This window comes from Mesoplodon densirostris, chromosome 3 (assembly GCF_025265405.1).
Source record: "Mesoplodon densirostris isolate mMesDen1 chromosome 3, mMesDen1 primary haplotype, whole genome shotgun sequence".
Taxonomy (NCBI): Eukaryota; Metazoa; Chordata; class Mammalia; order Artiodactyla; family Ziphiidae; genus Mesoplodon; species Mesoplodon densirostris.
In genome coordinates this window covers 51,094,217-51,238,395 of record NC_082663.1, presented here as the reverse complement: position 1 = coordinate 51,238,395, position 144,179 = coordinate 51,094,217, and the positions used below count along the sequence as shown (strand labels likewise).

Below are 144,179 nucleotides of genomic sequence, written 5' to 3'. Positions count from 1 at the left end.
GTACATAGAAGCAGTTAGCAATAGAAGCCAGGAGTAAACCAGAGGCCATGAGAGCACTTAATTAGATGATACAACTTGAAGTGCCTCTGATCATTAAAACCAGAAGCAATTTAACTAAGAGTTTATTTGATATTAGAATCATGAGCAAGGGGACCAAGTGAACACAGTTGATCAACAACCTAACCAGTATATTGAAGCACATTTCCCAACCCGAAAAGATTACAAGGAGGAATATGATGTCTGTATGATTATTTAGGGAAGAAAGAGTTAATAACGAAGGGAATACATGGTCTTCTCCCTCAGAACAAGCAAGTTTTTCTCTAGGATTGTGTGTTAACATAACAACTGCAAGAACAGTAAAGAACAACAATGAAATGGTCAACTGACCACACCAGCCACTTCCATCAGCACAGCACCAATTGATAAATAAGTTGCAAAATGTCACGGGAAGCATTTAATTAAGCCTGTGATGGCAGTTTCTGTTAGCTTTGTCTATAATTATTCTTTATTTCCTTAACATAAACAAATTAGCTTTAATAGTGTGTCAGATAGTGCTTTCAGTCCCCACAGGACTTCTAATTTGTAGGCTTTTCAGTTGCTGATTTAATAAAGCTGTCCGTAAAACATGTTCTCAACCCCATGCATCTGCCTTCTGGTGCTCTTCTGGCCCCTGAATATCTATTAATTTACTGTCTTCACACTGGGACAATTTTTTTGTTTGTTTTTAAAGGGATAATTTCACTTTCTAAGAATAGATGTAACATGGTGTCAAGCACGTGGTAGAGCTCCAGGATAATAGTATAATTTTGAAAATTCATGCATGTTTAAGGCAACAATGTTCCTCATCTGCTTAATGCAACTGAAAGACAAGACACATTTTAGAATTTGCAAATATTTTCTCTGTCAACTAGTTTAAAATAGTGAGTTGCTACTGGCATCTAAACATAAGTAATAGGGGGGTCATACCTGTCTATGAATATAAAATAGCCATTCAAGTGAGAGCCAGGAACAAGTGAATACATTCCCATCTGTGAAATAGAGGGGACTTAAAGTGTTGCTGAGTGTCATGGTGTTAGTCATCACTCAAACTACTGCCATCACTGCCTATCAAAATGGGTCATCAAACACAGGCTTCCAGGGCTGATACGTGCATGGCAAAGGGGGAGAAAGAGACATTCAACCCTCTCTCCAATCCATTCTCATTCCCACTGTATACAATGTAGTCCTAATATTTTGTTGATATTTTTATTATCACATGGACCTGAAAAGTACTGTCTGGGCAAAACAATGTTGACAGTGACCTCAACCAATTACCTCACAGTTAGCATCAGTCTCTTATTCTAGCTCAGCATAATGAGCTGTCCCCTATTTAGAAATGTATACTCTAAATTTATAATCCCAAGGTCATTTTAGAGATGGGATTTCAATGTTTCAGTATATTTCTGTACCAAGTGGCTCACCATAGCTTCTCAATCTTCTCTTACACTTCCTAAAACTTATCTTCCTTATTGTCCTATGCCCTTCCTATAAAGTATTGGCTTTAAAATTTCTTGAGTTTTCCCAAATTTTGAAAATCCACATATTTTAGAAGTCATTTGGGGACAAACAAAATGTTCTGGAGATGAAAACAATGTCTGAGAGAAACCAGTGAAAAATATAATCATAGTAAGCAATGTCTTCCTTACACAAGCATGTCAGGGGGAAACATCTTTTATGAACGCTAACCCACCCCATGGGTAGCACCACGCTCAACAAATAACTCAAATTAAGATTCCAATGTCTTTCTTTATTTCTTTCTTAGTTCATTTCTGAGGCATCAGAGGTCCCATTCTAAGTTACAAAGACCTATTGCTTTAGAGACATCTCTATTTTTCAGTAATCCTTTAGCTTATATCAGCATCACAAAGATCAGCTGGAAAGAATTCCAGAGTTTTTATAATGACTTTTAATACTCCAAGGCCTCTGAATTCTTCCAAAATGGAAAGACCTTCCACCCTCTCTCTATCCCTTAGCGGTGTTCATTGATATATGCTTCTGGCATATTTAAATATTTTAACTTGATTGAATTCTAGAATGACAAAGTAACCAGTAAACCTTCAGAATCATTAAATGTCAACAAGAAAAAAATCTTCAAAGTAGGGGGATAATATCTCATAGCTAAGATTTTCAGAATCTGGTGCTTATTGCCCGTCCCCTCTTCTCTGGGAGATTGCTTTGTGTGCCATGTGAATGGCAACTCACAAAGGAGAAACAAACACTTCCTAGTGAACATACTAGCCTTCATATCTAAGTTTTGAAATAAATGATTTTCTTTTTCTAAATGCAGCAACATTTTCCTCAGTAAATGTTCTTAATTCAATACCTAGAGAGGTTTCTTGCCTTTTCTTTCATAGATTTGTTTTATAATACTTCCTTCTAGTCCAGGGAAATAGCTCAGTGTCAGGCAATATCTAAATATAACATAAAAACTCCTTCTGTCTCCATTCCACATGAGCTAGGGAACAAAGCTAAAAGCCATCTACTTGCTGTTATCCAGTGAAGAAAGATGTTTAAATTTAAATGAAGTGTGTAACACTGGGTGTTATAGCATCAAAACTCTACAGGTTTTATAGAGATGGGGCCAAATATATCCATTATTTCAACTGTCCAATTCTCTATAGATTTCCACATGCTTTTGACTTACAACGCTGTATGACAGATAACACCAACATCCTGAATGGGCAGGTGTTTCTGTTTATTTTTTATATATAAAACTCAGAATTTTTTATTCCCTTTGCCTTTTGGAAACTTCTGCTATTGACCTAAGGACACTCCTTACATCAGTGCAAAGACCAATAAATATAGCTTAAAACAAAGACAGTATTACTCAGCTTTTGGTGGCAAATTTAATTTCCTCAGTCCATAGTTATCTCTAATAGTCTTGAAGCTAGGCCATGTTTACAGAGGAAGTCTCCCCTTTATATATCTAAACCCAAAAGTTATTTGGCTCATTGGTTTTTTTAAGGTACTACTTTTGAAAGGATAGATAATATGACAAAGGAAAAGTTCCTACTTGACAGGAAGAATAAGTAGAAATCTTGTGCATTTTGGATTGTAAAGAGATATGGAAGGATAAGAGAGATATTGTTGAGAAAAAAAAATCTGGGAAACTGTCAGATTGTCAAGCTGGTGATATACATCCTTACAATATGGCACAGGAGTAAGAGCTCCAAGGACAGAAATGCATTGAGATAGATGGTCCTGGAAGACTGAACTCAAGTTTCTCTGATCTTCTGTGTCATGTTAAAAGAATCCAGATTATCTCAAATGTCCATGAGTGGCTGTGGAAACTCTTTCATCATAACAAAGGACAAAAGTGGCATTGAAGCAGAAAGACAAAGAAACTTAAATGCTTGATCAGATGGTGCTGAAGCCAGGCTTCAGGGATTAAACCATGCTTTCAAGAGCACTGTAGAAAAAGCCATCATACCTTGCCTGTAACAAAAGAGCATGCTAGAACTTATACAAGCCCAGACTTTGCTTCAGTGACTGTAGTCAAGGTCAGCCAGAGCCCTCAGAGAAGACTAACATGCCCCCTCCCTTAACGCTATGGTGAAGCTTTCCACAAGCTTTCTCCACAAGTTGGGAGGTACAAAGCAGGGGAGAGAGAGACCTAGAGAAGAGCTTACCCAAAGGATGTTCAGTTAAACTCAAACAGACTGCTTAAGGCCAGAAGAGTTACCTCTAACTGGCAAGTTTTCCTTTCTCTTCTACTATCAGCAGAAAGGGGGGCTTAAGAATATACAAGCAGTTACATTTTTGTACATTTTACAATGTTATGCCCACTTTTCTAGAATTGTATTTTCATTCATATCAGCTTGTATTTATGAATGTTTCTATTAGATGTGACAACTATATCTCCCTCAGTGGTACCTATTATGTCAGTCTGCACAGAAACACCATCCTCATTAGTCATCAAATCCACTCATTCTACCTGATATCACTGTCTTTTAAATCTGCCCAGTTTCCTTCATCACCATGGCCATTCATATGGATAATCACAAGAGATTCCTAAGTGGTCTTGATCTCTGTGCCTCTGAATTTTTTCAATTCCATTCATAGCCAACACAACTTCAGTCCTCTGTTTCATTCTTTATATGCTGCATCTAAAATAATCTCTCAACATACAACTCTGTTCCATTATTGCCCTGCTCAAAATCCAATAGTTTTCAATTTTCATGAGAATAAATCCAAGCACACTTTAATGGTGTATCATCCAGGGTCCCAATGGGAAAGACATGACACATTCAAATTAGTATCATTTCAGGTGGATCTTATAAGTAATGACTTATTTAGGTACTATAGGGTGTAACATAAGGAAACCATAAGGAATAGTGTGGTGGGAGTGCATCGTGTCAACATGGCTAAGCTAGAACCACATTTTTCAGAATCTCTTTCACTGTATGGTTATGGATGTGAGTTGACCAGAAAAAGAGTTTATTTTGAGATCTGGAAGACAGAAGTGAGGCAGAGGCCATTACAATCTGACAGCAGGTATTTTACAGTGGTAAAGGACAGATACAGAGGTACAGATGGGTCCCAGCTGGTCCTTGTCCCAGTTCCAGCTGTCCTTCCCAACTGCAACCCCAGGATCCCTGTTTAATGCAGACTTTTCCCCCAGGGCTCCATCATCACCCCAGTCCACAAGCTGAAAGTGACTAGCATCCCAGATTGCCTGACAAGTTTTGATTTACACACCTGTACCAGTGTTTCAGAAGGGCTGATTTATGACTTCTCTCTAATCCTCTAACTCTCCCCATGGACCATTATTTCCCCAGCTTCTCCCACCATTGTGGAAGGTATTATTCCTATAATAAATCCCTTATTTCATAATATCCATAGCAGTTCTACTTACCTGACTTTGCAGAGCATTTAGGAGTCTGGGATTATTGTTATCCCTAGGCAGAAAAGAGAGAAAACAATCAGGTGGAGGAAGCCTCCTTCAGATTAGGAGGAACTTCAAGCTCTGGAACACAACTACTTCAAGGCTATTTCATAGGAAGGACAGTAGGGAAATAAATACCCTGATTTCACTCTCCTCCTGCCTTCCAGTCTACTGTCTGGGGTCCTCATTGGCAGAAACTACAGGCACAGGAACCATTCATATAATCCATACATGTTGACCTCCAGTGCAGAGAGTAAGGGACATATTGGAAGACACCCAGCACACATATATTACATGACACATCATGACCTGCCCCCTACTCCCCAGTCCTTTTAACCCCACATATCTCAGCACCCTTTTCCCCATACTCTATGCTATACCACTGTCATATTCTTTTTATGTATTTGAGTCTTCTATATTTTTGCTTTCCTGAGGGCCTTTGAAAATGATCTCTCTGTATGTGCTATTTTTTCCTTTCTTCGTCTTCACTTGGATAATTCCAAGTTGCCTTTCAGTTATCAACTTTATCACTTCAGCATAGAACCATCACTGGCCAACTTAGCTAAATTATAAATCCTTTAGGTGGGCTTCTATAACAACATGTATTCTCCTTATTATATCTTATATCTCATTAATTATAATGTCTTTCCTGATAGAACATTAACTGTAGTAGCAGAGGCCATGTATATACTGTTCACTGTCATAACTCAAAATAACAGCATTGTGTGAGGCACATAGTAGACACTCAGTATTTGTTAAATAAGGGGAATGAATACATGAATGAATGAGGACTATGGTTTTACTACTAAGGCAGCTGAATACCAACTAGAATATTTTTGTACTTGTAGAATTTGAGCCTAAATCTCAAGAGTGAACCCACTAGCATGTGGTGTCCATGTCTTCTTTGCATAGAGGGATCACCAGTGTGCGGAGAGCCTGTACTCCTGAGAATGTTGTCTCTTTCTGAGAGGGAAGTAAAAAGGGAACAAACGATGACCACTGTGTCTCTAACAGCCCAGGACCAGATTTCACTGGAAATTTCACTTTCAAGTAGGACACTAAGGCTACCAGATGGACCCCTCTGCAGAAAACAACTATAAAACTTAGACATAATACAAAAAGCAAATATCTGAAGGTACTGGAGAATGAAGATAACAGAGTCTGGTGGAAAGTGCACACTCACTTGGAATGTGGAAGATGGCATGCTCCATGAGTATGTTTCCATCTTTTGTGGCCTTAACCTAGGACTAAATACATGCACATGGAACACACAGTGGTGAGAGGGTCTCACATGGGGAAAGTCTCACTCTCTCTGGTCTGGGGAACCAGAAAAGTGAAGCTAGGCAATGTCAAACTCTAAAAGAAGTGTGGCAGTTCTGAAGTGGCAAAAACCATACAGGGGATCCCCAAACTCTTCTGTCAGTATCTCCAACTGAACCTGAACATGCTCAAAGCAGAATAGACTCAAAGCACCTGAATTAAAGACAAAAGCTCTCAACTGAGACCAGATCTGATACCCATGCAGCAGAGCTTATAGTTCAAATCCAGACAAACCAAGTACCTGCTGCAAAGGAAATGATCCTTATCACAGATAACAGAAGCTAGAATCTTTCCAACATTCATAATATCCTGAATGCAATCCAAAATTATCCAACACGAGAAAAACCAAGAAAATACAAAGGAGAAAAGGAAAAAAGTCAAGTCTGACCCAGAGGTGAACAAATGTTGGAGCTAACTATAAGAAATTTTAAATGGCTCTTATAATTATCACCAATGAAGTAAAACTTTTGGTGAATGGAAGTAAAGAAATAGAAAATTGTTCAAGGCAAAGAACACGGAGGTAAAAGATTGAGAAAAAAAATAGTCTCAAGAATTGATTAGATGGTATCAAATGATCTAATATACATGTAATTGATATACCAGGAGGAGAAAGTGAGGCAGAAAAAATATAAAACAGTTGAAAATTTCCCAATTTATTGAAATATAGTATTTTTCAGAAAGAAGATATTAAACATCAAGCAGAATAAACACAAAGAACCTGTTATGAGGCTCATCATAGTCAAAATGGTGAAAATCAAAGATAAGGAACAACTCTTGAAAGCAGTAAGAAAAAACGTTATATACAGGGGACAAATGATCCAATTAATGGCTGATTTCTTATCAGAAACCATGAAGAGTGAGAAAAATCTCTCTGTAGTGCTGAAAACTGTTTTTTTTGTTTTTTGGTCTAACAAGGATTCTATGATATCTTTATCCCAGATATACAGGATATTTTCCTTCAAGAATGAAGGCAAACTAAAGATTTCCAGGTAAAAGAAAACTAAGAAGATTTATTACCAATATAATCGCACTATGATAAATGCTAAAGGAAATTATTCAGGTTGTGGGAAAATGATATTGGTGGAAACTTGGATTCTCTGAAAATAATAAAAAGCAAGAACTGAATTCTGCCAGAAATCTGAATGAACAGGGAGATAGATTCTCTTAGCATCTCCAGAGAAGACTATAGCCCTGCCAACACCTTGCTTAGATTCTCCTAGCATCTCCAGAGAAGACTATAGCCCTGCCAACACCTTGATTTCTGACATATGAAAGAGTGAGATAGTAAATGAGTGTTGCTGCTAGTTTGTGGTAATTTGTTACAGCAGCAAGAGAAAACTAGCAGAGGGACTTTTTGATAAATGTTAACCTCACATGTTTTGAATGGAACGTGGAAAAATCCACACCATTTTTCCAAGGATCCCCAACAGAACTGAGTCCCAGTTTTCTACAGCAGTAACCAGCCAAAAGATGTTACTTGGGATATACTTTCCTTCCTTTCTTGATTTATTCTTCCCATCCCCCCCATCTCTGGGTCTTTGGAAGCACATTCTAAATTAACCTACCTGAAAGGCAGGCTTTGTCTCAGGTTCTGCTTTTGGGGGGACCCAGGCTAAGATAGCTGGTCTAGGGAGTGGCCCTAGACAGGAGATCCTTAGTTTGGGAGAGTCCTCAGGTTAGGATCCTTGGTTGTTCTCAGTGACCAACAGGTCAGCTGGCAATCAGGACCCCAGTGTTGTCGATAGGTGGAGTGGTGATCAGAACTGGCTGCAGAAGCATCATAATTATAACACTCAAATCCTCTGCAGATTAGGACAAGTTACAGGTGAAAATGAAGCACTGACTTATGAGGTAGGGATAGTACTTGAAAGGTTTGGGGTCAATGGTAATAAGGTCTATAGAATTGGCTGCCTTTGGTTAACTGTTATAGAGTTTTTTTTTTTTTTTAAAGCAAAGACAGGTTTGGGTTATTCAACTCAATTCAAGGCATACTGTGAAAATCAGAAAGCGTCAGTAACATTTAAGACCCTTTGCAGGTCCAAGTGTGGGGAAAATATCAGGTTCAGGCTTTAAAGGTACTGGTAGGACACCTACAAGATGAATGATAGCCTCAGCAGGACTTCTGCATCAAAACCAGGACCCTAATAGAGAGTGGGACCCTGATATCTGGGAAAGACTCATATGCATGAAAGAACCTGAGAAACTTGAACCCTCCCAGCCAATTATAGCAGATCCCACCTTCTTGATGGAGAGCCAGACTTCACCTGCCTGGACACCTTGCAAAGACCTCACCTGAGGCAGGTGCCTTATAAGATGAAGACTTTGCCATTTCCATCTGCAGAAAGCCTAGCTCTAGCAAGAGTTCACCTCTCTTGTAGGACTTTTTGAAAACTGCAAGAAGCAGGTAATATATGCTTGTTGCAGCACAGGGAAAGATAGCCATTGTTTTGTAATAACTGTAAATGGAGTATAATCTGTGAAAATATTGAATCACTATGTTGTATACCTGAAACTAATATAATATTGTAAATCAACTATACTTCAATAAAAAAGCAGCTAACATACTTCAACATTTTGAACTCATATGAATATACAAAACAATTAAAACTTTTTCAAAGGTGTGAAAAGTCAGAGAGAAATAGAAAAGAAATATTAAAAATGTGGGTACTAGAATAATTTAAAATCAATTATATATAACAATGTTTTAATAAACATTAGTGTTTCGTTCTTACAAGGATTTCTTTAGTCAGGAAATGCTAATTAAATTCATGAGTACTTCCAAAGATATCATTATGTGAATGCAGAACCTGAGGCAAAACAAAAAACAAAAAATAAGAAAGCACAAACACCAGGTAGTAAGTTTTGGTTTGTTTACATTGGTAAAGAAGGTTAGAAACCAATTTTAAATAAGGTATTAGTTTAACAGGTAGTATTCCAACTGTTTATGGTTGCTGTGCACTCTAGGTACTTTAAATAAAGGACATGAATTCATGCTTTTGGAGATAAATATGCTCCTCACTACCAGATGCAGTAATTTTGGTTGCCACAATGTTATTGCTCCAGACATAAATGAAGAGAATTGTCTTCCATCTGACTTGGCCCTTAAGTCAATTGAGCATATTTAGCAAGTGTAATTCTCATGTCAACAACAAGTCAATGTTATTGAATGCAGTATGACAACATATAAATAAGTGATATGTCTGCTTATGAGAAATGTGGCACAATGAAATAAAAGACTGTGGAGCTAAAAAAATAAAAGTTAAAATTATATTCTTCATTTATAAGTTATATGAACTTTGGTAAGTCAATTTCTCTGAACTTAAGCTTTCTATTTCAAAACATTGACATAAAAATGTATAGTTCAGAGGGTTATATTATATAGCACATGCAAATATAGCAAATATATTGGAGAAATATAAATCCAAGACAAAACCTTCTGCCAACCCAGAAAACTTTTCACAAAAGTAGAAATAGAGTTTATTATTGAATGAACATTAAGCCAGAATATAAGTGCATCACAGTCAGTCTGCTAAGAGATTGCGAAGACAGAAAGAAATCTTCCCCCTTTATGTAGCCAAGAAATACAGCCCATTAACCACATGTTCAAGATGAACAATAACTAGTCCTCAAGTAAGATGACTTGACAGCACCATGTGTCGTGCATAATCCATCCTAACTTCACCTGGTAATTATGGTGGCCACCTGTGTTCGCTAATTTTCTTTAGCCAAAGGAAAATAAGCTTCTCATATCTTTATGATGGGAGGTAGTTTTACATCTTGGAGCAATGGACCCACTGAAGTTAGGCTCTGACCCTCTGACAGAGATGAGGAGATAAGGATGCTATCTTTCTTGATTACATTTTAAAGGAATGGCTCCCAGGCCCTCTAGAAAGCCATTTCTGGGAGAATCTTAACTACATTACATATCAAGTAAGCATGTTTTTCATTTTTTACCAAAATTAAAACTGGTACATAAAGTCTCCAAATATTTCTTGTTCCTTCTGTCTTATTAAGTAGCGGTGGAAAAAATAAAGAACTATAAAGGCTCTCAGTATTGCAATTCAGCCCAAGAGAGGCTAAGGGAAACGGTGTGGCTGGGGAACCTCTTTGGGAGTTGTCAGGTAAAATCTGAAACTAGAGGGCAAAGAGAACAGAAAAAGAGGCAGACCACTGCAAATTGTTAGGTGGCAGTTTCACAACAATAAGCAACAGAACTTACATACAGGGCTTGTCTTAAGTGGTCATAAGATGAGCAGATCTCCACACCAGCCCACCAGAATCTTAAGAGTTTATATAGAGGTCCTAATTGGGTTCAACCCCATATTCAGTTCAGGTGGTCTCAATCACTGCTTACTCTCTCAAGGTTTTGTCCTTGAAACTGAGTCCCACTGTAGGAACAGTGGACAGAATGTATATTCCTAGAAAGGGGAGGGGGTGAAGAGCCTCCAATTGCCAGGGTCCAGCTCATAAGACCTCCTCCAACAATAGTCTACTATACTCTGATCAAGATGCTGACCAAAGTTAAATGGATAAATTACTCAAAAATTTAAAAAAGCCAACACTGTTGCAACAGAAATAGAAAACTTAAGTTTTAAAGATATTGAAATAATTCAAACAATTTCTTGCAAAAAAAAAAAAGTTTGCAGATAACTACTCTCAAGTATTCAATATTAATGTCAGGTTTTCTAATTTAAGCCAAACACATATTGCCGTTTCCCTTAGCCTCTGTTGGGCTACTCCCCACAGACCTGCAGGCTTTATAGTTGCCCAGCCTCAAGACCTAAGAAAGAACCCGGAGACAGCTACAGGCACAGCAACAGTATATTGTACAGAGGATCTTACACATCTGAAACAAAGGGTCCTGGAGTGACACCCCACTGTGTACGGCAGACGGCAGGCAGGACATGGCAGCACTCTTCACTACTTGGGAGAGAAAGAGGCTACCATTTATAGAGGGAATTGACGTCATGTTGACTCATCTGTTACCAGGGAAACGAGTGACTGGGGGGGCAGGAATGTAGGCTGTTACTGATTACTCCCTATAATTAGGAGGACTGAATAGTCATGGGAGTGAGGCAGAGACTGGTAGAGCAGGGGATATAGAGGCAGCAAGAGAACAGCCATCTTGAATGGCCTCAGAAGAAAAGTAGAGTCAGTGGCAGGGAGCATACAAACATATTTTGTTACAAACATATTTCAAAGGTAATTGCTTCTAACTTAAAACATTAATGACAACTTTCCACTTGGAGTTGAGTTTATCTATGACCAGAAATATTTCCATAACAAGCTATGGACAGAATGGGAAAAATCTCTTTGTGTTCAGAGTTAAATCTCCAACAATCTATATAAAAATTAAAATTTACACTGCAAAGGTGAAGAAGCAAAGGAAATAAAACTCAGTTACAATTAATTGATACATATAATTTGAAAACCAGCACACCAGTTGATTAGGCTGTATGGATTGACTAAGCATCCCAGCACCCACTCAAGGCACTGCTCCTTTGGGAATTAAAACACATTTCACTCTGAACAGCTGACTTACAAATGGACTTTGGAAAAGATGCACTGTCCCCTTCTGATCATTGAAGCCTCCTAGGTCCACAGCCCTCAGTTCCCTATGTCTATATATCTATGCCATTTTAATAACCCATAACTGTTAAGAATAAAATAATTATTTTATTAAGAGATGGATCTGACTGAACCAAGAGACAATCAACTATGATTGAAAGGTACACCTCTCCTAAGGTATTCTTTAAAGCAAGCATAGTTCCCAGACCAGTAACATCAGCATCAGAATCACCTGGGAAATTGTGAGAAATGGAAATTCCAGGGATCTACTGTAGATTTACTAAATCAGAAATGCTGGGGGTGGAGCCAAGCAGTTTGGGTTTTAACAAGCCATCCAGGTGATTCTGATGTACACTCAAGTTTGAGAACCACTGGCCTAAAGGTTGACTCCAAGAAGCAGTTACTAAAGGTGTCTGTAAAGTACAGATTATCAAACAATGTTGTTTTCTACAATGTGCCTGAATTTACCTGTCATTTCAAGGAATTTGAAGTCTGCAACCTCATTTAAGTTATATTTTTCATGCCTCCAGAAAACTGTAAGACTGAGCGCAGGCAGGTTGTTGAGGTTCTTATCATGCTCAGCAATTCCTCCAAATGCTAAGTCCCTGCTCTCCATCTCCAGACTTTAAAACACAACTGCCCAGGCCCCAATGCCAGCAATTCTTATATAATAGATCTCGAACAAGGCCTTGGTATCAGTATTTTTCAGCCCTGCACAACACACACATGCATGCAGCCCACCACCACACCACAACCGCTCCCCCCACCTCCTCCTCCTAACATATAGGCAGGGTTGAAAACCATTGGCCATTGGCCTTTGAAACCATTGCTACATAGAGGTTAAAGAATCCAAATAAACTTTCAACAAGAGACAAGGAAGGACACTAGATAATAATTAAGGGATCAATCCAAGAAGGAGATATAACAATTATAAATATTTATGCACCCAACATAGGAGCACCTCAATACATAAGGCAACTGCTAACAGCTCTAAAAGAGGAAATCAACAGTAACACAATAATAGTGGTCCTCTTTAACACCCCACTTACACCAAGGGACAGATCATCCAAACAAAATTAACAAGGAAACACAAGCTTTAAATGACACAATAGACCAGATAGATTTAATTGATATTTATAGGACATTCCATCCAAAAACAGCAGATTACACTTTCTTCTCAAGTGCGCATGGAACATTCTCCAGGATAGATCACATCTTGCTTCACAAATCAAGCCTAAGTAAATTTTAAAAAATTTAAATTATACCAAGCACCTTTTCTGACCACAACGCTATGAGATGATAAATCAATTACAGGGGAAAACATGTAAAAAACACAAACACATGGAGGCTAAACAATACGTTACTAAATAACCAAGAGAACACTGAAGAACTCAAAGAGGAAATCAGAAAATACCTAGAGACAAATTACAATGAAAACATGATGATGCAAAACCTATGGGATGCAGCAAAAGCAGTTCTAAGGAAGAAGTTTATAGCTATACAAGCCTACCTCAAGAAACAAGAAAAATCTCAAATAAACAATCTAATCTTACACCTAAAGGAACTAGATAAAGAAGAACAAACAAAACCCAAAGTTAGCAGAAGGAAAGAAATCATAAAGATCAGAGCAGAAATAAATGAAATAGAAACAAAGAAAACAATAGCAAAGATCAATAAAACTAAAAGCTGATTCTTTGAGAAGATAAACAAAATTGATAAACCATTAGCCAGACTCATCAAGAAAAAGACAGAGAGGGCTCAAATCAATAAAATTAGAAATGAAAAAGGAGAAGTTACAACAGACACCACAGAAATACAAAGCATCCTAAGAGACTACTATAAGCAACTCTATGCCAATAAAATGGACAACCTGGAAGAAATGGACAAATCCTTAGAAAGGTATAACCTCCCAAGACTGAACCAGGAAGAAATAGATAAGATGAACAGACCAATCACAAGTAATGAAATTGAAACTGTGATTAAAAATCTTCCAACAAACAAAGTCCAGGACCAGATGGCTTCACAGGTGAATTCTATCAACATATAGAGAAGAGATAACACCCATCCTTCTCAAACGCTTCCAAAAAACTGCAAAGGAACAATCCCAAACTCATTCTATGAGGCCACCATCACCCTGATACCAAACCAGACAAAGATACTACAAAAAAAACAAAATTACAGACCAATATCACTGATGAATATAGATGCAAAAGTCCTCAACAAAATACTAGCAAACAGAATCCAACAACACATTAAAAGGATCATACACCATGATCAAGTGGGATTTATCCCAGAGATGCAAGGATTCTTCAATATACAAAAATCAATCAATGTGATACACCATATTAAAAAATTGAAGAATAAAAACTATATGGTCATCTCAATAGATGCAGAAAAAGCTTTTGACAAAATTCAACTCTGATTTATGATAAACACTCTCCAGAAAGTGGGCATAGAGGGAAACTACTTCAACATAATAAAGGCCATATATGACAAACCCACAGCAAATATCATTCTCAATGGTGAAAACCTGAAAGCATTTCCTCTAAGATCAGGAACAAGACAAGGATGTCCACTCTCACCACTGTTATTCAACATAGATTTGGAAGTCCTAGCCACGGCAGTCAGAGAAGAAAAAGAAATGAAAGGAATACAAATTGGAAAAGAAGAAGTAAAACTGTCATTGTTTGCAGATGACATGACACTATACATAGAGACTCCTAAATATGCCATCAGAAAACTACTAGAGCTAATCAATGAATTTAGTAGAGTTGCAGGATACAAAATTAATGCACAGAAGTCTCTTGCATTCCTATACACTAATGATGAAAAATCTGAAAGAGAAATTAAAGAAACACTCCCATTTACCACTGCAACAAAAAGAATAAAATACCTAGGAATAAACCTACCTAGGGAGACAAAAGACCTGTATGCAGAAAACTATAAGACACTGATGAAAGAAATTAAAGATGATACCAACAGATGGAGAGATATACCATGTTCTTGGATTGGAAGGATCAATGTTGTAAAAATTATTATACTACCCAAAGCAATCTACATAGTCAGTGCAATCCCTATCAAACTACCAATGGCATTTTTCACAGAGCTAGAACAAAATTTTCACAATTTGTATGGAAACACAAAAGACCTCAAATAGCCAAATAGCCACAAAAGACCTCAAATAGCCAAATAGCCACAAAAGACCTCAAATAGCAAAAGCAATCTTGAGAAAGGAAAACAGAGCTGGAGGAATCAGGCTCCCAGACTTCAAACTATACTACAAAGCTACAGTAATCAAGGCAATATGGTACTGGCACATTGGGTCATTTGTTGATACATGGATGTATCTAGAGACTGTCATATAGAGTGAAGTAAGTCAGAAAGAGAAAAACAAATATCATATATTAATGCATATATGTGGAACCTAGAAAATGGTACAGATGAACCAGTTTTCAGAGCAGAAATTGAGACACAGAAGTAGAGAATAAACATATGGACACCAAGGGAGGAAAGTGGTGGGGGGGTGGGGGGGGTGCTGTGATGAATTGAGCGATTGGGATTGACATGTATACACTGATGTGTATAAAATGAATGACTAATAAGAAAAGAAAGAAAGAAAGAAAGAAAGAAAGAAAGAAAGAAAGAAAGAAAGAAAGAAAGAAAGAAAGAAAAATATATTTCAACTGGGGATCTGTGTGAGGAAGATTTAAACATTTCTGATGTTAAGTGCCCATGCTGTTCTTCTGCACACTGCCTTATCTCCTCTTCACTTTCCAAGGCAAATTATGATGGATAGGGGCAAAAATGGAAGAATAGAAATAATTAGGAGCATGAAGCTCTATACCACCATGTCCCACTTTGTAACTTTTGCATCAAACACGAGCCATTCATGGAAAGTAAAAAACATTTTTTTCAAAACCAAGAAGTTCCCTATTATACAGATTAGCACACTTACAGGACATTACTAGCAGTATTATTGTAATAGTCAGACCTTGATCTTATAAGAACATATCTCCACAGGAGTGACTTTTAGCCATTCAGACTCAATCTCTTCCTGAGTATTCCATATTTAAGGAGAATTGCATGTCACTGTTCTTATCCCCAGGTTTGACAGAAAAAAAAAAAAAACTTGATAAGTTACAATGAAGATAAGCAAGTTTTTTTCTCTCCTTTTTCTGAATTTATTTTTCCAATTATATCTGTTGTCTATTATTCATCAGAAATTGACTTCAGATCTTTCTGTAATATGTTTCAAAGACTCTTACTCAAATGGTTTAGCTGGAACACTAGCCTGACACCAATCCTTGGCCTCTCTCTCCTTTAATTAGATAAATCAGATGAAAATGTTGCCCAGGGGTCTTGGGTGACTCATGTCACTAGACAGGATAATAGGCATAGGAAAAGATATCAGATCAATACCACCATGGATACAGGGAAGCCTGCATTTCACTCAGTAGAAGTATAAAATCTCACAGAAAGCTTAACACTATTGTGACTTTTCTTTCATGATTTTCAAGAGATAGATGGACAGGACTAAGCAGCATATTGCAACTTGAGTTTGCCATGGATCTGGAAGGAAAATTAAAATGTGTGCTGAACCACTAGTATTTAAGAGATGTCAACAGAGTAAAATATTTCCCCTGGCCAGAGGCCTCCTCACACTGTATAAATCTTAGGTAGTATCAACGCAAGCCAAGTTTTATAGTTATCAATATAAACATCTAAAACCTCAGTTTTTAGACTAATTTTAGCTAATCATCTGAGGTTGAGAAGCCAACTTATGCAACTATTCAAGCAGAACAGACTGTCAGCACTAAAGAAGAAAGCTAATCATAGAAGATAATACCTATGTAAGACTCAGTGAGGTCTTCAATCTGATCAGCTGATTCTCATAGGTGAGGTAACTTGTGATTCCTCCCTGGAAAACTGCCTAGAGGCAAAAAGTTTCTGAGTACTTGAAGCTGGGAAGACAAGGCAGCCTAAGAAAGAATATCAGAAAGATGGGGAGCAATGGAGTCACATGTTACATATATTTAAATTGAGTAAATATTGTCCATTTATGTCTGTTTTTCTATGAAGGGACATGAACCATCAAAAACTGTACTCAGCTATTAAAAAAATGGTCAAACCTGGAAACCAGCATTACACTAATTCTCTGAAAATCAATCAAATAATGAAATAATAACATTATATTTTATTTATGAGCAATTATCTTTTCCTTACTAATAAATATAACAATTTTCCCAATAGCCCTATGTGATGGACAAAGAAAGAGAAAACTATCCCCCATTTTATAGATGGGAAAATCAAGATCCAAAGTTATTGATTTGCTTAAATTAGCAGTAAAATTGAGGACTCAGGACAACAGATTTCTTATTTCACAAGAGACACTAGAAGAGTTAATATGATTCACACAAAAGGAATTTGGTTACAGTCACAAGGCAGAGAAATAGGATTTCCTTGACAGATTTGGAAACAAATCACATTCTCTGAAGCAGTGATGTTCATTTGTCTATTTTTCAGTCTGAATCTACCCTTCTGTGTGCTTTTATCTGTGGAAAATAAGAAAATTAATAAAAATGGACAACTATATCTAAACTACTATAATTAACAAACTTATTTAGGAAGTTTAGAATTTAAAAGTCATAGTGCATCCAGGGGAATACAATGAAATACTGACATACTAAATTTTAAACGATGGGATACATAATGTGCCAAATAAAATACAATCAAGAATAGAAGGAAGTATTTTAACATCATAAAGGAAATCTACTAGAACCTACAGTAAGCATCATACTTAGTGATAGAAAATGTAAAGAATTCGCATTCTTTACAGGAAAAAAAATGCCTGCTACTACTTTTACTTTCCAACATTGTGCTCAATGTCTTAATAATTCAGTAAGAAAAGAGAAAGAGATTAAGAGAGGAAAAGCTTAAAACTGTCATTATTTTGAGGTAATGAGTTATAACTTACAAAAAAGACAACAGAAAAGGCAATTAGCTCGTTAGAATTTATTAAGGAGACTTGATATAGATGTTAACACTAAAATCAATAGTTTTCCTACTCCTTATCAATATCCAATTACAAAATGTAATGTTTTAAGTTTCCATTTTTTAACTTTTTATTTGAACTAATTATAGATTCACAAAAGTTATAAAAATACTACTGACAGGTCCCACATACTCTTCACTTGGTTTGTCCCAATGGTTACCTTCTAGAATGAGAATATTATACCAAAGCAAGAAATTGATATTGGTATACAGTGTGTATGTACTCCTATGTCATGTTATCATGTGTGTAGATTCATGCAACCACCCTACAATCAAGAAACAGAATTAAAAGATGTACTTCATGCTACCTTGAGAAGGTGTATAGATTTTACCTATCTCCTTCCTCCTCACCATGCCTAATGCTTGACAATAATTAATTTGTTCTCATCTCTGTAATTTCTTCACATCAATAATGTTAAATAAATGGAATCATACAGCTACAGCATGTGACTTAAGTATTTTTTTTCCTGTTCAGCATAATGTGCTGGATGAAAACTGGACATTTTGAATATTATAATGTAATAGCCCTGAAAATCAGACTCCTTCCCCCACTTTGGAGTCTGTTTATGTAGCTTGATGTAGACACTAGCTCTTTCTTTATTTAGTGACTTTGTTTTGTGACTTTTCTAAACGATTTTTGTTAAACTGTACTTTTTTGTTATATGTGGTCTCTGAAAGGAATTGTTCACTTAGGGTAGGTTCAGTTAGTATTTTGAAAGGTTTCCTTAAATGCCAGGAACCAGCTGAGATAGGGGAGAGAGAGAGAGTTGAAAAACAAGTAGAACAAGAAGGAGAAGGAGGAGAGGAAGACAAAGGAGAAGTAGAATAGGAGTAAGAAATAAAAAGAAAAGAAACCCTTTCCCAGTTTTTGAAGACTGGCACTCCTTCAATGCTTCACCAAGCTATTTACAACCCTGCCTTAGCTTTCACTTCTGCTTGCATTGTGCCTAGAGATAAGTCAGAGGTAAAAGCTTAATGTCTTCTGAGGTCTGTTCTAAGCATGCATTCTGCCCTGGTCATGTCTGTGACTTTCTAAAGTCCCCACTATACACAGACACTTTTGTATGCTCAAATTCCCAAAAGAACCTCTCTCCCCAGCTTTACCTCCCTGGCTCTCAGTGTCTATAGTTGGTCTCAATTTAATCTTTTGCCTCACGTGGCTGCTGATTGTTCATTTACCTCATAATATTTTTGAACAGTGACAAGCACTTTTCTGCCCTCAGTGAGTTCCAAGGTAGGTGAAACACACCTTGCCCTCAGGTAACCCCCAGATAGGTTAGAATAATAGTTTACAAATAAAGTCAGCTCTGTTCCCTCCAAAACCAGAGACTAAGGTCCCACACTGGAAATGGAGGCTGCCATCTTTAAGACCATCATCAAGCCTGGGAGAGGTATGGAACAAGGGTAAATAAAAGGCTGCAAAGCTTTCTTACCATTTTTAAGTTGCCTTTTTCCTGATTCAACACTTGTTTGGTTGCTATAAACCTTTGCCTATTTTCCAGAATGCTGACGAAGTTGATTCTAATAGCATTTGCTTTATTGTTCAATGTTTCCATGGAGGCATGAGCCCTTGGAGCTACCTACTCCACCATTTTTGCTAATGTCACTCAGTTTAATTCCTTTGAGATGCACCTAAGTTCTTGTGTATATCAATAGCTTATTCCTTTTTATTGCCGAGTAGTATTTCAGGATATGGATCTACCATGGTTTTTTTACCCACTCACCTATTATAGGACATTTGGGTTGCTTCCATTTTGGGCTATAATAAATGAAGCTGCTATGAACTATCATATACAGGTTTGTGTGGACATAAGTTTTCATTTAGATGGGATGAATGCCCAGGATTATGTTTGCTGAGTGACATAGTAAGTGTATGCTTAATTTTTTAAGAAACTGCCTATTTTCCAGAGTGACTATACCATTTCATATTCCTATCAGTAATGTCTGAGAAGTACACTTTTTCCACATCCTCACCAGTATTTGGTATTGTTACTATTTTTCATTTTAGCTATTCTAATAAGTGTGTACCAGTATCTCATTGTGGTCTTAATTTGCATTTCCCTAATAGTTAATGATGTTAAACACACACACACACGCACACACACAAACTGGAATATTATTCAGCCATGAGAAAAAAGGAAATCTTGCCATTTGTGACAGTATGGGTGAAACTTGAAGGCATTGTGCTAAGTAAAATAAGTCAGACGGAAAAAGACAAACCCTTATGGCTCTTACATGTGGAAACTAAGAAAACCAAACTCACAGAAATAGACAGTTGTATGGTGGTTGCCAGAGGCCAAGGGTGGGAAAAATGAGGAGATGTTGATCAAAGGGTATAAATCACCAGTTATAAGATGAATAGTTCTGGAGATTCCAAGGTACCACATGGTGACAATAGTTAACAGTATTGTATTATATAATTGCAGATGGCTAAGAAAGAAGGTCTTAAATGTTCTTACCATAAATAAGAAATGGTAATTATGTGAGGTAATGGAGATAATAACGAACCTTACTGTGGTAATTACTTCGAATATATGTGTATCAAATTATCATGATGTACATCTTAAACTTATACATGTCAATTATATCTCAATAAAGCTGGAATGAATGAATAAATACATAAAATAAAACAGGTCTCTGAGCCTCAAAAAAAATTGTAATGGGATAAGCAAATATATTTAATTAAAAAGACAAGTTGAATTGGAAAGCATATCTCCAAATATATTATATAATTATATGTTATTATAGAGACATCTAAAGTAGGGTGACTCTGAAAGCTTTGAAAGTAAAAGAATTAGAAGTTTGGTCATTTTGATTATAATTAACCAAAATCACAGCATTATCTGTATACAGACAGAACCTGTTTAGAAAGATTACTAAAAGGATGAAAGATCTAAGTTAAAACTTATGCTTAGGAAAATATACAAGGAAAATGAATCAAAAGGCCAGTTGAAAACTGGGAAAAGTTATTTCCACCACATATGATAGATGAAGGGTAAGATGTCCTTAACATTCTTAAAAGAAAACTAAAACCCAATAGAAAAAAATGTTTTCAAGCCGATCATAGAAAGGGAAATATAAATGGATCTGAATACTTGAGAAGATGCTCAATCTCATTCATTATTTAGCAAGTATAAATTAGCTTTGCAATGAAATGCTGTCTTTCACCCATCAAAGTGACAAAGATAAAAAAGATTGGTAACAGAATTATTGAGAAATGCAAAATTTTTGCTTTTAGTTCACAAGTATAAAACATAAAGTTAAATTTTATTTTTTATAGAAATCCCATTAAGTTATTTATACTATTTAGGTTTCTAAAAGTTTTTCAGCTACTATAACATCTGTAGAGGTGCAGGTCATCTTGATTAAAACCTATTTTCCTGTCAGTTGCATATTAATTATTTTTTGCTTTAGTTCAAATGCTTGATTATCACCATCATATATCCCAAATTTTCAAACCTGGGTCAAGGTCTCAAAAAGGGTTCATTGAAATAATAGCATTATTACCATAGTTCAAGGGAGAAAAAATGTGAAATGTTACTGAAGTTAGTAAAACTGTGATTATGGCAATGCCCCACAGGTAGCCACAATTGTATGAAAGGAAAGTACAAATAAAAAGTGAAATGATGACAATCAGAAAGTCTAATTTTACTTGGATGAGCAATCCATTTTACCCTTTTTCAATGTGGCATTGTCTGTATGAAACATTATCAAGGAGCATTCTGAAGCCACTGAAATTCACATATCATTCTAAGACAAAACACAATGCCCTTGCTAGCAAGCAAATTGATCTTTTCTCAGAATGAGTGCAAAATAGTGTTTTCTAGTATCAAATTCATTCATTTCATGACAAAGAAGACTAAAAATATAGAAGCATCATTCAAAGTTGCACTCTTTTTAGAAAATACAAATTTTAAGGGCTGTATTGTCAAAAAGATAGCCAAACTGAGCACAAAATTAATGATAACTACTGTGTGCAAAAAAAAAAAAAAAAGTAGAAAGAGCTATAGGCTTGTTTTTCAAAGGATACTGCCATATATAACACAATGTCAATGGTATTCAATATAGGTGAGTAGTGACTACCACTCTGTTCATGGTGATAGACACAATTTTACAATTGTAAATGACTACTGACAAAGTGTATGAATTTATTCCTGGTATATGTGCAGTACATATACAAGAAACTTTTCCTGTTATTCTCTTAAAACATTTAGTATATAAAAGACTTGATTCTAAGGAGGTATTTTCTGAGCTGTGACAGAGGCTGGAAAAGCATCAGCAGTGAGCAATGGAGCTGTATTCACAGCCTAGAGAGAAATCACAGTAATGGAAAGTTGCCCTTGAACCCAATTCACATCGTGCTTCATGCACAGAGAATGGTTAGGGGGTCAACCACATGTCTCCTGACCTTGATTCTTGGTTGAAGAACACAGTGAAAATTATGAATATATTTAAGTGAAGGTAATGTATCATTTTTTAAATTTTTATTTTATATTGGAGTAGAGTTGATTAACATTGTTGTGTTAGTTTCAGGTGCACAGCAAAGTGATTCAGTTATACATATACATGTATCTACTCTTTTTCAAATTCTTTTCCCATTTAGGTTATTACAGAATATTGAGCAGAGTTCCCTGTGCTATACAGCAGGTCCTTGTTGGTTATCTATTTTAAATATAGCAGTGTGTACATGTCAATCCCAAACTCCCAGTCTATCCCTCCCCTCCACCTTCCCCCCTGGTAACCATAAGTTCATTCTCTAAGTCTGTGAGTCTCTTTCTGTTTTGTAAATAAGTTCATTTGTAACTTTTTTTTTCAGATTCTGCATATAAGCAATATCATACCATATTTGTCTTTCTCTGTCTTACTTACTTTACTTAGTATGATAATCTCCAGGTCCATTCATGTTGCTGCAAATGGCATTATTTCATTCATTTTTTCAATCTGATATCTGAAGAAATATCCAGTAATTGTAAGACTTATTTTCACAGTGAAATACACTTTCTGTTGAGGTCAAGGACATAATTTACTGAGCACTTTCTAGGTAACAGACATTCTACTTTTCTCATTTAATTCTCATTGTCTCATTTAATTCTCACCACAAACCCTACACAGAATGTATTACTCCTATTTTTAATAAGGCAATGAAGACTTAGAAAAGTTAAGTAACTGACACTTTGCTTTTTAAAATCTAACTTAAGACTTAAAAGATCTTGTTTTTAATTATATTAGTAAGTTAAATTTAGTATGTACTTTATTTTGTAATGAATAGATCACAAGGCTCTTTCATAGTCATTACAGTCTTGTACAATACCTGAGAGGGTGAGACAGACAACTTCTCTTCATAGATAATAATTGGATTACAAAGACAGAATGAGAGAGAGAGAGAGAGAGAGGGAGAGATTCTACTCCCTATAACAAAGGAAAATATGTATAATTCTGACCATACATTGAAAGTTTTAAAATTCACAATGTAAATCCTGACAAAAGCAACTATCAAGAAAATTTCAGATAGTCAGTGTCATATGTACAATCCCCACTACATCACAATTAATTTAGAAAGAAATAAAAATGCATAACAAATACTCCACATATCTGGAAAATTTTAAAGGTATTTCAAATAACTACTGAGTCAAATAAGAAATTATAAGATATTTAGATCTAAATGATAACAAAACCATAAAAAACACAACTTTTATGATGCAGCAAAAGGGGTACTTAGCTTTGATTCTTATACTAGGGGAAAAAAGGCTGAAAATAAATAACAAGCATCCAGATTAAGGAGTTATAAAAAGAACAATATAATAATCTACATGTAGTAGACTGAAGATAGCCACAAATTCTTTTACATTCCTCCCACAGGGTGAGTGGTTGTGTTCCAGTCCTTTCAACCTACACTGGTTCTTATAACTTCTTTGATCATTAGAATAATGAAATGTGTGCCAGTTTCAAATCTTGGAGGCATAAGATGTCATGTAAGAAGTTCAACTACCCTGCTGGAGACACCACACAGAGAGGCCCTTAGGTTATGTGGAAAGGAAGAGAAGCTCAGCTGAACCCAGTCTTCCAGTTGTCATTTTGAATTTCTAGAAAATACCAGCCACCAACTGAACAGCAAGTGATGCCAGACAACACCATACGGAAAAGAAGAATAATCCAGCCAAGACTTTCCCAAATTCCTGACCCACATATTCAAGCACAAATTAAATGATTGTTGAATCTTAAGCCACTCAGACTTGGGGTGATTTGTTATAAAGAAATAAGTAAACAGAAATTGGTCCCCAGAAGTGCTACTATAATAAAAAACTAAAACATGTGGCAATGACTTTAGGAACCAGCAGCTGGAAGCTGGAAGAGCTTTGAGAACACTAGTTGATGGAAGGAGAAGGGCACTGAGGCAGTGTCAGTGAAGACTGGAAGGAAGGGGAAAGCGATACTAAATTCTAGAGTATCTACCTCCCCAACTTTTCAGTCTGATCTATCTTTTTCCCAGTTACAGTTTCCTGAGTAACTGGAAACTGTGTCTCGTCCACCATTCTCTTGACCCCGCCTGAGAAACCTACAACCTAGCTTGTTTTGTGTGCGGATGGGATAGCCTATGCTTCAGAGAGGTTTGGCTTCTTTGCCTTTTGTTGGCTACTATTGGTTTGATCAAAAACAGCCACATAACCTGTCAGTGTTAATCCTTAATCCTCATTCCTCATGTTTCCATAGACAGAAATGATTTGTACACTACTGACCAGGAGGAGACAGGCTGACTCTTCTCTGTCCCTCTTCATCCCTTCCCATGGAGGAGGAGGTACTTGATGGATGCTAAGTTCAAGAAAAGAATTCAACTTAGTTGCTCCAGATTCTCTCCTCCATGTCTTTCTGCCTGGAAAGACTGCTGTGTGATAAGCTTAGCTGGGAAGGCTATGCTGTGAGAGGGGAGACCTGCTGCTGTATCTCTCATCTCTCATTTGGTTCTAAACTATGGTGGAGACAAGGAGGATATTTACACCCCATTCCCCCAAAGTTCAAAACTTCTAAGGCGTTTACCTGTACCTTAGTTACAGGAACCTACTCACTTGATTGAATCTATATCCACTCAATTGCATTCTAGAGCAGAGGTTTTTAATCATATAAGATTAGGGGATCTTTGAGCACCATGAAAATATATGCACAATCTTGTCTTCATTGGTATTTTTTCTAGGAGAGTGTCAGTAGACTGCTCTCATCAGATTTTCCAAGAGGTCCATAACCTAACTCTGGTTAAGAACTAATGCTCTTGAAATATCCTGCTGAGCTCCTGTTTCCTATTCCCACACCCTCACCCCACCCCATGCACCTAGTTCTTAATTGCAGAAGTAAAGGATCCTTTCCTCTTTCAGAGTATTCTCTGACTGGTGTTTGCTTTCAAGGATCTTAATTTTGCAATATCAGTGTATCCCAAATTTAGGAAAATAGGAAGGCAAAATAGGAAGATCATCTTCACCAAAGCTAAATATGGAAATGAAATTTGACAGTCTACAAGCCCCGGGAACAAATGTGTTTCAAAATTCACACTTCTTCAAACTTTAGAAAAGATGGTGCATATATTCTATGTTACCCAATGCCACCAACAAGGCCTGAAACAGTATTCCATGACCAAACACGTAAGTATTTCTGCAACAAAACATGAATATTCACACCAGTTGGGATAGAGACTGTAAATAGTGTCACCTCTATTCAGTCAGGTTTTTGCTATAACATGAGTTATGAAATACTTCTTTTCAGTGACTTGGGGGGAGCATGTGGTTAAAGAATTGTGAACCTATAACTAAAGACCATCACTGCCTTCCTTTAATCTCCCCTTGTCCAAGACTAAATAATTCTAGTTTCTTAAATATTTCTTTGAAAGTCTGTTTGTCATCATCTTAATTATCCCCATAGCTGTCCTGTTTCAGCATAATCTGGCAAACAATAGAACTGAGAACACTGTACATTATTATGCAATAGGGTTTAAAGGGAAGATTACTTTTGGCTTCCTAGGACTGTGATGATACCTGAACATAGTCAACTTCATATAGTCTCAGAGATAACACAATTTGCTCTGCATCACTCTTCCTAAACTTTATTATTAATCCCTGATCTAAACTTCAGTCTCCAAACATCTGCAAAAGTAATCTTGTTCTTACAGCCCTTGGAAATAGGCCCAGTGATCCTTTTATCCTACAACAAAATGAGCTGTCCAAAAACGGAACAGGCTGTCTTAGAGTATAATGAGTTCCCTTTTATTAGAGGTTTTTAGGTGGAAGCTAGACAATGTAGTGAATGTGCTCATAATACTGAACAAATAAACAATGAAAGAAGTTCATTTAATCCCTATGTGATTGCACATTTCATCTTGTAAACCCACTGATACAGAGTTCATAACTAAGCCTTATTCCACATGCTCAAAATTATTAACTCACACTTGGTCAATTAAAGCTATGATCTCAATTGTTTTCTTGCCCACTGGGAGAATGAGTATTCTATTTGGACTCATAGGGTTCTCATGTCACAGGACTGCTCTTCCCTAGAAGAGGCAGACAACTAGAATCCGTTTCAATTCAAATCAGTTAATGAATATTTATTGCTAACTTGCTTTATCTCTAATAAACTGCATAGAGTCTGTTGAGAAGAAATTTATGTGTATATATAATACCTGGAGAACCACACTAAGGACAACATAAGCATCTGTGAAATAATATGGTGAATTCCTTAGGCAAGAATACAGAGAAAATTTAAATTAAGAGGTAAGGCACTCAGATTGAGGAGTCTGAGTCTTGCTATGGACTGGGCCATCTCAGGGCAAAAGAGAAAACTAGATGGCATTTGTAATCAGGGGACCAACCTATTTTTCAACCTTTCCTCCACTGAGTATTCTTGGGTCTTTAGTCCAAAATTCTCACTGGATCTTGTTTTCTTCAAAACTTGATATCAGGAAAAATTCTGATCTGATTTTTTTTTATTTGTATCAGATTCTATTGAGGGTTCAATAGCATTTTGCACAGTGCTAGACCCCTTAATAAACCCTAAATAAATTGTAGCAATTATTATAAATAAAGCATTGTATTTCTAAGGGTATTATCAATAGATAAAAAGTTGTAATACAATAGAAAAGAGCTTAAATGATGTATTATTTTATGATTATAAAAAAGTTGAAAAAGACATATATAATATATTAACTTTGAAACACACAGAAAATTGCTATATGCTCAGATATATGTGGTGAAAAATATATAATTGTATATGGGAACTCTACTCTCCCACATAACAATAGTGATTTTTCTCTGGGAAAGAAGGAAGTGGAACTGTGCCTATAATATTATCTTTAAAAAAACAACCAAGGTATATACATTCTCTTCATAAACATTTGGCAGCATATTGTGTGGGTTGGGGATGACAAGAGAAAATGGCCAAAGATAACAAAGTCCTTTGACTAGATTCCATTAGACAATCAATAATTCTAAAACATCATCTATATTCAAGTCCATAGTGGTGCTATGGTTGCTCCAACATGAACATGACAGAATCCTTGCCCCTGAGATGTTTGTGTTCTTACTCAGACACAGAAAACAACCAGGAATGATGTATAATCCTTTGGAAATTGATGACCCCTCAATATGAACAACATCTAGCATGTTGTAGTAACCAGAAATGCTTGTTTTATCAAAATTGGGCACTGTTTCAGGCCACATTTCCAACTATACTTCTGCCTACGTGCAGTCCAGTACAGTGAAATAAAATCAGGGTTTTCAGGTGAGTATCCTGGGTTTAAGTCTTGGCCCTCATGCTAGACAGGCCATAGAAAAGTCTTTTTACTTCTTTAAGGCCTCAGTCTGTTCATCTGTAAGTTAGGGATCAGTAGTAATAACTATATTAAAGTTATTGTGGTTATTAAATATAGTATTTTTTTCTAAAAGAAGTTCTTGATTGTATATAAATTGCTATACAAAAAAATTTTAGCACCAAGTAAGTACCCAGCACCATACTAAGTACTAATAATTCAGAGATAAATAAAATATGGACTTTGTCCTCAAGAAACTTATAGGCTGTTTTGAGAAATACTGATAATTAACTGTAAAACAAGGTATGATAAATGGTAACGACTTGTTATGAAGATCCAAAAGAGGGAGAGATTAATTAAGAAAGTAGGCAGATGAATGAGTCAGAAAGATAACAAATAAGATGTTCCATATGAACTGTAAAGAATGACTAGACATGTGTTGAATCAGCTGAAATTAAGGCAAGCTCATCATGAACTAAAGTTAGGAGATGGGCCAAAGCACTTGGAGAATAGTGAGATGGTCTTGTGTCTAGAGTAGGGGATACATGGTAACAAAAAGTGGGAGACAAGTTCTCAGAATGAGGTTGTGCCTGATTTTAAAAGATATTGATGTGAAAAGAGTCAGGACCGTGTTTTTTGGCCATGTGGGGCCATCAGAGCTTTTTGAGCAAGAGTGAAAATAATACCATTCTGGTTTTAGGAAAATTAATTTTTTGAAGACAGTATAAATGACAAATTGAAAAAACCAAATTGGGTATATTAGTAAGGATTATTTTTTGGCTTTAATCTGGATGGGGGATGATGTGACAGTGGACAGAGCAAGAGATTGGGGCAGGGTTGTTTGAAGAGAATGGACCAATTGGAGAGCTATCTCAGAGGAAAATGAGATATACTTCATAATTGATTGTATGTAGAAAGTGAAAGAAGTCAAAGATGACTCGAGGCTTCCACCAGGGGAACTGTGTGGATAGTAGTGTCATTAACCAAGACAATGCCCAAACAGAGAGATGTGTTTTGGAAAACGGAAGAGAATGAGTTCAATTTGGGGTAAGTTGAGTTTGACAAGCCAGCAGGGTATCCAGATGGAAATGCCCAGAAGGCTGGGCACAGATGCAAAGTGAACAATTTACTTTGCCATTCTTTCCTCCACTGCAAAATGGATGGGATATTGCTTGTCACTTCTCTCCAAGGACCGTGGAGAGGATTAATGAGGCAGTGTTCACATTTATTCCACACCGAGGATCAGTGAGAACTTGGCAAAGTATAATGGTTGAGTCCCATTATGTTAACTTGGAAACAAAGCAGCTTTGATATGAAAGCCATTGAAGGAGGAGAATGCAAACCTACACGGCCACTTTGTAGAATATAATTGTATTTCAGGCAGCCAGTCCAAGTACTGCCTTGGTGTGGGTGAGCACTAACCTGTTTCCAGCTGAAGGCAAAGAAAGTGAAGTAGTCTTCTTATTGTCTGCATTTTATTTTTGAATTCCTTCCCAAAGTCACCAGGACTCAGCCCAAATGTGAGCTCAGGAATTAGTTAAATAGAACCCTTACAACACTTTCTAGTGAAACTCATTCCACAATTTCTCCCATCATCAATAACACTGATTTCTGAAGCAAGCTACAGTTAGCTGCCTCTGTCCTATATAAAAGTAACTTTGTTTTATAAATAAGTTCCACAAATAAGTGATATCATATGGTGTTTGTCTTTCTCTGTCTGATTTACTTCACTTAGTATGATAATCTCTAGGTCCATCAATGTTGTTGTGAATGGCATTATTTCATTCTCTTTTATGGCTGAGTAATGTTAGAAAAAAAATTTTATGGTTACCAAGGGGGCAAAAGGGGTTTTGGATTAAGAGATACACACTACTATACATAAAATAGATAAAAAAACAAGGACTTACTGTATAGCACAGGGAACTATATTCAATATCTTGCAATAACCTAAATTTAATGGAAAAGAATCTGAAAAAGAATATATATTCTGTACACCTGAAACTAACACAACATTGTAAATCAACTATACTTCAATAAAAAAATTGAAAAAGAAAAAGTAACTTTGTGTTGTCTTATATGCCAGTGATTAACTGGCAACACTGAGGTCACCAGGTAACATATGCTTGAGACCACTGCCAAGCCAGCAACTCATATCTGACATGTTCCTTCTAAAATGTGGACTCAGGCAGAGAATTATGCCTATTCATAAAATGGAACCTTCCAGAATATTTCAAAACCTTTTAATTTACAAATTTTATTTCCTCTTCCTACACTTTAGAGAGGGCAGAGAAACAAAACACAGAATGAAAGATATATGATACAATAGAAAGAACATACAGTTATTTCTAAATAAATGGCAGTTGTTATACTGGTGGCAGTGGTACTTCTGCTGCTGATGTGATAATATGAAGCAGATGGCTCATTAAAGGTCCTCAATAAGTATAAATTTAACTATGGAGTGTGAGTAGGGATATCACTATAAGTAGCTCCCATGTGATTCAGGTTACAATATACATTAGTGGTCATTTTATTTAATTTAATCTTTTTTTTTTGAGGAACATGAGCCCAGTGTTTTTATTTGATCATTTCTTGCATTTGATGTACTCCTCGATGACATCCTTGGCCTGAGCCTCTTTGCCACAGCCCTTAACCACCACACAGCTGCAACCAACCACTTTATGGGTTTTCCCTCTCTGTCAATTTTACAGAGGCCTACCCATTCCCCTAGTTTCTCATTGTCATCAACCTTAATCAGGTTGATTTGGTGCTCAGCACAAAGGGCCTCCACCAACTTGACATACATAGGCTCATCACAGTTGGATGCAAGCACACAGAGATGGGCTTGACGCTTGTCTAAGCCTTTGGCAGCTTCGCATATTCCACGTGCTAGGCCATCGTGGATGAGGTTGGTCTTCAGCACCTCTTGCAGAGCAGGATTAACATCCATTACACCTCCAGCAGCAGTGCCTTCCTCGGTCCTGGAGGTGGGTTATGGGTGGAGCCGAATCTTAAGTGCACCCGAGCCTCAGTCTCCGCGTGACTCCGCAGCGTTAGTGGTCATTTTAAATAGGAATAGAAATCACCAAAGGACAGCCTTGTGTGGATAAAAGCATATTACCTGCTTTGCCTTGGCTTTGAATGAGGAAACCTAATAAGTTGGATATTTTTTTTAAATACTAAAATAAAATAAAATAAAATAAAACTTTGGAATTAAAAAGTAGTTATGGTAGAGCCAATTTCTTCATCTTCAGTGGTGGTTTCCCAGCTGCTTATAGTGAGGGTCTTCAAAGCAGGTCCAAGGAGCCTCTCTTGGCCTCATCCTAAGACAACCTCTGTATATGAGACGTAAATGATGTTGGGGATATCCTGAGTAGCTGAGAAAATCAGCAGAGATGACAAGACAAAAACAGATGCCTCCCAACTTTGATTCCAGTGGTTTCAGGAACAGGTGGAGACATCTATGAAAGTCAGAAACACTTTCTTTTGCAATAATTTTCCTCTCTTTACTAGAAAAATAGGTGGTTTCTTGTCTAGTATTTTATTTGTTGCCATGTTGGCACTTTAGAATAGCTAAACCTTATATTCCTTAAAAACAAGGTCATTTGAGAAAGATTTAGGAAGTAGGCAAAGATTGCCTCTTTCCTTCCTTTCCTGAAGTTCAGGTTGTTGGAACTAGAACTAACCCTCCCTTTTCATACAAACCTAAGTCTACTACTAATCAGGAGGAGATTTACTACCTGTTTCTTCTAAAGACTGCTGTTTCTGCATGTGCCTAATTTTAGAGGATTCTCAAACATCCCCTGCCATTGCCTTCCCCACCCTATCATCCTGTGCCTTAGAGAAGATCCAGTAATCTATATGTCCTCAGGAAATAGGAATTTATTGTGTTTCATCCCCCAGAAGTACCTACTATATTTCCTGGAAAAAAAAGAATAATTGGTCTTAATGATGTCAATTCTGCTTAATCTTTTATTACATTTCATTAGAATTTGGAAGAGATAGTTCACATCTCTCTTCCACTGCACCCCTCCCTACAACCCTTCTAAAGACAGAATTTTAAGCAGGATGGCATCTAGGGAAGAAGGGAAGAAATATACAGTAGAATAAGCCTTTCTCACCACCTCTTTAAGCCCTACCATGGGCACCATGATTTATTCCATCTCTTTATAGGACCTGTGTTGGTTATATGAAAACAAAAACTAGGGACTTCCCTGGTGGTCCAGTGGTTAAGAATCCGCCTTCCAATGCAGGGGACATGGGTTCGAACTCTGGTCAGGGACCTAAGATCCCACATGCTGCAGGGCAACTAAGCCTGTGTGCCTCAACTACTGAGCCCACACACTCTAGAGCCCACGTGCCACAACTAGAAAGAAGCCCACTCTCCACAATGAAAGATCCCATAGGCCTCAACTAAGACCTGATGCAGCCAGATAGATAGATAGATAGATAGAATTGATTTTTTTAGTACTTTTTAAAAATAAATTTATTTATTTATTTATTTATTTTTGGCTGTGTTGGGTCTTCGTTGTTGTGTGCAGGCTTTCTCTAGTTGCGGTGAGCGAGGGCTACTCTTCATTGTGGTGTGCAGGCTTCTCATTGTGGTGGCTTCTCTTGTTGTGGAGCATGGGGTCTAGGCACGCGGGCTTCAGTAGTTGTGGCTCACGGGCTCTAGAGCATAGGCTCAGTAGTTGTGATGCATGGGCTTAGTTGCTCTGTGGCACATGGGATCTTCCAGACCCAGGACTTGAACCCGTGTCCCCTGCATTGGCAGGAGGATTCTTCACCACTGCGCCACCAGGAAAACCCCAGAATTGATCTTTTTTAAAAAGAAAACAAAAACTATACATAATAACAGGAATCACTATAATTCCAGCCAAACAAATTAGTTTCAAGCACCCTAATGCGAGTTGTTGGATTTATGAATGGTAAGGAACCTGCAATGGAAACAGGAAAATTTATATCAGACTCAAAATCAGTCTCATAGGGCTTCCCTGGTGGCACAGTGGTTGAGAGTCCACCTGCCGATGCAGGGAACACAGGTTCGTGCCCTGGTCCAGGAAGATCCCACATGCCGCGGAGCGGCTGGGCCCATGAGCCATGGCCGCTGAGCCTGTGAGTCCGGAGCCTGTGTTCTGCAATGGGAGAGTCCATGACAGTGAGATGTCCATGAACCACAAAAAAAAAACAAATGAGTCTCATATTTAGGATGTGCTTTTTGTTATATATGTCCTGAAAGCTATTCTTCCACGCAGGATGTCAATTTCTTCCATTAACTAACCTGTTGCCTTGTTGAATAGAGGAGTGAAATAAACATTTAGAAGTGTTTACTTTGATTTCCATTGTTAGCACCAAAGTTTCAAGGTTAAGATGCTGCCTTTTATTTTTGTACAATGTTGCTATTAAAGTTGTTGCACTTTCAAAGGTGATTCTGCGGTTGGCCAACTAACTGCTGTGGAGGTATAACTTTTACCAGTTACACTGAGAATTAATATTTTCACACAGAATTTTGTTCTAAAGAATATAAATGTTAGAAATGATTTGTAAAACTAGAAATTCAGTTGACTGACTTCATTAAAATATTGCTGCCAAATTCTAGATATCATAGAAACAAAATAAAGAAAGATTATTATCAAAGGTGAAAGTGCCTTGAAAGAACAAGAAGTATGCAAATACTAGTGTATTATCATAATGTTCCTCAAAAAGAAATGTATTATAAAATTTTTTCTGGGGCCTTCCCTGGTGGCACAGTGGTTGAGAGTCCGCCTGCCAATGCAGGGGACGTGGGTCTGTGCCCCGGTCTGGGAGGATCCCACATGCCGTGGAGCAGCTGGGCCCGTGAGCCATGGCTGCTGGGCCTGCACGTCTGGAGCCTGTGCTCCGCAATGGGAGAGGCCACAAGAGTGAGAGGCCCACATACCGCAAAAAAAAAAAAAAAAAATTTCCATACCTGGTCCCAAACATGAATTTTTAATGTAGGTTAAACAAAAGTCATATGCAATAAAACCATTATGATAAGGATTATAACAATCAAAAACATGAAAATAAATGAAAGTCATGTATCATTTATGGTTAAGAATATAATCTTAAAGTGAGAAATTAAGTCTTATAACTGATTAGAAAGTGTAGTGTCGAGATTCATGGCAGCCAAAGAAAAGAGGAAATCATTTGCGCAGGAGACACAATTTTACCTAACATTAAACTCTAAGAGGAACTTAAAATTTTTTCTTTATAAAAAGAACATTTAACTAGTTATTGAGCAATGAATTAAGTAGCTGTTTTCCAAAAGATATGGAAACTATATTCATGTAACTGAGTTTTATACAAATTTGCAACAAAAAAAAATTGCCAAGAAAATAGTAAAATCATATTTCCATTAAGAGTTTCCACCTGGCTCTAAAACAGTGCAATCCACAGGTTCTGTTTTAGGTAGCTTAATTGATAACAGGGAAAAAAAGCTCTCAACAAAAGAGGTCACCACTTTATGTTTGAAACAAAAAGTTTAATGGATTATTTGGTAAGCAAGAGAGATCTGTATGAACAGAGCTCAGTATTAATGATAAAAGCAAGTTGCTGATCTTATACAGGGTTTGGGGAAGCAGAGATTTTGGGGACTGTTGGACTTTCAGAACTGGGAATGACTCAGAATTAGTTGATCTTTAGTAGTTATGGAAGTGGCTCTAAAAGTGGAAGCGATTCAATTGGTAGAAGTGTCTCTAAAAGTCAGTCATAGTGAGGCTATTGCTGATTGCCTGGCCTTCAGCCAAGTGAGGATGTTCCCAGTGGGTAGCTTTCAGAAGTGTAGTTAAAGAAGCAAATTTACAGGGATTGATTGAGATGGATTATGACCAACTTTTTTGAGTTTGAAGTACAAGAAGTTTTTCTTCTCAGAGCAGAGAATCTAGAAATGGATCATTATTTCTCCCCAACTTAACTTGGATAGGATTTTTAAGAAGTTCATTAGTAGTCAATTTGGATTTTAGTTCTTACTTTGTCCCTGAATATAACAGTTGTTATATGTTTGAGAGGAAATCAGCATAACTTTGGAAACTAGATGTGTAGGTAATAAAGTTAACATATTGTTATAAAAAGTGATGAATCTACATTGTTACTTTTCTATATGCCAGCAGTGAACAATAGGAATTTGAAATTAAAGATACAGGCATTTGCCTTAGTGCCAAAAAATAATAATACTTGGGCATAAGGGTAAAAAAAGAAGTACAAGGAGGTCTATATCAGGAAACAAAAAAACTGATGAAAGAAATTAAACAAAAAAATCTACACAAGTGGAGAGATATTCCATGTTCATGGATAGAAAAAGTCAATATTTTTAGAATTTCAGATCTTCCCAACTTGATTTATAGAGTCAACAAAATCTCAATCAAAATCAACCCCTTATACAGCTACTAGGAAAATTAAAAGACAAAAGTAGTAAAATCATCTATATCCACAATAAGTAGTTAAAGGAAACCAAAAAATGTAAAATATGATGTCAGAACATTAAATATACAGGAAGGGGAGTAAAAATGCAGGATTGTTAAAATACCTTCAAACTAAAGAAATCAGCAACTTTAATCATGTATATAATGGTAACACAAACCAAAAATCTGTAATAGATACACATGCAAAAAGAGAAAGGAATCCAAACATAACACTAAAAATAGTCAGCAAATCATAAGGGGGTAGAGGGTAAAAGAAGAGGAAAAGAACAACTTCAAAAACAACCAAAAAAATGGAAATAAGTACATACTTATCAATAATTAATTTAAATGTAAATGAACAAATTTTCCAATCAAAAGACACAGAGTGGCTGTATGAATACAAAAACAAGATCCACATGTATGCCACCTACAGGGGATTCACTTTAGATCTAAAGACACACACACACTGAAAGTGAGGGGATGGAAAAAGTATAAATGGGAAATAGAAAGAAAACCATGATAGCAATTTAATATCAGATGAAATAGACTTTAAAATGAAGACTGTAACAAGAGACAAAGAAAGGGAGCAAATGATCAGGGGAGCAATCCAAGAAGATATATCAATTGTAAATATATATGCACCCAACAAAGGAGCACCTAAACACATAAAACAAATATTAACAGATATAAAGGCAGAAAGTGACAGTAAAACAATAATGGTAGAGGACATTAACACCCCACTTACATCAATGGACAGATGACCCAGTAAGAAAATGCTGGCCTTAAATGACATTAGACCAGCTATACTTAATAGATATATAGAGAGAACATTCCATGCAAAGCAGCAAAACACATATTCATTTCAAGTGCACATGGAACATTCTCCAGCATAGATCACATGCCAGACCACAAAACAGGTATCAATAAATTTAAGAGGATTGAAATCATATCAAGAATCTTTTCTGACCACAGCACTATGAGAATAGATATCAACTACAAGAAAAAAAATCTCAAAAAACACAAACACGTTGAGGCTAAACTATATGTTACTAAACAGGCAATGGGTTACTGAAGAAATCAAAAAATATGTGGAGACAAAAGAAAAGGAAAACACAACGATCCAAAGTCTATGGGACAGGAGGAGACCTTCAAGATGACGGAGGAGTAAGACATGGAGGTCACCTTCCTCCCAACAAATACATCACAAATACATGTACATGTGGAACAACTTCTACAGAACACGTACTGAATGCTGGCAGAAGACCTCAGACTTCCCAAAAGGCAAGCAACTCCCCCACGTACTTGGGTAGGGCAAAAGAAAAAAGAAAAAACAAAGACAAAAGAATAGGGATGGGACCTGTACCTCTGGGAGGGAGCTGCGAAGGAGGAAAAGCTTCCACACATTATGAAGCCCCTTCACTGGTGGAGACGGGGGGTGGGTGGGGGCGGGGGGAAGCTTCGGAGTCACAGAGGAGAGCACAGCAACAGGGGTGTAGAAGCCAAAATGGAGAGATTCCCGCACAGAGGATCAGTGCTGACCAGGACTCACCAGCCTGAGAGGCTTGTCTGCTCATCTGCCAGGGCAGGTGGGGACTGGGAGCTGAGGCTTCAGCTTCGGAGGTCAGATCCCAGGGAGAAGACTGGGGTTGGCTGTATGAACACAGCCTGAAGGGGGCTAGTGCACCACAGCTAGCCAAGAGGGAGTCCAGGAAAAAGTGTGGAACTGCTTAAGAGGCAAGAGACCATTGTTTTAGGGTATGCTAGGAGAGGGGATTCAGAGCACTGCCTAAACGGGCTCCAGAGACCAGAGATGGGGATGAAACACTAAGGCTGCCACTGTAGCCACCAAGAAGCCTGTGTGCAAGCACACAGGTCACTACCCACACCTCCCCTCCTAGCAGCGTGTGCAGCCCATCACTGCCAAGGTCCCGTGAAACAGGGACAAACTCCCCGGGAGAACACACGACATGCCTCATGCTGTTACAACGTCACATGAGCCTCTGCCACCAGAGGCTTACCCCACATTCCGTACTCCTCCCTCCCACCCACCAGCCTGAGTAAGCCAGAGCCCCCTAATCAGCTGCTCCTTTAACCCTGTCCTGTCTGAGTGAAGAACAGATGCCCTCAGGCAATCTACATGCAGAGGCAGGGCCAAATCCAAAGCTGAACCCCAGGAGCTGTGTGAACAAAGAAGAGAAAGGGAAATCTCTCCCAGCAGCCTAAGGAGCAGTGGATTAAATCTTCACAATCAACTTAATGTACCCTGCATCTCTGGAATACCTGAATAGAGAATGAATCATCCCAAAATTGAGGTGGTTTACTTTGGGAGCAACTGTAGACTTGGGGTTTGCTTTCTGAATCTAATTTGTTTCTGGTTTTATGCTTATCTCAGTTTAGTATTTAGACTTTATTATCATTAGTAGATTTGTTTATTGATTTGGTTGCTCTCTTCCCTTTTATTTTTTAATATATATATATATTTTTTTTTTTTCCTTTTTCTCTTTTTGTGACTATGTATGTGTATGCTTCTTTGTGTGATTTTGTCTGTATAGCTTTGCTTTTACCATTTGTCCTAACGTTCTGTCTATACTGTTTTTTTGGGGGGTGCATAGTTTTTAGCACTTGTTATGATTGGTGGATTTCTTTTTTGGTTTGGTTGCTCTCTTCTTTCTTTCTTTTATTTTTTAAAATTACTTTTTAATATTTTTTAATTTTTAATAACTTTTTATTTTTTATTTTAATAAATTGTATTTTATTTTTTCTTTCTTTCTTTCCTTCTCCCATTTCTTTTAAGTGGTGTGGCTAACAGGGTCTTGGTGCTCCGGCCGGTTGTCAGTCCTGTGCCTCTGAGATGGGAGAGCCGAGTTCAGGACATTGGTCCACCAGAGGCCTCCTGGCTCCATGTAATATCAAACGGTGAAAGCTCTCCCAGAGATCTCCATCTCAACACTAAGACACAACTCCATTCAACGATGAGCAAGCTACAGTGCTGTGCAACCTACGACAAACAACTAGCAAAACAGGAACACAACCACACCCATTAGCAGAGAGGCCAGCTAAAATCATAATAAAGTCACAAGCACACCAAAACACACCACTGGACGTGATTCTGCCCACCAGAAAGACAAGATCCAAACTTATCCACCAGAACACAGGCACCAGTCCCCTCCACAAGGAAGCCTACACAATGCACTGAACCAACCTTAGGCATTGGGGGCAGACACCATCAACAACAGGAACTACGAGCCCACAGCCTGCAAAAAGAAGACCTCAAACACAGTAACTTAAAATGAGAAGACAAAGAAACACACAGGAGATGAAGGAGCAAGGTAAAAACCCATCAGACGAACAATTGAAGAGGAAAAGGCAGTCTATATGAAAAAGAATTCAGAGTAATGATAGTAAAGATGACCCAAAATCCTGGAAATAGAATGGAGAAAACACAAGAAACATTTAACAAGGACTTAGAAGAACTAAAGAGCAAACAAACAATGATGAACAACACAATAAAAGGAATTAAAAATAATCTAGAAGGAATCAATAGCAGAATAACTGAGGAAGAAGAACAGAGACATGACCTGGAAGATAAAATAGTGGAAATAACTACCACAGAGCAGAATAAAGAATGAAAATAATTGAGGACAGTCTCAGAGACTACTGGGACAACACTAAATGCACCAATATTCAAATTATAATGTTCCCAGAAGAAGAGAAAAAGAAAGGAACTGAGAAAATATTTGAAGAGATTATAGTTGAAAACTACCCTAATATGTGAAAGGAAATACTCAATAAAGTCCAGGAAGTGCGGAGATAAATCCAAGGACAAACACGCCAAGACACATATTAAACAAACTATCAAAAATGAAATACAAAGAAAAAATATTAAAAGCAGCAAGGGAAAAACAACAAATAACATACAAGAGAATTCCAATAAGGTTAACAGCTGATCTTTCAGCAGAAACTCTGCAAGCCAGAAGGGAATGGCAGGACATATTGAAAGTGATGAAAGGGAAGCATCTACAACCAAGATTACTCTGCACAGCAAGGATCTCATTCAGATTCGATGGAAAAATTAAAACCTTTACAGACAAGCAAAAGCTAAGAGAATTCAGCACTACCAAACCACCTTTACAACAAATGCTAAAGGAACTTCTCTAGGCAAGGAACACAAGAGAAGGAAAAGACCTACAATAACAAACCCAAAATAATTAAGTAAATGGGAATAGGAACATACATATCAATAACTACCTTAAATGTAAATGGATTAAATACTCCAACCAAAAGACATAGACTGGCTGAATGGAAACAAAACCAAGACCCATATACATGCTGTCTACAAGAGACCCACTTCAGACCTAGGGACACATACAGACTGAAAGTGAGAGGATGGAAAAAGATATTCCATGCAAATGGAAATCAAAAGAAAGCTGGAGTAGCAATTCTCATATCAGACAAAATAGACTTTAAAATAAAGACTATTACAAGAGACAAAGAAGGACACTACATAATGATCAAGGGATCGATCCAAGAAGAAGATATAACAATTGTAAATATTTATACACCCAACACAGGAACACCTCAATACATAAGGCAAATGCTAACAGCCATAAAAGGGGAAATCGACAGTAACACAATCATAGTAGGGGACTTTAACACCCCACTTTCACCAATGGACAGATCATCCAAAATGAAAATAAATACAGAAACACAAGCTTTAAATGATACATTAAACAAGATGGACTTAATTGATATTTATAGGACATTCCATCCAAAAACAACAGAATACACATTTTTCTCAAGTGTTCATGGAACATTCTCCAGGATAGATCATATCTTGGGTCACAAATCAAGCCTTGGTAAATTTAAGAAAATTGAAATTGTATCAAGTATCTTTTCTGACCACAACACTATGAGACTAGATATCAATTACAGGAAAAATCTGTAAAAACTACAAATACATGAAGGCTAAACAATACACTACTAAATAACAAAGAGATCACTGAAGAAATCAAAGAGGTAATCAGAAACTACCTAGAAACAAATGACAATGAAAACATGATGACCCAAAACCTATGGGATGCAGCAAAAGCAGTTCTAAGAAGGAAGTTTAAAGCAATACATTGTTACCTCAAGAAACAAGAAACATCTCAAATAAACAACCTAAACATACACCTAAAGCAATTAGAGAAAGAACAACAAAAAAAAAAAAAACCCAAAGTCAGCAGAAGGAAAGAAATCATAAAGATCAGATCAGAAATAAATGAAAAGAAATGAAGGAAACAATAGCAAAGATCATTAGTACTAAAAGCTGCTTCTTTGAGAAGATAAACAAAATTGATAAACCATTAGCCAGACTCATCAAGAAAAAAAGGGAGAAGACCCAAATCAATAGAATTAGAAATAAACAATAAGTAACAACTGACACTGCAGAAATACAAAGGATCATGAGAGATTACTACAAGCATTAAAATGGACAACCTGGAAGAAATGGACAAATTCTTAGAAATGCACAACCTGCCAAGACTGAACCAGGAAGAAATAGAAAATATGAACAGAACAATCACAAGTAATGAAATTGAAACTGTGATTAAAAATCTTCCAACAAACAGAAGTCCAGTAACAGATGGCTTGACAGGCAAATTCTATCAAACATTTAGAGAAGAGCTAACACCCATCCTTCTCAAACTCTACCAAAAAATTGCAGAGGAAGGAACACTCCCAAACTCATTCTATGAGGCCACCATCACTCTGATACCAAAACCAGACAAAGATACTACAAAAAAAGAAAACTACAGACCAATATCACTGATGAATATAGATGCAAAACTCCTCAACAAAATACTAGCAAACAGAATCCAACAACACATTAAAAGGATCATACACCATGATCAAGTGGAATTTACCCCAAGGATGCAAGGATTCTTCAATATACGCAAATCAATTAATGTGATACACCATATTAACAAATTGAAGAATAAAAACCATATGATCATCTCAATAGATGCAGAAAAATCTTTTGACAAAATGCAACACCCATTTAAGAAAAAACTCTCCAGAAAGTGGGCATAGAGGGAACCTACCTCAACATAATAAAGTCCATATACAACAAACCCGCAGCAAATATTATTCTCAATGGTTAAAAATTGAAAGCATTTCCTCTTAGATCAGGGAGAAGACAAGGATGTCCACTCTGGACACTATTATTCAACATAGTTTTGGAAGTCCTAGTCGTGGCAAACAGAAGAAAAAGAAATAAAAGGAATACAAAACCACCACAACAACAAAAAAACAAACAACCCAATCCAAAAATCGGCAGAAGACCTAAATAGACATTTCTCCAAAGAAGATATACTGATTGCCAACAAACACATGAAAGGATGCTCAACATCACTAATTATTAGAGAAATGCAAATCAAACTACAATGAGGTATCACGTGACACCAGTCAGAATGGCCATCATGAAAAAGTCTACAAAGAGTAAATGCTGGAGAGGGTGTGGAGAAAAGGGAACACTCTTGCACTGTTGGTGGGAATGTAAATTGGTACAGAGCCACTATGGAGAACAGTATGGAGGTTCCTTAAAAAACTATAAATAGAACTACCATATGACCCAGCAATGCCACTACTGGGCATATACCCTGAGAAAACCATAATTCAAAAAGAGTCATGTACCACAATGTCCATTGAAGCTCTATTTACAATAGCCAGGACCTGGAAGCACTGTAAGTGTCCATCAACAGATGAATGGATGAAGAAGATGTGGCGCATATATACAATGGAATATTACTCAGCCTTAAAAAAAATGAAACTGAGTGATTTGTAGTGAGGTGGATGGACCTAGAGTCCATCATACAGAGTGAAGTTAAGTCAGAAAGAGAAAAACAAATATCATATGCTAACACATATATATGGAATCTAAAAAAAAAAAAAGGCTCTGATGAACATTGGGGCAGGACAGGAATAAAGATGTAGACGTAGAGAATCGACTTGAGGACATGGGGAGGGGCAAGGGTAACCTGGGACAAAGTGAGAGAGTGGCATGGACATATATACACTATCAAATGTAAAATAGATAGCTAGTGGAAAGCAGTCACATTGCACAGGGAGATCAGCTCGGTGCTTTGTGTCCACCTAGAAGGATGGGATAGGGAGGGTGGGAGGAAAATGCAAGAGGGAGGAGATATGGGGATATATGTATATTATACCTGATTCACTTTGTTATAAAGCAGAAACTAACACACCATTGTAAAGCAATTATACTCCAATAAAGATGTTAGAAAAAAAGAACTATATCTATGGGACACAGCAAAATCAGTTTTAAGAGGGAAGTTTAAAGTGATACAAGCATACCTGAGTAAAAAAGAAAAATCTTAAATAAACAAACTAACTTTACACCTAAAAAATAGAAATGATCAATGAAACTAAATCTGGTTCTTTGAAAAGATAAAGTCAATAAACCTTTAGCCAGACTCATCAAGAGAGAGGGCTCTTATGAATAAAATCAGAAATGAAAAAGGAAAAGTAATAACCAACAGCACAGATATACAAAAGGTCAGAAAACATCACTATGAATAATTATACACTAATAAAATGAACAACCTAGAAGAAGTGGACACATTCCTAGAAATGAACAATCTCCCGACAGAATCAGGAATGAATAGAATATATGGACAGACCAATTACCAGTAATGAAATTAAATCAATAATTTAAAAACTCCCAAGAAGCGAAAGTCCAGGACCAGATAACTTCACAGGTGAATTCTACCAAACATTTAAAAAAGAGCTAAAACTTATCCTTCTCAAACTATCCCAAAAAATTGCAGAGGAAGGAATACTTCTGAACTCATTCTATGAGACCACCATCACCCTCATACCAAAACCAGACAAAGATACTACAAAAAAAAGAAAATTACAGACCAATATCACTGATCATTTGTCCTCAATGGTTTTGAAATTAAGTGGAACTGAGTCTGCAAGTAACAGACCTCTAGTATATCCTGCAGGTTGAGCAGAGGTAGTCATTTTCTGAAATACTTGATAGGAAGAGTAAGTTCTGAAGTGTTGAAGCGTTTGCTAGAGAGTACATAACTGTGCAGGACTTCTGCATGGGCAAAAGGTCAGCCCAAGAGCACTGGGAAAGATGGCTCTGCAAAGACTGGAAGGCTGAAAAAAAGGAAGTTATACACCAAGAGACTTCTCTTTAATGTCATCCCTCCCAACATACACTTTCAATTGTTTGCAGACATCCTGACTCTTTTCCTAATGGAACCTGGGATCCCAAGATGTTGGGATCCTGGGATCTCGATATCCATTGTTCTTCTGAATCTCAGTTATTCCAACCTCTCCTCTCAACTATCAAAGCCAGTTCAGAAGGGAAAGTTCAAGGTACATGCTAAACAGGGGCTAAAAGGAGTGTGTGCATGTGTGTATCTGACAAAACATGCATCTCTAACTGAGTATGATCATGTTTTTAAATCATGAATCACTAGAATAGGAAACATAAAACATAGCCATTATGTCTTGATAGGTCATTTCCAGGCCACAAGAAGTATCAAAACTAGCAGTTTCAGGTGCCAATCCAGGAGCTTCCCTCCAGAGATGACACATATCAATCAGATGGATGAGTTTACACAATCATGATATTTTACAGGACCAAAAGCTCGCTAAATTATAGATGTATTTCTTCATTCAATTCTATATAAATATTCCCCAAACCAGTGTTAGTGCCTTACCATGGAGAGCAATCAATATGTGCTTACTTGATTGAATCAAAATGAATTATTTAATTGAATTGGTTCATACAAAGTAAATGTTCAATTAATTTATTTTTTGTATTGATTTAAGGACATCTTCATCTTCAGAACTGACTGTTAGCAATTAAACCAGTCTCTGCACAGCCTTTAATGGGATTACTGCTCCACAAGTTTGACAGTTGTGCCTGTACTAATCAGGAACAAAGCCTTGATATTCGAGTGGCTGAATAAGTGATCAATTATTCAGGTAATAAGTGATAAATTAGGTCAAAAGAGAGGTGATAGAATCTTTGTATCTTTCCATTCATTTGTCAACAAATATTTTTTAGCACCTACAATGTGGCTTAAAATTTCATTTCTCCATTGTTAACACAGTTCCTATCAAATTTTTGATATTTTATAAATTGTTGCCAAATGAAGTTATACAAACATATGTAATTGACTTAGGTCAAAATCATTTTAGTGATTCCCTTATAAGGTTAGGAAAGCATTTAAACAAAGAAAGGGCACTTCAGAACATTATAGACTAATTTGTTAGCAGATTATGTTAATGCTATTGCCTACAGCTGTTCCAGTGGAGTAATTTTTGGTAATTGTGCTTGCATACAACAAAGTAAAAAATTATTGAAATGTAGAAATCCATTAAAGTTCCAGAAAAGCACTAGAAGCCTTTTATATTTTATAGACCATGTAATGCAAAATTTGATTAGTTCAGCACTAAATTATTCATGTTCTATATAACTCTTCACTGAAAAAGCAAAAAATCTCACCTTGGATAAATTTTAATGAGCATTTTCTAATTTAAAAAAATAAAAATATTATCAAAGGCACCAAGTATATGCTATGCTAATAAGATGCCGCCACATACAAGGATACCTCATTTAATGAAACTCTGGACACAAAGGTTGTTTTTAATGGTAAAGAAAATTGACTTTAAGTCAAATAAACAATAGTCCTCTTAAATCATGAAAAAGTACTTTGGCATAGTTCATGTGTCTCAGGCCCAGGGACATTCATAACATGCATCTACGTATAGTTGTACCTGACATAATTACACACACACACACCAACACACACAGTGTTACAGGTATGCCAAGCAGAGAAAAACTGGGCAGTTTCCAGGGTTCTCATCTTTTCTTTCCCAAAGGAGGTACCCCTCCCCATCACCTTGCATGAATTCTGTAGCTCCTTAAATGCCTACTAGTTAGGTATAACCATATTACTGAGTTCTAGACACTGGAATAAATACCAATGGAAATATTTGCCACTTCAAGACCTGGCCCCCTGGGCCTCCCTGGTGGCGCAAGTGGTTGAGAGTCCGCCTGCCGATGCAGGGGATACGGGTTCGTGCCCCGGTCTGGGAGGATCCCATATGCCGCGGAGCGGCTGGGCCCGTGAGCCATGGCCACTGAGCCTGCGCGTCCGGAGCCTGTGCTCCGCAGCAGGGGAGGCCACAGCAGTGAGAGGCCCGCATACCGCAAAAAAAAAAAAAAAAAAAAAAGACCTGGCCCCTAAAAACATCCACATATGTTCCTCACTGCCTTTTTCCCTTTTATGGCTAGTTGAAATAAAGATGACCCTCCCACCCCTGCAGAGACCATGGAAGCTACATATTAAAGATGGCAAAACCTCCATCAACCAGGTCCTTGGAGAGCTACCTGCAAGAAGGCCTCCATGCCAACCTAGGCAAACACCCAGTGCTCTTAGCAAGAAATAAATCTCCTTTGGTTTGACACTGTACACATTGGGATCTATCTGTTATAACAGTTAGCCTCAGCTACCAACATGTAGAGATCGAAATCTAGTCATGCCTCTAGATCTTTTCATAATGGTCATTCTGACCCATGTGAGGTGATACCTCATTGTAGTTTTGATTTGCATTTCTCTAATAATTAGTGATGTTGAACGTCTTTTCATGTGCCTGTTGGCCATCTGTATGTCTTCCTTGGTGAAATGTCTATTTAGGTCTTCTGCCCATTTTTTAATTGGATTGTTTGTTTTTTTGATATTGAGCTCCAGGAGCTGTTTGTATATTTTAGAGATTAATCCTTTGTCTGTTATTTCATTTGCAAATATTTTCTCCTATTCTGAGGGTTTTCTTTTTGTCTTGTTTATGGTTTCCTTTGCTGTGCAAAAGCTTTTAAGTTAAGTAAGTCCCATCTATTTATTTTTGTTTTTATTTCCATTACTCTAGGAGGTGGGTCAAAAAAGATCTTGCTGTGGTTTATGTAAAAGAGTGTTTTTCCTTTGTTTTCCTCTAAGAGTTTTATAGTGTCTGGTCTTACATTTAGGTCTTTTAGCCATTTGGAATTTAAAGGTGTGGTGAAAAGGGAACCCTCCTGCACTGTTGGTGGGAATGCAAATTGATACAACTACTATGGACAACAGTATGGAGGTTCCTTAAAAAACTAAAAATAGAACTACCATATGACCCAGCAATCCCACTACTGGGCATATACCCTGAGAAAACCATAATTCAAAAAGAGACATGTACCATAATGTTCATTGCAGCTCTATTTACAATAGCCAGGACATGGAACCAACCTAAATGTCTGTCAACAGATGAATGGATAAAGAAGATGTGGCACATATATACAATGGAATATTACTCACCCATAAAAAGAAATGAAATTGAGGTATTTGTAGTGAGATGGATGGGCCTAGAGTCTGTCATACAGAGTGAAGTAAGTCAGAAAGAGAAAAACAAATACCATATGCTAACACATATATATGGAATCTAAATGGAGGGATGGTTCTGATGAACCTAGTGGCAGGACAGGAATAAAGATGCAGATGTAGAGAATGGACTTGAGGACACAGGGTCAGAGGGGGAAGCTGGGGCAAAGTGAGAGTAGCATCGACATATATACACTACCGAATATAAAACAGTTAGCTAGTGGGAAGCAGCAGCATAACACAGGGAGATCAGCTCGGTGCTTTGCGATGACCTAGAGGGGTGGGATAGGGAGGGTGGGATAGGGAGGGTGGGAGAGGGGCTTAAGAGGGAGGGGATATGGGGACATATGTATGCATATGGCTAATTCACTTTGGTGTACAACAGAAACTAACACAGTATTGTGAAGCAATTATATTCCAATAAAGATCTATTAAAAATAATAGCAATAAAAATCAATCAATCAATCTAGTCATGCCCACTTGTGTTTAGTGTTCTCTGGGTCTGCTTCCTTAGAGGGAATATTCAAAGAGCTAAAACAGCTCTAGCTACTTGAGATGCTTTTCCCCTGAGCTCTGCAAGTGGATGAACTTATGCCAGATTTAACCTGGATTTTCCCATTGTCAAGTCTAAATACTCCATCCAGACCTCCTCCCCTACATCTTCCCCATTTTCCCTGTCTAACTACAGACCAATCCTCTTTACTCACATTTCCAATTTAAGCCCATCTTTTTTACTGCCCTAGGACTTATAGGTACACTTTATATTTCTGACACTTTGGCCATAATTTTCATTATTACCAGCAATGTTTTATTTGCCTCATACAACCTGAACAACTGGTAATGTTATATAAAATACTTTTCACCACTTCTGACCTTGTCTGAAGGAAAATAATATACACTCCTTCTACCTCAGAGTGTGTCCCTGAGTTACACAGTAAGGTAAGTAAAGAAATAAAGTGCAGTGTACAGCTCTACTGAGAGGAGGGAGTAAGGAGTGGTAGGGGTTATACAGGGAATCCAGTTGGTTCACTAGCATGACCACTTATCAGCATTCCCTGGTTAGTGATACTTTCATGGTTCTTCTGCTCCCGTACATTCTTAAAGATGATAAGCTAACTCAACTAAGCTTTATCAAATAAAAATGTATAGAATATATATTATATGCTGAAAATTATACTAAGGGTCAAAGAGAATACCAAGAAGTAGAGGCAGAGTCCTTTCCCACTGAAAGCATATGGCCTAATTAGAGACACAAGATATACACATTTATGTTACAAGACAGTAAGTGTATGATTAAGTGCCAAAATATATCACACAGATAATACAGGCCTGAGGCGGGTCAAAGATGGAGGAGATTGGTGTGAAGTGCATCTGTCAAGAGACATTTCAGGAAGTTATAGGAAAGAGACAAAACTTGAACCAGATCTGATTTCTCTTTTCCTGTACCCTAAGTGGTTTATTTTTGCCTCTACTCTATTCAACAGCATGCATAATTTGATCAGGTTCCAGGAACTAGAAAGCCTCCCCTCTGTTGACAGATATAGTTTACCTAAAAATGAGAATGTCACAGATTCAGAGGGTATGAGCTCTAGCTGGCTCTTGTCTTTATTGAGTTCTCCTCTGGGCAAAAGCTATAAAAGAGCACAGCACTTACATATCTGAAACATAATGAAATGACATGTTTTTAAAAGGTCAGTTTGCCAGAATGCAACATGACTATTGTGTTAAACTCATATTTTAAAAAATCAGCAACCTTAAAGTCTTTGCAGAAAATTACAATTAAATATTAGATAGAATGACATTCAAAACCCTTGAAAAACATTATGAAAAATGGCATTCTAACAGAATCCAACCCCACCAGAGGTCTAAGGTAAAATTTCTTCCTCTAGGGTCTTCCATTCTCAAAGAATTCCCTTTTGGGCTATAAAGTCTGACTTAGCACAATATTTTAGATCAATAACAGCCCAAAGAGTCAAATATAAGGAACCAGGTGGAACTGTAGGTATTACAATCTTTAGCTTACAACTACCCATCTATTTGGACTCTACCAAAGTACTTGACTTTGAAAGTATTTCATTTGGCTGGCTGCTTTTAACTCTGAAGTCTTTCTAGTGGAGCCTGACTCCCCTGTAGGACTTTTTGAGAGGCAAAAAGTGACATTTAGAATGCCGTCAACACACTCAGTTTGTGACATATTAGTTGTCAAACCCAAACCTTGGAGGTTGACCTCTTCAATGGTTTACCAAAAAATAGATTATCAAAAAACAATCAAGGACAATGTATATTTTTTTAAGTTTCAGATTTTAAGTCAAACATTCATCATATTTTAGTTATTATTATTGGCGTTATGTTGTTAATATACTGAGGATTATTTAGTTCTTCATTTAAAATTAAATTACACAAAACTGTGCCCCATCTCTACTAATATCCTGAAATATCTCACCCCTTTGCTCCTTCTTGCTGGCACACACATCCCGATAAACTCCTACTTCTAATTCAAGAGTCGAGTCAGCTAAAATCATCACCTCCTTTGAGGAGCCCTTCCTAGTCCCTCAGTCAAAATGAGACAGTCTAATATTTGTAGTCACCTGATATTTTGCATATTCCTTCATTTTAAAAATCATAATATTTCATTATATTTGTGCATTTTTCCACTAGGATTCCTTGAAGGGAAGGATCATTTTTTATTCATCTTTGCTTTCTGGTATCTGGTAAATGGTTAGCACTGAGCAGGAATTTAATAAACATTTTGAAAGAAATATATAAATGAAGGCAACTAAATTCTTAAGTAAGGAGATCTGTTTTTTAAAGCATGCACTACATTATACAAAAGGACAAGAAGGTAGTAAACCACTACAAAGTGCAGAATTTATGCAAGTTGTTATAATAAAAATTAGTATTAAGTACATTATTTATAACAGAATCTACAATATAAACCCACAACCAACTTGGTTAATTTAAATCATACAATTAAATGAAAGGATAAATGAGTATTTAATAAACAAATAAGAAAAGCGGTTGGTGAGTGATGTGAGCAGAAGGCTGTACACTGCTACTATAAAAAGGAATATGTATTTACATTATCAAATAATTTTCTGGAAAAATGTAATGAAAATGTTTCCCCTATGAATCTGAGTAACTGATCATTAAACTATAACACTCTGAGCTCTGATACATGTTCCTTTTTAACACTGATCTAAATCTATGCCTGATTTGATTCATGACAACTATGCAGCTAAGGTAAAGACCAAGACCTGAAAGTGTAAAAGTGCTTATCGAATTCTCATTCCTGAGAATGATGAAAGTGACAAAAGCACACTGCATTGCAGAATGTAGTTCCCAGCATTTTCTAAATCTTAAAATCTTATTTCTAAATTAGATAGGTAGGTGCATGAGTTGTGTAGCCTTGTCACTAGTTTGTCACCTAGAAGCAATAAAATGCTGCTACTGTCACTATTTCTTCCTGGTGCTCTCTTGTTCTGTTCTCATAATACATTTTCTCAGGGGCAATGCATTCTTTCACAATAGACCATGGGCTAGAAGTATCAAAGTGTCTGAGAAATTATTGTTCCCATTACTCAGTAATACCATATACTGCATCTGAATTCAAATAATCCCAACATAGATCAAAATATTCATTTCTAATCCCACATTTTTCCTTAATAAAAATACATCAAAGATTGGAAAAGACATAAAACACTACCACAAGTTTATGGCAATTTGGCTATAAAGAGCTTCACAGAACTTCTTGTTCTGCCAACTTGTGATAGCTCCATCCCACATACTTTTATCCTCTTACAAGGAAAAAACCATGGACCCTGCCTAGTCCTACTGACTTACAAAGAAAACACCATGGACATAACACAACAAACAAGAAGAGGAAGATGCTGAAAGCCAGAAAGAAGGCAGAAGATTCTAGGGACCTTAGGACCTAAGCAACAACATGGCAGTGAGTCCCCTGGGTTTCCTTAGTGCCTCTTCATATATCCCAGATAGAACACTGAGCCCCCAACTCAGAACTACTAACAGACACAGATTTTTTAAAAAGCTCCAAGAAAAACCTGTTTATACTACACTGTTTTCTACATCCAGTTGCTTATCCTAGAAAAGACATATGTATAGTCATGTTTGAAGAACAGCTGACACTCAGAAAACATCACCAAGAACACAGAAGTCAGATCTTTACCTCCTACAGGAGAAACAATTATAAAGTATGTCTCTGTGTAGATCAGTGGTTCCCAAACTCTGGCTTTAATCACAATCTCCTAGAGGACTGGTTGAAATAAATTGCTGGAATTCAGCCCCAAAGTTTCTAACTCAGTAGATCTGGAGTGGGGTCCAAGAATTTACACTTCTGAAAAGTTAATACCAGCATAACACCAAAGGCAATACCAGTGATACCAATCTGAACCGTGCAATGCCCAACTTAACTGTAATGTTAATACTCTCGCATTTAAGCCAAAATCCCAGCTACAAATGTACTGCTAATGGAGAATTATATTCTGTGTGTATCATGCACTGAAGACATAATCTTCCAAGTGGATAATACTGTTTGCCTGGAAGGTAGAGAATATTTCCACTGTCTATCATTTTGAGAAGAGTTAGGTTTGGGATGAGGAAATGGGCATATAGAAGGCAAGCTTTAGAATATAAAATACAGTGAGGCAGCGGGATATTTCCCTGATTGGGTACCATGGCTGTTGGAGTCTGAATACAAGAAGTATAGAGATGAAGCCCTAAAGTCATGGAAATTAGTCTTCTTTGGAAAGCTGAGGGAGTAGTACCACAATCTGGGGAAAAGAAACAACAGCAGATGTTATGCAGTTAGATAGTTGATTCCTATGTAGAAAAAGAGGACAGTGGTTTTGGATCTGTGGAGTAACAGTAATACATAGCTGATCCTGTCTCACCACTTCTGGGATGATGAGGAAACATGGAAGTAACTTATAAGAGAGCTGAAATATGTGGACACTAAAGATCCCATAATGTGGGGAGTTTGGGGGCACTCTTAGCCAAGCTTAGCACCAAGGGATTATCTATCCTCAAAGAACCACTGTAGTCTCCGCAGGAATCTGGATCATCTAGGCTTCATAACATCAGTGATTCCATACTAATCGCATGACAGAGCAAGACTAAATGCAAAAGTCACACCACGTGGTAATAGATTTGATGGCAGTAGACTGGAAAACCCCAGGGCTCTTTCTTGTTGGTGTAAAAATGTGAACTGCTTTGGGGTTGTGTGAGATTCTGAAGTTCTTGGGCAAATTAAGGGTAAGGGGAAACCCCAAGAGGGAGATTCTAGTTTTCCTGATAAAGAAGGAAGTTGGGTACTGAAGTGAATAATTGAAAAAATTAAGGAGATGTGACCAAATTGGTCTTCTGAATCAGTGGAGCATTTCATACCAATTACATGGTTGTTGTTCAGTTCCCTATAGCTGGTTGGATCATTGGTTAAGTCATGATGCTAGGAAAGAGTGGACAGGAGATTTAATTTTACACCTGAATAGGCCTGTTTTGCTCATGACCACAGGCTCTGGATTCCTCCCTAACACTGGACAGGCATTTTACAAAAGGATGGTGATAATCCAGATTAGGAACTTGAAGAGATCATTGCTGATAAGTACAAATTCATTACCATGGCTGGAATAAACACCTCAAAAATGCACCTGATGTTAGTGGGCAGTTGTATTAGCTTGGTATTCCAAAAAATACAGCACTATTCTGAAAAAGCAGAATTCCAAATTGACTGAGAAATGCCAATTTGGCTCTCACAGAGATCCTGGAAACTCGTTCAACAAATTTATGTATCAGATACCACTATGCTAAGTGCTTTACTGTATTCTCCATTTATTCCTTATAACAACCATATGAGATGGGTTTCATCCACCAAGAACATCTGTAATTTGATTACAATTGGAAACTTTTCTAAAAGAAGGTTCTGAGTTATTAGGATGGTGCTATCTAATAAGTTTTATCTTTTTAATATGGATCCCATTGAGTCCAATCAGTACAAAAGGCATGAAATAACCAGGGTCAGAATTTGGTAGAACTGACTTGTACCCATGTAATTATAAATTAACATTATGCCTGATGAATCCCTCTGGGAGTATTTTGAGTAGTTTAACCTTAGGTCCCAAACCTGTCTGTGGATAAAATTTACCTGGAAGAGTGTAAATCTATACTTTATTAAAACTTTCCAAGTTTTTTTTCTGATATACAGCCAAGTTTAGAAACCACTAGTTCATTCTGTTTTTTGTCCCAAAGAGGTGGAATAAGCAAACATAGAGAGATGGGCCCAAGGGGTGCTACAGCTTTTGGTAATACAGCAGAAGTAGTAGGTTGAAAAGCCCCCCTGCTTCAAATCATATAGATTTTGGGTAGATTACCACGAACAGTTTTGGTTTGGGTTTTGGTTTTTGAAGTTTTTATGGAAGAATAATAAATACAGTAAAGTATACAAATCATGAGCATAAACTCAGTGAATTTTTACAAACTAAACAAAGTCATGTAAACAACAAATGGATCAAGAAACAATACTACACACATCCCAGAAGCCACCCATATACTCCCTTCCTATCACTGACCTAACCCACTTCATCTGAGGATAACCACTACCCGATTTAAAATAGCACAGATTAGTTTTGTATCTATATAAATAAACCATATAGTACAACTTTGCTATCTAGCTCCTTTTCATTGTTGTAGATGGTTCAGTCTCATTGCTGTATAGAATTCTACAATTTACCCATTCCTTACAACAATTTAGTTATCCATTCTATGGTTGAAGGATATTTGGGTGGTTCCTATATTTTGGCTATTACAAAAAGTGCTGCTAAGAAAATTCATGTATGTGAGTAAGTACATGAAATAAGTACACTAAAACATATATTTTTTTTTCTGTTGGGTATAAACCTAGGAGTGTAATTTCAGCATCATAGGAATGAGTATATCAGTTATAGTAAACACTGTCAGTCTTACGAAGTGACTGTACTGATTTATGCTCCCATCAGCAGTATAGGAGAATTCCAGTTGCCCTATATAAAAATCAACACTTAGTGTTTTCCATCTGTTTAACTGAAGCAAATTCAGTTGTATAGTGATATCTCACTCTGGTTTTCATTTTTATTTCCCTAATGGCTGATGAAGTTGATGATATTTTCATATGTTTTTCACATCTTCTCCCACTGCATAGGTTGACTTTTCACTCTTCTAATGGTTTCATTTTATGTACAAAATTTTTAATTTCAATATCATCAAATATATGAATTTTTTCTTTTTTGTTTCATGTGTCTTGTTAAATATTTGTCTATCCCAAGGTGAATAATATTTTCTTATATATTTTATTCTGAAAATTTCATAGCTTTACCAGTCACAGTTGGATCTTTGAGCTATTGTCATTTTGAATAAAATTTTGTGTGTGGCATGATATAAGAGTCAAGATTCATTTTTTTCCATATATATATATATATATATATATATATATATATATATATTCAGTACAGTTTATTGAAAATACCTTCATATCCCCCATTGAATTGCAGTAATTCCTTCACTGTAAATCAGTAAAGTATTTAGGTGTGACTACTTCTAGACTACTTTTTCCATTTGTATATTTGTCTACCTTTGCACCAATATCACACTGCCAAATAGTATGACTTTATATTATCTGCAGTCTCATAGACTATTCAGCAAATATTCACTTTCCAAAAGAGGAGGTCTCTGTGACAAAACTTGTATGAGAACAGCTGAGAGGTGACAGAACTCTAACTTTTCAATAAGTGGAGAAAGAAGTGGCAGAAATTGCCCAGGGGAGCCACAATGAGTGGCTTTCAGAAAATACTTCTTTAAAAGTGAGTCATCAGGGCTTCCCTGGTGGCGCAGTAGTTGGGAGTCCGCCTGCCGATGCAGGGGATGTGGGTTCGTGCCCCGGTCCGGGAGGATCCCACATGCCGTGGAGCGGCTGGGCCCGTGAGCCATGGCCGCTGAGCCTGCCCGTCCGGAGCCTGTGCTCCACAACGGGAGAGGCCACAACAGTGAGAGGCCCGCGTGCCGCAGGGAAAAAAAAAAAAAAGTGAGTCATCACTCGGGCAGGCAACAGTCCCTTGATGACGGCTGCCTCTGTGCCAGCCTGTGAGACTTGTCAGCCCCAGAAGTCACACTAGAAGTTGTTCTGAGGCAGATTATATTCTGAGATTCAGAGGCAGCCTCTCTATACAGAAGCACCAAACTCTAAGGAAATAGGCTATAGCTATAGCAATAAAAGAGCCTCTGAGCTGAGAGGCTTGGAAAACTACCCAGGCCTCTCCTCCCACCACCTCCCACAAAAACTTCCTGCTAGTACTTTAAGAAAATTCAACGCCATCACCTTGGAATAGCAACAGAAATCTATGTTTAATAAGATATTATCAGAAAAAGGGGGAAATGAACAGCCTAACCATTTTACAGATGATGAAAATTCACCAAGAAAATGTACCTGCAAAGCAGATAAAAAAGGATTCTGGTTTCAGCTCTGACACGTAAAGGGTTTGGAAACACTACTTCTATCCCTGAAAGAAAAACTTTAACAAACTGAAAATCAAGTACTTTTCCTTTAAACTATCAGAGAACTGAGGTTGCAGGGCATATCACCAGGCTGAAATCTGGACAGCGAGGTTGCATCCAGAGAGATATAGCTCCTGAGATATGCTTACCTGGGGCAGGAGCTGCTGGACGTCATAAGCTGGTATAAATATTAAATAAAAAGAATTCCGTCAAATTGCTAGAGCCTAGGTGTGGAGAGTTTGAGAGTGAGAAATGTCGGGGGCCCACAGTCATTGGGGAACCCCCTCACACTAATAAATTAACTATTATTTACTATATAAATATCATTAAAATAAAAAATCTTAGAGTACAAAGTTCATTTGAGGTCTAAAGATTACTTTTAGAACTTTTAGCCTAACAACATTTGGTAACAAATAGTTTTTTACTATAAAATAGTCCATATGAAGTTGAAAATTAATTTTAAACTGTTTTTATCTTACCTAAACAGAGTTATAAAAAGCAAAGCTTATTATAACCATTAATCCTGAAAAGAGCTAATTTTAGTAAGACTAAGGAAACTTAACACTATTATAGCAATACTACCATCAACCTAATAAAGAAGAGAGACATTAAAAAGACCTGAAAATAGGGGCTTCCCTGGTGGTGCAGTGGTTGAGAGTCCGCCTGCCGATGCACAAGACACGGGTTTGTGCCCCGGTCTGGGAGGATCCCACATGCCACGGAGTGGCTGGGCCCATGTGCCATGGATGCTGAGCCTGTGCATTGGGAGCCTATGCTAGGCAATGGAAGAGGCCACAACAGTGAGAGGCCCCCGTACCACACACACACACAAAAAAAGACCTGAAAATAAAGGCTTTATTTATATCTGATTGGTTTATATGACTAGTTTTTAAATAAGTATAATTTTTAAAACAAACATTACTAAAAACTGTTAAAAAGTTGAATGACTTTTTGTTATTAAATGTATTAAATCAAGACAGTATGGAACTGGCACAAAAACGGAAATATAGATCAATGGAACAGGACAGAAAGCCCAGAGATAAACCCACACACATATGGTCACCTTATCTTTGATAAAGGAGGCAGGAATGAACAGTGGAGAAAGGACAGCCTCTTCAATAAGTGGTGCTGGGAAAACTGGACAGGTACATGTAAAAGTATGAGATTAGAACACTCCCTAACACCATACACAAAAATAAAATCAAAATGGATTAAAGACTTAAGTGGAAGGCCAGAAACTATCAAATTCTTAGAGGAAAACATAAGCAGAACACTCTATGACATAAATCACAACAAGATCCTTTTTGACCCACCTCCTAGAGAAATGGGAATAAAAACAAAAATAAACAAATGGGACCTAATGAAACTTAAAAGCTTTTGCACAGCAAAGGAATCCATAAAGAAGACCAAAAGACAACCCTCAGAATGAGAGAAAATATTTGCAAATGAAGCAACTGACAAAGGATTAATCTCCTAAATTTACAAGTAGCTCATGTAGCTCAATAACAAAAAAACAAACAACCCAATCCAAAAATGGGCAGAAGAACTAAATAGACATTTCTCCAAAGAAGATATACAGATTGCCAACAAACACATGAAAGGATGCTCGACATAAATAATCATTAGAGAAACGCAAATCAAAACTACAATGAGATATCATCTCACACCAGTCAGAATGGCCATCATCAAAAAATCTAGAAACAATAAATGCTGGAGAAGGTGTGGAGAAAAGGGAACACTCTTGCACTGCTGGTGGGAATGTGAATTGGTACAGCCACTATGGAGAACAGTATGGAAGTTCCTTAAAACACTAAAAATAGAACTACCATGTGACCCAGCAATCCCACTACTGGGCATATACCCTGAGAAAACCATAATTCAAAAAGAGTCATGTACCAAAATGTTCATTGCAGCTCTATTTACAATAGCTAGGATATGGAAGCAACCTAAGTGTCCATCATCGAATGAATGGATAAAGAAGATGTGGCACATATATACAATGGAATATTACTCAGCCAGAAAAAGAAACAAAATTGAGTTATTTGTAGTGAGGTGGATGGACCTAGAGTCTGTCATACACAGTGAAGTAAGTCAGAAAGAGAAAGACAAATACTGTATGCTAACACATATATATGTAATCTAAAAAAAAAAAAAAAATGTCAGGAAGAACCTAAGGGTAAGATGGGAATAAAGACAGAGACCTACTAGAGAATGGACTTGAGGATATGGGGAGGGGGAAGGGTAAGCTGTGACAAAGTGGGAGAGTGGCATGGACATATATACACTACCAAACGTAAAATAGATAGCTAGTGGGAAGCAGCCACATAGCACAGGGAGATCAGCTCGGTGCTTTGTGACCACCTAGAGGGGTGGGATAGGGAGGGAGGGAGATGCAAGAGGGAAGAGATATGGGAACATGTGTATATGTATAATTGATTCACTTTGTTATAAAGCAGAAACTAACACACCATTGTAAAGCAATTATACTCCAATAAAAATGTTTAAAAAAAAAAGACCTGAAAATAAAGGTTTTATTTTTATCTGATTGGTTTATATGACTAGTTTTTAAATAAGTTTAATTTTTAAAACAAAACATTACTGGGCTTCCCTGGTGAGCAGTGGTGGAGAGTCCACCTGCTAATGCAGGGGAGATGGGTTCGAGCCCTGGTCTGGGGAGATCCCACATGCCGCGGAGCAACTGGGCCCATGAGCCACAACTACTGAGCATGCGTGTCTGGAGCCTGTGCTCCGCAACAAGAGAGGCCACGACAGTGAGAGGCCCGCACACTGCAATGAAGAGTTGCCCCTGCCTGCCAAAACTAGAGAAAGCCCTTGCACAGAAACGAAGACCCAACACAGCCAAAAGTAAAAATAAATAAATTAAAAGAAGGCTCAACATTAAAAAAAAAATTACTAAAAACTGTTAAAAAGTTGAATGACATTTTGTTATTAAATATTATAAAAATTTTAAGAGAATTTTGTTTTTAAAAAACTGAAATACTTTGATACAAATCTAACAAAAAATGTATACAGAATCTGTACGTGAAAAACTATAAAATAACAATGAAAGAAATAAAATATCTGAGAGGGTGTGGAGAAAACGGGACCCTCTTGCACTGTTTGTCGTAATGTAAGTTGATACAGCCACTATGGAGAACAGTATGGAGGTTCTTTAAAAAACTAAAAATAGAACTACCATTATGACCCAGCAATCCCACTACTGGGCATATACCCTGAGAAAACCATAATTCAAAAAGAGTCATGTACCACAATGTTCATTGCAGCTCTATTTACAATAGCCAGGACATGGAAGCAACCTGAGTGTCCATCGACAGACGAATGGATAAAGAAGATATGGCACATGTATACAATGGAATATTACTCAGCCATAGAAAGAAACGAAACTGAGTTATTTGTAGCGAGGTGGATGGACCCAGAGTCTGTCATACAGAGTGAAGTAAGTCAGAAGGAAAAAAACAAATACCTTATGCTAACACATATATATCGAATCTTAAAAAAAAATGGTTCTGATGAACCTAGGGGCAGGATAAGAAGAAAGATGCAGATGTAGAGAATGGACTTGAGTACATGGGGAGGGGGGAAGGGTAAGATGGGATGAAGTGAGAGAATAGCATGGGCATATACACACTACCAAATGTAAAATACATAGCTAGTGGGAAGCAGCTGAAAGCCACAGGGAGATCAGCTCCATGCTTTGTGACCACCTAGAGGGGTGGGATAGGGAGCCAGGGAGGGAGATGCAAGAGGAAGGGGATATGGGGATATACGTATGTGTATAGCAGATTCACTTTGTTATATACAGTAGAAACTTATATAACATTTTAAAGCAATTATACTCAAATAAAGATGGTAAAAAAAAGAGAGAAATTAAATATCTAAATAAATGGAGACACAGTCTATTTTTCTGGATTGGAAGCCTTCACATTGTTAAAATGTCAATTATTCCCAATTTGATCTACAGATTCAATGCAAAGTCAAAATCCCAGCAAGCTCTTTTTGTAGATATTAATAAATAGATTCTAAAATCTATATGGAAAGCCAAAAGTACTAGAAGCACCAAAACTAGTACAGTTTTAAAAAGAAGAACAAAGTTGGTGGACTCATTATACCCCAATTTTAAGATTAAACATAATGTTAATTAATCAATACAGCATATATCAGTGAAAGTATAAATAAGCACATCAATGTAACAGAATAGAAGCCTATGAATAGACCCACACAAATATAGTCACTGATTTTTGACAAAGATGCAAAGGCAATTTAATTGAGAAAGGATGGCTTTTTTCAGCAAATGGTGCTTCTAACTGGATATTCACATACAAAGAAAATAAAATGAGAATCAACACAGAACTCACACCTTACACAAAAATTAACTCCAAATGGATCATAGACTTAAATGGAAAATACAAACTATAAAACATCTAGACAAAAACAGGAGAAAATATGAATAACCTTGGGTTTGTTAATGAGTTTTCAGGTACAACATACCACAGGCATGATCCATGAAAGAAAAAAATTAATCAGTTTGATTGTATTAAAATTAAAAGCTTTTGCTCTATGAAAGATGTTATTAAGAAATTAGAACATAAGTTTCAGACTGGAGAAAATACTTGAAAATCACACATATGACAAAGGATTTGTATCCAGATATGCAAAGAACTCTTAAAACTCAACAATAAGAAATGATCTCCCAAAATGGGCTAAAGATCTGAACAGATACCTCACCAAAGAATATATGCAAATTACAAATAAGCATATGAAAAGACACTCAACATCATTTGTCATTAGGGAAATGGAAATCAAAACAACAATGAGGACTTCCCTGGTAACACAGTGGTTGAGAGTCCACCTGCAGATGCAGGAGACACGGGTTCGTGTCCCAGTCCAGAAGGATCCCACATGCCATGGAGTGGCTGGGACCATGAGCCATGGCCACTGAGCCTGTGCATCCGGAGCCTGTGCTCCACAACAGGATAAGCCACAACAGTCAGAGGACGCGTACCACAAAACAACAACAACAATGACAATGAAACATCACTACACACCTATAAGAATGGCTAAAATCCAAAACACTGACAACCACAAAGGCTGGCAAGGAGATGGAGCAGTAGGAACTCTCCCTCATTGCTGGCAGGAATGCAAAATGGTACAGCCAGTTTAGAAGACAGCTTGATGGTTCTTATAAAACTTATCATAAACTTAAATATGACCCAGTATTCATGCTCTTAAATATTTACCTAATTGATTTGATAACTTATTTCTACACAAAAACCAGCAAGCAAATTTTTTATAGCAGCTTTATTAATAATCACAAAAAGCCTTCAAGAATCTAGATGTACTAAATAGGCGAATGCATAAACTTGGTACACTGATGCATAAACAAACTTTGGTACATTGATACTATGGAATACTATTTAGAAATAAAAATAAATGAGCTATTAATCCACACTCAGCATGGATGAAACTTAAATATGCATTGCTGAGTGAAAGAAGCTCATCTGAAAAGGCTACATACTGTATGATTCCAATTATATGACATTCTGAAAAAGGCAAAAGTATAGCTGTAGTAAAAAGATCAGTGTTTGCCAGAGGCTCAGGGGTAGAGGAAGGTAGCATGAGTAAAGTACAGGAGACTGATTTGTTTTTAGCATGGTCAATCTATTCTGTATGATATTATAATTGTGGATATGTAACGCTATGCCTTTGTCACAAGCCATGGATTTTAAAGCACAGAGTGAACTTTACTGTATGAAAATTTTTAATAATATTTAGAAGGTTCTGGGATCTCAGGATATAGCCAGTTATACAGGCTCCAAACAAAATGTTTTAAACCCTCAAGAAATCAGGGAATATTAGTCACATGAGTCTTTCTTGAAGAACTACTAAGAGACAAATTTAGCCTACTTCACCCAAAAAGTAAATGCAGAAAGATCAACAGAAGGACTAGTGAATAAAAACTTCAGTAAACTATAAAATAGGAGTGATCTCAGAGATAATTACCTGGTTCCTGATTTTGAAAAGAATGTTCATATTTGCCTTCATTCTGTATCCTATGGATTACTGGCAGTGCCTTTTATTAGGTGAAAAAGTTATTTTCTATACCTAATTCACTAAGTATTTTTCATCATGAATTACTATTGATTTTATGTTTTTTCTGTACCTATTATTATTTTTATATGTCCTTTCTTCTTTAATCTCTTTCTTATATTCCTGAGTTAAATCCTACTTAGTCACAGTATTTTAAGCTATTTTTACATTGCTGCTTTGAGTATGTACTCACTTTTTAAGAGTATTTATTTTAAATTCACCTATAGCATTGGAAAACTTTTCCTATATTCTATTATTAAGAATAATGTGTGCATGACAGAGATGTTGAAGCTTTCAGAAAATTGCTTGAGTATGCTAATATTTTGATATGTAAATTTTAACCATTGTTCAATTTTTAATGGTTATAAATATACACAGATCATTTTTAACTCAGGTTTGATAAATTATATTTTTAGAATATTTCCTGTTTTATTATATTCTTAATCTACTGCCATTAAGTGATTTTCATTGTTTTCTTATTATATATGAATCTGAGTCCTATCCCCTGTTTCATTCCTAACATTATTTTATACCTTTGAACTTTTTAAGTTGATAAATAGTGGTTTCTGTGTAGAAAATTATAGCATAGAAATATAATGTATAAATTGAAAACCTGTAAAGGAGAATAAATAGAATGACAAAAAAAGTCAATCCAAAAGAAAGCTAGAAAGGAGGAAAACGGGATCCAAGATAAAGTGAGACAAGTAGAAATTTAAAAAAAAATAGGATACAAAAATAAAACCAAGCATGTAATTATAAAAATAAATATGAATAGATCAAGCTCACAAAGCTAAGAACAAGAATAAATCCAAAGTGTATGGAAGGATATAAAGATAAAAACAAAATTAATATTAATAAAATATAAAATAATATTATAAAACAATATAAAACAGAGACTTTTTAAAAGTTAGATATTAATATTCTAAAATGATTGATAAAACATACAAAACTCTGGTAAGAGTTACCAAGAAAAAAAAATAGAAGGCACAAATTAACAATATTTGGAATAAGAGATTCTGGAGAAGATGGCAGAAGAGAAAGATACGGAGATCACCTTCCTCCCCACAGATACATCAGAAATACATCTACATGTGGAACTGCTCCTATAGAACATCCACTGATCTCTGGCAGAAGACCTCAGACTTCCCAAAAGGCAAGAAACTCCCCACATACCTGGGTAGGGCAAAAGAAAAAAGAAAAAACAGAGACAAAAGAATAGGGACAGGACCTGCACCAGTGGGAGAGAGCTGTGAAGGAGGAAAGGTTTTCACACACTAGAAGCCCCTTCACAGGCAGAGACTATAGGTGGTGGAGTGGGAAGCTTCAGAGCCATGGAGGAGAGCACAGCCACAGAGGTGTGGAGGGCAAAGCAGAGAAGTTCCCACATGGAGGATCAGTGCTAACCAGCACTCACCAACCCGAGAGGGTTGTCTGCTCACCTGCTGGGATGGGCGTGGGCTGGGAGCTGAGGATCGGGCTTCGGAGGTCAGATTCCAGGGAGAGGACTGGGGTTGGCAACGTGAACACAGCCTGAAGGGGGCTAGTGTGCCACAGCTAGCCAGGAGGGGGTCCAGGAAAAAGTCTGGAGCTGCCAAAGAGATAAGAGACTTTTTCTTGCCTCTTTGTTTCCTTGTGTGTGAGGAGAGGGGATTAAGAGCGCTGCTTAAAGGAGCTCCAGAGACGGGCATGAGCCGTGGCTATCAGAGTGGACCCCAGAGACGAGATTGAGATGTTAAGGCTGCTGCTGCAGTTACCAAGAAGCCTGTGTGCAATCACAGGTCACTATCCACACCACCCCTGCCGGGAGACTGTGCAGCCCACCACGGTCAGGGTCCCATGATCCAGGGACAACATCCCTGGGAGAATGCATGGTGCGCCTCAGGATGGTGCAACGTCACGCCGGCCTCTGTGGCCGCAGGCTCGCCCAGCATCCGTACCCCTCCCTCCCTCTGGCCTGAGTGAGCCGGAGCCCCTGAATCAGCTGCTCCTTTAACTGCGTCCTGTCTGAGCAAAGAACAGACGCTCTCAGGTGACCTACATGCAGAGGCAGGGCCAAATCCACAGCTGAACCCCAGGAGCTGTGCGAACAAAGAAGAGGAAGGGAAATTTCTCCCAGAAGCTTCAGGAGTAGTGGATTAAATCTCCACAATCAACATGACGTGCCCTGCATCTTTGGAATACCTGAATAGAAAACAAATCATCCCAAATTGAGGAGGTAGACTTTGGGAGCAAGATATATTATTTTTTCCCCTTTTCCTATTTTTTGTGAGTGTGTATGTGTATGCTTCTGTGTGAGATTTAGCCTGTATAGATTTGCTTTCACCACTTGTCCTATGGTTCTGACTGTCTGGGTTTCTTTCTTTTTTTCTTTTTTACTTCAAAAATTTTTTTCTTAATAATTATTTTTTATTTTAATAACTACTTTATTTTATCCTTTCTTTCTTTCCTTCCTTCTTTCTTTCTTTCTTTCTTTTCTTTCTTTCTTTCCTTTCTTCCTTTCTTCCTTTATTCCTTTCTCTCTTTCTCTCTTTCTTTTTCTTTCTTTTTTTTCTCCCTTTTATTCTGAGCCATGTGGATGAAAGGCTCTTGGTGCTCCAGGAGGCATCAAGGCTGTGCCTCTAAAGTGGGAGAGCCGAGTTCAGGACACGGGTCCACAAGACACCTCCCAGCTCCATGTAATATCAAATGGCAAAAATCTCCCAGAGATATCCACTTCAACACCAAGACCCAGCTTCACTCAATGACCAGCAAGCTACAGTGCTGGACACCCTATGCTAAACAACTAGCAAGACAGGAACACAACCCCACCCATTAGCAGAGAGGCTGCCTAAAATCATAATAAGACCACAGACACCCCAAAACACACCAGCAGACGTGGACCTGCCCACCAGAAAGACAAGATCCAGCCTCATCCACCAGAACACAGGCACTAGTCCCCACCACCAGGAAACCTACACAACCCACTGAACCAACCTTAGCCACTGGGGACAGACACCAAAAACAACGGGAAATACGAACCTGCAGCCTGCAAAAAGGAGACCCCAAACACAGTAACATAAGCAAAATGAGAAGACAGAAAAACACACAGCAGGTGAAGAAGCAAGATAAAAACCAACCAGACCAAACAAATGAAGAGGAAATAGGCAGTCTACCTGAAAAAGAATTCAGAATAATGATAGTAAAGAGGATCCAAAATCTTGGAAATAGAATAGACAAAATGCAAGAAACAGTTAACAAGGACCTAGAAGAACTAAAGATGAATGAAGCCAAGATGAGCAACACAATAAATGAAATGAAAAATACTCTAGATGGGATCAATAGCAGAATAACTGAGGCAGAAGAACGGATAAGTAACGTGTAAGATAAAATAGTGGAAATAACTGCAGCAGAGCAGAATAAAGAAAAAAGAATGAAAAGAACTGAGGACAGTCTCAGACACCTCTGGGACAACATTAAATGCACCAACATTCAAATTATAGGGGTTCCAAAAGAAGAAGAGAAAAAGAAAGGGACTGAGAAAATATTTGAAGAGATTATAGTTGAAAATTTCCCTAATATGGAAAAGGAAATAGTTAATCAAGTCCAGGAGGCACAGAGAGTCCCATACAGAATAAATCCAAGGAGAAACACGCCAAGACACATATTAATCAAACTATCAAAAATTAAATACAAAGAAAACATATTAAAAGCAGCAAGGGAAAAACAACAAATAACACACAAGGGAATCCCCATAAGGTTAACAGCTGATCTTTCAGCAGAAACTCTGCAAGCCAGAAGGGAGTGGCAGGACATATTTAAAGTGATGAAAGGGAAAAACCTACAACAAACATTACTCTACCCAGCAAGGATCTCATTCAGATTTGATGGAGAAATTAAAACATTTACAGACAAGCAAAAGCTGAGAGAGTTCAGCACCACCAAACCAGCTTTACAACACATGCTAAAGGAACTTCTCTAGGCAAGAAACACAACAGAAGGAAAAGAACTACAATAACAAACCCAAAACAATTAGGTAAATGGGAATAGGAACATACATATCGATAATTACCTTAAATGTAAATGGATTAAATGCTCCCACCAAAAGACACAGACTGGCTGAATGGATACAACAACAAGACCCATACATATGCTATCTACAAGAGACCCATTTCAGACATAGGGACACATACAGACTGAAATTGAGGGGATGGAAAAAGATATTCCATGCAAATGGAAATCAGAAGAAAGCTGGAGTAGCAATTCTCATATCAGACAAAATAGACTTTAAAATAAAGACTATTACAAGAGACAAAGAAGGACACTACATAATGATCAAGGGATTGATCCAAGAAGAAGTTATAAAAATTGTAAATATTTATGCAACCAACATAGGAGCACCTCAATACATAAGGCAAATACTAACAGCCATAAAAGGGGAAATCGACAGTAACACACTCATAATAGGGGACTTTAACACCCCATTTTCATCAATGGACAGATCATCCAAAATGAAAATAAATAAGGAAACACAAGCTTTAAATGATACATTAAACAAGATGGACTTAATTGATATTTATAAGACATTCCATCCAAAGACAACAGAATACACATTTTTCTCAAGTGCTCATGGAATATTCTCCAGGATAGATCATATCTTGGGTCACAAATCTAGCCTTGATAAATTTAAGAAAACTGAAATCATATCAAGTATCATTTCCAACCAAAACGCTATGAGACTAGATATCAACTACAGGAAAAGATCTGTAAAAAATAGAAACACATGGAGGCTAAACAATACACTACTTAATAACCAAGAGATCACTGAAGAAATCAAAGTGGAAATAAAAAAATACCTACAAACAAATGACAATGAAAACACAATGACCCAATACCTATGGGATGCAGCAAAAGCAGTTCTAAGTGGGAAGTTTATAGCAATACAATCGTACCTTAAAAAACAGGAAACATCTCAAATAAACAACCTAACCTTGCACCTAAAGCAATTAGAGAAAGAAGAACAAAAAAAAACCCCAAAGTTAGCAGAAGGAAAGAAATCATAAAGATCAGAGCAGAAATAAATGAAAAAGAAATGAAGGAAGTGATAGCAAAGATCAATAAAACTAAAAACTGGTTCTTGAGAAGATAAACAAAACTGATAAACAATTAGCCAGACTCATAAAGAAAAAAAGGGAGAAACTCAAATCACTAGAATTAGAAATGAAAAAGGAGAAGTAACAACTGACACTGCAGAAATACAAAAGATCATGAGAGATTGCTACAAGCAACTCTATGCCAATAAAATGGACAACCTGGAAGAAATTGACAAATTCTTAGAAATGCAAAACGTGCTGAGACTGAATCAGGAAGAAATAGAAAATATGAACAGATCAATCAAAAGCACTGAAATTGAAACTGTGATTAAAGATCTTCCAACAAATAAAAGCCCAGGACCAGATGGCTTCACAGGAGAATTCTATCAAACATTTAGAGAAGAGCTAACACCTATCCTTCTCAAAGTCTTCCAAAATATAGCAGAGGGAGGAACACTCCCAAACTCATTCTATGAGGCCAACATCACTCTGATACCAAAACCAGACAAAGATGTCACACAGAAAGAAAACTACAGGCCAATATCACTGATGAACATAGATGCAGAAATCCTCAACAAAATACTAGCAAACAGAATCCAACAGCACATTAAAAGGATCATACACCATGATCAAGTGGGGTTTATTCCAGGAAGGCAAGGATTTTTCAATATATGTAAATCAATCAACGTGATACACCATATTAACAAATTGAAGGAGAAAAACCATATGATCATCTCAATAGATGCAGAGAAAGCTTTTGACAAAATTCAACACCCATTTATGATAAAAACCCTGCAGAAAGTAGGTATAGAGGGAACTTTCCTCAACATAATAAAGGCCATTTATGACAAACCTACAGAAAACATCATCCTCAATGGTGAAAAACTGAAACCATTTCCACTAAGATCAGGAAAAGACAAGGTTGCCCACTCTCACCACTCTTATTCAACATAGTTTTGGAAGTTCTAGCCACAGCAATCAGAGAAGAAAAAGAAATAAAAGGAATCAAAATCAGAAAAGAAGTAAAGCTGTCACTGTTTGCAGATGACATGATACTATACATAGAGAATACTAAAGATGTTACCAGAAAACTACTAGAATTAATCAATGAATTTGGTAAAGTAGCAGGATACAAAATTAATGCACAGAAATCTCTGGCATTCTTATACACTAATGATGAAAAATCTAAAAGTGAAATTAAGAAAACACTCCTATTTACCATTGCAACAAAAAGAATAAAATATCTAGAAATAAACCTACCTAAGGAAACAAAAGACCTGTATGCAGAAAATTATAAGATACTGATGAAAGAAATTAAAGATGATACAAAGAGATATACCATGTTTTTGGATTGGAAGACTCAACATTGTGAAAATGACTCTACTACACAAAGCAATCTACAGATTCAATGCAATCCCTATCAAACTACCACTGGCATTTTTCACAGAACCAGAACAAAAAATTTCACAATGTGTATGGAAACACAAAAGACCCTGAATAACCAAGGTAATCTTGAGAACAAACAACGGAGTTGGAGGAATCAGTCTCCCTGACTTCAGACTATACTACAAAGCTACAGTAATCAAGAGAGTATGGTACTGACACAAAAACAGAAATATAGATCAATGGAACAGGATAGAAAGCCCAGAGATACACCCACATACATATGGTCCACTTATCTTTGATAAAGGAGGCAAGAATATACAATGGAGAAAAGATAGGCTCTTCAATAAGTTGTGCTGGGAAAACTGGACAGGTACATGTAAAAGTATGAAATTAGAACACTCCCTAACACCATACACACACAAAAAAACTCAAAATGGATTAAAGACCTAAATGCAAGGCCAGACACTATAAAACTCTTAGAGGAAAACATAGGCAGAACACTCTATGACATAAATCACAGCAATATCCTTTTGGACCCACCTCCTAGAGTAATGGAAATAAAAACAAAAATAAACAAATGGGACCTAATGAAACTTAAAAGCTTTTGCACAGCAAAGGAAACCATAAACAAGACCAAAAGACAACCCTCAGAATGGGAGAAAATATTTGAAAATGAAGCAACTGACAAAGGATTAATCTCCAAAATTTACAAGCAGCTCATGCAGCTCAATAACAAAAAAACAAACAACCCAATCCAAAAATGGGCAGAAGGCCTAAATAGACATTTCTCCAAAGAAGACATACAGATTGCCAACAAACACATGAAAGGATGCTCAACATCATTAATCATTAGAGAAATGTAAATCAAATCTACAATGAGATATCATCTCACACCAGTCAGAATGGCGATCATCAAAAAATCTACAAAAAATAAATGCTGGAGAGGGTGTGGAGAAAAGTGAACATCTGCAGTGTTAGTCGGAATGGAAATTGATACAGCCACTATGGAGAACAGTATGGAGCTTCCTTAAAAAACTAAAAATAGAACTACCATACGACCCAGCAATCCCACTACTGGGCATATACCCTGAAAAAACCATAATTGAAAAAGAGTCATGTACCAAAATGCTCATTGCAGTTCTATTTACAATAGCCAGAACATGGAAGCAACCCAAGTGTCCATCAACAGATGAATGGATAAAGAAGATGTGGCACATATATACAATGGAATATTACTCAGCCATAAAAAGAAACGAAATTGAGTTATTTGTAGTGAGGTGGATGGACCTAGAGTTTGTCATACAGAGTGAAGTAAGTCAGAAAGAGAAAAACAAATACCATATGCTAACACATATATATGGAATCTAAGAAAAAAAATGTCATGAAGAACCTAGAGGTAGGACGGGAAAAAGACAGAGACTTACTGGAGCATGGACTTCAGGATATGGGGAGAGGGAAGGTTAAGCTGTGACAAAGTGAGAGAGTGGCATGGACATATATGCACTATCAAATGTAAAATCGATAGCTAGTGGGAAGCAGCCTCATGGCACAGGGAGATCAGCTAGGTGGTTTGCGACCACCTAGAGGGTTGGCATAGGGAGGGAGGGAGGGAGAGAGATGCAAGAGGGAAGAGATATGGGAACATATGTATATGTATAACTGATTCACTTGGTTGTAAAGCAGAAACTAACACACCATTGTAAAGCAATTATACTTCAATAAAGATGTTAAAAAAATCAATATTTGGAATAAAAGAGGGTAGATTATAAAGCAAAAATTTTACTGTATGAATCTATTGATATTATAGACCAGCAAAGATGAAAACAGAGATGAGATGTCAAATTCCAAAAATATATATAACTTTTAAAAACTGGCTCAAGAAGACCCCTGCTATTTACATAAACATTACATAATTTGAGTAAGAAGTTAAAAACATGTCTCAACAAAGAAAACCCCATACCCAGACTGTCCAATATGTGAGTTCCATGAAACTATCAAATAACAGGTAATTCTAATTTATAAAACTTGTCCAGAGTTTTATAAAAAAAAAGAGAGCCAACTCCTGAAATTGTTTATGAAGTTAGTGTAACTAGATACCAAAACCAAGCAAGTACAATATGGGAAAAGAAAACAATAGACTAACCTCACGCAGGAACATACATTCAAAATCATAAACAAAATGTAGACAAGCCAAATCCTGAATTATGTAAAAAATATAGTAAACCATAGGCAAGTTTTTTTTTTAACACAGGAATGCAAAGTTGGTTAACTTTTTAAAAATCCAATTAATTTAATTTATTACATTAATGGATTAGAGGTGAAAACAATAGAATCTTATCAATAATGAAGGAAAATCACTTAAAATTCATTACCCCTTTCTGATAAACAATTCAGCACATCAGCCCCAAAAAGAAAAAAACCCAAACAAACAAACATAACAAGCTAGTAAAATAAGAGAACTATCTTACCTGATAAAATGATAAATGCGGTATTTATAAAATGTATAGCAAACATAGAAATATGGCTAGATTTGTGATTAGGGGCTTTATCTTACTGGTTACACCAAGAACTCTGAACTTTGGGGGGACTATTTTGGAGAATATTAAAGGATTTCAAGCAGATTCTCTGTCCATTTTGAAAAGATGTTTCTATGGAATATGTAAGAGAAAAATTAAAATATAGGTCATTGTCTACTATCTAGTGTGTAACTCAAATAGAGAGGAATTGGAAGGTTTGGAAAGGAAGGGAGTGATCTAAGAGATATTGAAGTAAAACAAAGTAAAAGATATGTTAATCCCAAACTTCTAATTTATCATATACACATTACTATATATAACATAGATAATCAACAAGGACCTGCTTTATAGCAGAGGGAACTCTACTCAATATTCCATAATAACATATATGGGAAAAAAGTTTGAAAAAGGATGGATATATGTATATGTATAAGTGAACCACTTTGTGATATGCTTGAAAGTAACACAACATTGTAAATCAACTATATCCCAATATAAAATAAAAATTACATTTAAAAAAAGTAAAAGACTTGTAAAGACTTGCCTGTGAAGGGAGGAGAAGCAGAAATAGTGAAGATGTTTAGCTTTACTGAGTAGACACTTGGGGAAACAGGTAAGTCTCACTACCTGGAGGTGGGACATAGAGCTACCATTTAGGCATCTGTGTGTACAACTGTAAAGCTCAGCAGAATTGTGGGTGGTAACAGTAAGTGTAGTGCTTGAAGCCATTCATTTAGAGGAGGTCATCCAAAGAGTAAGTACAGAGGTACGTTTAAAAGGAAAACAAAAATAAAAAGAGGAGCACAAAAAGGAATTAAGAATGAAAAGCCAAGGAAATCAGAGGAGAACTAAAAGAGACTTCTGTCATTTAAGGTTTTAAGAAGAAACTGTCCAACCATGTAAAATACTACAAAGCTGTAATTCCCTTTTGTTCCCTCATTTTTCACCAATCGTAAATCTCCAAATCACACAAGATCTTTTGCAAAGACCATTAATGTATATCTGTGAGCCAGCACTATCAGATCTGGATAAAGAAAAAAATAGATATTTATTCCCACCTCTTACTTAATAGAGTAAGCTAGTTAGCCTTAATAGAAAGCCAGTTAGCTTCATCTGCCCCAGCAGAGTAAAACAGCTGTCATTAAGGAGGCATTGGTTAGGACAAAGTCTCTACTAACTGAATTATACCTAAGACTACAACAGCACGTTGGAAAATGTTTCTCACAGAAAATGAGACAAATAATATGACTGCAATTATCAATGTACTTCCAATTACTGAGCTTGATAAAGGGAGAATAGAACCCAACCAAGGCAAAATGTTAGGATAAAGGTGCCTTAAGTGGACAATGGCAAAAGTGTCCACGGGAGATTAATGCTAATTCATTTAAATCCACTTAAGAGCTAATTTCCAAGAATTTAATCAAGTACAATGTTCTCTCTTTCTTTTTCTCAGAAAAAAAAAGAAACAGCAACATTGATAAAAGGAAAATATATTCTATGTTGCTACTCTTTCAACAGACCTCACTTAGTTCCATTCTAAACCCAATTCTACTCTCCAGAAATGACTTTTTTAACAGCTTTATTGAGGTATAATTGACATACAATAAACTGCACATATTTGAAGCGCACATTATGCTGTTTCAATATATTTATATACCCATGAAACCATCACCACAATCAAGATAATCAATATATCCATCACTCCCAAAATTTCCTCATGTCCCTTTGTAAACCTTTCCTCCTTCCTCCTGTCCCCAACATAACCCCCCATATTTCCAGCCAGCCACTGATCTAATTTCTGTCACTATAGATTAGTTTATATTTTCTAGAACTTCATATAAATAGAACCCTACCTTGTATTACTTTCTTAGGACTGCCATAACAAATTACCACAGGCCAAGTGACTTAAAACAACAGAAATGTATTCTCTAATGGTTCTAGGACTAGTCTGAAATGAATGTGTTGATAAGACCACGTTCTCTCTGAAGGCCCTAAAGAAGATGCCTTCCTTGACTCTTCTAACTTCTGATAGTTGCTGGCAATCCTTGGCATTTCCTGTCCTGTGGCAGCAAAACTCTAGTATCTGCCTCCGCCTTCACATGGCCTTCTTCCCTGTGTCTCCTCTATGTCTCTGTGTGCCCTCAAAGCTTTCTCTCCTTATAAGGAAATCAGTCATTGGATAATCCAGCAAAGAGTCTATTTTCAAATAAGGTCACATTCACAAGTACCATGCCTTAGGATATCAACATACTTTTTTGGGACCAGAATTCAACCCATAATAGTCTGCCCCTGGTCTCCCAAAATTCATATCCTTCCAAAGCACAAAATACATTCACCCTTTTCCAACCTCCTCAAAAGACTTAACCCATTCTAGCATCAAATCTAAATCCAAAAATCTCATCTAAATGTCATTAACACAAAAAGTCCCAAAACTCATCTTCTAAATTATCTAAATCAAGTATAATGAGACTTGGGTTATGCTCCATCTTGGGGTAAAATTCTTCCCCATCTGTGGGCCTGTGAAACTAACAAACTAGTTATTTGCTCCCAAAATACGATGGTGGGACAGGTATAGAATAGATATTCCCATTCCAGTTGGGAAGGAATAAAGGTGTTGCAGTTCCCAAGAACATCTCAAACCCAGCAAGGTAAATTTCATTAGGTTTCAAGGCATGAGAATATTCCTGGGGTCCTGAAAATGAGTCTATCTTTTCAGTCATCTGTGTTTTTTATATATTTAAGGTAAAAATAACTTTCTCTGAACCTGATTAATTCAGTGTTTATTGTAGTGACTCCTGGACCATCATCATAGGTAGATCAGGTAACAGAATTAAAGAGCTTCCAGGTCTTATGGTTTATACCTCTAGGGAGACACAAAGTCCTATTGGTGAGCAGGAAAGGTAGAACAACTTCATCTGTATAATTCAGGTATTAAGATTTCTACCTCTCTACTTATTTAGATATAAATTTTTAGTCATGAAGAAGTTTCCTGCTTATCCCTAGATAGAATTTTATAGTAAGGATACTATGCCCTATTACAATGGACAAATTGTATGTCTTGATTTTAACTAAAAAGAAACCGAGGTGACCTTCCAAAGGCATTCTTTAACATACTCTGCTGTATTAATCATGGAAATATAGGCTGAGGCCATGTTTACCATGACTAGTTGTTTCTCTAGATCTTTTAAAAATTTTCCTGGGCTTTCAAGCTGTTTATTCGTGTCAAACTGCATCAATGTACTTATTTGCATACCCTGTATAGGACTTTTCTTAACGTCTCCAGTTCCTACTCCTAGGGCAACATTAACTGCAGTCTCTTTTTACTCTGTACGGTCCTTGTAGGGATCAGAGAGAAGTGAAGTTAGCATTATGTAGCCCTACACTGATGCTCTAGGGTTCAAAAAATTTGAAGCTAGACTCTGGGGGTAATAGTCAATGCTTATTAGCCCCCTGTTGGTATAATGAAATATAATTACTGTACTTTAACAGTGTTTAGTAATTACAGAATCCCACTTTCATAAAAGAGAGGACACAATTAGTAAATAAGTTATATTTTTTGACCACCTTGAGGAACCAATGCAGGGCTTGGCTAGAGTTGTTAGGGTGAATGTGTTAGAGTCTTTGAATCCCCCCAATACTCACAGATGCAGATGTCACTATTTGGGGATGACATGCTGCTCCACCAAGCTGGTCTACAGGTCTAGTACTTTATCTTCAAAGCCAACATCCAAAATACATGTATCAACCTAAATGGGAAAAGAATTTGAAAAAGAATAGATACATATATATATAACTGAATCAATTTGCTATACACCTGAAACTAACACAACATTGTTAATCAAATATACTCCAATATAAAATAAAATTTGTTAAAAAAAAAAGAAAGAAAAAAGAAAAAGACAATGACAGGAAAATAATTACTGCCAAATCCAGCAATTAGGAATGGTTTTGGTAAAATGGTAGGAATTGATGCCAAGACGCAATGAGTTGAAAAATTACAAATAAATTAAACTAATTATTACAGAACACTCCTCAAATTTTTTTAGAAATAAAGACAAGAAACAAGGCAGGAGCTAAAATTAGATGCTCTGATAAAGAAGCCAAGAAAGAAAAATGAAGATACTCCAAATGGGAGGATGAGTGAGGCTGGAGATAATGGAAGACAATACAACAGATGAAGGTCACTCAACTGGGGCTCAAAGAATATCCAAATAAGTTAGCTGCTATTATCAGGGAAGTGATTTGTTTAGTTTTGTAGAGGAAGTGCTATAAGTAGTCAGTCAAGGTTCCAGATAAAATGTGAATTCCCACTTTGAGATCCTGTGTTAGGGTTATTGCTCACACTGACTTTTCTTTCAAGTCGTCACAGATGGTATATAAAGCTTTTTTAACTGATATATTCCATAACATGTTTTGTAATGAGCTATTAGCGAATGTACTATACTTGCAGCTAATAATCATTTTATAACACTGATTAAACATATTAAAAGCATATTAATTTCTATGTTATCAATAAAACCTTAACATCCTTATACATAATGAACATATCAAAAAGGCGGAATTCTAAAAACTACCAGAAAGTGTTAGAAGATGAGGTCTCATTTAAATGCTAATAAAATGTATTTTTTCACATAGCAGACATTTTCAGAGTTAAACTTATTTGGCCATAGTTTATAGCAAAATAATAAAATGGCTTTCAAAACAGTTTAACTTTTTGCATTTCTAGAAGATTATAATTATTCCTGTGTCCTCTGAGGCTTATAATTTGATAGCCTGCCACTCTTAATAAATAGACCAGTTTTGCAATTCTAATATAATCCTATCACATCTTATTATTAGATGATCATTAATACTTAAACCCAACGATCTATTCTTGCCCTCTGTTAATATATACTGTCATCCCTTATAAAAGAGATTAAAGGAAACAGAGGGTGTGTTCTCCCTGGGGAGAGGGATGCAATTTGTAATAAACTGGCAAGTAAACCTCATGCATAGCTTCTACACAGTGTCCCCATTTTGATCTAAATCTTTAACCAGTTCAAAAAATAAATAATTAAAAAATAAAATTACTGATAGGACATAATGAGCCCAAGCATGAACCATGTCGAGACAGAATCTACTGGGACAATGTCCTTGTTCAGACAACTAAAGGACCACATCTAGGTTTCTACCTCTAACTCACTTCTACTTTAGATTTGAGGAGCCTGTGGAATAGTCCAAGTGTACAAATATTGAACAGGATGCTAAATATCTCACAAGAAAGGGTAGCTGGAAACAACTTGATGATTTCTGTTTTAGCACTTTCTGTGTTAGCCTTTGATGTTCTGGTGATGAGGCTTTCATGTCTGCTTATGTTCTGGACTCTCAGACCTAGCATTCACTCCTTCATGTTACCTCAAAGCCAAGAATATTTATACAAAAAGAAATTGGGAAAACACAAAGTGGAAAACCAAGTGTATTTGCTTCAGTGGGAGTGGGTTAATAAGGGGGAAAAAGAGTCAAGCAAGAGAGCACCACTGGAGAAATCCCCTCAAACTCTTTTTCTTTTCATGAGTCTCCCTCCAAGATGTGATAACTACTTTTAAAGGTGAGGTTTCCAACAACAGAGAACAATGGTATCATAAATTACTATTTATTTATTTCAACATTTTGTTAAATAGTAATTTTCCCTAGTGGCTAAAACCAGATATAATGTTATGGTATTAATGGTTCTTGGCTGTGAGGCTTATATTTCATTTGCAATCAAATCAGCAGACTCCTCATCCTCTAAAGCAATCTGGATTAAAAAAAAAAAGATACAGCCATCAGAATACTCAAGAGGAAACAAATTCACACAAAACCGTACAATAAGGAAGAAAAACCTTTTCAAATTAATTTTTCAAAGGCTCCTAGATGTTATAGCATTAGGAAGCCTCCTCCTGGTGTAATTAATGAAGTCTCTGCACTTAAAATGGACCCAAAGCAAATTTAGAATCTTTATTTTAATTAAAAAGGGCTCCACTGTGAAGAAGTGACCATCTTGACACCAAAAGGCATAGGACAGAACAAGGCAGAATACTTACAAGAGAACTAACGTAATAAACCTGAAAATCTGAAGGAGATCAAGATGGATACAATTCTCTCAGCCAGAGCTGACCAAGGTTTTCACTATTTCCTTAGAAAGGAGAAAGTAAAATGCTAATCTCAAAACCCCAGTCAATAACATTTTAGTTGTTGCATCTTCAAAATAGCTAAATTCTATAAAGTCCTAAGTCTGTAACTCACGTTCAGTCATTTACAACATACATTTTTGTTGTTCTGATGAAGCCCCTCTGGGAGTAGGATTTATATTTATGTGGCCCGTGTGGACCCTGATGGACAAGGGCTGGTGCCCAGAATGGGCAGATCACCCAAGTAAGCCAACCTTGCAGAATAGTACCTTACATTTATTCCTGAGTAAGAGAATTGTAACAGCTGATTTTACTCCTTCTTCTACAAGCATTCATTGAGCACCTACAATGTGTACTGCCTTCTGAGAAACACAAAAATAACAATTCTTGGGTGGGTAAGAAGAGGGTTGCTAAGGCATATGAATAAATGCCAAATTAAGGACATATCAAAATCTCCTGATTCCTCCTTAAAATTACTCTTCCCCACCCCCACCCCCAGCTATTCTGCAATGGCACATGGACACACATCTCTTACAAACATTTCTACTCTATTATAGTAAGTTACTAGGGAGAAGTTACTGACATTCAAGTTTATGTGTCCAGGGTATTACAAATATAGTGGGTGGTTTGGAGTATGTCTTTGGAATGAATTAATGAATTCAAAGAACAGAGACTTTACTTTTAGTTCATGTGATCTCTGGAAAGATGTCAAGCAGAAGAAGGAAACTCAACAGACCTGAAACAAAAAAATTATGATAGAAATAGCGGTGGGACGTAATTTAGGAGAAAATGCCTGTGGTCTGGATAATGTAACTGGAAGATTTGCACCCTGTTTCCTGCTTCAGAGTTCTCCTCCCCTATGATCTACTCCTAGATCAGCCATCAAAATGTAACACCTACAAAAAATGAACAATTACTTAAGACAACTGGAGCTGATTTTTATTTTAATTCAATCTTCAAGACATATTCAGGTAATGGAGGGAAAATAAACTTTTGATTTGAATTTTCCAGACAAATTATAGCTGTAGACATAGCTCTATTTTTCAATGAAGTCCTATTCTCTTAAGAGAGTTTGTGTATTTATTGCATGTTAGGGGCTAAATTGGGTCCCATCAAAAGTTCATATGTAGGGCTTCCCTGGTGGCGCAGTGGTTGAGAGTCCGCCTGCCAATGCAAGGGACACGGGTTTGTGCCCCGGTCCGCGAAGATTCCACATGCCGCAGAGCAGCTAGGCCCGTGAGCAATGGCCACTAAGCCTATGCGTCCGGAGCCTGTGCTCCGCAACGGGAGAGGCCACAACAGTGAGAGGCCCATGTACTGAAAATATATATATATATATATTCATATGTTGCAGTCCTAATACCCCCATACCTCAGAATTTAATTGTATTTGTTTGTTTGTTTGTTTATTTATTTATTTAATTTATTTATTGGCCATAAATGCATGAGTTTATTTCTGGAAACTCAATTGCATTCCACTGATCTATATGTCTATCATTACATCAGTACCATACTGTTTTATTTTTTTAATAGATCTTTATTGGAGTATAATTGCTCCACAATACTGGTTAGTTTCTGGTGTACAACAAAGTGAATCAGCCATATACATACATATTGTCCCTATATCCCCTCCCTCTTGAGACTCCCTCCACCCTCCCTATCCCACCCCTCTAGGTCATCACAAAGTACCAAGCTGATCTCCCTGTGCTATGCAGCTGCTTCCCACTAGCTAACTATTTTACATTCGGTAGTGTATATATGTCGATGCTACTTTCACTTCGCCCCAGGTTCCCTTTCCCACCCTGTGTCCTCAAGTCCATTCTCTATGACTACATCTTTATTTCTGCTCTGCAACTAGGTTCATTAGCACCAATTTTATTTTTTTTAGGTTCCATACATATGTGTTAGCATATGGTATTTGTTTTTCTCTTTCTGACTTACTTCACTCTGTCAGACTCTAGGTCCATCCACCTCACTACAAATAACTCAATTTCATTTTTTTATGGCTGAGTAATATTCCATTGTATATATGTGACACATCTTCTTTATCCATTCCTCTGTTGATGGACATTTAGGTTGGTTCCATGCCCTGGCTATTGGAAATAGTGCTGCGATGAACATTGTGATACATGTCTCTTTTTGAATTATGGTTTTCTCAGGGTATATGCCCAGTAGTGGGATTGCTGGGTGATATGGCAGTTCTATTTTTAGTTTTCAAAGGAAGCTCCATTCTGTTTTCCATGGTGATTATATCAATTTACATTCCCACCAACAGTGCAGGAGGGTTCCCTTTTTAACCACACCCTTTCCAGCATTTAATTTTTCTAGATTTTTTGATGATGGCCATTCTGACTGGTGTGAGGTGAAACCTCATTGTAGTTTTGATTTGCATTTCTCTAATAATTAGTGATGTTGAACATTTTTTCATGTGCCTCCTGGCCATCTGTACATCTTCTTGGGTGAAATGTCTATTTAGGTCTTCCACCCATTTTTAACTGTATTGTTTGTTTTTTTGATATTGAGCTCCATGAACTGTTTGTATATTTTGGATATTAATCCTTTGTCTGTTGTTTCATTTGCAAATATTTTCTCCCATTCTGAGGGTTGTCTTTTTGTTGTTTATGGTTTCCTTTGCTGTGCAAAAGCTCTGAAGTTTCATTAGGTCCCATTTGTTTATTTTTGTTTTTATTTCCATTACTCTAGGAGGTGGATCAAAAAAGATCTTTCAAAAAAAAAAAAAAGATCTTGCTGTGATTTATGTCAAAGAGTGTTCTTCCTATGTTTTCTTCTAAGAGTTTTATAGTGTCTGGTCTTACATTTAGGCCTTCAATCCATTTGGAGTCTATTTTTGTGTATGGTGTTAGGGAGTGTTCTAATTTCATTCTTTTCTATGTAGCTGTCCAGTTTTCCCAGCTCTACTTATTGAAGAGGCTGTCTTTTCTTCTTTGTATGTTCTTGCCTCCTTTGTCATAAATTAGGTGCCCATATGTGTGTGGGTTTATCTCTGGGCATTATATCCTGTACTACTGATCTATATTTCTGTTTTCATGCTGGTACCATACTGTCTTGATTACTGTAGTTCTGTGGTATAATTTGAAGTCAGGGAGCCTGATTCCTCCAACTCCATTTTTCGTTCTCAAGATTGCTTTGGTTATTCAGGGTCTTTTGTGTTCCCATACACATTGTGAAATTTTTGTTCTAGTTCTGTGAAAAATGCCAGTGGTAGTTTGAAAGGGATTGCATTGAATCTGTAGATTGCTTTGTGTAGTAGAGTCATTTTCACAATGTTGAGTCTTCCAATCCAAGAACATGGTATATCTCTCCATCTATTTGTATCATCTTTAATTTCTTTCCTCAGTGTCTTATAATTTTCTGCATACAGGTCTTTTGTCTCCTTAGGTAGGTTTATTCCTAGATATTTTATTCTTTTTGTTGCACTGGTAAATGGGAGTGTTTTCTTGATTTCTCTCTCTGATTTTTCATTGTTGATGTATAGGAATGCCAGAGATTTCTCTGCATTAATTTTGTATCCTGCAACCTTACCAAATTCACTGATTAGTTCTAGTAGTTTTCTGGGGGCATCTTTAGGATTTCTATGTATAGTATCATGTCATCTGCAAAGAGTGACAGTTTTACTTCTTCTTTTCCAATTTGTATTACTTTTATTTCTTTTTCTTCTCTGATTGCCATGGATAGGACTTCCAAAACTATGTTAAATAACAAGTTTTTAAACAAGTTTTTAACAAGACATCCTTGTCTTGTTCCTGATCTTATTGGAAATGCTTTCAGTTTTTCATCATTGAGTATAATGCTTCCTGTCATATATGGCCTTTATTATGTTGAGGTATGTTCCCTCTATGCCCATTTTCTGGAGAGTTTTTATCATAAATGGATGTTGAATTTTGTTAAAGCTTTTTCTGCATCTATTGAGATGATCATGTGGTTTTTATTCCTTAATTTATTAATGTGGTGTATCACATTGATTGATTTGCGTATACTGAAGAATCCATGCATCCCTGTGATAAATCTCACTTGATCATGGTGGATGATCCTTTTAATGTGCTGTTGGATTCTGTTTGCTAGTATTTTGTTCAGGATTTCTGCATCTATATTCATCAGTCATATTGGTCTGTAATTTTCTTTTTTTGTGATATCTTTTTCTGGTTTTGGTATCAGGGTGATGGTGGTTTCATAGAAGGAATTTGGGAGTGTTTCTCCCTCTGTAATTTTTTGGAAAAGTTTGATAAGCATCGGTGTTAGCTCTTCTCTAAATGTTTCACAGAATTCTCCTGTGAAGCCATCTGGTCCCGGACTTTTGTTTGTTGGAAGATTTTAAATTACTGTTTCAATTTTATTGCTTGTGATAGGTCTATTCATATTTTTTAATTCTTCCTGGTTCAGTCTTCAAAATTGTACCTTTCCAAGAATTTGTCCATTTCTTCATGGTTGTCCATTTTATTGGCATATAGCTCTTTGTAGTATTCTCTTACAATCCTTTGTATTTCTGCAGTGTCAGTTGTGATTTTTGCTTTTTCATTTCTAATTTTATAGATTTGCGTCCTCTCCCTTTTTTTCTTGATGACTGTGGCTAAGGGTTTATCAATTTTGTTTATCTTCTCAAAGAACCAGCTTTTAGTTTTATTGATATTTGCTATTGTTTTCTTCATTGCTATTTCTGCTCTGATCTTTATGATTTCTTTCCTTCTACTAACTTTGGGTTTTCTTTGATCTTCTTTCTCTAGTTGTTTTAGGTGTAGGGGTAGACTGTTTCTTTGAGATTTTTCTTTTTTCTTGAGGTGAGATTGAATTGCTATAAACTTCCCTCTTAGAACTGCTTTTGCTGTGTGCCATAGGTTTTGGGTTGTCGTGTTTTCGTTGTCATTTGTTTCTATGTATTTTTTGATTTCCTCTTTGATTTCTTCAGTGATCTCTTGGTTATTTCGTATTATATTGTTTAGCCTCCATGTGTTTGTTGTTTTTTATGTTTTTCTCCCCTGTAATTTATTTCTAATCTCATAGTATTGTGGTTGGAAAAGATTCTTGATATGATTTCAATTTTCTTAAATTTACCGAGGCTTGATTTGTGACCAAGATGTGATCCTGGAGAATGTTCCATGTGCACTTGAGAAGAAAGTGTATTCTGCCATTTTCAGGTAGAATGTTCTATAAATATCAATTAAATCTATCTGGTCTATTGTGTCATTTAAAGCTTGTGGTTCCTTATTTATTTTCTGTTTGGATGATCTGTCCATTGGTGTAAGTGGGGTGTTAAAGTCCCCTACTATTATTGTGTTACTATCGATTTCTCCTTTCATGGTTGTTAGCATTTCTCTTATGTACTGAGGTGTTCCTATGCTGGGTGCATAAACATTTATAATTGTTATATCTTCTTCTTGGGTTAATTCTTTGATCATTATGTAGTGTTCCTCCTTATCTCTTGTAACAGTCTTTATTTTAAAGTCTATTTTATCTGATATTAGTATTGCTACTGCAGCTTTCTTTTGATTTCCATTTGCATGGAATATCTTTTTCCATCCCTTCACTTTCAGTCTGTATGTATCCTTAGGTCTGAAGTGGGTCTCTTGTTGACAGTATATATATGGGTCTTGTTTTTGTATCTATTCAGCCAGTCTTTTCTTTTGGTTGGGGCATTTAATCCATTTACAGTCAAGGTTATTATCGATATGTATGTTCCTATTCCTATTTTCTTAATTGTTTTGGATTTGTTTTGGGGGGTCTTTTTTTTCTCTTGTGCTTCTCACCTAGAGAAGTTTCTTTAGAATTTGTTGTAAAGCTGGTTTGGTGGTGCTGAATTCTCTTAGCTTTTGCTTGTCTGAAAAGCTTTTGATTTCTTCATCGAATCTGAATGAGATCCTTGCTGGGTAGGGTAATCTTGGTTGTGGGTTTTTCTCTTTCATCACTTTAAGTATATCCTGCCACTCCCTTCTGGCCTGCAGAGTTTCTGCTGAAAAATCAGCTGATAACGTTATGGGGATTCCCTGGTATGTTATTTGTTGCTTTTCCCTTGATGCTTTTAATATTTTTCTTTGTAATTAACTTTATATAGTTTGATTAATATGTCTCAGTGTGTTTCTCCTTGGGTTTATCCTGTATGGGACTCTCTGTACTTCCTGGATTTGGGTGAGTATTTCCTTTCCCATGTTAGGGAACTTTTCAACTATAATCTCTTCAAACATTTTCTCAGACTCTTACTTGTTCTCTTCTTCTCCTGGGACCACTATAATTCAAATATTGGTGCATTTAGTGTTGTCCCAGAGGTCTCTGAGGTTGTGTTCTTTTCCTTGTTTTTACTTTTTTTTTTTTTCCAGTACATGAGCATCTCACTGTTGTGGCCTCTCCCATTGCGGAGCACAGGCTTCAGACATGCAGGCTCAGTGGCCATGGCTCATGGGCCCAGCCGCTCCACAGCATGTGGGATCTTCCTGGACCGGGGTTCCTTGTTTTTTCTTTACTCTGCTGCTTGGCAGTTATTTCCACCATTTTGTCTTCCAGCTCACTTATTTGTTATTCTGCCTCAGTTATTCTGTTATTGATTCCTTCTAGTGTATTTTTCATTTCAGTTATTGTGTTGTTCATCTGTGTTTGTTTGTTCTTTAGTTCTTCTAGATCTTTGTTAAACATTTCTTGTATTTTCTCAATCCGTGCCTCCATTCTATTTCTGAGATTCTGGATCATCTTTACTATCATTACTGTGAATTCTTTTTCAGGTTGATTGCCTGTTTCTTCTTCATTTATTTGGTCTTGTAGGTTTTTACCTTGCTCCTTCATCTGTGACATATTTTTTTTGCCATCTCATTTTTTTTATTATTTTTATGAGTGGGATTGTGTTCCTGTCTTACTGGTTGTTTGGCCTGAGGCTTCCAACACTGGAGTTTGTAGACTGTTGGGTAGAGCTGGGTCTTGGTGCTGAGACAAGGACGTCCATGAGACCTCACTCCAGTGAATATTTCCAGAGGTCTGAGTTTCTATATTAGTTCAGTGGTTCAAACTCGGAGCTCCAACCACAGGAGCTTCCTTCACCTGACCCCCGGCTCTTGTACAAAGATCCCCCAAACTGCATGGGTGGCAAAAAAAAAAAAAGAATGATAACAAAGTAAAAAATTAGGCTAGGAAGCTAACATATATGTTAGAAAGAATACAAAAATATTGAAACAACCAGAAGGTACATCAGCACCACAATAGAAAAAAAAAAATGTGGAATGCTTCATGAATTTGCGTGTCATCCCTGCACAGGGACCATGCTAATCTTCTCTGTATCGTTCTAATTTTAGTATATGTGCTGCCGAAGTGAGCACTAATTGTATTTATTAAGAGTCCTTAAAGAGGTAACTGAATTAATATGAGTTCATTGGGGTGAGCCCTAATCCAACATGACTGATGTCCTTATAAGAAAAGGAAGTGTGGACATGGACACATACAGAGGGAAGATGATATGAAGACATCAGGGAGAAAACGGGCATCTAATAAGTCAGAGAGAGGCCTGGAACACATCCTTCCCTCAGAAGAAATCAACTCTGCCAATGCCTTAATTGAGGACTTCCAGCCTCTAGAACTGTGAGAAGATAAATTTCAGTTGTTTAAGTCACCAGCTATGGAACTTTGTTATGGCAGCCCTAGCAAACTAATACACTGCATTTAAATTTTGTAGCCCTTTAGCCATGCTTCAGTTGTTGTTTCCTTCATTTTTCCCAGGGGATTGGAAAGGTCTGCCCATCTTTGACACTCCCACTTTTGCATGGAGGGGATATTATGTGCAAACCAGTGGCCTTGGAGATAACTGGTCCCTTAGGCTGACTCCCTCCCAGAGAAGACAAATTCATCCCAGCCACTGAACTATCTCTTAGGAAAAAAAAACAAAGAAAATATTTCTGTAACGAGGTAATGACCTCTACTGGAAGCTGTGTGGAATTACAGAGATCCCAGTTAGTTTCAAGACTTAGGGAGAAAAAAAAATAGAACAGGTTTAAATGTTAGGAAGTGGGGACCTCAGAGGCATTTCTAAGGCAGGACACTGTTACCATCAACCAGTAAATAAATCTAAATTAAAAGAAAGTGTAGGGGCTTCCCTGGTGGCGCAGTGGTTGAGAGTCCACCTGCCGATGCAGGGGACACGGGTTCGTGCCCCGGTCTTGGAAGATCCCACATGCCGCGGAGCGGCTGGGCCCGTGAGCCATGGCCACTGAGCCTGAGCGTCCAGAGCCTGTGCTCCACAACGGGAGAGGCCACAACAGTGAGAGGCCCACGTACCACAAAAAAATAAAATAAAATAAAATAAATTTTAAAAAAAGAAAGTGTAGCAGAATAGAATAGAAGGAAAACCGTCAAATCATGTGTTGCTTATTCCTTGAGGGCAAGGTGGGAGAGAGGTAGGATCACACCCAGTCAGGGGCATCTCCACACTCACGTCCTCTGAAAGATTTCTAGCTCCTTGCTACACAGAGTGTGCTCTGGGGACCAGCAGCTGAGGCCCCACCCCAGAGTTGTTGAATGAAAATCTAAATTTTTTAACAAGGTTCCCAGATGATCTATAAACGCATTAAAGCTTGAGACGCACTGCAGACTTATTCAGAAAGGTGACATCTTTGTTCTTCTCTGGTAATTCCAGGTGGGAAAAGGCAAATCAACCTAAAGAAGGTTCCTAAGCTCATTTTTCTTCACATTAGTGCATATTATCCAAATACCCATAAAATATACAGGTTGAATTAACAAATGTTTAATTAGTCCTTTTTTTTTTTTTTTTACTTTTTAATCATGAAAACAACTAATGACAGCTTGGAACTCTCTGATTTCCAGGGTTTTCCATGGAAATGATGATCCTTCTAGCTCTCCTGTTAATCATCCTGTGTCAGGGAAGCAGGAAGTTTGAATTTTAACTCTTCTTAATGAATGCATTTCACATACCAGAACTACCTCGGCAATTTGCTCAAGAGCTTTAGAAGACATTACTAGATTGCAGTTCAAATTCATTTCATTTGTCTCCTAAACTGGCCCTATTGTTCATCTTCACACTATTCTAATGCATGGTACCAAGAAACAGCTACTTTTGTTCAGCAGGAAAAACAGTTTTTCTTGTAAGTGCCCCTAAAACCAGAGTATATTAATTTGTTTAAAACACAGTTTATATCTGGTGGTGTTCTGGGGAATGTTTAATAATCAGCTTTCAAAACAAAGTTAAAGCTCTAATTTACAGCACTTGCCAATTGCCATAGTATAAATTCTCCCATCTGGAACAATTTCACGATACCAACATGACCATGAAGTTGGGGAAATATGCGCACAGTTGCTTCATGACAGTACAAGCAGGCATCACTATGTATTTCAAAAATACTATCAAATACCTTCCCATTTCCCAGACTACCTTCAAAATACATGTCAGTGCACAGTATATGTGCTGTGCAATTGTACAATCTTAATATATACCAATGGAAAACTACCAGGTTTGGGATAAAATACTAGTTTTATTAATGATGTGATTAATGTTTTTATTATAACAGTAAGATGGTGATATAAAAATTTAATGCTATGAAACTCTCAGGAGCAGAGATGCAAAACAGTTACTCCAAAATTTACTCTAGTAACCTTACCCTTCCCACACTTACCTGTAGGAGCTGTCTTCTACATAAAGAAGGCTAAGTTTGTATTTAGTGTCCTTGCAACTACCCTAAGGTAGTTCTCCTAGTTATGGCAACCCTTCCCCCAGTCTTCATTACAAATTACTTTTTGCTGGCAGTTTAAGGCCTTTCAATCTGGACCAGTCATGCCTCTGGCAGTTTCTGTGCTCCATCTTTAATTTCTCCATCTCACACCAGAAAAACTTGTCTATGTTTTTTTGTTTGTTTTTTGTTTTTGTTTTTGCGGTATGCGGGCCTCTCACCATGTGATCTCTCCGGTTGCGGAGCACAGGCTCCGGATGCGCAGGCTCAGTGGTCATGGCTCACAGGCCTAGCCACTACGCGGCATGTGGGATCTTCCCGGACCAGGGCACGAACCCGTGTCCCCTGCATCGGCAGGCGGACTCTCAACCACTGCGCCACCAGGGAAGCCCCTGTCTATGTTTTTATTAATTTCTGAAGGACCATGATCCACCTCATAAATTAATTCATTAGATTTTCACCATCAATGCCACCATACAATGGAATGACACTGTTATGGGTTTAACTGTATCCTCCCCAAAATTTTAACATCTTAACCATCAGTACCTGTGAATGTAACCTTATTTGGTAATAAGGTCTTCACAGATGATCAAGTTAAGATGAAGTCATTAGGATGGATCCTTATATAATATGACTTACCTCCTCATAAAAAGGAGAAATTTGGACACAGAGCCAGACACTCCTGGAAAGAAACACACCTTGATTTCAGATTTCCTAGCCTCCAAAATTGAGACAATAGGTTTCTGTTGTTTAAACCAATCAGTTGATGGCAGACCTAGCAAATTAACACAGTCACAATCAGAAGAGCCATGTCTCAACTAATTTTTTTTACTCACATCCAACTTGGAAAATTAGTGATACTTTTATTCTTATGAAACTTGACCAGATTCTAGGTTATTCTAATAATTATGTCACTCTCATTCTTTGCATTCTGAGATGCTTTCATAATAGGAAGGAAAACAGTAGAGATACAGTTGGGCATCATACATAACACTGACTGCATCAATGAGAGAGAGAAGCACATGTGAACACAACTAATCATAGGTGTCATGATAGAAAAAGTGGCTGAGAAATGCTACAATATTTGGTACAAAACTATTATCAACTTGTTAATGCAGTTACTAACTCCTACAAAAGGGGACTTAAATATGTAACTAAAGAGACCTCACTTTAACCCATTCCTCTAATGCAGAAATTTCTGAAACTGAAAGCAGGTTGGTGTAGAAGATGTTCTGAGGAAGAAAAACCTACTTGGAATCCTTTGAATTGGTGCTATAGTCATCCACAAACTCCATCTACATTAAAAACAAGCTCTGAAAATTAGTTTCTGAACGCAAAGGCACAAAAACAGAAATGTATCTGCTAAAACTCTTATTTATTGAATCATAACATTTTAGGTCCTGGAGGGATCTGGGAGCCTCATATTTTATAAGAAAGAAGTAAAACCTAGAGGTACTTCTCTAAGGTTGTAATTAATGGGAAAACTCAACCCCATTTCTTAGTTTCCTTTTTTTGGGGGGTGGTATGTGGGCCTCTCACTGTTGTGGCCTCTCCCATTGCGGAGCACAGGCTCGGACGCACAGGCTCAGCAGCCATGGCTCACGGGCCCAGCCACTCCGCAGCATGTGGGATCTTCCCAGACCAGGGCATGAACCTGTGTCCCCTGCATCAGCAGGCGGACTCTCAACCACTGCGTCACCAGGGAAGCCCTCTTAGTTTCTTATATCCTAGTCCCAACTACCAGAAATGAAGTTTATGAACCTGATCATGTCTCTTAGTCACTTCAAGAGCTTTTATAAAAATTCACATTTCCAGGGCCCAAGCTTAAAAATTCAGATTCAAATCCCAAGTTTTGCTCATGGATCTGTACTTAAATTCTTGGGGACTTCGGCCGTGTAGGGAAGTCTGAAACCACTTTTGAAAAAAATTCTGCCCAGAGACCTCTTACCTTTGGTCTGCTTCTCATTTCACTCAGACCCAGCTCTGTGTGATGATTACCACATCTTCTCTAATCCTGAGAAAAATGCTTAGGGTCCCGTGAACCTGCTGATAATACAGGTTCACACTGACTCTGATCATGTAGAAGCTGCTCCCCTTGACTCCTGGGCAAGTTCTTAGTACACAGAATATTTTAGAGCAGAAGAGGGAAAACAAACCTGAAACGTCTTAAAACAATCTTTTTTGAATGCTCTCATTTCATACTTGTTTTCTGCTCCTTAATTTGCCCGAGTACATTCAATTTGCAGCCTCACACGAATAGCCATTTTCCCATTCACCAAGGGTAAGATGATTTATGTGAGGTGAGTTGTAACAAGCACAGGTTTCATTTATTTTCTGTCATTGCTGTATCTCCTAGGGGAAGAGTTGATTTTAAAACAACAATAAACCAAAATGAAAAATTTATAAAACTATGGTGAAGTGAATCACAATTATTTATAAAATTTGATAGTTCAAACTGGTACCTAGGATATCCCAGGGGATGGGGAGACTGAGGAGAACACAGGAGAGAGCTGAATGTAGGAAACTTAGAGGTGTAAATAACTTAGCATTGATGGTAGTGGTGGTAGAGGTTGTCAACTGCAAGGTGTGCAACTAGAATGAAGCTGAGTCTATATTCTGGGCATCCATCCTGAGCTTTCTCACTCTCACACTTGAAGCTCCCATGCAACACCAAAGAGGGAGACTGAAACTTCAAAGTTTAAGAGGTGTGGTTGTACTGAAGATTTTACCTGTGAAATATCTCTCAAATATTCTTTCTCTTCTTCATCCTAGCTCTATCTCCTTAGGTGAGACCCTCATCAACTCTCTCCTGAAGTAGCTCAGGGGCCTCTAACTGCTTTCCTTGCTTCCATATTCTTCCATACTCATGCCCTTTCAGCAATACTTCTTTCCCATTTGAGGCCTTCACCCTCAGTATCTCCAGCTCCCACACCCCACACCCCAGAGATCACAAGGCTTCTGGAAAATAGGAACTATCTCCTCTTGCCGCCTGTTCGGAGATTCCTGCTGTAGAATACAGATTCAGGCTGAACTCCTGTAGCCTATACAGCCTGCAGTAATGTCAGGGTTTCTATTCCAAACTGGAGAACCCAAGGAGGATCTGGAAGAGCCATATTTTGAAATCTTCCTAGTTGGGCTGTCTCTCCTTTGGAGCCCTATTTATTTGTGAAGGACAAGAAAAAAAAAGGCAATGGGGCTCTTTTGGAATTTGTGCTTCAGAGTCTAGAGTTTACCTTTTTGACTTTGTTTCCAGCACTGAAACATGAGACCAGTTCAGTTCAGTGCATACAGCGTGATTAGGACTAAAATCAACTTCATATTCCTTTAGGTCTCCTCAGAAACTGTAATGTGAACCACAATTTTCCTATCTTTTGAATAATGAAATAGATATAGCACATCTTTATATTGACATTTTATGACTTCATATTTCATATTTCGTTATGGAATACTCCCGTAATAAGCAAGGCATCTTCTGACACAGAGGTGTCCTGAACAAATCACCTCTGGACAAATGAACATGAACCTATGGAACTTTAGGTTCAGGTAAAGCATTTGCACAGTCCTGTAGTGTCACAGTAGAATAGGGATAAAACTTCCAGCCCTCTGGTACTGCTCTCCAAGAAGTGAGAAGGAATCCAGAAGCTTAAGTACATGGTGTCAGAGAAATTCGAGTCACCTAGCTTTCTTTTAGGGATATATATCTACAGAGCCCAAGAGGCATAGACGTACATATTACTTGTCTTAGAAGATCACAGAAAGCTCTTAGATACCTGAATGTGGGGAAATTCGTCCTCATGACTACAGCTTAAGGAAGCCAACACTAGCCAGGCAAGAACTGTGATTTTCCAGCCACCTTGGAGTCCCCCTAGCCATGGTGAAAGCCTAAGTCCCTTGCTTCCTTGGCTTTCAAAGACCAGAAAGGAAGAAGGAAGAATTAGAGAGTTCTCGCTGGCTTTTCTTTAGCCTCTACCCCTAGTTACTCCTAAATGGGCAAATACATACAACATACTGTTGTCCTAAATAAGAACTCAGGAACTGTGGAGTATAAGTCACAATGAAGGCTAGAGAAATCTCAGTAAGTCTGGTAACTGCTCATCTTAGGGGTACAAATGATTAAAAATAATCATAATAAGGTGCATGGTGTAGCTCTAGAGTCCAGCATTTTCCTATTTCAACTATTTCTTTGATTCTGTAGCTTTTGTCTCTAACTTTGTGTCACCTTTTTCTGGGCCTGATGTCTTCTCTGTGGTCATTACACCATTGATGTCATAGCTGTGTCTGAAGCTTTCAATCTATGCACAGCTCTTGGAGAAATTTTCTCCTTTAACCCTGCTTATCTTCTGTCCAAGTCTCCACTAGTGTGCTCCTCTCTGTGGAACTGTTCCCTGGCAGTGTGAGACCCATCACCTATTCAAAGGAGATGATATATACAGAGGCATCTGGTGCATATAGGTGCCTAAATATTAGTTCCCTTCTCTCAGGGCTACCAGGGAGGACTCCCCACTCAAGCCTAACTCTTTGAGATGAGACTCCCTGAGGCAATATCTCAGCTTTATTCTCTACCATCAAATATCACCTACAATCTTAATCTATTGATATATCTGTGCATCTGCTTTCATTCTAAACCATCTCGAACTTAAACCAGCTCTTTGCTTCTGCTATTATTTCCCCCATCTGTGTTTCTCCCTTGGATAATGACTTCCTCATCCAAATTAACTTTCACAAACACCTTAATTTACAAAAGCTATAAATAAAAATTCATCAATGTGAGAGGAGATGATACCTGAACGGGTACACCCTGCTCAAAATTGGTGTCCTGACCTTACACGTCTTTTTCAGACACCTCAAATGTGGCTAAGATTGCCTTTGGCAGATTAGCCAAGGGCCCATTTCTTGAGAGCAAAAAATCAAGTCCCTCTGAGCTTTTCCAACTAAAAATCGAGAAGCATATAACAACTAATAAAGTTAAATTCATGCATTCTTAAGGAGAAGGGAAACTTCAATCACTCCCCCTATGCTCTGGAAAATTCATGAATAAATATGTTAATGCAAATAGCTCCCACCTCAGAGATAGGTTTGTAAGAGGATGTCCTGTCCTTAAACTAAACTGCATTCTTAAGCAGCTCTCCCACCCGACAGTATATCTGGCAGAATTAGTGAGTAGGGATGACCTTTACTCAGTCTGTAATCTGAACATGTAATTGATGACAGACTCCAAAAGGATACTAACATCTGACCTGGTAATATTACATTTTCAAGGTAATTTGTGTCATAATGGTTCGTTTAAAAATATGTACAAGCAATCTTATGCAGCACTGAATATAATTACTTGTTCACATTCTCAGGAACTAAAAGAAGCAGAATAGGCTTTATAAAATCAATAGAAAAGCCTAAACCTAATGGATTATTCATTTAAACTGTTCTGCTGAATCACAGATTTACAGTCCCAACACAGTTCTGAGCAGAGCTGGGTCAGAGTGAAAGAATCTATCCTACCCACCTCCCACCCTGAGGAAAGACTAAGTGTCAGGGGAGAAGAAGGCTGCAAAGAAGTTCCAGTGGGCAAGAAATTAGAGTCCAAGACAGTTTTAGGATGAACCAAGTTCTACATTAAAGCAGAAAGTGATGTGGTTCATTTTTCTATTCTAACTGTGTTATTCATAACAGCCTAGGATTTAGGAAAATAAGTCTAGGTGTCTTGGGTGGGCAGCAGCAGGAGATATGAGTGGCTGAGAAGAGACTGGAGAGCACCAAGCATGGGCTGAGGGCTCCTTCTGAACAGAATGTGTCCTGGTTGGTAAGGCAAGAAAACTAGGGGGTTATTTTGACTCAATAAATGATTCTAAGAACAGTACTACTCTAGATCTCTGTACCTTAGTATCTTTCTGGGGTGAAATGAGTATGGAAAGGAGGGTTTTATGGTGAAAGGGATGCCTTCCCTTCCAATGACATGATGCACGGATGAAAGACAGTAGCAGGTTTCTGGATCAGAGGACTAAGCCAACCGACCAAGGTGATAGCAGGGCTCATTAAGCTTCCAGCCACACCAGGGCCTGCAAAACTGACAACATGAGGGTTCTGGGACTCCTCAGTGTATCTCCAGCCACATAACAGGGATGGGACTCAAGGGCTCAAGAGGTGTCACAGCATTTTCAAAAATAAAAAAGCAAATTTGGTTCATTTTTGAATACTCACATAGGCCATATAACAACCTGGGAGTTTGCAGAAATTTTTGAAAGGCATCGGGGGGAGTGGAAACATGGAGAAAGCTGTATCCATGGGACAGTCAAATATTGAGTGCTTCCATATTAAATAAGTGAATTCAAATGCCAAGGTTCAATAGCCATTCTATCAGATACAATGTTACATTTATATTATCCTTGTTTATTTTGCTATTAGAGATTGATTTTTACAAACCTGCATTCTGGATTACATTTTCTGAATTCTGTAATCTGAATTCTGTCATTGTAAATCAAAAACTCACACACTCAAATATCACTTAATCATCACATGGGTATAATTTAAAACACATACACACTATTTAACTTTAATTGCTTTCAATACCCAACAGAGTAAACTTCTCAAAGCACTCATATTTACAAAAGTAAAAATCCATGCCTACTTTAACAACAGCTGTCTAATAAATTGAAATTGAAGCAATAAAGACTTGTAACATGTAACAGGTGAGAAAAAGGTAGACTCATATTCAGATATGGTTTGCTGTCATGACTCATCATTTCCCCAACCCTCTTGACAATAATGGGGAAAAGCACATAAATGAAATGTTAATTAAGAGTTCATACCAAAATCCTGATAAGCAAAAATTCTAACTCCTATTTTTCAGTTAGTAGGAAAAATCAAACATTGACAACATTTATTACTATTGTGTGATGATAACAGATGAACATTTTCCCCTATCTATACCTCATTGCCAGGAATCTGAGGTTCAGGTGTCAGCTGTGAGAAATGCGCCTCCTTCATCTGGAATTTCTAGAAGGTAATGGGCATAAAGGTACTTATCACAGAACCCAGCAGGCTGTCCATAACTGTTAGTTTCTTTTCCCATCCTCCTTCCAACATTACTAACTCACCTGGTCGTAATTATGTCTAGTTCCCGTAAGTCTTCCAAGCTTGAAATGAAATATGAACAAATTCCACTGCCTCAAAATATGCATAAACAAGAAGGGTCAACTCTTCTTATCTCTTTTAAGTGTCCTATGCCTATAAAAACCACTTTCCTTAGCTCCAACAACTGTCTACTGATGGGTGACCATCGTGGCCCTCTGTATCCTCTCTGTGCAGCATTGTGTCCCCCTCATCAGGATCTCCACATTCGCCTTGCAGGGATCCACAGCAGACTGGTAGGGACCCAAGTAACAGCATTCAGAAGGGAAACATTTACTCTCAAGTACTATCAAGTACCATGCCAGAAAGTGAGTAGTGCAAAATGGCACTACCTCTAGGATAAATGAATGTCATTAATTTTAATGTGACTTGGTTATAACGACAAAGGGAAGAGAGAAAATATGTATTATCCTGTTTCTTATTTTTCCTAATACTTTGTATCTCCTTTACCATGGATGACTGATTAGAAATCTATAAATACACTCACTTTATAAGTATTGACTAATTCTCAGATACACAAAACTTCACAATTTTCTTTAATAAAAATATTCAGAAAATTAATATTTCACTGTTCTGGTAAATTGCCTAAAAGAAATGACCCCAATGAGTCCTCTAGTGGTCTGTTATGTTTTATTCCTCTCATATAAAATATTCATTCAACAAATATTTATTGAATGTCTACTATGTACCAGGTATTGTAACCACCACATACTGAAGTTACAAGAGGGAATAAGAGAGATATGGTCCCTGCTCTCACAGAAATTATATTCTAGTGAGGAAGACTAAAACTAAGCAGGCTACAACTCTTCCTAGAGTCCCTTAAAAAAATGCACAGGGTGTTGAGATGGAGATGATTAACATGACTGTAAGAAGAGGGCCTAAAGGAGACAGAGCAGTCAGGAAAGGCCATTTTGAGCAGGTGACCAGTGATCTAACACTTGAAGAACAAGAAGAAGCAATCCTCCCAAGGGCTGGAGGAAGCACATCTCAGGCTATGGGAAGAGCTAGGGAGCTCTGCCTCAGAAAACACTGTAAGCCTTAGCGATTGTCTTGAGGAAGGAAGGCTACGTGGTTAGACATTTCTCTTTGCTTGAGATCCTCTTCTGTCAGCCCTTATGTACCTCCAGGAGAACACACACTGCCCCCTTGACTCAGGTACGTTTCCAAACTGCCCAAGGATGCCTCACGTGTGGTGTCCATCAAGGCATGCCTCCATTGTTCAATCTCACATAAGTAAAGAACTCACTGAGTGACAGACAAAATTAGTCATACTGACTTTGCTTTCTGAAACAAAATCAGAATGCAAGGCTGAAAATCATTAACACAGTGATTTTCATGCTGTGCTCTGCAAAGACAAATGTTCACTCTGAGACTACCTTTATATGAGGCCAAGAAAGTAGAGCTCTACCTCACTATGATCATTTTCATCTATTTAACATAATAGAATCTGTTCAAGAGTTCAGTTAATAAAAGAGTTTTGTGAGTAAAAGGGATTTGAAAACCATGGTTTCCAGCCTGTTCTAGGACCTCTGAATGAATGCAACTCTCTCAAATATGGGAAGAGATGTTGGCAAATGCTCTTGAGTTCCTCCAGGCTACCTCCTATTTTTCCAATCACTAAACCTAAATCTTTTCTTTCCTGGCTCCCCAGCTCACATCCCATTTTGGCTTCATACCTTGCATCCAGTCCTCTGCCTACTTGATAAGTCAACTTCTTTATCCTTACTTTAAGACCAAAAAAAAAAAAAAAAGACCAAAATCCTTAAAATTAAGATGCAGAGATCATTAATGTATAAACTAGATCAATCCAGAAACAAACATTTTTAACATTGATTCTAATTATGTTACTGATTTTCATTAGGGAAAAATTGAGAAAAATAATTAAAAATTCAACTTTCCAACTTTTCAAAATAAATACATGAAAATATACTATGTGATCCAAACACAAATCAAAATACATTATATAGTCTCTTATTATGACCCTCTCTTTTGTCAGAATATATCTCCCTTCCATCATCTCTTTACTCTGGAAGGAAAAAAAGACAAAATCAAGAGTTGAAAGAAGAGAGAAAAAAATACAAAGACTGAAAAAAGTAGAAAGAGAAAGAGAACAGGACTTTTGAAGATAGGTTTAAAAAACAAAAGGTCATCTTTCAAACTTCAAAAAAACTGCTATCTCTAAAATTATTAACCAGATATTCCCATATATATTGTTGTTCAGTGACTTCATATTAGTAGTCTACAGAATGAGCATCCTGCAGAAGGCATCCATCCTCATTTTTATGAAAATTTTATCAGCAGACTCACTGCTTGCCAAGCCCAGGTGGACTGGTCCCTGATGATTTTCAGGGCAGCATGACACAGCTTTCTGGGCTTTCCTTCAAGGTTAGTTAAAATTAGATGCTAAGGACTCAAGGAACAAGGAAACTCATTTTTAGCTGTCACAGATGCCTATGCACCCCAGAGAAGATACTGATATTGCATTAACCATGGTGGAGATGCCCACTTAATGTCTTGGTCAAATTCATTTACCTGTTGTGATGAGTTCATTTCCACAATGCAATTTCCAATCTGAAGCATGAAATCAAAATCAGCCAATTATATTCTAGCTTGTGATGCAGTGCAATGAACAAGTAGAATTAAAATCAGCATAGCTCATCACTGCCCAGAAAATTAGTGAAAACCTGAGATTCATAAATCAACAGGATTTATGTATGCAGTGAAATCTAAAAAATTATCTGTTATTTAACTCTAAAATAAACACATTTGCACATTGATACTCAAAGTATTCTTCATTTGAATTATACAGAGCTTAGGAAACCAACATGTATTCTCAAAACACAAGAGCAGGAATAATTTACTGGCCTATTTACATATTAGCAGCCCATGGAAGGCTTTTGGTAACCACCATCCATCTGTTCCTGCAAACTGTCCAAACCAAATTCATTAATTGGATTTCCTCAGCCTCCTGATATAGAAGATAAATCTATAAATGTATATACCAGAAGATGTTCCCTTGGATTTCCCTGGGGGGTGAAAAAAAACATGCTAAAACAAAACCACAAACACAAGAGGACATCTATCGGCTTTCAATTATCCTTCAGAGCAGACAGAATGTTCATTTTACATTTTAGGACTTAATAATAGAGAAAATAACTCTGTGATCTCTAGTCACTTCTTGAAATTCAAACCTGGGACTCCATTGGGCCTCTAGAGATGTAAACAGTGAGCTCTTCTAAAAATAGTTTGGAAAAGAGGCTTCCAGTAGAATGAGAAGGCAATCACCCTTCTGAAGAAATCTAGAGGGACACCATTTTCGCAGGCCAGATTGTAAGAGGCAAAATAAACCCTTCCAATTCTACCTTGGGCATGGCTACCATTGCCACACATTCCAAATAGCCCTACACTGGCTTAGGATGAGGTGGGATTTGGAGGTGCTCACACATCTTTACCCAGCCCCTCCTCTCCCCGAGCAATGAGATAGTGGTGTCCTCCAGCATAACATTTTTGTCTTTGTAAGACCATATGTCCTGGGTTGTCACTCACATTGCTTCACCAAGAGGCAAACACATTATTTACTTAATTGATAAATACAGTTCTAATTAGAATCCCATCTGCATTCATCCTCTTGTAAAATTACATGTAAATGAGCATGTTTGTTTTTTTGTTGTAATCATAGTCTTATGATGCACTTAAATATATGTACATAGATAGACCTAGAGATTGCCATACTGAGTGAAGTAAGTCAGACAGAGAAAGACAAATATCATATGATATCGTTTATATGTGGAATCTAAAAAAATGGTACAAATGAACCTATTTACAAAACAAAAGTAGAGTCACAGATGTAGAAAACAAACTTATGGTTACCAAGGGAGGACAGCGGGGGGGTGGATAAACTGAGAGATTGGGATTGAAATATACACACTACTATATACAAAATAGATAACTAATAAGAACCTATAACACAGGGAACTCTATTCAGTTCTCTGTAATGACCTATATGGGAATAGAATCTAAAAAAGAGTGGATATATGTATATGTATAACTGATTCACTTTGCTGTACAGCAGAAACTAACACAACATTGTAAATCAACTATATTCCAATAAAAATTAATTTAAATAAAAATATTTAGAAGAAACATAAAATAAGCCCTTATTCTTAAGAACTATTAAAAGACAAGTAGATCATAGTGCATAAATAAAAGAGGACTCAAATAAACTCATATATATCACCTTCATATCAATTCATAAATATTTTATTTGAGAAGTCATATAACATAACTTTGAAATATTAGTAAAAGTTTGAATTTCTCCCTCTTGATTCTATAATTAGAAGCTAAACTCACCAATCATTTCCACTAAACACAGTGTTTCTACTACAATTTATTATAGTAACATGTTACTATAATCAATATATATCTGTCTTGTGCTTTCTATGTCTTTCTGCCCACCATAATTACTGTAAAGGCAATGTTATAAAACCACACTTTAATTCTTTATCTTGACTATAAATAGAAGGGTTTAGCAAGCCTTCGTGGCCTTATATTTTGTGAACTTTATCTGTATACTGTAACTATAAATCCTCTAGCTTAATACATTACAAGTCAGCTATATTACTTTGTCTACTTCATAGACAATTTAAACTAAATAACTGATAACCCTTGAGTTTTCTTTTGAGGAAAAAAATTATTATTTTATCCAGGAGGTGACTCACTTAATCACATCTACGTTCACTCCTCTCATGAACACAGCACATCCATGAACCTTGTAGGTGTCCGCAGGTCATCAGGTCAGTCACTTTTCCCCAAATCCACCCTGATTCTTATGTATACCACCACTCTATATTACTAGGGAAATTCCAGTATGCCTTTTGCCGGAGAATACACAAATTCTAAAATAATTAACCAATATTACAGGAAATAAAGACTAAGCCTCGAGGGAATACATCCTAGAAGGTAAGTTTCAATTGATATTTGGTGGAGAGATTTGTAGATAAAGGACAAAGGTTTAGAATATGAGATATACCCCCCAAAAGGAGGACAAATCAAGGCTGGACTTCAAGGACAGACACTAAACCTTTCCACTGCCTCATGAAAACTTTATAGTTCCTTAGGTAGGAAAAGGATTCCCAATTAGTTAACTTTACAGTGGGTACAGCTTTACCATTTTCCCTACAGTTGCCCTTATCAGTGGCCCTTTGACCACAGAACTTTGGGGTGAGTTGGTAATTAATAACATCCTACTAGATGCTCCTTAGCTTGCATGCTTATTCTAAGTTCTCTCTCATAAAGAAATATGCAGCATAAATTACATGAATCATGCAGACATAATTCAACCTCAATGCTGAATGAGAAGCTTTTTCAAAGAAGCATACGCTCAACTGCCCGTGATGTTCTCTTCAGGGACAGGCTCTGTCACAAGCAGAAATAAATCTTTAAATGTGATTTAAGCCTCTAGATAAGTTACTGACATATTCTTATTGACTAATGTCAAAACTGTATATACAACTATTCCCAGTTAATATGACTGATGTGTTTCTCGGCTGACTGGCTAGTCACTACCTCTTTTGATTGATGTTCCTTAAGTTAATCAGTAAATTGGCACTTTAAAGTTCAATTTGTGCGTCTGGAGCCTGTGCTCCGCAAGAAGAGACGCCGCGACAGTGAGAGGCCTGCGCACCGCGATGAAGAGTGGCCCTTGCTCGCCGCAACTAGAGAAAGCCCTCACACAGAAACGAAGACCCAACACAGCCAAAAATAAATAAATAAATAAATAAAGTTCTATCTGATAGGTATGTTAGCTATTTAATAATAAGTATATATATATATATATATATATATATATATATATATATATATACACACACACACACACACACACACACACATATATAAAGTTAAGATAAATTTTCCTTAGTAAGGAATTTTTTTTTTTTTTTTTTTTTTGCGGTACGTGGGCCTCTCACTGTTGCGGCCTCTCCCGCCGCAGAGCACAGGCTCCGGACGCGCAGGCTCAGCGGCCATGGCTCACGGGCCCAGCCGCTCCACAGCATGTGGGATCTTCCCGGACCAGGGCACGAACCCGTGTCCCCTGCATCGGCAGGCGGACTCTCAACCACTGCGCCACCAGGGAAGCCCAATAACAAATTTTTTAAAGGTACACATACGTGGCATGTTAAGGAGCTCGGTATTTCAAAAACAGGTTTCTACTCTAGAATTTACCATAGTCATCAGTAGAATCTTGCAGTGCATGATTGAATAAGTATGTCTGATAAAACTGTCCAAATGATTTCTGTAGAACCTCCCAAATCCTGTATTTCAGACATCATTATATTGGATTTACAGAATGGTTCATCTCTACTCACACTTAACAAAAAGTAAGGGAAGGGGAAGACATTATCAGAGAAAAGCTTCCAATCATATCCACTGCAACTATTTCATAGACTGAACTGGTGGAAATAGGAGATTTTCCATCAAAGTTAGAAACTTAACCACCATAGTCACAGATGAAAAGCTTTGATTTAAAATATTAGAATTTTCAAAAAATTTTATTAGACCAGAGAACTAATAAATGTCTATATTATGGGAAACAAGAGCTGGCATCCAGAGAGAGAATGAGACAGAAAGAGAGATCTTGTGCTCTGGTCACACAGAGGGAAGGAAGGGAGGAAGGAAACTAAATTGACAGCATTTTCCTCCAGATTCCATTTGACAGCCTAAATTCCTAAGGCAGTAAACATTTCTTTCAGGTCTGTGAGCTCATTTTGAGGCTTTCCAGAAGGCATCTTCTTAATATAATCACTTTAAAATATAATTTCCAAAATACCCCAGTTCCCAGGTAAATAAAATCATTTTCCTTAGCAGAGGATGGAATGGAAGAGGATTGCAATTTAGTCATCTGATCACATTACCAGAGAACTCTGCTCCTGACCTGAGATGGCTATAACAAACAAACAAAAAAAAAAAAAAGAAAAGAAAAAGAAGAATCCAATCTCACCCATATTTTATTTTATTTTTTTTAACATCTTTATTGGAGTATAGTTGCTTTACAATGTTGTGTTAGTTTCTGCTGGATAACAAAGTGAATCAGCTGTATGTATACATACATCCCCACATCCCCTCCCTCTCACCCGTATGTTAAATGTTGAGTGACCTGATATTAGTGGACTGATGGGAAAAGAAGAACATTTCACTTCTCAAAAGAATATCTTTTAAAATTAAAAAAAAAAAAGAATATCTGGAAATAATGGACATAGAAATTGCTAAAACAAGAGCCCTAAGCTTATCCAAACTCTACCCCAGTTTTTTCTGATTGGAGAAGAAGTCATCAAATTACCCTAAGACTGTGGCTTAGTTTAGCAGAGCAGAAAGTAATCAGAAATAATTTGAATTGTGCCAAATTAGACTACCCATCAATACCCATTGTTGTGCCTGAAACTCCAAAAATCAGGGTCATTCCTCAAAGTCAACGCATTTTTTTCTACAGATGTGTTAGAATAAATAATAGTTTCTGGGAAGGATAAAAATTTACACCTTAGTTTTTATTGTTATAATAGTCTCTTCCATACTGAATTCATCTCAAAAATTTATTTCTGAAAGACTTCACCAAGCCTTAATATGCTAATGAGAATTGTGAATCTTTAAGATGGTGGTATAGAATGCAGAATTTTACAAACTTATTTTGCCAAGTAATTCTTTTTCTATCCCCTGAGTTATATCTACTGATATCTGGAGGAACACTAGCAGCTGTGTTTGGGAAAGCATGGGTTATCAGATACTCTCATCTAACAGAAAACCTGGCCTTGGGGTCAGGAGAGCAGGGACATGTGAGTTTAAATAGAAGCTAGGCAGAAAGGAAAGGGCTGCAGCAGAGACACAGCCAGAAGCAGACCCAGGAGGGGCATTGGTGTGAAGTCTCCGTGAGCCAGAGGATGTGAGTGAGCACTAGGGAAATGAAAAGTGTGGGAAAGTTCTGGGGACAGGGACAGGGGAGGCAGGTGGGAGTAAGGGACACTCAAGATGAACTCTGTCTACTGCACAGTTCGGCATAGGCAGGCACTGTTCTTCCAGGACACAAAGCTTACTGTGAACAGATAATTTTTAGGGGTCTTATTAGCTCAGTGCTTTTAATCAACTAGGCTAAACATCCTGTCTGGCCACACTGTCTGTATCAGAAACCCAAGTAATATAAAAGGTTATATATTTTTATCTCTTAATTTGTTTGCAGGATATTAAGCCTGTCTTTGTTAGATAAGAAAGTGAGCAGGAATATTACTGGACTGTCTTCAGAAAGATCAGGAACTAGGCCCCTCCCAAAGTCCTTGTTACCACCCTAGGAATGCTATTACCCTGTCTCTTTAAGTGTCCAGAGTCACATGTCCTGCTTTTCCCCCTTAATTCTAACCCTGTTAAAACCTTTTCTTACAAATGACTGTTGAGTTTATGTAAATTATGACTTAAAATCCTGCTAAGGCTTAAAATTTTACCCCTCCCTGGGGGAGTTGTACTTTCATGATTTATGTGTATGTTCAAAGACAGATGTCCTTTCCTGACAAGGGGGCGGCCAACAAGGATTCTTTCTCGGTTTATATCATTGTCTTTAGGCAACAAAATCCCATTCTTCTCTTTCTGTAATTGTTTAATCTTTCTACCAAAATTTTATTTTCCTTTATAGCATCACTTACTTGACAGTAGTAGCTACATCTATCACAGTTGGTTCTTTGGGACTCTAGTAAGCTAAGACAATTAAATTCATGCTTCTGAAAATAGCATTTTTCCATTATAGTAAAAAAAAAATCAACTTTTTAAAAATAACTAGCCTTCCACAAACTGATTTTTACAGTAACATACAGGTCAACCAATGGTAAAAGAGGAAATCATTCTTGGGAGAGAAACAGGAAAGGGATTACAAGAGTCATTTTAAACTTGAAGCTGTTTCCATGTGTTGACTTAAATAATTTGACAAATATCAGAAAACTTCAAATAATATCATTGTTTAGTCAAGAAATCTGAAAAAGAGTAAAGGATCTAAGCTTTTCACCTTGGAACTATAAAGCAGAATTCAAAACTGACATTACAAGCCTCAGTTTCTTAGCCTGAAGAAAGAATCCCTGTAATGTTTTTTTAAAAAATTTAATAAAAAATAAAGTCATCACCATTATCCTCAATGTAATCAGCAAGATAGCTGGGGTAATAAAGAATGGGCCCCAGCTGAGGTCACATGATCTATCTCCATCACTCACTTGCTGTGTGAGCTTAAGCAAATTAAACAATAAAGTTTAGCCTCAGTTTCCTTGTAAGAAATATGGGAACAAAATAGTTTCTTCACAGATTGTTTGGGAGGATGAAAAGAGAACTGATGTATATAAGAGCTCTTTGAATGCTGTAAAGCACAATTCAAGTACTATTTATGGGAAGGGTTTCTAATAAATAGAATGCACATTTCCACCAAGCTCCTTTGCCCCCAAAAATCTTAATAAACTTTTTCTGCATCCCATTTCCAAGTTCAAATCTTTCTCCAAATTTCCAGCTTTCCTTCCTCAAAGCTCTGACTGTACTCCAATATTTGTGTGGGTCATCTTGCTCAGGCATCCTATCAGTTGTACAGAATTTTCCGCCCTTTCTCCAGTAGTCTCAGGGAACCCGATCACAGTCAGTTTACAGTTGTCCTCCCTTATCCAGGAGGATATGTTCCAAGACCCCCAGTGGATGTCTGAAACAACAGATAGTACCAAACTCTACATATACTATGTATTTTTCCTATAATAAATAGCTATGATAAAGTCTAATTCATAAATTAGGCACACTAAGAGAATATCTGCATTGCCAGCCTCACTACTCTTGTACTTTGGGGCCAGTTTTAAGTAAAATAAGGGTTACTTGAACACAAGCACTGTGATACCACTACAGTCGATCTGATAACCCAGAAGGCTACCAAATGACTAAGGCAGGATGGAGCAGGGTGGTGCAAGATTTCATCACGCTACTCAGAACACTACCCAATTTTTATAACTTATATATATTTTATTTCTGGAATCTTCCATTTAATATTTTAGACCATCGTTGACTGTGGGTAACTGAAACCATGGAAAGTGAAACCACAGTAAAGGAGGGACCACTATATTGTGAAATAAGTTATTATATTGAAGATTTCAGGCTTCTGCCATCTCTCCACCTGTGCTCCTGATATCTGATCCTCTCTGCTGAGAGCAGTTGCATGACAAGTGCAGCCTATTCTTCCATTACAAATGCTTTTCTCATAGGGAGTGGTCTCATGTGCCAGTGAATATAGTTATCACCAGCTATTCTATGCATATAATGATTGTAAAAATGAAGATAGAACACAATTGAAAGTTATTATAGCAGATTTGACTTACCATAGCCACCCTTGCAAATTATGAAAAATGCTCCTTTTGATTTCTACACTCAGGAAAATGATGTAATCCTGAAGCACAGATGGGAAGGGGGGAATGCAGTACACCCAAGAGGAATTCATGGCTCTTTTACACATTAGACCTACTCTACCCTTTGAGGAAGGGGGGTGGGGGCGGGGAAGAGAACAGGAGAAGGGCAGTCCCCATGGAAATGACCTTGGCCTTTTTCACTAGACAACACAAGTGCCAGGGTCCCAGTGTTCCATCTTCAAAAGATAGACTTGACTTAGCAACTACCCAGCAACTTTCCAGAGACATAAGAACCTCTAGGCAACTTCTACTATTCTTCTATTTACTCTTCTATTTATTCTTCTATTCTTCTATTTAATTGAACAAATAATATTTGGGGAATAAGAAGTTTTCATGGGTAATAAAACATTCAGAAAATTGGCCATCCTGTCCAGAACTGTAGATGAAATGTATTTGACTCTCCTGGGATCCTGAATTGCTATATTCTGATCAGAGGCCTTACATAATTTGAAAAAAAAGACATTTGCATGCAAAGAAATATATATGTTCTCTATGCCTTCCTAAAAATGTCTTTCCTTTTTTCTCCTAGTAATCTGGCTTTTTAGAGAAAAGCCAGATTATAATAAATTAAATTATAATAAGTTATAAATGTATCTGGCATTATATATAATAAATTATAAATAAATCTGGCATTTACTTTCCACCATTTTCTACTCACAGAGATTATTCAAAAGACCATAGCTGTAATAATTATTATTTTATTTATTTTACCTTTTCATTGCCCACAGAACATTTTTATCTGATCTTCCAGAAAACTTGAATGGATGGAAAATACTACTGTGATGATTATTTCAATTTTATAATGAGGAAACTGAGTCTCAAAGCAGTTAATAAACTTGCCTAAGACCATATAACTAATAAAGGGCAGTGCTGGAACTCAAACAGGTCTTCTGATTTTTCACTCCATGATCCTATGCTTCAGCGAAAAAAATTTGCTGAATCATATGCAGCAAATCAATGCAAAAGCAAAATCTTAAATATAATATTTTGAATCCAGAGTGAGTCTTCATGTTATCTAAAATATCTTCCTCATAAGCATCTTAGTTTCAATAGAACACTGTTAGAGTAAAGCTATATCTATTAGTGGTGGAGAAATATTGTAACCATTGATAGTCCTGACTTTCAGATTTTTCTAAGGATTGTCTTTATAAAACACATTAACGTCTACAGTTCTTCCCTCTTCAAATATGAAGAATAGAAGCAATATTGGTTCTGTTGTTGTCCTGGTCAAGGTGCTTTGCTGTAGCCAACAAACCCTGTGTTACTGGTTTAAGCAGAGAGAAAGACAGAGAGAGCCCACAGAATCTTTGTAAGGCTGTAGAGGCAGAATCCAAGCTGAGCTTCTGGGGAGGACACCCAGAGCTACATCTCAGAACCAACCTACCAAGAAGGAAACTGCTGCCTCTGCCATCATCAGAAAGTGCCTAAGTCAGGGGTCTGCTACCATCATTGTCAGTAATAGAGCCTTTCTCAGTGCAATTGTTTAAATGTGTGTCCCCCCACAAAATTTGTACGTTGAAATCCTAATCCCTAAAGTGATGGTATTAGGATTTGGGGCCTTTGGGAGGCGTTTAGGTCATGATGGCAGGGCCCTCATGAATGGGATTTGCGCCCTTATAAAAGAGGTTACAGAAAGATCCCTTGCTCTTTCTCTGCCATGTGAGGATACAATGAGAAGTCTGCAACCCAGAAGAGGGCCTTCACCTGACCATGCTGGCACCCTGATCTTGGACTTCCAGGCTCCAAAACTGGAAGAAATAAATTTCTGCTGTTTATAAGCTACTCAGCCTGTGGTATTTTGTTACAGCAGCCCAAACGGATTAAGACACTTTCTCTGTCTCAGTACGTGCTGTAAAATGGAAACTCAGCACCATGCCTCTTCCCTCCACGTGACTCAATTCTGTATGAAGTCTCTTGCAGGTATATCTGATGAGTAGAATCTAAATCACTTATTCTTCTCCAAAAACAAAGTTTTCATTTGTTAGTTTCCTCACTGGGATAGTAAGACATAAGTCAATGGAATTATTACAAAATGGGAAGGCTTTTAAAAATATTTTTTGTGCAACCAGATATAATAGAAGTCCATTACAGAGTTTAACTGTTTAAAGAGAATAACAATAGAACTATCATATGGTATTGTCATATGGATTAAGTGAAATAGAATACATAAAAGGCTTAATACAATTAGTACAAAGGAAATCATCAATAGATATTGTATATTATAATGTAAAGGGCTGCTGAGTAGAACCTTTCCTACTATTCTGGAATTGGCAGTGAGGCCTCATGACTGAGGACCAGAATTGTCTAATAACACACTTCCTAAATAAACGTACAAGCAACTGGGGAGCAAGACAGCCCCTCCAAGTTCTTGTAAAAGGTGAGTATATTCTCTCTGTTGCTCCAAAACATCCCTCAGGACTCTCCCCTGAGACAGAAACAGAAAACTAGAGAGGGAGAAAGGGAAGAAGGGGTTAAGGATCCACAGACTCACACATGACCTATTCTAAGGTCTAATCAGGGTAATGAAGCTTTTCCTCATGGAAGGAGGAAGGAAGGTGAGTGCTCATCCACAAAAGCCCAGTGAGGGCTCCACCAAAAGGCCCACTTGTAGGATTTGGGGGTGTCTACAGGAAAAAGAGACTAGCATCTCATTCCCAGTGTTACTGCTAATCTGAACAGACAAGAAAGTTGAACACAGATGGCAAAAGTGAAGGGAGGGAACAGAAGCCATGTGGTGTCTGGTGATGTTTGAGTATGTGAGTGATGGGTGATGTATGAGTGATGTATGAGTCTCTCATATGTCAAGAGAACACTGGAACGTAGTAGCAAGGCTTGAGTTATGAGCTCACACTCTAAATAGGAGGGCTCTCTGTTGCTTCAGGAAGCAGCAGGAGCTTATGGCCATGTGATATACTAACGGTGAAGGAATCTGGAGGCCAAGGGAGAAGTCTGAGCTGGAGATGGATCTTCCATGAGAGTAATTATGAAGTGGGAGTCCCTCCCACAGTCCACCTAAAAAGCTTACACATGTGTCCATACATCTATTTCTATCTTCTCCCTCTCATTCCATCTCCTTCCTCCCTAGCCCAACACACCAGAAGAGGAAAAGGGGAGGGAAGTGGACTTTAATAGCAAGGGCTTCCTTCCCCCCAATGCTGCATGCCCCCTCAGGCCACTGATGAACCCTGAGCTAGGAAGAAGGGGTAGGTGTGATTGAAGTTTTATATTGGACTGGACTAGACTTAATAACTGAAATTTATTTGGAAGCTATGAGATCTGACAAAGATGTTATTAAGATCTAGGAAAGCCAGATTCAACAGAATAATGTCAAAGGCACTGGATGAGAAGAAATTAGACCCTTGCATGTTTGTATCCATTAGGATAGACTTTCAAAAACCAGTTACAATGGGATTGCTTTTACTATTTGTATTCATTCCCCTGTTTTTCTATCAGGACTTGGTTCACCTTAGAAAGATAAAGCAACTAGAACCAAGATAGCCAGTGGCCTCAGCTAATGCCATGAAAGGGTCTCACCATCCTCTGAAACTTTTCTCACCCAATATAGGCCCAAATTTCTACACTATGTGGCCAAGGCAGGTGGAGGACAACCAACTATGGTTTTTCTTCTTTAACATCTTTTTTTTCTCTGCCTATTTGTTTGCACCCAATGCATATCTTAACTGGAGCAGTATCTAGGGGAACGTATCTTCATGCTCTCTGTTAGACTATGATCTGCTTCCCCACAACCCCTGATTTACAATGTTGGAATGTTGTAGCACAGCTTCTGAAACTTAAAAAGACCTATAACTCACCTAGGAATTTTGTGAAAATGTAAATTCTGATTTTATATGTCTATGGAAAAACCTGATATCCTGTTTTACTAACACATGTCCAGGTCTGTGGACCACATCTTGTGTGACAAAGCTCTAGAATAGAGAATACTCCACCTCATTAAATGAGAGAACCAAAAACAAAAAACAAAAAACCACACCACACACAAAGCTTTCCAGATCCTCTGAAAAGACATCAGTAAGAGCAAACAAGCAAGAATTCTATTTATTCTGCCATTACGACATTGTTCAGACTGTATTCTGTATGCTTTAGGACTGGATTTTTCATATCTACACTGGTCTCTTTTCATAGTAGTGTTTTTCACCTGATAGCAATCATATTTTTCTTTCTAGTACATGAGATATTCTTAGAATATTTAATAAAATTCATTTCTCACCTGAGAAAATCAACTGAAGTCAACATTTAAAAGGTGACCTGTGGTGTCAGGAGGAGCCAATCTACAAATTCGACTTATGAGGGGAAAGAAAATGTGTGGGACCTTAACCACAAAATTCCTAACAATTGAATTCTGTTCAATTCCATGTATGTGCTAGAGTTCAACTTGTCTTTCATCTTACATAGAATTATTCTGCTTCATCTTCTTTTTGTGCTCCTCTTGTGTCATTGTTTATATTTAATAAAATCAAGTATCAGGTATTTTTAGGATAGTCATAGATTTGAATACTATTGTTAGGGGAACCACTGACTGAAACCACCCAGGCCAGGCATGAGTTATCTTAAAACAGGAGGTCCTGGTAAGGAACTTGGAACTAACAAGCTACCACCAACCAGAAGAATTTGGGAAACGTCAAAAGGAGAGAAGAGACACCATTCCATATGCCTACCAACTTCCCAGAATCCTTCTCACTGGAATCCATCTTGGCTGAGCGATGCACGTGCCACCAGGAAGGACCCTGAGTCAGAATGATTGCCCAGAGACAACCAGGAAACTAACCCCATTACCATAAAGCTGAGACTGTGAGTCACATGGTAGAGCAGTTCTCCTGGGTTCCCTTACTGCCCAGGCAGCCCTTCCCAATAAAGTCTCTTTGTCAGCATGTGTCTCCTTGGACAATTCATTTCTGAGTGCTAGACCCACTCTAACACTTTAAGAGCCCACTTTCGAACCCTGGAAGAGATGTCCCTTCCTGCAACACTCTGATCTGTGGACAAACTATTTGACCTGATGATGTTCACTTTTGAAACAGGAGGGAAGGGAGCAGTGCACAACCTCTAAAAGAATGACATAGCTGTAGTACATGACAAAAATTAGTGAGAACCAACTGGGTCCAAGATGGCAGAAGATTCAACTTCCACTAGGCCTTGAGCCTCATTATAAGCTCATTGTGACACATTAGCATGTTAAGTGACACACCCACCAACTCCATGACAGTTCTGAGGCTAACCATAAAAGGCCAGAAAGTGGGAGGTGGCCCAATTCCTGGAAATCCCCACCCCTTCCCCAAAATAACTGGAATAATCCTCCCACTCATTAGCCTATGAAATTACCCAGCCCATAAAAATTAACCATGCCATATTTTGAAGCCTCTTGCCTCTTGCCTTCCAAGGTGGCCCACACTGTCTATGGAGTGTGTTTCTGTCTAAATAAATCTGATTCTTACCTATCACTGCATCTCTGAATCCTTTCACGACAAAGAAAGAACCTCAAATTCACCAGGAACACTTTCAATGAGCGTAGAGCCCAGCAATCTGTTTTAAAAAACACCCCAGTTGATTTTGACACACAAAAATGTGAGATTCATGGCTAGAAACCTGTGGCTTTCAAACCAGGCTCTCAAGCCTACCTCCCCCACCACCCCAGTCCCCAACAAGTCCCTGATTCTGATTGAACTGTTCCAGAAGTGGACCCAGCCACCTGTATTTTTTCAAAACTCCTCAGATGAGTCTAGTGCTCTAATATCCAAATAAGTTTGGAAATCACTGCTCTAAGATGTGTATGCTGTTCGGTACTGAATCATATATGGACAGATGTACAATTGAGGACAGAGCTGAGATTTGAACCCACATGCTTGAATTCCAGAATGCAGCACTAAGCTGACATTTTGGTTCCCAATTCCTCTGTTCCAAGTCCATGTAATTATCTCCATTCCCAGTCAAACTTCAACTTTATGACTATCTGTGATTTCTCTAAGTTTGCTTCTATAATATTTTTCATCAAGGCTCCTTCATCCTGGGATTGCTCTCTCTCAATCCTCATTTCTTAGGTCACATGGACATTGAAACCCTCCCTTCCTCATGCCCCTTTGCTCTCTGCCTAACACACAATAGCTCAATCATTTGGAGATCAAATTCTTTGTTAATACTTGAAATTCCAGGCTGTTAAAGCTGAAAGGATCTCTGGGATCAGCAGGTCCAGCTCCTTTTTATTGCTCATTAGTATAATTACTCTAGATTTTCCAGATGAGATCTTCTCAATTATATACATTTCCTGCAAACGATATGAAGGTAGTGCAAGCAAGTCCTTTGACACAACATGCCAAAGGAATTTTTGTTCTTTGGAACAAAGAGGGTTGGAATTGCCAAAGTCATCTGTATAAATCTTTATTTTCCTTTTACTGTGGTGCTATGACCCATATGCTCTAAACTCCAAATACGGGGCTCATGTGGAGAAGAATCTCAGCCTTTGCTGTAGGGTAAAGAAATAAGCAGAAAGGGGCTGGGAGGGGATTAGTGAGGGATACAAAATCCCAAGTCTATTTAATGGTCTGTGCCTTGTCTCAAGCATCAAATCACACTGGTGCTTCAAGTTGGAATATATAGATGAAAAAATAGCATTAAAAATATTGGGCATCTTGAAAGTGGAGAGTATTATCTTCAACTACTAGACCATTTTTAGGAGCCTAAATATGAATGGGCAATTCTCTCCTATGGTTAAATTATGTGGCGTATGTTAAATATGAATTACTCATGAAAATGAAAATTAAAGCCTATTATGAACTAATAATCTAGGGTTCTAGTGCTGCCTGATAATAACAGTTCTCTGCCTCAGATTTCTCATCTGTAAACCAAAAATAAAGCACTTTCCCTAAGAACCTCATTACATTATCCCAAAGATAACATAACCAAGCATATGTGAAAGTAATTTGGAAAACAAAGATAAGAAGAATTATCTTTACTATTAGCATCCTATAGCCAAGTAATATATTCTTTCCCAGTAACTAGTAGGTTTAGCTTCTGTGGGCAAAAGTGGCAAGTGCTCTGGGTCACTGTTTTGAGAGGAGAACCATGATATAAGTCCCTTAAAGGAGTATCTTTAAAAAAAAAAAAAAAAAAGACAGCTGCAGCAGCTGTCAAATTCTATCAACTACTGAATGTTCAAATGATCAAATCCCACAAAGATAACTTGACAGGAATGCTCTAGTAACTTTTTCTAACAGAAAAATTCCTTTAAAGTTTTTTCTCATGCTGTGGATTGTAAGCAGTTTTGGTCGTTGATCCTCTTTGAAAATGAAACTGGATAAAAACCTTACCAGGAGAAAGGTGACCCCAAATCATCTCATGAGTCTTACCACAGTGAGGGCTGAAATAGGCACATTTGGCTTTCTGACCACATATACACTCTTGGAAAATATACGAGAAAGCCCAAGGGTATTACTACCAGACAAAGTTCATGAGTATAAGCAGTTTCTGTTTTAACTTGAGAGGTAGATGGGAAAGTAAAAAGAATTGCAATCCAGAGAATACACCCAGAGCCCTAGGAATGGTTTTTAATACTACTAATTGGTAGTAAATACTTTTGCCATATTGCCAAATGAGGCTTGTCTAACTATTGTATATTTTTTTATAATCTGTATATTGCTACATATAAGAAAACATTGACCTAGAATTAACACTTAACAAAAAAGCAACACTTGGTGAAAAATAATCCAATACTGAAAATAATGAACAATAGTTGAAAGGCACTATTTACAGGAAGACTGTGTGTATGGATTCATCTCTGGTTTTCTTAGGCACACCTTGCTTGTAACTTCCTTTAAACTACATTTGTCTAATCATCCCAGTCCAGATTCCCCATAGTAATGTAAAAGTCCAAAATGTAATAGGCTTCCTTCAGTTTCTTACACATTGAGTCATAGAACATTTAGAACCAGAGGAGGCTTGTGAAAGAGCTAATTCTGGACATCTATGCTCACCTCCCTCTAGCTGAGCTCATGGCAGTCATCACTGACCCACCATGGCCCCTTCTTTGATGAACAGTGACATAAACTAAGAGATCTTCTCATAATAGTCCATTAAATATACATGTCAGGGGGCTTCCCTGGTGGCGCAGTGGTTGGGAGTCCGCCTGCCGATGCAGGGGACACGGGTTCGTGCCCCGGTTCGGGAAGATCCCACATGCCGTGGACTGGCTGGGCCCGTGAGCCATGGCCACTGAGCCTGCGTGTCCAGAGCCTGTGCTCCGCAACGGGAGAGGCCACAACAGTGAGAGGCCCGCATACCGCAAAAAAAAAAAATACATGTCAGGGTGCCAGCAGGAAACAGTTGGTACAACCAAATTAAGATAATTCAAAGAGAGTTTAGTAAAGAGACTATTTATCAAGGGAAAATCCTCAGCTTGTAAGGTAGGTATGGATTGGGACACTCTTTGTGTACTAAATCTTACAACAGGACCATATTTCTAGACATTCAATAAAAAACATTTTTGGCATGATATTAATATAGAATGTTTTGCAAAAAAAGCTTCAGTTTCCCACTCCAATTTTGTACTGCATAGACAGGATATTAAATTTCCATCTGAATTACTACATGTTCACTTCCTTTGGTGTAAAGAAATCAAATCAGAATTAAAGCAATCAACCAGGAAACAAACAAGTCCTTATTTTCACATTCAGTTCACATTAGTGATTGACTCTCTACTGTCATCTAAGTCACAAACCAAGAATGGTACTATTTGCTGAAGAAATTCAGCAACAGGTAACACACAAATAATTATCCTGAAATATTGACCTGCTTTAAGCTACTCTGTCATCAAAAGCATTGGAAGTGTTATTAGTAAATATGAATAATATGGGTAAATATTCATGATTTTTTAAATTATATGAATTATGTGAAAGACTTTTCATTAAGAATAATAATAGTTTCTAGATCAAAGTCACTAAAAGAAATTCTGGTTTGGCATAACAACAAAAAGGTCACAAAAAGAAAGAACCAGTAATATAGTCATATCCACACACTCATGTTGGCATATCACCCTCACTCTTACAAAATTCTTTCATATCCAGGTGAGCCTCTGGTAACAATTGAGGCTTATGGTTTGAACAGGTAAAAGATAATGAAGTAAAGAAAGAGATGAGAGGGGGGATACAAAAGGAAATACATTATCAGTTACTTCACCATTCAGGCCCCATATTCATCTTACCATATTTATTTATCCTACAAGCAACCTTTCCAGTTACCCAACTAGTCAGTGACAGAGCCAGAAACAAACCCAGGTTTTCTGATTCCTCTGGTGCCATTTCCACTATATTCCTTTTGATGATTCTCCTCTATTTGCATTGACTTCACAGCCCCACCTTTCTAGGCAGAGTACCTCAAATAAATGGACATGTATTTTAGTTAAACCAAAATAAGCTGTGTTAGAAATCTAAAGCAATTAAGAATCATATGCCACCTCTTCATCTGAGGTAATCTTAATCCAACAATTTTGGGCTCAGCTAATAAAGTAATGATGCCTCTAGGTTATAATCTCCTAGGTGGCAGCTTATTTTAATGTACAAATCATTTTTTGATAGAAATAACTTCTCTTTGAGGATCTCAAATTGTGTACAAAGCTACATTTAAATATCATAAAGATGATGGATCCTGAAGCCAGACAAACAAACATAATCAGTGAGTGGGCAAATCAAAATGTAATTGAAAATTAACAATGACAACAGACATAGCTGGTCTATTTCTTTTAGGGCACTGTTTCCAACTATATGTGGTTTTTCTCCCATCCCACTACCAGTTTGCTAATTCAGGTCCATGCTGTCTCAATATCTAGAAATGCTATTCTTGACTTTGCCATATAATTTCTGCTCCTCCAATCTGTCCTCAATATAAATTAAAAGCAGGGAGTGGAGATAGTTTCAGTAAATGAACAATTATTAAGCCCAAACTAAGTAAGTACTAACTCCATAGACACACAGACATACACACACACAAACATACACTGGATTAGTCAAGGTTCTCCAGAGAAACAGAACCAATAGGATAGTACAAAGAACTCTGCATATATAGTTCCTCATTTAAATTTATACACTTTGAGGTGAGTAACAATCTCTCCATTTTAGGTGAAGAAACTAGGGCTCAAAGAGGTTCAACAACTTGCCCAAGATCAGGCAGCTAGTAAATCAGAGAACCCAAAATATCAACCCACAATATTTTCCATATCTAATCTAATCCATATCTAAACCACATTCCACGCCTACATTGTGTGGTCATATACATTTTAGTAGCACAGCTGGCAAAAGTAACTCCCTTGGGATCTATGGCAAACCCAATCCCTTTGGCAAGTGATCCTTAGGTTCAAGATCCTTTTTCTGCCTTGCACATGCTACTTCCTCTATTGGAAACTGTCACCAGTCCTGTGAGACTGAGCTTTGATCATGTTTCATCTCTTATAGGAAGCCTTCCTCATGTCACAGCTTGATTTCAGCACCCTTCTTCTGCTTTGCTACGCCCATAAGCATACCTCTATTACAGTATATGTCACACTGTAATCCAATCTACCATTTGTCTGTCCCCACAAAAGACAGTAAGCTTGAAAAATAGGTCTGTGTTTTGTTTATCATTATCCAACACCATACTCACTTTCCCACTGTAGGCTTTTAGCCTAAAGCAGGCAGAGCTGGAGCAAAGAAACGAAATAGCACTAAATCAAGTTTAAAACTTTAATCATGTCTTAGACTGGAAATTCGACTGAATTGAGACAGAGTTTGTGACTTAGCTTAGAGAATGTCAATTACTCAAGAGTGAACAGAATATCTATAGGACTTGATGGGTTCTTATCCAGTGGCTGAGAAAGTTTTAAAAACTGAGGGAAGAAAAATATAATTTTGCACTTTAGTTCCAACAGGCTTATTCAACAAACTGGTTACTTTGTATCCCCAGTGCCTAGGACTCTGAAGAAATAAAGAATGATTTTCCTTGCCCTAACTATGAAAACTCCCCTAGTAATTTTCTCGAAACTCAGGACATCACTTGTCCTTCTGAGCAAAGTTTCCAGATACCAGAGCCCTCATCTTTAGAGATCCAAGAAGTGGGAAGAGCTAACTCTGCCTTGAGAAATTTTGGTCATAGTATCTAACATTTATTATACATTTACTGTTCTAAGAAGGGATGTGGAGTCCTGCTACATATATTTTATCATTTAACTCTCATAACTATCTTAAGATATGGGTATCATTACTGATCTTCCCAGGTTATGGACATGGAACCCAAGACAAGGGAAGTTAAGTGACTTGCCTGAGATCACACTGCAAGTTGGTGGAGGATTTCAAACCAGACTATCTGTCTCCATAGCCCATAGTCTTAACCAGTAACCAAGATTGTCACCCATTTGGAGGTGGCTTCAAGGAGAATGCAGGAAGAAGGAATAGAGGAATTCCAAGCAGGGGGAGTTGCAGATACAAAGGAGTGAAAGTGTAGAGGAGCCTGGTATATTGGGGGAATGGTTAAGAATTCCCAAGAGCTGGGCTTTAGGAAGAGTGAATGGTTGTCACAGGACCCGGCTGTGAGGGGCCTTTGTGACATGATGAGGAGTTTGATCATCTCCAGTGGTCTGCAGACTGGGGAACTGTTCTCGCAGCAGTAATGGCAGATGGAGAGAAATTCCGAAGGACTGGAGAAGCAAAGACCTGTTGGACTCTGTTGATAAGAGTCTGAACTTAGTCAGGGGGAAGGGAGGCAGAGGACAGAGGCTTGCATTCAAAAGACAGTTCTGAAGTAGAAGCAACAGGAGTCAATGGACAATCAAATATGAGGAGTAAATGGAAAGGAGGGGAAAAGGGTGAATCTGGGGCTTATTGTGGGAGACTGGCTGGATGGTGATGGCACTGAGGCACAGGTTTGCAAGGGGAAGTGATGGGTACAGGTTGGGGTGCGCTGAGTCTGAGGAACCAGAGTATCCACGTAAGATGTCTAGAGGCAGATGCCTGTGCAGATCTCAGGTGAGGGGTCTTTCATAGAATGTTATCTGGTAAACTTTTGCTAAAAGTTTCTCTTCTAGTCCACGTTTATACACTGACATCTGGGCTGAAGCTCTGGAAGTGAGTGAAATCATCAGGAAAGTGTATAGAGGGAATGAAAAAAAGGGGGGGGGACATTTTTCCCTTATTTTCAATGTTTAGGTTGTACTCAGGTTCTTTTGATTCAAATGCCTTTTTTTATTCTTTCTTTACATTTTATTTCAATGCTTCTCAGTGGATTCTTTCCTATATCAAATACTAGCTCTATAGACACATAGACACACACACTGTATTAGTCAGGGTTCTCCAGAGAAACAGAACCAATAGGATATAACAGATATGTACAAAAAGATTTATTATGAGGAATTGACTCACATGATTATAAAGACTGAGAAGATCTGCCATCGGCAAGTTGGAGACCCAAGAAAGTCAATGGTCTAATTCACTCTGAGTCTAAAGACCTGAGAGTCAGGGGGCTGATGGTGTAAGTCCTGGTCTGAGTCCAAAAGCCCAAGAACCAGGAGCGCTTATGTCAGAGGGCAGAAGATGGATGTCTCAGCTCAAGCAGAGAGAGTGAAACTACCCTTCCTCTGCCTTTTTGTTCTATTCAGGCTCTCAACAGATTGGATGATGCCCACCTACATGGAAGAGGGCAATCTTCTTTACTCAGTCTACTAATTCAAATGTTAATCTCTTCTGGAGACACCCTCACTGACACACCAGAAACACTGTTTTACCTGCTATCTGGCATCCCTTAGCCCAGTCAAGTTGACACATAACAGTAACTATCACAAGCCCACCAGCTGTCAACTTGGCAACTATATGCATCTCCTTAAACCATACTTAATCTCCAGATAAAAACAATAACAAGGTCATAATTCCATCTAACATGATACAACTATCCTACATACAACTGAAAATGCACCAATACCTTTCCCAGAAAAAGAGGTAAAGTCCTTGAGTGATGTTTACTCTTCTCCCGACATCCAATAACTTAAATACTATAACGTAAAATCAACAATATTTAAATACTGATATCAAGTCAATATATCTTACCTTACATGATAAGGGAATAATATAGGAAAGAAAAAAGATATTATACACATACACAAACGTATTCATAATAAATACGGAGGAAATGTTCATAACAATTACAGGCCTCATTTTTGTAACTGGTCATGTGGTTGTAGCTGATATTTATAGCTACCTTCTTCTACCAGACATTCTGTATTCTCTTCGCCTTCACCCAGCATCTCAGCTGGTCATGGTTCATTACCTGGCAGGGTGATCCAACCTTCATTCCTGAAGGGTCTAGGCCATTAGTCCTACTTGGATGGGGTTGCTGTAGTTGACCATATTTACAGGGCATGGTAATACTAAGAGACAACCTAAGGGATCTCCTTTATTCCAGACATACTCTTCCTTACCGCCATTGTAGAAAAGCAGTCCAAGTTCTCCTTGACAATCAGGATCAATCACTCCAGCCAGCACAAGAACTCCCTTTTTTGCCTGTTGAGTCAGAGGCATGAGGATTTCACAGTGGACAGGTCTTAACTTCCAGTTTAATGGAAACATTGTGTCTCCTGGTAGAAGCATTCCTCCCTCTGGAATTAAGACCTCTAGGCCAGCAAAACATAAAGTTACAGGAACAGATAGCAAAAATTTTGCTAGTGGGTTACTACAGGTAATGATGAGTAGGGCCACTCCCATTCCACCCCTTGATTCCTGAGTCCAAGGATCCTGACCATGGAAAAAACAGCATCATATATTGTATGCTGATTTCAGAGCATATACAGCCCTAAAGAGAACCTTGCCTCAGCCCTGCAAGGAACTGTCACCTAACTTAGTTAGGTGGTAAGTTAGTTTTCAAATGGCATCCTACCACTCTATCAAGCCAGCTGCTTCAGGATAGTGAACATGGGAAGACCAGTAAATTCCATGAGCATGGCCCCATTGCCATACTCATTTTTCTTTGAGATGAATTCCTTGATCAGAAGCAATGCTGTATGCAAATCTGTATGCAGAGTGTCTATCCCAGTAAGAAAAAAGCACTGAACTTTCCTGACAAAATTGGTCCCATGTAATCAACCTGCAACCAGGTAGCTCACTGATTACCCCAGGGAATGATGCCATATCAGGAACTCAAAGTTGGTGTCCCCTACTGGCAGATTGGGCCTTCAGCAGTGACCATAGCCAAGTTGGCAGTGGTCAGTGGAAGTCCATGTTGCTGAGCCCATGCATAACTTCCATCCCTGCCATCATGGCCACTTTGTTCATAAGCCCACTGGGCAATAACAAGGGTACCTGGGGAAAGATGCTGGCTAGCATACACAGAACAGGTTGCCCTATCCACTTGATTATTAAAATTTTCCTCTGCTGAAGTCCCCCTTTGGTGAGCATTCATATGGGACCACACACATGCATAAATTTCCTTTCTAAAGTATACACGGCTCCATGATGTCTGGGGAACATGCCTGATTTGAAAAGGCACCAGGTCTTACTTTACAAGTATTTTCATCTCAGTAGCTCACATTATTATCATTAAGCTGTATTTATTAAGCATTAGATCACAGCATTTTTGTAAATCCACTTGTAGTAGCCAGATCCCTTTTTGGCAAACTATCGGTAATGAGCAGCTGGAATTTTCTTTGTCTTAGGCAGCGATATTATCTCAGGCTATACTGAGTCCCACTGGCTTAGTAAACAAAATAGGAAATGCATTATTTATATTGGTCTTCTTTAATAATTAATAAAATTACAGGTGCGTGAAGTTCCCCCGCTTCCCAACTCACATCAGTGACAGTGGTACATGATTTCCTTCTCCCAAAAGATCACAATTAAATGAATGTTGCTGACCATATGTTGTTAATTAATTTGTGTAACCTTCTCACACTGAAGCTGGAAAATAATGAGGTAATTTTCAAGTAGATAAATATGCTATGGTTTGTGAACTTTTTGTTCTTAGGTGTTGAAATTGCAGCAGACTCATTATTTAACTTCCTACAGACATCTAAAGAAATGATTATTACTAAATTATCCTAAAGTTCCAGGAAAGAAAATGAGCAGAAGAGTATCCTCACAGCAGTATGGGATTTGGCTTTCAAATCTAATTTTTCTTTTGATCACTTTACCTACCATCCACTCAGACTCTTCTTTTTCACCAACACCACTATCTTTTTCTCACCCTTTTACGTAAACATCTCATTTGGTAACTAACAAATAGTTAAGAAGTGCTGATTATACTTTACTGGACAATTAATAATAGTAATATTAAAATAATAATAATTTATCATATTTATAAAAGTTCCCTTAGAACTTTTTAAATGCTATCAAAAATATGATTTTATTTTCATGGTATATGCTAACCTCTGTAGAGATACAAAGATGATTGAGATCCTGCATTCAGTGTGGTAAAGTATAATGGTAAAAAAATAAAATATGTAGCACAAATGATCAAACTATGCATCAGAAAATAAAAGGCCATACTCTTCTCCACTCAGAGCTCCTTGAAGGCAGGGTCTTATTTCCTTCCTCTTGATTGCCAATATCTAGCTCCATAGTTGGTACAGTGTTCATTGACTGAGTGAAGAGCCCTAAGAAAAGTGTCATTATTTCTATGCTGTGTGTCAGTAACTGTGCCGAAAACCCGAGATAGGGCAATAAAGACAACAGACCAGGTTCCTGCTCTCATGGCACTGATATTCTAATGAGAGAAACAGCCACTAATATGGAAACAAACAAATAAAAAACTGTAACAGATTTGGTAAATTCCATGAAGAAAGTAACAGATAAATGGAATACGAAATGATGGGAGGTAAGCAGAAGAAGAGGGTGACTTTAGACCAGGAGGACAGAAGATGCTCTAACCTGAGAAAATGATGTTTAAGGTGAACTAAAAGGAGCCAACGGGAAGAAGCAGGTAAGGAGCATCCAAGGCAGAGGCAACAATAAATTACAAAGGCTTGAAGGTGGGAAAAGCATAGAGAAGGAATTGTAGGAGGACAAGAGCAAAGCAAAGAGACCAGGTGGAACCCCAGTAAGAGGGGAAGATACCTTGGTCTAGGAAGGTGACAGTGGAGATGGAAAAATACAGGTAAGCTTGAGATGGATCTGGAGACATAGTTTCCCTTGATTCTCTTATAATATAATCTCAATTGTTTTTTATCATCTAAAAATTCTTTACATTTCTTGATTTTCTAATGCACTTATGGATTTTTTTCAAACTTTGGGGGGAAAAGTGGAAAATAAAAAGTCTTTCTGATATTTCAAAGAACGTTGAGTAGAAGGAAATATAGCCCTTTACCTCATGTACATAAAACACTTTAAAGTAAGCAAAGTTTGAGTTTATAGTATTGTTATTTTCCCAATCTTATCCTCTTTTTTTTTTTTTAATGAGTATCTTAGCTTGGGTTCCTAGAAAAAAGAGCAGGAAACAAAGACAAATTTCTTTTCAGGGACTGCAATCCAGGTAGCAGGAGTTAGGGGCAGTGAATGAAGTGGAAGAGCTGGGAGAACCAACAGAAAGAGGCATGATGGAGATGGCTAGCCCCTCCCACCCACCCCATCACTGTAGCTTCAGGAGAGAAATCCTGGGAAAGAAAGTGTTCAGATGGGCTTAGATGTACATTAAAGCATTCATATGTCAATTACTGCTGTCAAAGATCTCTCAACAGACACAGTTAATTTCATTATCACAATAACTATGGGTGTATTAGAGGTTGGACAAGTTGAATGCCTCCAGGACTCCATTCCATAAAGGTTGCTAAAATATCATGAGAATCATTTTAACTTGTTTACACATCAAGACAACTCTTAACACAATAGAAAGATGTAAATGGGCCCCTCTCCTATGCAGGTCATGTAAGAAATTGCTTGTTTTGTCTTTTACTATGGTCATCTGCTCATAGCAGATTTGTCAGTTTTTATTTCCCATTGCCTTCTAAGGAACGCAAATTTTGGTATCTGGAGGAGCTTCTATTTGTTAAACAGGAGTAAAACTTTTGTCCCTCATATAATGGCCTTTGATGTTACTGTAAGCAGTTTTAACTAGTGAGTGGGAGTGTCAAAGTTTGAATTTAAAACTGTTACAGCACTAAATTGCTCTGCCTAAGAAAGGAAAAAATGAGAATCCCAGATACAGATCTAGAAAATCTGAGGCAGGAGCAAGATGGCAGAGTGTGGATGGGAAAAGAGAGGGAGGAAACCTGGTAGCTGTGAGGATGAGAAGGGGAATTTGGAAAACCAGGTAGGGCTCACTGAGCTTGGTGTGCAAACTGTGAAACAGCAGGCACAGTGCCATACCAACCCTCTCCTTGTCACCCCACTTCACCTTAGTAAATATTTTATCGTTCCCTAATGTTCTCATTGATGTGAAATTTTGTTTGGGAGAAAATAAAATAGGAAAAGAGGATGAAAGGAAGGAAGGAAGGAAGGAAGGGAGGGAGGGAGGGAGAGAGGGAGAGAGGGAGGAAGAATTTTTACTATTAATAAACCAGTTTCCCCTCTAAATAAATATTGAACGTGAACACATACTTAATAAATATTGGTCGAAGTGATGCATTTTTCTTTAATTCTATAGGCCACCACATGAATTTTTCTAGACCTGACTAAAGTCTATTTCTACAATCCAAAGTAATTAAGTTTTCCAGCTACATGAGTCAGGACATAACTAATGATACAGTCTCAACTATAGAAGCCAGTATTAATTCTTCAATATTTAAACACCTTCTCTGTAAAGCCTGTCATTATCATGGAGAGATGCAAAGGTGGAATGAGACATAGACCCTACTTTAAAGGCTTGGAGAATACTTTTTCTTAGAGTTTTGTTTTTTTGTTTTTGTTTTTTGTTTTTTAAGTTAAGGGCTTTCCCTGACCTTTCTAGCACTCCAGTCTGTCAATGACAAGAAGTGGGCAAACTATGGAGAACAGTATGGAGGCTCATTAAAAAACTACAAATAGAACTACCATACAACCCAGCAATCCCACTACTGGGCATATACCCTAGGAAAACCATAATTCAAAAAGAGTCATGTACCACAATGTTCACTGCAGCTCTATTTACAATAGCCAGGACATAGAAGCAACTTAAGTGTCCATCAACAGATGAATGGATAAAGAAGATGTGGCACATATATACAATGGAATATTACTCAGCCATAAGAAGAAACGAAACTGAGTTACTTGTAGTGAGGTGGATGGACCTTGAGTCTGTCATACAGAGTGAAGTAAGTCAGAAAGAGAAAAACAAATATCGTATGCTAACACATACATATGGAATCTAAAAAACAAAAAAAGGGGTCATGAAGAACTTAGGGGCAAGATGGGAATAAACATGCAGACCTACTAGAGAATGGACTTGAGGACACGAGGAAGGGGAAGGGTAAGCTGGGACAAAGTGAGAGAGTGGTAGTGTATATATGAACATATATACACTACCAAATGTAAAATAGATAGCTAGTGGGAAGCAGCCACATAGCACAGGGAGATCAGCTCCGTGCTTTGTGACCAGCTAGAAGGGTGGGATAGGGAGGGTGGGAGGGAGGGAGATGCAAGAGTGAGGAGATATGGGGATATATGTATATGTATAACTGATTCACTTTGTTTTAAAGCAGAAACTAACACACCATTGTAAAGCAATTATACTCCAATAAAGATGTTAAAAAAAAGAAAAGAAGGGGACTAGAAAGTAAAAAAAAAAAAAGAATTGGTCAACTATCCCTCTGAAAAATTAATAAGACATGATAATGCTAAGTTTTTAAAACCTAATGATATGATTTGATCTGTTAAAAAAGAAATATACCATTCCTCCCACATTCTGGTTATTTGTCAAGGCATTATGGTTCATAATAGGGCCTCCTTGGTGCAGGTGGGCATATTTTCATTGGGCAGACCATGGGCTGAACATCAGCTAGCCTATTCCATTCACACCAATGAGAAATGTGCTTTGGACAAAACATTTCAATTGCAGATTAAAGTACCCAACAACATTTTCTGCATTAATATCTATTTCTATTCTGTGTACTTCCTTACCATTCAAATTACTGTGACAGCTTATTTACAAAAATGGCTACAATTATTCCCTTCCCTATATCCATACCCATTTGTAATGTGACCTCCCAGCTGGGCTGGACTTGTGACTTAGTTTTATCAATATAATACAGCTGAAGTGATGTTGTGCCAGTTCTAAGACCAAGCCACAGGAGAATATGTGTGCTTCGTGTATTAGTTTTCTAGGGCTGCAATAACAAAATACCACAGACTAGGTGGCTTAAATGACAGAAATTTATCTTCTCACAGTTCTGGAGGCTGGAAGTCCAGGATTAAGGTATTGGCAGGTTTGGTTTTTTCTGAGACCTCTTTCCTGGCATGCTGGCCACCCTCTTGCTGTGCCCTCACATAGCCTTTCCTCTATGCATGGGTACCACTAGTATCTCTCTGTGTGTCCAAATTTCTTCTTAAAAAAGCATCAGTCAGATTGGATTAGAGCCCACCCTAATGGCCTCATTTAACTTAATTGCTTCATTAAATGTCCTGTCTCCAAATACAGTCACAGTCTGAGTTAATGGGGGGTTGAATCTTCAACATACGGATTTTGAGGGAACAGAATTCAGCACATAATGCTTCCCTCATTCTCTTGGGACCCCACTGCCACCATTTGAACAAGCCCAGAGAAACTTCCTAGATGGCCAGATAACCTCCAGAAGCAAAGCTGCCCACCTGACGTGCATTTCACCACAAAAGCATGAGAAAATTTTTCTAGGCACTTTCACCGAAAACATCTTTAGTGACATCTTTGCCACAAGCATTTTTGCCCAAAGCTAATTGGCCTTAAGGCAATTATTCCATGAAAAGTAAGATAACTGGTTGGCAGTTTTTGATTTGAAAGTTTGTTTTCATCTGGTTGAATACAGTAGCATTTCCTCTAGTTAGCAACGTTATTGGGTTTTTTTGAGTTGACAGATGATGATGATGATTTGTCCCAAGAGTGGGTTTCTTATTTTGAAACACACGACATTGGAAGAGAAAGAGGCCTCAAGAGCCTCAAAGGCACAGAGTTGAGCCCACGTTTCCCATAGAACTTTGAAACATCTTTCAACCAGCATGTGAAACAATGCTAACAAACAACAGTGCAGAGGCTTTCCCAACACAATACAAAGCTCCGTTACAACTATGCATCCTAGTGTTTGCAAACTGATATCTTTATTAATAAAGGAAGAAATTTTAGCAAAAAAGAAAAAGAGTGGCACCAAACAGGGAGACAAATTAACAATCAATCAATCAATCAATGTATAAAATATCATGAATGAAAGCCTTGGAAGACAAGTGCTTAGGTACAACCCACAAAATAAAATCAGTTATATGTGCAGTATTGCATGAATCTACACACATTCTAAATGTATTCAAGTATTTTGTATTTTGTAATAAGGTCCACTTAACTTTGTTACTCGTTTCTCATGTTTTAGTATGTCCTTTTTAGTATCCCACTTTTATTTTTCATTATTTTATCCATGATAGCAAACTTGCCTCACAGCCATTTAGCTATGCAGTGAAAATGTTTGGGGCAAAAATGCTTGTGGCAAAGATGTTTATGGCAAAAATACTGAATTTGGGGAAATCTGGTTGAGACCAAGAGAACAAGACAGCTGAACCCAGTCTAACCCATGGGCCTGCATAACTGCACCTAAATAAGTGGTTGTAATTTCAAGCCACCACATTTAGAGGTGATTTATTACAGAGCAGTAGCTAATCAAGACACTAACTATACAATTAAAATGTATTGAGAACTTACCTTACTCATAGCTATATCATCAGAGTTATCTGGTGGCAGCTAAGAGAAACCATCTCTGATTAATTAGGTAAACAGGAATTCATTGGAAAGAGAGCATGCTAACAGAATCCACAGAAAAGCTTGGAAATAGACAGAAACACATGTAGCTCTGATGTTCAGGGAGCAAGAACTATTCTATAGCTTTGTCAGAGTGCTGTGCTGCCAGTCATATTAAAAAAGAAAAAAAAATCCATTTTGGACATATGCCACCAACCCAAGATTCAAAGTCCCAGGAGAAAGTATCATTGGCTGAGTCTGGGTCACACACTGCAAGACTATCAATCAAGTGCACAGCATACAGTAGGCTTATCCATCACTGAGTTTACTTAGCCTTAAGAAAGCACACATAAGCCTTAAGAAGAGGGACAACAACATACTGCAACAAGGTTGTGGAGGCCTTGGACACCCCAGACACATCTTCCAATGTCTCAGTCACTACATGGGATACACTTTAGTCATGAGGGACCAGCACTGACATGACAAGAGTGTGAATCACATAAACACAAGAAAACTGCAGGGCCTAGGGTCCCTCAGCTTAAATACCTTTCTAGTTACCTGTCACTGGGGAACTAAAGGAGAGGCTGCCTGGTTTCCTTTCTTTTATGTGGCTGCAAATCAAAACTTATAGGTTATATGATAAATTATCTTGACAACCAAGTATGCAAGAATATTCATGGATCAGTAATCTATTCACAGCAAACCCACAGAGAACCCTGCAATGAAAAAGTTCCTTGAGTTGATATTATAAGAAGGTTGACAGTGTTCTATCTTTCCTCAATTAATTATAATGCTGAAGAAGATTACAGTCTAGCTGTTAACCTATTTCTTCCAAAACCTCCTCTCCTGCTTGGCTAAGACAGGACAGGACAGCTTGCATTTACCCACAGTTGTCTACAAAATGGAGGTGAGATGAGTTCCCAGAAAGAAAGCAGAATGTTATTATCAAGAGAAGAGGAATGGAAGAGGAAAAAAGATGGTGGTGTAGAAGGACGTGCTCTCACTCCCTCCTGTGAGAACACCAGAATCACAACTAGCTGCTGGACAATCATCGAAAGGAGGACACTGGAACTAACCAAAAGAGATACCCCATATCCAAAGACAAAGGAGAAGCCAAAATGAGATGGTAGGAGGGGTGCACTCACAGTAAAATCAAATCCCATAACTGCTGGGTGGGTGACTCACAGACTGGTGAACACTTATACCACAGAAGTTCACCCACTGAAGTGAAGGTTCTGAGCCCCACGTCAGGCTTCCCAATCTGGGGGTCTGGCAATGGGAGGAGGAATTCCTAGAGAATCAGACTTTGAAGTGTAGTGGGAATTGATTGCAGGACTTCGACAGGACTGGGGAAAACAGAGACCCCACTCTTGGAGGGCACAAACAAAGTAGTGAGTGCATTGGGACCCAGGGGAAGGAGCAGTAACTCCAGGAGAGACTGAACCAGACCTACCTGCTAGTGTTGGAGGGTCTCCTGCAGAGGCGGTGCGTGACTCTGTTTCACCATGTGGACAAGAACACTGGCAGCAGAAGTACTGGGAAGTACTACTTGGTGTGAGCCCTGCCAGAGCCTGTCATTAGCCCCACCAAAGAGCACAGGTAGGCTCCAGTGTTGGGTTGCCTCAGGCCAAACAACCAACAGGGAGGGAACCCAGCCCTACCCATAAACAGTCAAGTGGATTAAAGTTTTACTGAGTTCTGCCCACCATAGCAACAGTCAGCTCTACCCACCACCAGTCCCTCCAATCAGGAAACCTGCACAAGCCTCTTAGATAGCCTCATCCACCAGAGGGCGGACAGCAGAAGCAGAAAGAACTACAATCCTGCAGCCTGTGGAACAAAAACCACAGTCACAGAATGATAGACAAGATGAAAAGGCAGAGGGCTATCTACCATATGAAGGAACAAGATAAAATCCCAGAAAAACAACTAAATGAAGTGGAGATAGGCAACCTTCCAGATAAAGAATTCAGAATACTGATAGTGAAGACAATCCAGGACCTCAGAAAAAGAATGGAGGCAAAGATCAAGAAGATGCAAGAAATGTTTAACAAAGACCTAGAAGAATTAAAGAACAAACAGAGATGAACAATAAAATAACTGAAATGAAAACTAAACTAGAAGGAATCAATAGCAGAATAACTGAAGCAGAAGAATGAATAAGTGACCTGGAAGACAGAATGGTGGAATTCACTGCTGCGGAACAGAATAAAGAAAAAAGAATGATAAGAAATGAAGACAGACTAAGAGACCTATGGGACAACATTAAACACAGCAACATTAGCATTATAGGGGTCCCAGAAGGACAAGAGAGAGAGAAAGGGCCAGAGAAAATATTTGAAGAGATTATAGTCAAAAACTTCCCTAACAAAGGAAAGAAAATAGCCACCCAAGTCCAGAAAGCACAGAGAGTCCCATACAAGATAAACCTAAGGAGAAACATGCCAAGACACATAGTAATCAAACTGACAAAAATTAAAGACAAAGAAAAATTATTGAAAGCAGCAAGGGAAAAATGACAAATAACATACAAGAGAACTCCAATAAGGTTAACAGCTGACTTCTCAGCAGAAACTCAACAAGCCAGAAGGGAGTGGCATGATATACTTAAAGTGATGAAAGGGAAGAACCTACAACCAAGATTACTCTATCCGGCAATGATCTCATTCAGATTCAATGGAGAAGTCAAAAGCTTTACAGACAAGCAAAAGCTAAGAAAATTCAGCACCATGAAACCAGCTCTACAACAAATGCTAAAGGACCTTCTCTAAGTGGGAAACACAAGAGAAGAAAAGGACCCACAAAAACAAACCCAAAACAATTCAGAAAATGCTCATAGCAACATACATATCGATAATTACCTTAAACGTGAATGGATTAAATGTTCCAACCAAAAGACACAGGCTTGCTGAATGGATACAAAAACAAAACCCATATATATGCTATCTACACGAGACCCACTTCAGACCTAGGGACACATACAGACTGAAAGTGAGGGGATGGAAAAAGATATTCCATGCAAATGGAAATCAAAAGTAAGCTGAAGTAGCTATACTCATATCAGATAAAATACACTTTAAAATAAAGAATGTTACAAGAGACAAGGAAGAACATTACATAATGATCAAGGGATCGATCCAAGAAGAAGATATAACAATTATAAATATATATGCACCCAACATAGGAGCACCTCAATACATAAGGCAACTGCTAACACTTATGAATGTGGAAATCGACAGTAACACAATAACAGTGGGGGACTTTAACACCTCACTTACACCAGTGGATAGATCATCCAAAATGAAAATAAATAAGGAAACAGAAGGTTTAAATGACACAATAGACCAGATAGATTTAACTGATATTTATAGGACATTCTATTCAAAAGCAGCACATTACACTTGCTTCTCAAGTGCTCATGGAACATTCTCCAGGATAGATCAGATCTTGGGTCACAAATCAAGCCTCAGTAAATTTAAGAAAATTGAAATCATATCAAGCATCTTTTCTGACCACAACACTATGAGATTAGAAATCAATTACAGGGAAAAAAACATAAAAAACCAAACACATGTAGGCTAAACAATACATTACTAAATAACCAAGAGATCACTGAACAAATCAAAGAGGAAATCAAAAAATACCTAGAGACAAATGGCAATGAAAACACGATGATCCAAAACCTATGGGGTGCAGCAAAAGCAGTTCTAAGAGGGAAGATTATAGTTATACAAGCCTACCTCAAGAAACAGAAACAATCTCAAGTAAACAATCTAACCTTACACCTAAAAGAACTAGAGAAAGAAGAACAAACAAAACCCAAAGTTTGCAGAAAGAAAGAAATCATAAAGATCAGAGCAGAAATAAATGAAATAGAAACAAAACAAACAATAGCAAATATCAATAAAACTAAAAGCTGGTTCTTTGAGAAGATAAACAAAATTGATAAACCATTAGCCAGACTCATCAAGGAAAAGAGAAAGAGGACTAAATCGATAAAATTAGAAATGAAAAAGGAGAAGTTACAACAGACACCGCAGAAATACAAAGCATCCTAAGAGACTACCACAAGCAACTCTATGCCAAAAAACTGGACAACCTGGAAGAAATGGACAAATTCTTGGAAAGGTATAACCTTCCAAGACTGAACCAGGAAGAAACAGAAAATATGAACACAGCAATCACAAGTAATGAAATTGAAACTGTGATTAAGAATCTTCCAACAAACAAAAGCAAAGGACCAGAAGGCTTCACAGGTGAATTCTATCAAACATTTAGAGAAGAGCTAACACCCATCCTTCTCAAACTCTTCCAAAAAAAATTGCAGAGGAAGGAACACTCCCAAACTCATTCTATGAGGCCACCATCACCCTGATAACAAAACCAGACAAAGATACTACAAAAAGAGAAAATTACAGACCAATATCACAGATGAATATAGATGAAAAATCCTCAACAAAATACTAGCAAACAGAATCCAGCAACATATTAAAAGGATCATACACCACGATTAAGAGGGATTGATCTCAGGGATGCAAGTATTCTTCAATATATGCAAATCAATAATGTGATACACCATATTAACAAATTGAAGAATAAAAATCATATGATCATCTCAATAGATGCAGAAAAAGCTTTTGACAAAATTCAACTCCGATTTATGATAAACACTCTCCAGAAAGTGGGCATAGAGGGAACCTACCTCAACATAATAAAGCCCATATAAGACAAACCCACAGCAAACATCATTCTCAATGGTGAAAAACTGAAAGCATTTCCTCTAAGATCAGGAATGAGATAAGGATGTCTACTCTCACCACTATTATTCAATGTAGTTTTGGAAGGCCTAGCCACGGCAATCAGAGAAGAAAAAGAAATAAAAGGAATCCAAATCAGAAAAGAAGAAGTAAAACTGTCACTGTTTGCAGATGACATGACACTACATATAAAGAATCCTAAAAATGCCACCAGAAAACTACTACAGCTAATCAATGAATTTGGTAAAGTTTCAGGATACAAAATTAATGCACAGAAATCTCTTGCATTCCTTTACACTAATGATGAAAAATCTGAAAAAGAAAGTAAGGAAACACTCCCATTTACCACTGTAACAAAAAGAATAAAATACCTAGGAATAAACCTACCTAGGGAGACAAAAGACCTGTATGCAGAAAACTATAAGACACTGATGAAAGAAATTAAAGATGATTCCAACAGATGGAGAGATATATACCATGTTCTTGGATTGGAAGAATCAATATTGTGAAAATGATTCTATTGCCGAAAGCAATCTACAGATTCAATGCAATCCCTATCAAATTACCAATGGCATTTATTTTTTATTTTTTTATTAGTTTCTGCTTTATAACAAAGTGAATCAGTCATACATATATATCTGTTCCCACATCCCTTCCCTCTTGCGTCTCCCTCCCTCCCACCCTCCCTAGCCAAAATTTATAAGCAGCTCATGCAGCTCAATAGCAAAAAAACAAACAACCCAATCCAAAAATGGGCAGAAGACTTAAATAGGCATTTCTCCAAAGAAGATATACAGACTGCCAACAAACACATGAAAGAATGCTCAACATCATTAACCAATGGCATTTTTTACAGAACTAGAACAAATCATCTTAAAATCTGTATGGAGACACAAAAGACACCGAATAGCCAAAGCAGTCTTGAGGGAAAAAAACGGAGCTGGAGGAATCAGACTCCCTGACTTCAGACTATACTACAAAGCTACAGTAACCAAGACAATATGGTACTGGCACAAAAACAGAAACATAGATCAATGGAACAAGATAGAAAGCCCAGAGATAAACCCACGCACCTATGGTCAACTAATCTATGACAAAGGAGGCAAAGATATACAATGCAGAAAAGACAGCCTCTTCAGTAAGTGGTGCTGGGAAAACTGGACAGCTACATGTAAAAGAATTCAATTAGACCACTCCCTAACACCATACACAAAAATAAACTCAAAATGAATACAAGACCTAAATGTAAGACTGGACACTGTAAAACTCTTAGAGGAAAACATAGGAAGAACACTCTTTGATGTAAATCAAAGCAAGATCTTTTCTGATCCACCTCCTAGAGTAATGGAAATAAAAACAAAAATAAACAAATGGGACCTAATGAAACTTCAAAGCTTCTGCACAGCCAAGGAAACCATAAACAAGATGAAAAGACAACCCTCAGAATGGGAGAAAATATTTGCAAACGAATCAAAGGACAAAGGATTAATCTCCAAAATATATAAACAGCTCATGTAGCTCAATATTGAAAAACAAAAACCCAATCCAAAAATGGGCAGAAGATCTAAATAGACATTTCTCCAAAGAAGACATGCAGATGGCCAAAAATCACATGAAAAGCTGCTCAACATCACTAATTATTAGAGAAATGCAAATCGAAACTACAATGAGGTATCACCTCACACCACTTAGAATAGGCATCATCAGAAAATCTACAAACAACAAATGCTGGAGAGGGAGTGGAGAAAAGGGAACCCTCTTGCACTCTTGGTGGGAATGTAAATTGATACAGCCACTAGGGAGAACAGTATGGAGGTTCCTTAAAAAACTAAAAATAGAATTACCATATGATCCAGCAATCCCCCCACTGGGGATATACCTAGATAAAAACAATTAAAAAAAGGCACATGCACCCCAATGTTCACAGCAGCACTATTTACAATAGCCAGGTCATGGAAGCAACCTAAATGCCCATTGACAGGTGAATGGTTAAAGAAGATGTGGTACATATATACAATGGAATATTACTCAGCCATAAAAAGGAATGAAATTGGGTCATTTGTTGAGACGTGGATGGATCTAGAGACTGTCGTACAGAGTGAAGTAAATCAGAAAGAGAAACACAAATACCATATATTAACGCATATATGTGGGACCTAGAAAAATGGTACAGATGAACCGGTTTGCAGGGCAGAAATAGAGATACATATGTAGAGAACAAATATTTGGACACCAAGGGGGGAAAGCGGCAGGGGTGTGGGGATGGTGGTGTGATGAACTGGGCGATTGGGACTGACATGTATACACTGATGTGTATAAAATTGATGACTAATAAGAACCTGCAGTATAAAAAGACAAACAAGCAAACAAAACAACTAATACTAAACTTTCTTTGGGTTATTTGTATGGAAATATGTTAATATAAATGTTTGAGACATTACATGAAATTTCTAAAAATCTTGTATGTTCTGGTATAATGTTGTAAGTCATAATTCTAGTTATTACTTTAAAATGTATATCTCAGAAATAACTAAATTTCCTTGTCAGTTGCATTATTATGAACTTTCATCAAATCTTTAATCTTTAAAAGACTTAATTTTTAAGTCTTTTGTCATTTACAGACAGTTCTGGGTGTACTCTGATGCTTTTGCAAATATGTTCCTATAAAAGGGTTTCATCTTCAAGGAATTCATGGAAAAGGCTGACAAGTACAGGTTTCTGGTAACTGACTATACTGCTGAACTGAATGAATAAGCATTTTCAGAACTCTAATGGAAAACTGATGAACTCATAAAAGTGCTAACAAAAGATCAAGATGAAAAGAAAAATTAATTACATGGGACTGACTGAACTGATGAGGATGATTATAATTTTTGTGACTCTCTGTTTGAATAAAAAAAAAATCCCACAAGGACTCAGAGGCAAAAAATATACAAATCAATTTTCACTGCAAAGTAAAGGAGCTGTTAGTGGAGGATTACTGGACTGAATGTCAATATTATGACATAGTATGTGTGGGTTTCATGTTTGGTAATTGCAATCATTGTTGCTTTTGTTGTGGTCAGCCATTTACAATGCTTGGTGTCAGTCTATTTATCTCTTGTAAAAATAAAATACAGTGTGTGTTTGTGAAAAAAAAAAGAGAAGAGGAATGAATAGAAGCCAGGAGAAACAAAAATAACAGATGCCTACAAAAAAAAAATAGGCACCATGTCAGGTTCTGGGTTTGAAAAAAAAAGTAGAAAAAATAGATAAGAAGTAGTTTCTGTCCTTAAGAGGCTTAAAATGTGTTTCAAGAAATAAAATGCACAGATAAAAAAGGCACTCAGCTCAGCTAGTGGGGCCTATTTAGAAGTAACAATTGAGTAACAGAGAAATAAAGACTAGAAGATCAATAGAAAATTACTGAGAGGGAAGGAAGAACTGTAGAGTGGGGTTTCATTTAGAGTCTAAGGATGACTTCAGAGAGTTCTTTAATGGCTCTAAAATGTAAACAACGTTCTATCAGTGTGTGGATGGTTAATATATGACATTTTAGCTAATGCGGTTCCATCCCCCTGAAGTTCTGTCCCATCATTCGTTCAACCAGTATTTACTGGACACGTGCTAAGTACAAGGCACTGTTCTAGGCTCTAGAAATATAACAACGAAAAACTCATATCAATTTTCCACCGTCAAAGAAATTCTTCTAGTGAGGCAAGACTTGGGATCAGTATTGTCCTATGTTGATGACCTATGGTGAGAATGAGCAGTGGTGCCACAGAAGTAACCAGAAAAAAAAATCCAAATTCTTGGCTTTTCAGTTTTTTAAAACTCTGAATGTACATATTTAATAGAAGGAGAATACTTTTATTTTTAAATATTTTTAAACAGCTGAATTGACATTGTAAATAGTAGAATATGTGTGAGGCATAGTTCAATCTATAGACAAAGCTGGGTACCCAAACTCATTTGCAGGACAGACTTTCTGCAATAGATCCGGAAGCCACCAGGGCCCACAGGTGGTTAAACACTGATTTAATAAAATGTACAACAGATGCGTAGCTGGAATACCTGAGTTCTACTCCACCCCTGATGTTCACTGGTGCTTGTGTCTATGTTCATATTATTAACCTTTCTTATGTGCAAAATGACAATAATAATCCACATCTAGATTAACTCAGGTGTAGGCTTTTTCTTTTTAAGTAATTTTTTATCTTGAAAATTTTCAAACCTATAGAAAATTAAAAGAAAATTGCATGAACACTTGCATATCCCTCCCCAAGAACCACCAACTGTTACCACCCTGCCCCACTCTTTCCAACCATCTCACGATCTGCGTGCTTCCCTTGGCTCATGGCCCGCTTCCTCCATCTTCAAAATCAGTAACTGAGTCCTTCTCACATTGCCATCTCTCTGCTTCTCTCTTCTGCCTCCCTCTTCCACTTATAAGGACCCTGCTGATTACATTGAGCCCACCCAAATAATCCAGGATAATCTCTCCATCTCCAAGTCCTTAACCTTACTCCCATCTGAAAAATGCCTTTTATCATGTAAAGTAACACATTTCTGGGATTAGGGTATGAACATTTTGGGGGGCTGTTTTTCTGCTACCACTGCACCACAGCATCCATCGATGATGCTTACCTAAATCAATTTAATATGTTAGAGTTTACAAAGTGGGGACTGTTCTATCATTCATTCTGCATTTATTAGTTTGCATTATTCTACTTAAAGGAGGACAATCTTCTCTCTCAATCCCTCCCTCTATTCTTTTTTTTTTTTTTTTTTTTTTTTTGCGGTATGCGGGCCTCTCACTGTTGTGGCCTCCCCCGTTGCGGAGCACAGGCTCCGGACGCGCAGGCTCCGGACGCGCAGGCTCAGCGGCCATGGCTCACGGACCCAGCTGCTCCGCGGCATATGGGGTCCTCCCAGACTGGGGCACGAACCCGTATCCCCTGCATCGGCAGGCGGACTCTCAACCACTTGCGCCACCAGGGAGGCCCTCTCCCTCTATTCTTGTCCTTCTCCCTCTCCCTTTCCTTTTCCCTCTCCCTATTTCTGGATATCACTATGGATTCATGGACTTTTTAATATGTATTACCATTACTGTTCATGTTGTGTTCTTGACAAGACCCAGTTAGCCTTTGAACAATTCATTGTTTCCTGTCACAAGAAGTTCCAGGCTCACTTTGTACTCTCCCCATTTTAGCTGTTTCTCTAAGAAATTCTGGTTTCATTTAGTAGATTATGGTATTCACAACCAAGATCTGGGTACTAGTGGTACTTGCTGCCAGTAGGGTGTCTTTGATTTTAGGTCTTTCCAGGGGAGAACAACTGTATACAGTTAGCCAGTTATCTCTCTGTGTATATATATATATATATATATATATATATACATATATATGTTAGTTCTCTATTATTTATATAATATTTATATGTACTTATAGCTATATACAGATATTTGAAAGTTTTAATTTATATTATAACTCCAATCTAAATTTAATACCAAGGAGTTCTTCCTTACTGTCCTTACATCCTGTATGTTGAAACTCCCTTCTCCTGGTGAAAATCCTGGCTGCCAACAATATCAACATATTGATTCATTTATTTTATCCTAAAATACAGACAAAATAGTTTTAGAATTACAATAACTGCCAAGAGTTAACTACTAAATATAGTGTAAGATTTCCCTGCAGTTATTTTATTATCTTACATTATATCCAAGTACAAATAGGTGTACAAATATAATCCAATTAAATATCTTCTCTATAGTTATGTTATCAGTTCAATATATAATTAGGATTAGTATTTGTTTCTATTAGTAAACAATTTTAAGATTTGACTTGTTTCATTCTTTTTCATTTAATTTCATTTTTTGAATATGTAAATTGTTAAAATGGTTTAAAAGTCCAAACTATTTAAAAGGCACACTCGAAAGTCTCACTCTCTTCCCCATCCCTTTTACTCCATTCCTACCCACCCATTATAAATCATTTTCGTTACTTTTTTTGGTTACTTTTTCATTTATTCTTTGTATATTTTTAAAAAAGAAAATACATAGACATATTCTTATATTCCCAGAAGGAGAATCCTTTATGACCAAGTTACTTCTCCTGTGCCATCCAGAGCCTCCAAGCTGTCAAGGAGAAAAGGATTGGAAGAAGGGCAGAGCCCTAACAGAGGGAGAACTGGGGAGTCAGGACAAAAGGACATAGCAGTGACCAGCAGCAGGGACCATGCAGGTGCAGCACAATGGGGACATGGCTGCTCAGCAAGAAAAGCAAGCAGTGATGGAAGCAACAACCAGAAGCCCCAACACACTGTTCATACATCTCGGGGATACCTGCTCAAAATAGAGCCAGAACAAGAAGCAGAGCCCCAGGGTTTAGAGGTAACCCCAGAAGCAGGAAGAAGGGAGGAAATATCAGGATTTTGTTGTTGTTATTTTAAACCTCAAGTCCTGGAGAAGTCACTGAAGGGATGGTTTACTGCCAGGAGCTGGATTAGGTTCCTGCTATCAGGCAGAATGCAGGCTTGAGACAGAGACAAAGTGCAGCAGGTAAACAAAGAAGGTTACATTTTTGCACACCACTTAGTGGCTTTGGAGAACATTGTGCATAGGAGCATATTTTTCTGGGGAGAAAATCTATCATTTTTAACAAGATTTTCAAAAGGTCCCTGGATCAAAACAGGTTAAGAACCGAACCATTATGTTTATTTAACAGACACAATGTAAGGGCAAGAAAAAAAAATAGACGGAGGACCTCATTTCATTACAACAGCTGCATTTTCCATTTTATGGTATCACTGGACCCTGTGGCTCTCCTCTGTCTTATTTATCTGGACTTTCTCATCTTTGCCCAGAATTTCATTCATTCTGCTTGTAACTATCATGCAGACTTCTTTCCTTTTTCCTGTTCCCATCTGTTTTCCCCTGGTAGTCTTACATGTGTATTGTTGCATGAAAATAGTATTTCTTCCATCCGAATCATTATTAATTATTAGCTAAATATCAGTTACTCTTCTAGTCTAAGAATTATTAAATATTCAACTAATGCTTACTGTGATTAGCATGTTCCTTTTCAATTTGTAAATCTCGATAGGTAAAAGCTTGCTTATATGTTTATATTTTCAATAGAACAAAGTTCTGTATTCACATATAAAGTGCATTTATATCCATTTTGAAGGATTTGTGAGAGGGAAGCAGTGTATCATGGAAAAACAGGAGATTAAGGCAGCCCTCAGTGATCTGTCTTCTAATCATAACCCTGCCAAGTATTTAGCTGTGCAACCCTGCACGTCTCTGGCTGTTATTCCCTCGGATGTGACATCAGTTTGTTAAATGACTACCAGGCAGCCATGACGCAGGGTTCTGGGCCAGGTTACTGGGAGAACAAATAGAGGCAGACATATCTTTTGATTACTTTATGGTTCACCATCTTGCTTTCACATCGATTCTTTCAATATCTTTATACTACGGCCTTAACAATTTTTGTGTCATCATGTGTTTAAAAATTTGTTGAAATACACAAATTTTGGAGACTGTGTATTAAGACCTGTTATTCCTAATGTCTACTTACCCTTGCTTCTGGCCAGTATAGCACTCAGGCCAATTTCCCAGCAAAAAGTAAATACATAAATAACATTGTATCCCCTTCCCCACTAGGAATTTTCAATCACATTGAGGGTTAATACAGAGTAATACACCTAGGAATGAGGGAGAGGGAGTTTTCAACAATTCATTAAAACACAATAACTTTTACATTTCAAGAACAGTTTTAAAAATCTCTCAAATATGAAGTTCACTGAAGGCGTGGGTTTTACAGATGACTCCCCATCACACCCACCCCTTACACTCCTCATGGGGCACTGAAAAAACACTGTAATCACAATATTTTAGTCTCAAAACTACACGATCACTTATAAACACTTTTTGTTGTTGTTATTCCAAATCAGTGGTTTCAAATTGTTATTATCCATCTGCATAAACCTTTTCCCTAGTGAAATCCTACCTGAACCACAACATATGAGAGATAAAACTGAGCTGTCCTGTTTGAATGGGAAAGGAATGGGCCACAGTTGTGTTTCCTTGGCCTCCCCCTCACTCTGTACCATAGCTACAGAAACCTCTACAATCCTGTTTTTGTCACAAAACAGAGTAACCAATTACCCATGTGGTGTTTTCAAAGATCTAGACCCATGGATTTATGACTACTACAGGTCAGTCCACACTCATTTATTCAACATATTTTATTGAACATCTACTACATATCAGGCACTATTTTAAATGGTGGAGATAACAGCGGTGAATAAAACAAACTACAATTGCTATCCACTGGGAGCTTTCATTATAAGGTAAAGATACACAATAAATGAAAATAAATAACTATATATAATATGTAAAATAATGATGGATCCCAAAGGGAAAAAAAATAAACCAGAAAAGGGGATAGAAAAGGTGTGTTTGGTCAGGACAGGGGATTGAAATTTTAGACTAGATGATGAAGGAAGGCTTCTTTGAGACGGTAACATTTGCATAAAATTTCTAAAGAAAGTGAGGATGGGAATCATTATCTGAAAGAAGAGCAATCAAGACAGAGAAAACAGAATTTCAAAAGCCCTGAGGCAAGAACATTCTGTGTGAAGACAGCCAGGAGGCCAAAAGTGTGGCTGAGTGAGGAGGGTGAGTGGTAAGAGGTGAATTGATCTCTCAATGGTGTGGGTTGAATCACATGGAACAGCCAGTATTTGACAGTTTTTCACCTCCCAAACAGCAATTTTATATAGCTCAAGCTAAACTGGCAAGCAAGTACTTAGAATAATATAAATGGATTATTCACCACGTGCAAGGGCAGGGACTAAGGATACTTAAGCAATTATTTTCCAATAACCAACGTAATTTTTAAATCTCTAAAATAGAACCTCTATCCACAGTCAACTAAAATATATGATGTGGCCTCAGTAATGCAGGAGACAGAGCCCTGAGTTCTGTCCTGACACCACCATACCACATAGACTCAGAGCTATAGTTTATGCGTCTGTAAAGTGGAAATGATATGTGCCCGCCTGATCTCATCAAGTTTTGTAAAATCACTCAAGGATTTCTTTCCTTCTGCTAACTTTGGGGTTTTTTTGTTCTTCTTTCTCTAATTGCTTTAGGTGCAAGGTTAGGTTGTTTATTCGAGATGTTTCCTGTTTCTTAAGGTGGGATTGTATTGCCATAAACTTCCCTCTTAGAACTGCTTTTGCTGCATCCCATAGGTTTTGGGTCATCGTGTCTCCATTCTCATTTGTTTCTAGGTATTTTTTTATTTCCTCTTTGATTTCTTCAGTAATCACTTCGTTATTAAGTAGTCTATTGTTTAGCCTCCATGTGTTTCTGTTTCTTACAGATCTTTTCCTGTAATTGATATCTAGTCTCATAGCGTTGTGGTCGGAAAAGATACTTGATACGTTTTCAATTTTCTTAAATTTACCAAGGTTTGATTTGTGACCCAAGATATGATCTATCCTGGAGAATATTCCATGAGCACTTGAGAAAAATGTGTATTCTGTTGTTTTGGGATGGAATGTCCTATAAATATCAATTAAGTCCATCTTGTTTAAAGTACCATTTAAAGCTTGTATTTCCTTATTTATTTTCATTTTGGATGATCAGTCCATTGGTGAAAGTGAGGTGTTAAAGTCCCCTACTATGATTGTGTTACTGTCAATTTCCCCTTTTATGACTGTTAGTATTTGCCTTATGTATTGAGGTGTTCCTATGTTGGGTGCATAAATATTTACAATTGTTATATCTTCTTCTTGGATCGATCCCTTGATCATTATGTAGTGTCCTTCTTTGTCTCTTGTAATAGTCTTTATTTTAAAGTCTATTTTGTCTGATATGAGAAGTGCTACTCCAGCTTTCTTTTGATTTCCATTTGCATGGAATATCTTTTTCTGTCCCCTCACTTTCAGTCTGTATGTGTCCCTAGGTCTGAAGTGGGTCTCCTGTAGACAGCATATATATGGGTCTTGTTTTTGTATCCATTCAGCCAATCTGTGTCTTTTGGAGGGAGCATTTAATCCATTTACGTTTAAGGTAACTATCTATATGTATGTTCCTATTCCCATTTTCTTAATTGTTTTGGGTTTGTTATTGTAGGTATTTTCCTTCTCTGTTTCCTTTTCCGTTTCTTGCCTAGAGAAGTTCCTTTAGCATTTGTTGTAAAGCTGGTTTGGTGGTGCTGAACTCTCTCAGCTTTTGCTTGTCTGTAAAGGTTTTAATTTCTCCATCAAATCTGAATGAGATCCTTGCTGGGTAGAGTAATCTTGGTTGTAGGTTTTTCTCCTTCATCACTTTAAATATGTCCTGCCTCATTGCAGCTCTATTTACAATAGCCAGGACATTGAAGCAACCTAAGTGTCCATCAACAGATGAATGGATAAAGAAGATGTGGCACATATATACAATGGAATATTACTCAGCCATAAAAAGAAACAAAATTGAGTTATTTGTAGTGAGGTGGATGGACATAAAGTCTGTCATACAGAGTGCAGTAAGTCAGAAAGAAAAGAAAAAAATACCATATGCTAACACATATATGTGGAATCTAAGGAAAAAAAAGGTCATGAAGAACGTAGGGGTAAGATGGGAATAAAGACACAGACCTACTAGAGAATGGACTTGAAGATATGGGGAGGCAGAAGGGTAAGCTGTGACAAAGTGAGAGAGTGGCATGGACATATATACACTACCAAATGTAAAATAGATAGCTAGTGGGAAGCAGCTGCATAGCACAGGGAGATCAGCTCAGTGCTTTGTGACCACCTAGAGGGGTGGAATAGGGAGGGTGGGAGGGAGGGAGATGAAAGAGGGAAGAGATATGCGAACACATGTATATGTATAACTGATTCAGTTTGTTATAAAGCAGAAACTAACACTCCATTGTAAAGCAATTATACTCTAATAAAGATGTTTAAAAAAATCCCTCAAGGAAATGGGTTTATTTAGTCATTAGCCACACCTCTAGTGACACTTGGTTAGAATTTTTCCACCTCAACCATCCACCTAGCACTACAGATCCATGAGCAAGATATATACTAGGTTGGCCAAAATCTTTGTTTGGTCTTTTTCCATAAGGTGGCTCTAGTAGTGCTTAGTTGTCTTTAACTTCATTTGAAACAATTCTGTTAGACTGATTGTGACAGCTGTCATATTAGCCTGCATTAAAAAAAGAAAATCTTATCAAAACTGATAAATTTTGGTGTAGCCATTTTAATATTGAAGATGGAAGAAAAAAGCAACATTTTTGGCATATTATCCTTTAAGATTTCAAGAAAGGTAAAAATGCAACTGAAACGCAAAAAAGATTTGTGCAGTGTATGGAGAAGGTGCTGTGACTGATCAAACGTGTCAAAAGTAGTTTGTGAAGTTTCATGCTGGACATTTCTTACTGGACAATGCTCCATGGTTGGGTAGACCAGTTGAAGTTGATAACAATCAAACGGAGACATTAATTGAGAACAGTCAACATTATTCCATGCGGGAGATAGCCGATATACTCAAAATATCCAAATCAAGCACTGAAAATCATTTGCACCAGCTTGGTTATGTTAATCGTTTTGACGTTTGAGGTTCCACATAAGTTAAGCAAAGAAAACCTTCTTGACCATATTCCCACAAGCGATTCTCTACTTAAATGTAATGAGAAAGGAGGATAGGGGAGGCAAAAGCTCATTTTCTTTGTTGCTATATGGACTTACCATAAGTCCTGATAAAGAACCTCTAGCCTTGATGAACAGGACTGGATTAGGTGGAGGCCAAGAGACTCCCTTGGTGGCTCTGGCCCAAAGCCTATACTACAATCAAGTTCAGCAGCCTCCTCTGCCCTTTTCCATAGCCCTCTTCCAGGAGGGTGTGCCACTCTGGGGTATGAGAAGAGCAAGCCGAGGAGGTTCATCCAAAGGAAATCAATCCAAAAGAATATAACAGAAACATACTAGTCCGTGTCAGAACATACTCTAACTTAAGCAGAACAGGAGGGAAATGACGTACTTCACAGAATCCCTAGGAAGGACAAGAATTAGGATAGCTTGAGGATCTGGGGAACGGCATCTCAGAGAGGGTCTCTTTTGGTCACTAGCATTAAAAAATGACTAGCTCCAACAATTTTCTACCCTGGAATTACTCTTCTTGTGATTGTTTTTAAATCTATTTAATAACATTTCCTGATAAGTGGGTCCACAGTCAGTTGAAATTATGTGTCTTAGTGACACTGTAAAAGGAGAATTGGCCTAAATTCAAATTCCCAGAAGGAATCCCATTGGTCTTGCTTGAGTCACTGCTCACCTTCGGACAGAGAGCTGGTACATCTTGAGTAATTATCTTATCCAGATCATATAGAATGGAGGAAGAGTAATCTATGGGAAAGCAGAATCTTGTTGCAAAAAATAAGAGGAAATGCTTGCTGAATAAAAGATGTCAGATAACTACTATAACTTGCCAGGAAGAAGCCCAAGTCTTTACCACTTTGCTCAGCCCCAAAATTTATTAAGCCAAAACTCATAGTGTTTTGGCTTAATAAATGCCCATGCCTAAAATTTTGACCTGTCTTTGCAAAAGAATGTGAAAGGGAAACTTAAAGCTAATTGTATAGCATACTGTGTTGTTTTTTCCTGTAAACCTCAGTAAGGCTCAGTCAAAACAAACAAACAAAATATGCCTGATTCTCCAAATCTTGACACTGATTCTACATATCTTCTGGAAGCAATGAAACCATTAGGTAGAACCCCTCTTGGTTTAAAACATGTTTTTGTATTGTTGTAGAAGCCTGTAAGATGAGTCAAGACTGAAGATGAATTATATTTACCAGAAAACCATATAGTATACACTCTGAGACATGACTTCATGCCTTTCCCCAATCAGACCTGAAAGGGTTATATGATATGAACCAAGTATGAAGATAGCTCAGAAAATCTAACCTCAAAAATATAAATGTCCAAATCTCATGATATTTGCCCAAATGCCTGAAATTTTAATAAAAAACTCTTCATATTATTCATTTAATTTTTTCTAAAGTAAATTCCTTCTCTATTGACCCACAGAAAACGAAAATCCTAAAATGTATATGAAAGCACACCTCAGTTCTTTGTACTTCTTATTTTGCTCAGTTCCCTCAGAAGCATTTAACCTTGGTACCTAGCTAGAATCTGAGTTCTACCTCCAACAGATAAAAGCAAGGACACCATCTGCCAAAAATATGTTCTTTCAGCTCCTCCAGTCCTGTGATTTTTCTAACCCCAAATCTTCTTCATTTAAATTTCAATTCCCTGAGCTCTTAACACTCTAATTTTATATTAAGTGTTCCAACATCAGTTCCACAGAGAGGCTTATCCTTTCCTGTGGACCAAATTAGGTCTCTCTGGTACATGATTTTATTCTTTTCTATACTTTCCTTTATAACATGTCACAATCATAACTCAATATCTTATAATTATGTAAATATGTCTGTCCCTCCCTCTGAAGTCTAAGTTCCACGAGGGTGGGAACATTGAACATCCTCTGGTTTGCTCACCACTGTAGTATCAGAGCAGAGCTTAGTGCCAGCAAGAAGCAGGTGTTATAAACATTTGTTGGATGATTAACTCATCCATAGCCGAACACCATCTCTTTGGGATTCTAAAGAATAGAGTGGAAGGAGAATCAGAGCCTTCCCTAGAGAACAGTAGATGAGAAAACACTGGAAGGGAAAAATGATAGAAAAAAGAATAAAAGCAATACATCACTTAACCTACTTGGTTCTTAGGACCAGCGTTCTCTCCAATAATGCTAGGTTTTAGTACAGATAACACAATATGTTCAATATTTTCAAGTGGAAAAAATATATTACATACATTCAAGTTCAAACTCAGTTTCAAAGTAACTGTAGCCTATTTGCTTCTTGCCATCTAGCTAGTCTTTATAAATTCTATAGCTATTGGTGCCATAAAGAATGCAACAGAAAGACATGAACTACTAAATGAAACTGAATCAAGAAAAATCAATTTGAGCTTCTCTACCAAAACATTTTAAAGAACATGGATTTAGCCTACATTGAATAAGAATGGTATTCAAAAGGTGCTAGCTTGACAAAAACCTAAAAATACATATTGTTAAACTTGGGGTCTGGGTGTATGTAATGTCTTTTATGCCTTATTATTTCAAACTTTTAGCCAAAATTTACAACAAAAAGCTAAAACAGAAGTTTGTTCAGTTTCACATTAAATGTCTAGGTTGCCTTCAGGAGGGATAGGATGTCTCCAAAAGGGAGGGTGTATATGCAGCCCCAGCAGATTCCCCACTTCCACCCCAGCATCAGCTTGAGCTTGTGTTCTACATACTAGGTTTCTTTGAAGAAAGGATGCCAAGGGTTTTTTTTTTTTTTTTTGAAAGGCTTAAAAATTATTGAGCTAAGCTAACACACCATGTCTTTTACCTAGTTATGTATACTTTGGAGGGGAAAATGGCCATTCTAAGTTAGTAAGGGGTTTTTTTATCATTAGGACTCAATTCTTTGTCATTATTTTCAACTACCAGCTCCTACATTTTCACAGCTTTCTTTGAAATCACCTGGGGAAGACAGTATGGGAAATCTAGAAAAGTCCTCTTCCAAACACAATACCCCTCATCTCTAAATAATTCAGTGCCTGCTATTTTTTCTAAAAAATTCCCATAGCCTTGTTTTGACCTCATAGCATTTCTACCTCCAGTCAGTCACAGTATTTTTAAGACGCACTTTAGCTCAAACATTCACTTTGAAGTCCTCTGAAAGTGTCACTTTAAAGGGGAATGTTATTTGGCAGAGTATTTGTACTTTTACACTAAGAGTTTGAAGGGTTTTGTAAACCTAACTACTGAAAATAGGGGGCAAAAGTAAAAATCCCATAAGTTTTTCCAGATAATACCACACATTGATACTTGGCTTAGACTAGTTATACCATCTCCACTTTTGTAACTATATCATGCATATTTGGATCCGAAAATACTTACACCAATCCCCATTACATTTAAACTAATTGTTGGTTTTTTTCCTTCACTCATAA

The 144,179-nt window shown here is 37.5% G+C and overlaps 1 non-coding gene and 1 pseudogene across 1 annotated transcript; both read right to left on the bottom strand.

The window, feature by feature from the left end:
- Positions 1 to 30,232: 30,232 nt before the first annotated feature.
- Positions 30,233 to 117,260, bottom strand: LOC132486760 (small ribosomal subunit protein eS12-like; annotated as a pseudogene).
- LOC132487342 (U6 spliceosomal RNA) lies at positions 83,475 to 83,581 on the bottom strand. The gene has a single exon (XR_009531624.1). It is a non-coding gene; the product is annotated as a U6 spliceosomal RNA (small nuclear RNA).
- Positions 117,261 to 144,179: the final 26,919 nt, after the last annotated feature.